The following is a 144,179-nucleotide window of genomic DNA, read 5'->3' on the forward strand; positions in this document are numbered from 1 at the left end:
GTTCTAACTATGGTACCGGAGGCCAGAGAGGTCATCTTGAGAGAGCGCACCCTGTCCAATGGTTTCCGCACCTAGAGGCGGTCAAGAAAGCCGGAATTGCACGTAATGAAAACGTTGATTTTTCATCTGCTGATGACGAGGAGGTAGAAGACGATTCAAACACTTCACTTACACCCAGTTCCCATGTCAGCAGCACACCCCATGGGAGCCACACTAAGAGTGTGGGAGAGAGTGAGACATCAATGCGGAAAAGTTCATCAGCGAGCGTAACTGGGTCGAAGAGATCATCATCATCCCGTAAATCCTTGGTCCAGGGCAACATTAAAAAGATGTTGTTTACAGAAGCGCAATATGAACGCAACCACCCAATGACCCGTCTGTATAACACTAAGCTGGCTAAAATGCTGGCTCTGGACCTTCTCCCTTTTTCTTTTGTAGAAGGGGTTGGTTTTCTAGAATTAGTGACAGCGCTCTGCCCTAAATGGAAGGTTCCTAGCCGGTTCTATTTTGCCCGAGTTGCGGTTCCAGCACTACATGAAGATGTTCTGAAGGTCATTGGGGCAGCTTTGCAGAAGAGTGCTGTTCACACTATACATCTGACAACAGACATGTGGACCAGTGGCGCAGGCGCTGATTACATGTGCATCACTGCACACTGGGTCTCTTTTTCAGGGGCTAAAGCAAAGCTAAACGCAGGTGTTGACACGAACATTGTTTTTAAAGGTGCTCGGAAACATGCAACACTAGCCATGTTTGGTTTGGAGAAACGTCACACAGCAGAAAACATTTTGGATGTCTTTAACACAAAGGTCCTTAACTGTCTGTCCCCACTAAAACGCAAGGTTGGTTATGTTTCCACGGACAATGGCGCCAATATAGTTAAGGCCATGAGGGACGGTTACTATTTCAGAGTGCCGTGTTTGGCGCACTGTATAAACCTGGTTGTCCAAAAATTCTTGGGTAATAAAGGCAGTGCAGCGTACAGTGTATTGGACACCTGCCGAAAAATGTGCAAGCATTTCAGCCATTCTTTTAAGGCCCGGAAGCAGCTGAGGAGCCTGCTATATCAACATCAAATGCCAGTGAAAGCACTCATCCAGGAGGTGGTAACACGTTGGAACTCAACCTTCTACATGCTTGAGCGTCTGTATGAGCAGTATACGGAACTCGATCAATATTTCTTTAAAGAGGGTGCAGAGGAGCTGAGGATGGGTGGGCCGCAATGGAACATAGTTGAAAGCCTGACACGCATGCTTCGTCCTTTTGAGTTCTTCACGCGTGCAGTCAGCAAGGAGGACTCTAATTTGGGAAAAGCTATCCCATTGTTGTACATGCTGGAGGACCAACTGAAGGAGGTGTGTTCTGTGTTTGGAAAAGATAAAAACCAAGACTCTTTGCTTCTGGCCGAGCAATTATTAGAGCTCCTACAAGGTGATGAACGTCTTAAAAAGATCCACTCAGAACAGCATTACATTTGTGCTACTATTCTGGATCCACGCTACAAAAAGGCGCTGGCAGGCCAAGCATTCTTTCCTTTTGATGATGAACATGTTCTAAAGTACAAACGTTGGCTAGCCTTGTCAGCCAAGAAGTTTGAAACAGAACGGCTGGAAATTGAAGGAAATGGCAGTACATCAGCAGGCCATCCCCAGTCAAAACAATCCACTTCTGCACCTGTGGCTGTGGCACAAGTGACCTCTCAGCCGTTAAAGACACTGGCAACCGGATCATCTGCACGACAGACAACAGAAACATTGGAGGCTGAAGAGGATTGGCTAGCTCTGCGTGGGTTTGGTTCTCAAAAGGTCAGAGGCACAGCAAGAGCTAAGCAAAGTGGAGGAACCTTGGATGAGGACCTTGAGTCGATGGTGAAGGACTATCTGAATGACTCAACAGAGGTCTATGTTAATTCTGACCCATTGGCGTATTGGCATGGGAAAAAAGAATTGTGGCCACAGCTCACCAACCTGGCTTTAAACTACTTGTCTTGCCCACTCGCAAGCGTGTCTTCTGAACGGGTTTTCAGTGCGGCTGGTGGGATTGTAACTCCCAAACGGAGCCGCCTCTCGCCCAAAAATGTGGAGAGGTTAACAATGATCAAGATGAATCAGCACCTCATACCACCAGATTTCAGAGTACGAGAGAGCGTGCCGGATGAAGAGGAGGTGGCCAGCAACATAGATGAGGGAATTTCTACTCTGTCAGGTGACACTGAGCTCTCCCTGCCTGAATTCGCAGAGTATGATGACGAAGCCTTATTCTTATTCCTGGACCGTGATACCGACTTCGAGCCCTGAAAATGAGACAACGAATCAATAACTTTCTTTTTCATCCTTATTCACTTTTATTCCTGTGTGTCTGTCTTTCTTTGTTGTGCACAGTTAATATAATTCAAACTTTAATCAGATAATCACAAAAACAAGCCCATCAGCAGAACTGTCTTCACTTGTTTGCTAATTTATTTGAAGGTGCCGCAGTCTGCATTCCTCAGGTTCACAAGTTCAGAAGAACATGCTCCTCTATCCTCCTCCTCCAGACTCCTATTTCCATCAAAGCAGAGGGCTGGTTTACGCCCAATGAAGAAAGACTCAGCACTTGTGGGGGTGTTGTTCTACCTCTTTGCAGGTGAGTTGACGGGTCTGGGGCCATTGCTGGGAAGCACTAAAAGTGGTTTGGACCAAATCCGAGGCGGAACATTTTTTGTGTTTTTGATGACTTGCTTGCCTTTGAGGTGCTCTTAGGGGGGGTTCCGTCTGTTTGTGGGTGAGTTTCATGGTCTGGGAGCATTGCTGGGACACTCTAATCTTGATTGCATTTGCTTTTCAGGAAATCCGTCGTGCCAACCCCGACTTATGGCCTAGCTACGCAGCGCGTTTGGACCGAAGGCCCAGAAATATTGCAAGTATGAGATTTTGCTTTTGGCCTGTTTGAGGGTGTTATGCTTCTTGGCGGGTGGGTTGCCGGGTCTTGGGGCATTCCTGGGAAGGTCTAATACCGGGTAGAAGTGGTTGGGACAAAATCCAGGCCGATTTTTTTTTGTGGCTATTTCTGACATTTTGCTCTATGTAGCGTTTTCGGGGGTCCTGTTTGGGGGGCTTCCTGGTGTTTGTGGGTGAGTTTCGTGGTCTGGGAGCACTGCTGGGACACTCTAATCTTGATTGCATTTGCTTTTCAGGAAATCCGTTGTGGCAACCCCGACTTATGGCCTAGCTACGCAGTGCGTTTGGACCGAAGGCCCAGAAATATTGCAAGTATGAGATTTTGCTTTTGGCCTGTTTGGGGGTGTTATGCTTCTTGGCGGGTGGGTTGACGGGTCTTGGGGCATTCCTGGGAAGGTCTAATACCGGGTAGAAGTGGTTGGGACAAAATCCAGGCCGATATTTTTTTTTGCTATTTCTGACATTTTGCTCTATGTAGCGTTTTCGGGGGCCTGTTTGGGGGGCTTCCTGGTGTTTGTGGGTGAGTTTCGTGGTCTGGGAGCACTGCTGGGACACTCTAATCTTGATTGCATTTGCTTTTCAGGAAATCCGTCGTGCCAACCCCGACTTATGGCCTAGCTACGCAGCGCGTTTGGACCGAAGGCCCAGAAATATTGCAAGTATGAGATTTTGCTTTTGGCCTGTTTGGGGGTGTTATGCTTCTTGGCGGGTGGGTTGCCGGGTCTTGGGGCATTCCTGGGAAGGTCTAATACCGGGTAGAAGTGGTTGGGACAAAATCCAGGCCGATATTTTTTTTTGCTATTTCTGACATTTTGCTCTATGTAGCGTTTTCGGGGGCCTGTTTGGGGGGCTTCCTGGTGTTTGTGGGTGAGTTTCGTGGTCTGGGAGCACTGCTGGGACACTCTAATCTTGATTGCATTTGCTTTTCAGGAAATCCGTCGTGCCAACCCCGACTTATGGCCTAGCTACGCAGCACGTTTGGACCGAAGGCCCAGAAATATTGCAAGTATGAGATTTTGCTTTTGGCCTGTTTGGGGGTGTTATGCTTCTTGGCGGGTGGGTTGACGGGTCTTAGGGCATTCCTGGGAAGGTCTAATACCGGGTAGAAGTGGTTGGGACAAAATCCAGGCCGATTTTTTTTTTGGCTATTTCTGACATTTTGCTCTATGTAGCGTTTTCGGGGGCCTGTTTGGGGGGCTTCCTGGTGTTTGTGGGTGAGTTTCGTGGTCTGGGAGCACTGCTGGCTATATATACTTTACTTTGCAAGTGGTTTGAAGCAAATCCATGGTGGCAGAGGGGACTTAGGGCCTAGCTGCAGAGCGCGCGCGGAGTGATTTGGGAAATTTGTGAAAAATTGACTAAGTCCCCATTTTTGTACTTTTGCTCTTTGGCTGTTTGGGGGTCTTCTACTCGTTTTCTCCTGGGTTGACGGCTCTGGGGCCATTGCTGGGAAGCTCTAATACCGGATAAAAGTGTTTTGGACCAAATCCCAGGCGGAATTTTTTTTGTGTTTTTGATGACTTGCTTGCCTTTGAGGTGCTCTTAGGGGGGGTTCCGTCTGTTTGTGGGTGAGTTTCGTGGTCTGGGAGCATTGCTGGGACACTCTAATCTTGATTGCATTTGCTTTTCAGGAAATCCGTCGTGCCAACCCCGACTTATGGCCTAGCTACGCAGCGCGTTTGGACCGAAGGCCCAGAAATATTGCAAGTATGAGATTTTGCTTTTGGCCTGTTTGGGGGTGTTATGCTTCTTGGCGGGTGGGTTGCCGGGTCTTGGGGCATTCCTGGGAAGGTCTAATACCGGGTAGAAGTGGTTGGGACAAAATCCAGGCCGATTTTTTTTTGGGCTATTTCTGACATTTTGCTCTATGTAGCGTTTTCGGGGGCCTGTTTGGGGGGCTTCCTGGTGTTTGTGGGTGAGTTTCGTGGTCTGGGAGCACTGCTGGCTATATATACTTTACTTTGCAAGTGGTTTGAAGCAAATCCATGGTGGCAGAGGGGACTTAGGGCCTAGCTGCAGAGCGCGCGCGGAGTGATTTGGGAAATTTGTGAAAAATTGACTAAGTCCCCATTTTTGTACTTTTGCTCTTTGGCTGTTTGGGGGTCTTCTACTCGTTTTCTCCTGGGTTGACGGCTCTGGGGCCATTGCTGGGAAGCTCTAATACCGGATAAAAGTGTTTTGGACCAAATCCCAGGCGGAATTTTTTTTGTGTTTTTGATGACTTGCTTGCCTTTGAGGTGCTCTTAGGGGGGGTTCCGTCTGTTTGTGGGTGAGTTTCGTGGTCTGGGAGCATTGCTGGGACACTCTAATCTTGATTGCATTTGCTTTTCAGGAAATCCGTCGTGCCAACCCCGACTTATGGCCTAGCTACGCAGCGCGTTTGGACCGAAGGCCCAGAAATATTGCAAGTATGAGATTTTGCTTTTGGCCTGTTTGGGGGTGTTATGCTTCTTGGCGGGTGGGTTGCCGGGTCTTGGGGCATTCCTGGGAAGGTCTAATACCGGGTAGAAGTGGTTGGGACAAAATCCAGGCCGATTTTTTTTTGGGCTATTTCTGACATTTTGCTCTATGTAGCGTTTTCGGGGGCCTGTTTGGGGGGCTTCCTGGTGTTTGTGGGTGAGTTTCGTGGTCTGGGAGCACTGCTGGCTATATATACTTTACTTTGCAAGTGGTTTGAAGCAAATCCATGGTGGCAGAGGGGACTTAGGGCCTAGCTGCAGAGCGCGCGCGGAGTGATTTGGGAAATTTGTGAAAAATTGACTAAGTCCCCATTTTTGTACTTTTGCTCTTTGGCTGTTTGGGGGTCTTCTACTCGTTTTCTCCTGGGTTGACGGCTCTGGGGCCATTGCTGGGAAGCTCTAATACCGGATAAAAGTGTTTTGGACCAAATCCCAGGCGGAATTTTTTTTGTGTTTTTGATGACTTGCTTGCCTTTGAGGTGCTCTTAGGGGGGGTTCCGTCTGTTTGTGGGTGAGTTTTGTGGTCTGGGAGCATTGCTGGGACACTCTAATCTTGATTGCATTTGCTTTTCAGGAAATCCCTCGTGCCAACCCCGACTTATGGCCTAGCTACGCAGCGCGTTTGGACCGAAGGCCCAGAAATATTGCAAGTATGAGATTTTGCTTTTGGCCTGTTTGGGGGTGTTATGCTTCTTGGCGGGTGGGTTGACGGGTCTTGGGGCATTCCTGGGAAGGTCTAATACCGGGTAGAAGTGGTTGGGACAAAATGCTGGCCGATTTTTTTTGTGGCTATTTCTGACATTTTGCTCTATGTAGCGTTTTCGGGGGCCTGTTTGGGGGGCTTCCTGGTGTTTGTGGGTGAGTTTCGTGGTCTGGGAGCACTGCTGGGACACTCTAATCTTGATTGCATTTGCTTTTCAGGAAATCCGTCGTGCCAACCCCGACTTATGGCCTAGCTACGCAGCGCGTTTGGACCGAAGGCCCAGAAATATTGCAAGTATGAGATTTTGCTTTTGGCCTGTTTGGGGGTGTTACGCTTCTTGGCGGGTGGGTTGCCGGGTCTTGGGGCATTCCTGGGAAGGTCTAATACCGGGTAGAAGTGGTTGGGACAAAATCCGCGCGGAAAAGCCTTTAGTTTTGGCACTTTTTGTAACTTAGGGTTCGTTAGGGTTAGCCCTAGCAGCAGGATTGCATGTGTTTCGGGGTGTTCTAGATTTTTCCAACTGAGTTCTGGGGTCTTAGAGCACTCGTGAGAATGTGTAATTTTGGTTGCAAGTCATTTGAAGAAAATCCATGGTGGGAAAGGGGGGATTTGGCATAGTTAAAGAAAGCCTTTGCCACTATTCTTAACTTAGGGTTCGTTAGGGTTAGCAGTATTTCTATTGCATGTGTTTGAGTGGGGGGGATTTCGAGTCTTGGAGCGATGCTGGCTATGGCTACTTTTGCTTGGTTGCTTGCAAGTGGTTTGAATGCAATCCACGGTGGGTAATGGGTAATTAGGAAGGGGGTACTTCGGCCTACTTTTACTTTCAAAGTAAGTTTTGTCACCAGTTTTCTGCTAGGCCTCGTTTTTTGAGATTTGATTGGGGGTCTTCTACATTTTTGCGACTGGCTTTAGTAAGGGTCTGGGTGGGAGCACTGCTAGGAAGATCTAATTTTGTTCTAAAACAAAGTTTACAGTACACCTAGCTTGAGGGGCAAGATCCGCTACATTAATTTGCCCATACTTATTTATCCTTCAAAAGGTGACTCAGAGTACGCACTTTCAAAAATATTGTACTGTCTACTAGGAAAATCAAATTGTGACTTTTTGCACTCCACAGCCTACATACCTTATATTTATTTATCAGTGGTGTTGTAATATTATATCACTTCCTGTTTTTCGTTGAATAATTACAGGCCGGGTTTCAGTCTCTGCAATGGGGAAAAAAGGATGGAGTCAGGCTTCACAGTAGCGAGCCACAATTCAGCATCAGGCAGGCAGTGGACAGGGTGTCTTCTGGAGACCAACATCGATGGACGAAGCGTCGGCTGCAATGGAGGAGTGCCGCTAATAGGAGGATTTTTTTTCTGCAGGCAACTTACTTACCACTTCCAACAGGACCACTACAACCACATAGATACAGTATCCCTTGCCTTTTTCTCTGACTGTGACTGCATTTCTTGGCTCTCTCTCGGCTTCTACATTGATCCCTTAACACATCACTTAGTCCACTCCACTATCACATCTGCACCACACATAGTCATTTGTAAGTGCTCCTACGTAATTCGCAAGTCGCAGCACGCCCCAGGCCGTAGAGGACTGGGATGGCCCCAATGATGAAGCATGTCACCAAGGGGCAACCCTGGTGAGTGAGGGGACACCTAGAAAAAAAGCAATTTCTCCTTTTCTATCTACTATACCTTCCAGACCAACCCCACTGAGTGTTGTTGTGAATGGATTTATAGTGACCAGCAAGGCTCTCGGGTATCTGGCTACAGAGACCTTATGTTGAATATCGTTATCAATAATTTACACATAGGCCCTTTACTGTTGCATTCTTTCTTCCACAGTTGTCGAATGTACTACTTACTTTTCACTGACATGCATGCAGTAGTGCATGCACTTTCAAAGATTGATGGATAGGTTTGTACCCAAAGAATTGTTTATGTTCAATTGTTTGTCTATGCTGTGCTTTTTTTTACAGGGTGTCTTCTGGTGACCAACATCGATGGACGAAGCGTCGGCTGCAATGGAGGAGTGCCGCTAATAGGAGGATTTTTTTTCTGCAGGCAACTTACTTACCACTTCCAACAGGACCACTACAACCACATAGATACAGTATCCCTTGCCTTTTTCTCTGACTGTGACTGCATTTCTTGGCTCTCTCTAGGCTTCTAAATTGATCCCTTAACACATCACTTAGTCCACTCCACTATCACATCTGCACCACACATAGTCATTTGTAAGTGCTCCTACGTAATTCGCAAGTCGCAGCACGCCCCAGGCCGTAGAGGACTGGGATGGCCCCAATGATGAAGCATGTCACCAAGGGGCAACCCTGGTGAGTGAGGGGACACCTAGAAAAAAAGCAATTTCTCCTTTTCTATCTACTATACCTTCTGTCAGGTTACGCAGCCCCTAAGCGCCTACCGTACTATGAAACTACATTTCCCATGAGTAGGCGGGAGACTTGCAGGAAGTTTATCTGGGGAACAGACGCGCTTCCTGTTGCGCGTTATTCTGGTTTCTGTTCTGCACCGGCATGAGAGTGGACGCTCTGCATGCTTTTCTATCGTGTCTCCTGTGGACTATCACCTTCCCCCCCCCCCCTGAGGCTCAGTGGGGAGCGCTTCCGTGTTCTGTCCTTAGTTGGCGGTAGACGGACTTCACGCGTCTTCAGGTAAAGCCGCTCTAAACTCTTCGGCCGCCCGTGCGGTCAGCTGATTACTGCCTGAACGGATTGTTAAGGGAGGTTCTGTGACTGTTTTCTAACAGAATTCTACCTTTGATGAATTCCTGTTTGGTTGAATTGTGTGTGGCGGAGCACAGTGGCGGTCTATACCACGTGTTAGCGTTCACATCGGGGATCGTTTTTGTACTATTAAAACGGAGCGCGGTAGTAAGGACAACTACGCGTCTCCGTTGTATAACTGTGTATTTCAAAGGACCTCCATAACTGGGCATGTAGTGAGGTAACTACAGGCTACCCCAGTTCTCTTTGTGTAGTGCACCGTGGGGTGTGTTGTTGGCAGAATTCAGTGGTGGTCGCAACTACGTTTTTCTGTTTGACCTTCACCAAAGATTCTCTACTGGGTCATTACTTAGAGAGCGCAGTGTTGTAGTTCTTGCTTCCTACACACTACCGTTTCCCTCTTCCTTTTTGTTGGACCATACATCTTTGCTTTGACTATTTGGAACCCCCTTTGTACATTGAGTCCTCTACCATGTTTGTGGTATGTTGTGAGTAGTGGGTTTGATGTCTTAGTATAACGCGAGTGTGTTTGGTGCGACAGGAGTGTGTTCGTTAACTATATGTTTATGTGTTTCTTAGGCCTTCCTCACAGATTGTGGCAGAAGGGCTATAGTATTTCCTATCCAAGGTCATGTTTTCTTGGTGCTCAGGTACTTGTCTACTTCCTTGGTTATTTAGTGAGACTATATGAGAGTACCCTTGTATGTTAGGACAGCACTTCACTGATGCCTGTCTTGTCTTCTGTTACAGGTATCCTTTCCCTGCTGACCCTACCTTTACCCATCCCACATTTTTTATTTTAGTTTGTTATTTTTCTCCCCCGCCTAATGGCTCGAACACCCTGTGTTTACACTTCTGGGTGTTGGTGACATTTGGAGGTGGAACCATATTTGCATCGACTGGATCACGGGGAGTAAACCTGACACCTTCCAGACCAACCCCATTGAGTGTTGTTGTGAATGGATTTATAGTGACCAGCAAGGCTCTCGGGTATCTGGCTACAGAGACCTTATGTTGAATATCGTTATCAATAATTCCACACAGGCCCTGTACTGTCGCATTCTTTCTTTCCACAGTTGTCTAATGTACTACTTACTTTTCACTGACATGCATGCAGTAGTGCATGCACTTTCAAAGATTGATGGATAGGTTTGTACCCAAAGATTTGTTTATGTTCACAATAGTTTGTCTATGCTGTGCTATTTTTTCTTGTCTCCCAAAACCTTTCCCAAAAACCCCCGTACCCATCCATTTTTCAAACCCTAACCCTCTTCCCCCGGGCTGTGTGGTTTTGATTGATGTGTGACTAAATTATTATTACAGCAATAAATCCACACACTTGCTGGGGAGGATAAGGTGATAGCAACAGGCTGGTGAAGAAATCCGAGGATATATTCTTACTCTGCTTGACAAAGAACCATTGCTAATGTGAAAGAACTTCAACCGAATTAGTAGTTATACTTTACCATTTGTTTGGCTACAATGTGGCACTGCTCTACTGTACTTCTGTCACCTGCTATATTCTCAGTTGTACCGTTGAATTGCTCAGGAGGACAAACCAGATTTCATTTTCTTTTTTTTCATAGGCATGCAACTGCCACTGTGTCACACACCACTAGTACCACCGCTATGAGGAAATTTTATCCGACCAAGATTGCCAACCTTATTCGGTGTTTCCCGTGGAGCCAGCCCTGGGTCTAGCCCTACTTTCAAACACAAATTACAGGTAAGATAAGCGTTTGGTGGTTTGGGGGTATAATGGAGTATTAGTACGAGAGACGAGAGACTGAAGGTAGTACTACTAAAGTCCTAGGACTCTTGGATTCACTTCACTTAGTCTGTGAGAGGCACTTAGTGTTGAAAACATTTGGGCATTTACACTTAAAGGAAGAAAATGGAACTAAACTTTCAGGAAAACAGTCAACGTTAAACCCCCACCCACCAGGCAAGCAGTAAAAAACAGGTATGCTCAGATAAAGTTTGAAAAAGTATATTTATATCCCTAACAAAATAATCTCCCGCAAGACCCTCCCTAACCCCAACGATTGTCCTTCAAAAGTCCCCAAAAACCCAACTCCCAATTCCCACCCCCCAAAAGTCTCTAAAAAAGGGGCAAGGGACACTATGGGTGGATGCTGTTAACTTTTTGGGCCAGGGCATCATGCTCCTCGCGGAGCAAGGCGAGCTCCTGCTGAAGGCGGGACACCATCAGGGTAGTGCGGCGCAGGCGTGCCTTCACTGCCTTGCAGGTGCAATGCCTGTGAGAGGCAGCTGTTGGCCTTGCTGCTCGGCGGTGGCGTTTGCCTTTGGCAGCCCGGCTCAGTCTGGGTGGACCACTGTGCTGGGTGGCAGCCCGTGGGGCCACGGAGGCCGATGCAGACGACGTTGTTGTTGTTGTCGACTGCACACTTTCCTCGTCCTCCAGGGCCACCAGCCGCCGATATTCCGCAACAGTGGCCTCGATCCTCCGTTGCCGGGCCGCTCTAGCCAGCTCCTTCCTCCTTGTTCGTTTGGAAGGAGAACCTATATGAAGAAAGAAAGACATAGTCTGTAACCAATGCTCTTTAAGATTAACTCAATCATTCAGCAGAAATTTGTGTTGCAGTACAACTAGCAACTTGCAAGCGCATTACATAACTATTGAGGCCAGTATCTATCTAACCTCACACTTCTTCATCCTTGCTCTAACATTAGTGGGAGTTTAAGGAACAAATTCTACGAGCACTGTGGACTTCCATTGGAGTCGACTATGAAAGTACACCAGTCTTATTCTTCTTCTTATCTCTTGTTTTGGAAAATTGGTACGTTATTTTCTGCAAGCCGGCATAATGCCAGCGCAGTAAACTTGCACCCGAGAAAAAGAGACGCACGCCATGAGGAGTGACCTAGACTTGCGTTGCCGTTGCGTTACTGTACCCGTCCAGTACATGCAGGTGGTGAAGCTCTTACTTTTCTAGTACGGGTGGCACTGAGAATACTCTGTTACAACTCAAGGGCTACTGCTTAATTAATTTAACTTTCACCCTACAGTGGAAATGAGTACTAGAAATGGAAAATTGAAGAAGATAAATAATCTGATTATCTATCACTTCACATGGGATGTTTTTGCTTATATATGGGATGACTTTAGGTGCTTTGCTTTTTATTGAGTGACCAGTGATACATCCACACATGAATGACTGAGTACTACTAAACTTATTAAGAGAGGTAGGGAGTGGCCACCATAATAACCGGATCTATGCAGTGCTTGCAATACAAACTACTGCTACTATTTATGGTAGTATTTGGACAAAATTAAAAGTTCTTTTCCTTGCCTTTCCTACACTGGAACGGACGTGCGGGTGCAGTGTTACATGCTCTTCAAAGTTACACTTAGTTCATCCACTGACCGTCTACTCTCTCTAGATCATGGGTACTCACAAACTTTCTCTCAGGGGCTACATTTACAGTGTAGTTTGGGGCCGAGGGCCGCACTGGTGGGGGCGGAGTCAGAGGGGGCGGGGCTAAAGCAAAACGATAACTTGTGACCATGAGGTTGCACACAGGTCCCTGCAGCAGATGCCCTCATCCACTGAGCCACCAGACCCAGCATTTACATACATCTCTCCCCCTCCTGCTCTCCCTCCTGCCCTCCCTCCATCTCTCTCTCCCTCCTGCCCTCCCTCTCCCTCCCCCTCTGTCATCTCACTGTGTGTGTGTCTATCTGTGTCAGCCTTCAGCCCGGGTTGAGACCGCTTCCTCAACGCGCACACACAGACAACAACACCAAAGTACTTAACAGGTCTTTAAAAGACCATGAACATATTATTGAGGCTTTGTTTGTTGTAGCGCCCCTGCTTCTCCACCCTGACAATCACTGCTTGCCCGGCCCCACAGAGCAGAGGCTTTGTTCTATTTCACCTCTTTGTGGCCTTGCATCTCCACTCTGCTCTGTGGGGGCCGGGGGAGCAGTGATTGTCAGAGTGGAGATGCAGGGGCGCTAACAGGTGAAATACAAAAAAGCCTCTGCTCTGTGGGGGCCGGGGGAGCAGTGATTGTCTGCAAGGTCTGCGCACCGCCAAGGAAGGCTTGCCGGGCCACCACCGGCCCGCGGGCCATACTAGGAGTACCCCTGCTCTAGATACACATATGCTATCTAAGAGTCAGATAGTAGCATGATCCAGGTATATGGACACATACAGTTTCTGTGTCACCCACCCAGGCTGTTGTCCTTCCACCCATCATTGCTTCATCATTCACCCAGCCATGCATCTCATATTCTTGCCTTCCCAGCTAGTCTTCAATCTCAATAAGTAAGGAATATATAAGAGCTTACCTCTGGCCGCCACCACCACCGTCTCAACTCTCACAGCCGCCGCCTCCTCCCCTGAAGAATCGCCCTCCGCCTCCGTGTCGAGCACCACCACCTCCACACTGGCCCCGCCACCAGATGTTCCACCTACAAAGTACATTTAAGAATGTTAGAATAAAGCACTCACTAGTCTTTGGTCTAGGAATGAAGACATGTGAAAACAATGTAATTTGTGACTGTCTACGTTAAAGTTAAAAAAAATGTCCCTTTTTCCAGGGAAGGTTGTCTTGCTGCACTTTTTGGCACAACTGATGAAGGCTGTTTTTTTAACACGCACCATTTTTCTCCACACAGACAGAAGATGGACTTCTAACAACAAGATCAAGTTGAAACCAGGTGAGAGCTCGGCTCGACCACAAGAAATGTCTTCAATTAATCGTCAGCACTAACCACTTTTCCATTATCAGTTAAACGTTTAGTTTTATTATGACTTCATTTTAATAAATGTGATTACTTTTAATAAAGCTTTTAAACTTAAATACAATCTGTGTTTTTTGGTCCAGACTAGAGTGACTGAGCGAAAGGTTTTGCAATTTTTGCAAGCATGAGTCCAGATAGAACACTTCAAAAGACATTATGGACAATCCCAGAGGACTGCACTAAGTTGATAGAGCTATTGCTGACTAGAATCATGGGAGTTTCGCCAACCGTGCAATCTTAGTTAGCTACACAGACAGACTAATAAGAATAATCTAGTAATACCACAGGGAGTCATAGTAGAGGCAGGATAAGAATTTAGATACAGTCTACAAGAAGAGCAAAGACAATTTTGAAAAAAGTCAAATGAGGAACGCTAGGAAAAATAGGTACTAGTCTAAAATGAAAACTTACTGGGGCCAGCAGAGGAGCCCTCGCCTGCCCGATCCTGGCCCTGTTGAACAGCATCCGCCGCCTGCTGCTCCTGTGTCCTCCTCTCGCCCCTGGGGGGAGCTGACGTACAACATGAAAGAAAGAACAGAAAACATGGATGATTGTTGCTTGTCAATGTCAACCAAATCAAACATTTCAAAAGAACAATAACAAAATATTTCCGCGAAATTATATTGATTATGGTTACTTTTCATTTATTTGCGGACCTGTGACTTCGAAAGTCACGTAACTCACTAAACAAAGTACTGAAACGTTCACCTAGGACTGGCAGGCAGCAGTCCGCAGGCAAGACGCAAAGTGACAGACAAACTCCATTGTGATTTCAGTCAGATCAGTGACAACACTAACAGTTGCCTGCTACATTACCAGTCATTTAAATAGTCAAACTATCAATCCACCGCCACTATTTTTCTTATTGTCAGGGGTACAAAGGAAGGGGCAGATTTAAGCCCTTGCGGCTCTTTTGCGCCGTTCTTGCGTGACTTTTGTGACGCAGCAGCTAAACAAAAAAGGGCGCCATGGTGCGGCGTATAATATTATAACAACGTGACGCATTTGGGAGATGCATCCCGTTATAAAGCCCTGCGCCATCAGGGGGCGTTCCGGCGCAAGGGAGGGCATTCCTGCGCTGGAACACATCCTAATAGTGGCTGAGGGAAATCTACAAAATATCAATCAGTCACCTTTAGGACAATGATGCGTCACACAAACCCTGCACCTGCTTGAAGCAGACGTACGGCTTGACCCAGCATTGGGGAGATAGGGTACCCCAGAGCATTGATGGAGCTGCGCCATCGTTGCGACGCAACTCCAGCAGTAAAGCTTCGGTGACGTTTTGGGCCCATGGTGCGCCGCATTGCAAATACGGCGCACCATGTTTGGTGGTGGTAGCGGGCCGCACAATTAATGGCGCATCCCTGCTACTTTGCAGGGATGCGACGGTAATTGCAATTCTGCCCCTTAGGGGCATACTTACTTACGCGTTCTGGCGCATCTCCAGAGATGCGCCAGATCAAATGCGTCACGCAAAACTACCCTTGCGACACGGCAGATGTGCCTCATTTACAAAGCGGCGCGCCCTGGCGCAAGGGTAGGCACTTGCGTGACGCATCTCGTCACGTAAGAGCGGCGCATCGCTGGAGTCACGTCGCCAACGCAATGCAACTCCAGTAATGCTCAGGGCCACCCAATACTTAACATGCTGTGTCAGTCCTTTCGCCTGCTTCGAGCAGACATAAGGAATTGAATTGACGTAGCAGCGTCGCAGAAGTGCCTGCGTTAAATCTTGTACATTTCACGCAGGCAATTTTGCGAGGCGCACAGCCGCTGGACCGCCCACCCTGCGTACTAGGAACGCACCCATTGTGGTGCAGGCCCATGGCTTTATAACGTGACGCATCTCCCTAGATGCATCATGCTGTAAATGACTCGCAGGGATGCGGCACGTTTACGCCGCTGTTGCGTCACGCAAGGCAACGTAAACGTGGCGCAAGGGGCTTGTAAATGTAATCTGCCCCCTAGTGTCTAGCATTACGCAGTTCTGTAAAGTACACTCATACATAATAGTTACTCAGGCCAATGAGACCACGAAATAGAAAACAAATAAGCATAGTAGCAACGCCACTTAGAAGGAGAGCAGTGCACCTGAAATGCACAGAAGATTTTGAAATATAATTTAACTACAATGTAATCGTCATCAGCGGCATTATTGGCTTGCTCCATGTAAAAAACAAATATTTGCAATACAACAACACAGAGCAGGAGAAAACATCATAGTAGTGAGTGATTAAATGGCTACTACTACTCACCAAGCCCGGGGATCTCCAAGCCGAGCTGGTCCAGCAGGTCGCGCTCGCGGTCCAGGAGGTCCGTCCAGCGATGGGTGACCTGGCTGTAGGTGCGCTGGACCCCGTAGAGGTGGGATATGGCCCAGCACACCTTCTCCCACCGCTTCCGGCGCTCCCGCATGTTGTAGCCGCCGGCCGCGATCCTGCCGCCTCCCGCGATGGTCCTGGGCAGGCGGCGCTGGACGAAGTAGACCAGCGCGCCCACTTCCTCCGGGCTGAATATCTCCCGTCGCGTCACCTGCTCCCCCCTCAATCTCCCGCATGCTGTCCTGCCACTGGGTCCAGCACTACTCCCCGCCGCCGCTGCGGTCCTCAAGTGCCTGGGCAGCTTCACGGCGCCTGGCTTGACCATGGTCTGGGCAGGTAAGGTAGGAAGAAGTAGAAAATTAAGAAAGAATAGGATAGGGAAGAAGAAAAGAAAAGAGTTTAAAAAAGTAGTTTAAAAGTAAAGAAAAATAGCAGAAAAGACAAAAATATACAGCTAGGAAAAGAGAGGGATAGATAAGAAGCAAAATCGTTAAAAAAAAACTGAAAACAAGCAAAGGATGGCAAAGATACCAAGAGGATTAAACACCATGCCCAGACACAGGAAATGAATGAAAAACAAGATGGCCGGCGCCCGTTCACGAGCGCGAAAGTAAGTTCACGCGAGATTTTCCTCGCGATCTCGTGCGAACCTCTAGATTTCCTGCGCGATCTCGTGCGAACCTCTACTCGCAATGCGCTTACTGCGCGAGATTATACATAGCGGGCGGAAACGGAAATACGTCACGCAAACAAAATGGCCGCGCCCGTACTCGACCTTGGGGTAAATTCGCGTGTTGCGCTGCAAGCGGCTCGCGAATACTGCAAAAAAACTCGCGAAACAACAAGCCGCAAAAAAATAAAATGCTCATTCGCACGAATTGGCGGCTTCCGCGGTCGGTTTCGCACGACGCCGCGCCCCGCGAATAGCGCGAAAAAAACCGAAAAACGATTTCAGCAAAAGCAAAAGCAATGAGCAGGTGCAAAAGGTCAACCTCATGATTTGTAACAATTCTTTGTAGTGCTTCCTGAGGGGGCCCTCCAGAATTCGGTTGCCTGCTTGCAACTATTGTGTGACCCTGCTCTGACCTTAACTGTATGCCACAAAGGTCCTGATTTACAGCTAAAGGAGCAGACAAGCAGGTGCCAGGCTGGAACTTTAAATTCTTTCAGTGACACATTAATTAGCCCCTAATTCATTATTGTCAGTTGGGGCAGGGCAGGTGTTGTTAATAAACTAACCCCAAATTAATTCATGTCAGTTCAAGCAGGGCAGGTGGGCTTGCTTTTCCCCCCCATCTTCTACAGTGATGATGAACCAGAGGGTGGCATTGATGTAACAGAGGGTGGCATGGGTCAAAGAGAGGGTGCCAGTGGTAAAAGAGAGGGTGCTGGGAGGCTGTGATGATGAACCAGACGTAGAAACAACATAGTCGCGACCGTTGCGAGCCGACAAGTAAGTTCGCAATTGCGAACTAGTACCAAATCCTCGCGAACTGGCAGAAACAATTGCGAACACACAAAAAAAAAAAATCCGCAAATTCGCGGATATTCGCGGATTTTGCGGATTGCGAGTTCGCAAATCCGCAAAATTCGCGAACGCGAGATCCGCAAAATTCGCCCATGCTTACACCCCAGCATCAATCTGCACAACCATTCAACTACAACTGGTTCAAATATGTTCTCTCAATGTTTCAAACTTTATTACAAATGTCACAAAAAGATGTTAATATTTCACTTCTGTTCTTGGATTTTCGTCACAATAAAATACACTGAACATAATCTTCAGTTAACAGACACTTTGGGCCCCATTAGGATGGCGGGCGGATTGCCCCCGCCAGTCTGGCGGGCCCCTATGGACTGGGGGGGGGGGGGGGGGGTGCACAATGGGGGTACCCCCCAGCCGTTCCATGCACAGCATGCCTTCCTGCCATTGTGGTAGGAATGCTGGATGTGCCCGCCACTGTGGCGGGCGCATCTAAATGCTGGCTGTGGGACCCCCGCCCTTATGGCAGGCGGTCCCTTTCACCGCTAGGATGACGGGCGGACAAAGTCCGCCCGTCATCCTAATGATCCCCTAGTGTTTTAACATGTGTCAAGTAGCAGTGGTACACTGGGTGCACTGAGAATGCACCGCTGCCGGTAACTTCATACACAATCATTGTTTACAGCAATATGAGACATGCTCAGTTCCAGTGGGGTCAGGGGCAGCAGTACTTGGGTAGTGAGAAGAAGGGGTGGGGGAGGGGATTGTGAAGCATAGCAGTAACTTCTCTGTACGTGGGAATTACAAGAGCAGCAGGTCTGAGATGGAGGGGAGGAGGGAGATGTGCAATTACCCATCCCTGGGCACCTCGCTTTCTGAAAAGGTCACTAGTCGCTTGTAGCCCTCTGGGGAAGACCCTATGCATTCATTATGTAAAATGCCGCCATTATTGTAAGTCGGTTGCCCCAAAGGCCCTGGCGCACAGGATTTAAGCGTCTTACAGTGGCACTTCAGGCTGCCAGTTCCCTCTCACACTCACTGCCGGAGTAGGAGAGAGAGAGGGCTAAGAAGGTGCAAGTCCCTGCTGCTGCGGTGCGAGCAACAAATGACCAGTCCGCCCAAACCTACTACTGCAAACCGCAATGGAACGCTCAGTGATCGAAAGGGCATCGCTCCTGACAGCCAAGAACATCTCATTACAAAGATATCTCCGGCGCCGGTGGCGCGCGGCCTGGTACCTGCAGGCCTCCAGCCTGGTACTCGTGTGTGCTGGACAGTGGGCGGCGCCCAGGTGCCAGCTTCACAGCCCGGAGACCGCCGGGTTTTCAAGACACGGAGATGTTTTGATTGGAGGCGTCGTTCAGCTCTATGTTGACACTGTCAGTTCCCCAACCTCTTTCCAAACGAAGCCAACACCAATATCGTGCCAAACGTAAGGAAAGCTACTTGTAGTTTTGGTTGATGTCTTTTCTCTTTTTACCATGGTGGATCATTCTTTCACAATGTGAAGCCAGTAGTGATCTTTTGTACTTGTCAGTAGTGTAAACAGAATTTTCGTAAGGCAAAATTAAGCAAGTTGTGACTCCTCCATTTTTAGTCTTATTAAATGATAGAAAGCACATTTCCTTACAATTTAGATGTGCATGTGGAAAACAGTGAAATAAATGACATTCCACAACCACACTGCAAAAGAAATACAGACAGTCCAATCTGAAAACATGATTAATTGAGAACAGAGGAAACATCATTTCAACTAGTTCTTCGGTGCTTTTTGTGGAACTACTCCATTGTACACGTGTGCACAGAGGTAGGGTGTCACTTGGCACCTTTGTAAGGGAAGTGTGCTGAACATGGTTATGGGGCTTGTTCAAATGGTTTTTAAGTTAGTAAAAAAACGATTTTATTTGTGGGGGCCTTTTTCTGTCGCACGTGCACTTTTTTTCTGAAGCCAGGAGCACGTGTTTAAGTGCCCACTTCGATGGGACCTGATGGCATTTTTGTGAGGCTGCTGGTCAGCGGAGGTTAGAGGCCCAGTTGTAACCCCGGCCCTGTTTAGTACGGCTGTGTTGCTGGTGCAACAAAGGCATGCCTAAGTCAAGCCAATCTGCGCCCAACCATATCCGGCTGTGCCAGGGCCCAGGATCCCTGGCTGTCTACTGATGGATCGACTGCCCTATGGCCCTTCCTATCTGAGGGCACTTTGCCCAGTCTGTCTGGAGGACTGCCAAAGTGCTTCATACCCACAGCTAAGCCCACTGTTTTGCTCCTTCTGAACTTTCCCAGCTAAGTTAGATGACTTTAGCTATTCAGAAGTAAGAGAAAATGCAGACCCAAGTGACATTGTTACTTTTGCTAGGGGTAGTAACAGGAAAACATTATGGGGCAGATTTACAAGCCCCTTGTGCTGCCATTGCATCACTTTTTTTGATGCAACGGCGGCGCAAACAATGCAGCCAATTTACAATGTGACGCATCTACGGAGATGCGTCACGTTGTTGAGCCCTGCATCACATTATACCTGCGCCTGGTATAGTGTATGCAAGCTAGGCATTCCCATGCAAAAACCATGTAGAACTGACACAGTGAAATTTACAACATTTCACTGCGTCACTCTACGCCTTCACTGTGTCGAAATCCCTATGCCTGCTTAGACCAGGCATAAGGAATGACGCAGAGCTTTTTGAATAGGACTCACCTATCTGTTGTGGCACATTGCTGGAGTTGCCTCACTTTCATGATCAACTCCGGCAATGCAGCACTTTTCCCAACAAATGCATCAGTATTTCTGATGCATTTGTTAATCCTTGCGCCATGGAGCACTGCATTGTCAATACTGAGCATCCTTGGTGGCGCAAGGATATTTGGCACTGGCTCGAGGAAATTGACGCCTCTATGCAGATATGTCAGTTACTTGTAAATCTGCCCCTCTGTTTTTACAGCCTCTGCTGTCGGTTCCTACACAGACATCAGCAAGACTTATCTGATTTTCTAGGGGAGGAGTGCCCGGAAGTCATATTCCTGATGGTGACGTGGCTTACATTATTTGATTGTAAGAAGAGACTGACAGTATACAATAGAAGGTGGAATACCAATTATTTTTAAAGATAAATTTGAATGTAAAATTAAAGAACTTCCTATAGTGGAGAAGTGTGGCTCACTGGTTAGAGCGGCAAACTCTGAAGCAGAGATCAGGCCCGGGACCAGGGTTCAAGTCCCGACGCGGCAGGGTCTTGGGCTCAATGTCCGCGGAATGGATAATTCTTGCCTCGGCGCCTTCTCTAATCATGGGTCCCACGCTGCAACTCTGGGCAATAGCTTGCTTAATCTCCACAACGGCCCCTACAACACTGGGATGCCTGGCTTCATCTTGGTGGTGCCCAGGAGGGGCATCTCACAGGGAGAGCCAGGAAAGGTTCCACAGCGTTATACAGCGCCGGGACGCCCCGTTGGGGCATCTGTGTGCTTTACAAAATACACTACACATTTACATTTCCAGTTTTGAGGCGGTATTTTTCTCTTCATGCCTTACACATAGGTTTACAGTCTTGGAGGGCTTGAGTTATCGGCCCCAGGGCATGCTGGGAATTTTTGCACATTTACTTTATATCATTCTTTATCCTTTTGTTCTTGGGTGTGCCAATTTTAATCTCCTTGGCGACCTCAAAATTCATTTAGAGGACCCCACGTGCAGCTAGGGTACTGCACTACAAGAAGATTTGAATGTTATAAATGTGACTCATTGCAATTCAACAACCTCTCACGACGCTGGCCACCTTTTAAATACTATTTTTTCAATTTTTTGGGATATTCTGACAGAAGCACACATTCTGCTGCCTTGGTCTAACCACCTGGCAGTTCCATTCATTTCAGAACCCCGAAACGGCCATCCACAGGCTGACAACCAAGTTTAGGAACTGGTTCAAACTGAATTCCCAGACCATGATGAGTTGCTTCCTGGATGGATAGTAACTTGTCTAGACTCAATGATGATAAGATTGAGGTAATGTTGCTTGGTAGGAATCCACAGCTCTGGGGTCCTCAACATTGGCCTGAGTCCCTGGGGGCTCCTCCGACACTATCTCCTAAAGTGAAAAGCTTGGGGTTTTGTCTGTATGGAAAACTTCCTATGCAACCCCAAGTGGCCAAAGTGGCCTCCACCTGTTTTGTCGTGATGAAGTGGGTGAGGATGAAACTTCTATTCATCGTCTGCAGGTCATAAAGAATTCAGCAACAGGACTCCTTTATCAGCTTCTGAAGCATGCCCCAGATTCGCCTCTCCTGCACAAATTGCACTGACTTCCAATTGAAACTGGAGCTCAATCCAAAAATCTGGTATATTTTGAAAGCCGGGTCTGTACTCGATTCTTGCTACATCCAGGATCTGAAGACCTCCTATCAGTCCAGGTAGACATTGAGATCTGGGAATCAGGCTTTAAGCCATGTGCCCAGAATCCACCTGGTGCATATAGGAGGTTACTCCCTCGCATACTCTGGCCCAAAACTTTGGAATGCCCTCCCAAAATGTTTAGTGCACTGCTAATCTTTGTTGCTATTTCGTAAGGGCCTGAAGATTGATTATTTTAATCTTCAATAAGACATGTCTACCTATGCTTTGCACCGAAAAACCTGCTGTGTAGCAGCGCACTCTAGAAAGTGGAAATGATAACAATAATAATTTGGGTAACATTTTATAGAGCATTACCCTCTATTTAAGAGTGATGGTTTTTCAATCCTAGCCATTAGGGTTCTAATTTAAGATATCTATGTGAGAAATGTGTACAATGATTTATACTAAGTGTGCTCATGAATATGAAAAGCTCCTGTTAAACATTCTAGAGTAACTTGACTTTCAACCACCCAAGATTGTTGTGTAAATAGAAAGATTGTAAGTATTAGGCGGATATTCTGCAATACAACAATAGGGCCCTGCTCATGATATATGGTACTGGGGTAGGTGTACTACAGAGTAAATCTGCATGCTAAACTCCCTGCTCTGAGCAGGTGGTATATGTATGCAAGAACTGCTGGCCTCTCACATAGTGGGAGGCAAGGAGGCAATGGTGTAGGTTCTCCCCTAGTACAGTGGAATACCCACCGTTCCTGCCTGGGGAATTTATCCAGGGTAAATCTCGGAGACTGCTTTGACCTCTTGAAGGGTGAGGGGCTTTCCTAATGTAGCACTACCCTCTGTAGATACCCTGAACAGGCCCAAGCATATGAAGAAGAGCGGGATTTCATCAACAGGGTCATACGTATTGCTGTACATCCACTTGGAATAGTTTAAAAGATCAAAATAAAACTTGCCTGTGTGAATTGTGTAGCTCCATGCGGTGTACTAATTAATAGAGGGGTGGATTGAGAAGGTGGAGGTTGCATGAGGTGCACTAGGGGCCTGCCAGGGTTGTCCCCTTTGGTATGTATTTTGAGCAAATAAGAGGACTAATCATGGCATTGGAGGGTTTCCAATTCATCATAATAATTATTCTCCAGGTGTCAAAGTGTGTCTAATCAGTCTGGGGATGCAGAGAGCTGGTTCTCCTACATACACAGCTCATTTTGGAGTTGTAGAATATCCCTTTTTATTGTTTGGCAGACCCAAACAGTTGATTGTATGAAGAACTCAATGGAAACAACCATAAAAGTCTCCCATTCAACTAAAGGAGACACTACCCCCTCATTTACTTTAAAATATATCCTAGACTGACAGAAGTCACCATCCACCAAAGTCGTTCTTACCATGTGCCACATAGGGATCAGGTTAGGAGCTTACCCCATTCCAAGATGACCAAATAAGGGCTGTGATTAAATAAGGTTTTAGGGCAATAAGTAGTCATGGTGATGCAAGTCGGCAGTGCCCCTAAATCTATCAAGTTGAATGTGCATGTTATTCGTGTAAGAGTAGTAGGGGTATTCTTGGTGTGCCAGTTATCGGGTTTGTCAAATGTCTGCTAGTTGCCATTTTTTAAGCCAGATCCACAACCCCTATGCATTGTGTATTTTCAGGTATTTGTGATAGCTTGAGAGTAGATCTTTCTAATTGTAAATCAACAACAGAGTTTATTTTATTATTGTTTGATTACAAATACTTTACACGTTGCCTCTATTTCTGCTATAGCTATGGGGGAGGGGGCTGAGGGCAGGTTAGTTAGTGATTTTAGGAGTTCACTCTGACAAAGATTATGGTTATTATGTCAGGTGGGTACACACACACCAACCCCCTCTACGAATGCCCATATTCTCACAATGCCTCAGTATCAAGGCTTGTATGGAGTTAGAATAGTAAATATTCACTATATTAAAGTCTCTGGCTGCTCCTGCACAAGTACTGAGGACCTGATTCACAAAGGTAAATGTACACTTCTGTGTAAGTTTGCAAATGTTTGCTATTCACAAAGGTATTATACTATGAGTTTCTTTATGACTGCAGAGTCACCGCAAATAAAGTGATAGGATTGTCCTATCTTTATATGTGTGAACATTCCGCAATTGTAAAGATACTGCTGATAAAATATGTTTTTGAATAGTAAAACTTTGTAAACTTACAGAAAAGTGTAAGTTTACTCTTGTGACTCAAGCCCTGAGTTTCTTTGTCTTTAATTGTTACTATGCAACATGCTCCAATATAAAAAATATGAATTTCATTGAAATGTTCACAAATGTTATACAATGACCCATAAAAGTATGCCAAAGCAATTGGTAATGAAATTCCAAGTATGTTCGTATTTCTTAAGACATCTTGAAATGTTAAATAATGGTGAAATGCTTATATTCTGTTGATAAACGTATGGTGACACCCTTTGACAAAACCAAATGGCCTGACAATCTATACAATCTATACATTCATGTTGAGTATTCGGGGGCAGATTTACTACTTCTGGTACATCTCTGCTAATCAACAGGGATGCGCCAGAAGAGTTGCGACGCATCTGCCCATCAGTGCGCCACCACTGATGTGCTGCATTACAATGCGACGCACCGTGGCGCACGGATGGGCAGATGCGTGTCGCATCCCCGGTGGAAAGGCGGTGCATTGCTGGAGTTGCAAGCGTGACGCATCTCCAGCAATGATCGGGGTGCCCATATTCCCAACATACTGCGTCAATCCTTACGCCTGCTTTAAGCAGGCGCAGGGTTTTGACGCAGCATGGCCGTAAAAGTGACTGAGTGAAATCTTGTATATTTCACTGAGCCAATTTTTGGAGGCGCTTCTGGGCTGGAATGCCCTCCCCCCCCCTGCGCTGGAACGGCCACATGTGGTGCGGTGCCTTACAACATGACGCATCTCCGTAGATGCGTCACGTTGTAAATACCCCGCAGCATGGTGCTGGCTTTGCGCCGCGGCGGCATCACAACGGCGACGCAAATGTCCCGTACGGGGCTTGTAAATCTGTCAGTGCTTAATTTGTAGGTAAAGAGTGCAGGTGGGGCCTACCACAACTAATTTTTAGGGAACAACAATTGTGTTTTTTTATCATCAGCCTTTGACCCATATCATGAGAGAAAAAAGGTTGAAGATAACGGGAGAGAATGATGGCAAACAATGAAAATAGCAGAAAGTAGCGATGTTAAAAACCACGCAAGCATGAGATAAATGGGCAAGAACTATATGATAGTTGATGAAAGCGACAAGAGATGGTATCAAGGCCAGACAACCTTGGCATTTGGAGGCCTTGACATTCGGCAGTGGCATCCTGTAGCTTCTGAGAAAAAGTTTAGCTTCCTCAACATCATGCTTTCACAAATGTGGCTACTATGATTGTCGGGGTTAGTGTCTGCTGTCAGGCAAACTGTCTGCACAGAGAGGATTGCTTGACTTTTGTGGATTTTGATTCAGCGCACATCGATGTCGTTTGTAGGGCCCTTTCGATGGTATTCCTATTGGATTAGTTCCTCTGCCTTTTCGTATGCGTTTTCTGAATTGTACCTAGTGTTGAGAGTAATAAAGTATTTTTCCTTGTCGAGAAAAAGCACACTCTGGAGACGGTTCACTGATAGATTCTTATTGTTAAAAATAACGATAAAAAAATATATATATAGACTACGATAATATCGACTCCCATGACTACACAGGTAAGTACAAAAATATTGAATCAAAAATATCGATGTAAGAAATATAGATGTAAAAAACAATTTGATTTCAATATATACATAATACAATAATATCTATTAAATATATTACATATTAAGATTCATATTAACATAATAAATTAATATACATTTTCACAAAATATGACAAATAAACTCATAGAAAAAATAAAAACAAAAACATAATAATGTATACATATATATATATATATTTACTTTAAAATAATGAATAAACTATTATCTTTAATTTATTTTAAAAACTTTAAAATTATATAAAAATTAAATATATATTTTTAAAAAAATCATTTAAAATATATCCACAAAATCTAGAATAAATAAAGACATAAAACTATGAAAAAATATTTAAACTTGAATTGCCCAATAAAATTAGTGAAACAATAGGTAAAGTGTTGGATACCAAAAATGTTTTAATTTACTATTCCAACTTCAGTGGGTGCAACCGTAGGGAAAGTGCTGGATAGTGGAGGAGTAAAAATTACTATTCCTACTCCAAACAGTGCAACAGTAGGGAAAGGGTTGGATAGCAGAGTGGTATAAATTACTATCCCCACTACTGTGAGCGCAACAGTAGGGAAAGTGTTGGTTAGCGGAGGGGAAAAAAATTACTATTTCCACACCAGTGAGTCGAACTAACTATAACAACCCTGAACCCTGTGTTTTTTTCTGTGAATTTCTAAGGTTTTTTAAATGCTAATTACTAAATATAACTTAACTGAAACCTATGTTTTTTCAGTGAATATATATATATATATATATATATATATATATATATATATATATATATATATATATATATATATATATATATATATATATATATCTGGAAACCCTCAAACCACTTCCTGAGTTCTCCCAATGGCAGTCAGGCGAGGAAAGAGACACAGACCTCCGAGGTTTTCAAGTGGGCAGTATTTTATTCAGTGACCCAACACAACGCGTTTCAAGCCCGTAAGCCCTTGATCACGTGTCACAGATTGAAAACACCATCATTCAAATTTAAAGTGCAAAAGTGCCCCTCCCACTGTTTGCATCACAAATCACATGTGTAGAAAACATAGAAAAAATCCTGTAAGTATAGTTTTTCTTCTATATTATCCTTACAACTGTTTCCAATAGGCGTATTTACTATAGGCACATGAAAAAAGAAATGTAATATATTTCTATTGCCATAATATATGACTTTTGAGTTTGCATGCTCTCAATGTACCACTGAACATATTTAAAATATTAAATATAATTCATGTCAATTAAAACTATTTCTTACTAAAGGCTGATTCCCTTTCCAATCGCCATGTTTGAAACAGTAATTGAGGGGAAATAATAACCGGTTAAATCCGTTTTATCAAAAACCCACATATTGGATAATTTATCATGAGAAGTTAATATAACTCAAAACAGTTTCATTAGTTTTCACACATTACATAATTGGAAGTAATGGAGAGGCTTAGAAAAGTGCTAAAAGTGCATCCCATAAAAAGTTTATAAAGTGCAAGTGCAAAATGGTGTAAATCTCTCAAATTAATCAAATGTATATGTAAGGTCCCATTTTTACTGTATACCACAAGAACAAAAAATTATTAATTCCTGGGTAGTATAGGTATCAACAGTATTTTAAAATCCCGGGAACATTTGAATGTATAAAAAACAATTTAAAAATTTCATTGTTATGTTTTGAAAAATTCTAGATAAGGGAAAATATGCATACAAATTTTATATACAATCAAATTTATAAGGACAAATTCATGTATTTACAAAACTGAAATGTTGAACCAACGTGTTATACCCATGCTATATACAGCTAGTATTTACAGAAAACTACGCATGTCTTCCGTTGTGTTCAACCCATTGGGCCATTTGCAATCTAGGTCCAAGATGTATTTGGTCTCTAGTTGCCGGAGTTGGCGTTCTCTATTGCCCCCTCTCCTCTTTCTGCTAACAGCGTCAATTACATAATAAGAAAGGCAGTTGATATTATTAGCATGCACTTTCTTAAAATGTTTTGTGTGAGTAAAATAAGGTTTTGTAAATGCGAATTCCTAACTATATATGGTCTATAACCTATGGTTTTTTCAGTGAATTTTCAAGGTTTTGTAAATGCTAATTCCTAACTATATATGGTCTATAACCTATGGTTTTTTCAGTGAATATTCAAGGTTTTGTAAATGCTAATTCCTAACTATATATGGTCTATAACCTATGGTTTTTTCAGTGAATATATATATATACATACATATATAAACATATATCATCTGTATATCTATATAAATACAAACATAAATGTATGCATACATATACTTATATGCATACAGATGCATGTTATTTACATGAAAGTTGAAAAAACACTAATAAAAGCAAAGCTAAAAAGCCACCTCATTACAAACAGAATGGCTTTAACTTAAACGAGGGCGAGATCTATTGCATTTTCAATGCTTGTTTACTTTGGTTCCATCAAGAAGGCATTCAGATGTGTCACACATTTGCCATAAATTCTGAATGTTAGCACTCTAGTTGCACATTAGATCACTGTAGTAAAGCTACTGCTCACCAGGGACGTCTGCTGCTGGTATTCAAAGTGCATGTTTCAGTCTGCATGTCAGAATTTTTTTAATGAAATTGAAGAGGGTTTGAGAAGTCACTCAAAATGTGCCCTAATTTTTCTTTCTGCAGCACTAATCATAATTCATATGGCAAAATATACCCCCTCATTTTGTTCCTTTTTAAATTAAATGTTTTAAGAGTTACCACTTTATTCCAATCAAGATGGCTTCAGGTGTGCCATACCTTTGTAATAAGTAGGACAGTTAGCGCTCTAGTTGTTCTTTAGAACACTCTGGGACATTCTGTCATTGGGCTATACTTGGGCTACATCTGGGTGATATTTGGGCTACATTTGGGCTCTTTTGTCTCTGGTGGCCATTTTGGGAGACTGCATGTCAGAATTTTTTAATGAAATAGAAGAGGATTTGAAAAGTCACTCAAAATGTGCCCTAATTTTTCTTTCTGCAGCACTAATAATACCTTCTATTGCACAATATACCCCTCATTTTGTTCCTTTTTAAATTAAATGTTTTAAGAGTTACCACTTTATTCCCATCACGATGGCTCCAGGTGTGCTATACCTTTGTAATAAGTAGGACTGTTAGCGCTCTAGTTGTTCTTTAGAACACTCTGGGACATTCTGTCATTGGGCTATACTTGGGCTACATCTGGGTGATATTTGGGCTACATTTGGGCTCTTTTGTCTCTGGTGGCCATTTTGGGAGACTGCATGTCAGAATGTTTTAATGAAATAGAAAAGGATTTGAGAAGTCACTCAAAATGTGCCCTAATTTTTCATTCTACAGCACTAATCATACTTTCTATGGCGAAATATACCCCCTCATGTTGTTTCTTTTTAAATTAAATGTTTTAAGAGTTACCACTTTATTCCAATCAAGATGGCTTCAGGTGTGCCATACCTTTGTAATAAGTAGGACTGTTAGCGCTCTAGTTGTTCTTTAGAACACTCTAGGAGGCTGCAGTAGAACACAAAGGAATCAACTGACAGTCTCTGTCCTTGTTGGATGTACATGTTTTACTGAGAATGTCAGACTTCATTTTCACATGACTGAGAAAGATAATGTGAATTTACAGAAAATATTCTTTCAGTTTAGCTTATAGATCCCCTTACAAACCACTGTGGGAAAATCATGAGATATTAGTTTTCTTTCAAACAATATTCATGATATCACAGCATAAGGTTTTTTCACATGGTAAAATCACCTTAGAGCCCACCACAATTCCTAAAACGAGTATGGTACCATCAACAAATGATTTATAATGTAACTAAAGTCCTAAAACCCTCTATTAACTACAATGCTTTTTAATGAGGTGCTATCATGTATATTGGTCCCAAGATGGCTGCCAACACTTCTTGGATGAAGTGCTGACAGCCAATCAGATCAGATGTGTGGTTAGGCTCCGCCCAGTTATATATCTTTTTTTGAACCTAAATTACTCAAAATCCACTGGAGCACATATATTGAGACCTAGCAAAGGCACATCGGGCTAACAGTCCCTACAATTTTGCCAAGTTTCGTGCAAATCCATTCAGCCGTTCGAGCTAAAAGTGAGGCCAACCGCCCTATGGAAATTAACATGGGAAAAACGCGTTTTGGGACCCCCCTTTTTTCTCGGCCTCCCCTTGATGAAACCCTCCTAAATTGTCAGGGGCTGCTCAGAAACAAAATGTTCCATTTTCCTGAAAATTTCAGCCAATTCCGTCCACAAACGCCAAAGTTATTAGACATAGAATTTTCAAAAATCCCATAGAGAAAAAATCCTAACTATATATACCTACATACCTACTGGCGACCGCCAGTAGGTAATATATATATATAAAACCGTGACCAAGATCTAGTGATCGAAACGCGTAGGTTGTTATGCTGTGTGCTGTGATGGCACGATGATAAAATAAACCCTGCTAATGTAAACGTTCCTGAACGTGTGCGAGTATAATTGTTTGGAGGGAAAATATATATATATATATATATATATATATATATATATATATATATATATATATATATATATATATATTATTTGGAGAGGGACTGAGGAATTGGCCAGGCAGTTTGTTGAGGCTATTAATGTGAATCATCTTAATCTCCATTTTACAGCAAACATTAGCAGTACCACAGCTAGTTTTTTGGATGTGAAAATTGACATCATTGGGAATGAGATTGTCACCAGCCTATTCAGGAAGGAAACTTCCGGCAACTCAATCCTACATGCGTCAAGTTTACACCCTAACCATACCATTAGGAGCATCCCCTATGGGGAGTTCTTACGAATCCACAGAGCATGTAGTTGCCCTATTCTGAGAAACAAATGCCAGCAAGAAGCTAGGGCAAGATTGATCTGCCGTGAATACAAAACAGCTTTGTTAGATTCAGCTATGAGGAGAGCTAACCAACTAGAGAGACTGGATTTATTGCACCCTGACAGAGATAAAAACATCACTGCCACACAATCAGGAGACACCAACGCCTCTAGACTCATCACAGGGTATAGCCGCCAATCCAAACAGATAACCAAGATTATCAAACAGCAGTGGCCCATTATTTTATCAGATCAAGTGCTCAGAGATATCATGCCTACAACACCAACTGTGACATTTAGGCGAGCATATGCTATGCGTAATGATTTGGTAAAGAACAGTCCCGAGACCATAAAAGCCAACAAATGGTTGTCCCCACATAGGGGTTTCTATTGTTGCAGCTCATGCAGAGCTTGCAAATTTGGTGTCAATACAAGAACGTACACTACACCTTTTGAAGTCAACCCCGTACCCCTACGTGATCATTTTACTTGCCGCACTGAATTAGCAGTATACGTCCTCACCTGCAGCTGCAATTTGCAATATGGCGGCAGCACCAAACTTCCGGTGCATCAACGCATATTGCAGCACCTACGTGCTATTTTACACGCAGATCAGAGCTACCCGGTGGCCCGACATTTTCAAATTGCGCATAATAAAAACTTGGCGCATTTGAAATATTATATCATTGACGCTGTAGCCACCAATAGGAGAGGGGGGGACTATGAGAAACAACTGCGGCAACTTGAATCATGCTACATAGTTCTTCTCAACAGCAAGAGCCCGGGGGGCCTCAACATGGGGGAAGACTTACACAATTTCCTGTGAGCCAATCCCAGCTTTCTGCACTACTACTAGCTGATTACAGTAATTGCACTGGAACTAATCTTTGTACCATTAGAGTAGAGACCCCACGTCCACATATGCTTAAATATACGTGATGAACCTAACAACCCCATAGTTGAGATGATGAATTCTTTCACTTTATATGTCAAGAGCACTGTATGCACTTTAATTAGTTTTCTTTTATTTTTCTCCAGTCAACACAAGCACTATGAATGCACCCCGATGAACGCAACACACTTTTCACCATTCATGTCAGACATTTATGTCCACTAATGTGGATGAGGCGAGACTAGGACCTAGCATGTCAACATTGTGTAATGTTTCAACATGTTCTTATCGTTGCATTTCAAACGAGTTCGTTGAGAGCTTTTTGTTCATCCATAAAATTACAATAGGAGACCAACCTGTTTGCTACAAACTATGATAGACATTCACTTTTTCATGGTGATGTTATATATTAGGGTATTTTCACAGAAGATAACTATGGCATTAGCTGTTTTTTAACATATCAATATGGAAAAAATATCAAATTATTGAATTGGATGTTTATGGACAGCATAGCGATATAAGATCATGTGACCCTCATTGCCATCATTACGATTTTAAAATTTACACAATGTGGTATTAAATGCGATCATGCAAGTCATTGGGCAATAATGGGCAAACATCTACGCAATCAATTTGACTGTGGTATTAACCGACATTGTTTATATTTGCATGGGATGCAAGCGAAGATTAGGCATTTGAGTCAGAAATGATTATGTACTTGTATGGTCTTTGAATAATATTGTTTAATATCACTTGTTCCCTGGGTTTGTTTTTGTATATTGAAATACATTGACGTCTATACTTAATGTATGTCATGTCCCACCACATATTACATGTTATAAGATGGCGACCATGCTTGTAACCCATTAACATTGAAAGCCAACTATGAGTCCTTCCACTATGTCTACGACTCTCTTGGCGCAAAAATGCGCAATTGATGTGATTTTAAATAGTGTGTTTTCACATTCTGTCGATTGTCAGTGAGCAAGGGCACGGACGTGCCCGGAACGCGTCTGATGACAGCTTTTCACCCACACTATGAATAATACATTTCAACAGTTGGATATCTGACCTCGCCTGGGCGTGCTGAATCTTGGTCTGTGTGCCTTTCTGTGCAGCAAGCACTTGTGTAGACGGGCTGGATACACATATATATATATATATATATATATATATATATATATATATATATATATATATATATATATATATATATATATATATATATATATATATATATTACCTACTGGCGGTCGCCAGTAGGTAGTTATAGTTAGGATTTTTTTCAATGTTAAATCTGAAAATTCTATTTGGAATAACCTTGGCGCCGGTTGACGAATCTGCCTGAAAATGTCCTCAAAATGGCCTCGCGGCGTTCCGGTCCTTCCCTGAAAGTTTGGGGGGTATTCGTCAAGCGGGGGCCGAGATAAAAGGGGGGTCCCAAAACGCGTTTTCCCCATGTTAATTTCCATAGGGCGGTCGATTTCACTTTTAGCCCGAACGGCTGAATGGATTTCCACCAAATTTGGCAAAATTGTAGGGACTGGTAGCCCTATGTGCCTTTGCTATGTCTCAAGATATGTGCTCCAGTGGATTTTGAGTAATTTAGGTTAAAAAAAATATATATATCTATGGCAGCGCCCCGGTACGCGCCCCGGGGAGCGCTCCGGGCGCGCCACGCGAGGTGCGCACGGAAAGCTGATTGGCTCTCGGGTGTCTGTAAACATTCGAAACAGTCCGGAGCGGCCGCCATCTTGTGTCTCGGTAAAATCGAGACACAAGAGGTGGCTAAAACAAAGGGGGAAATGACCATAAGGCGTCAGGGATAAACCCCCTCTGACCCCCTAGGTTTGATATGGGGGCTATAAAAGGGCCCCGCTGGGCATTTAAAATATATATATTTTTTTCGTTTTGCGCGGGGGGAGCGCCCGGTACGCGCACCGGGGAGCGGACCGGCGAGCGTACTATGAGGAAAAAAGAATGACAGAGTTTTTAAAAAATTAAGCCTTTTTTTAGAAATTGGAGGTAGTTCTAAAAAGAACTTTTTTTTTCTTCTTTTTGTTGTTTTATATTTTTTTGTGTTTTTTGAACATTTTGTACTTTTTTTGGCTTTTCAAAACAGTTTTATATTTTTTTTGTATTTTTTTAGGGGAGAAACAAAAAAAAAAGGAATTGAAACTGGCTCAGCTGGAGCAAAAGAACAAAAAACCCCCAAAATTACTTCTTTTTGGGGCACTTGTGATTGTCACCTGCAAGGACGATGAGCTTTACGCTCTTTTCACCATAGGAGATAAGCTTGCCATATGCAGTACAAGTGATTTTAAAATTAGCAAATCGTGGCTGAATACAAGGCATCATCTCTGATGTTTCTGGGCCCGATGAAGTGGGTTCGTTTCTTTGGGAGGTGGTCCTTGAAGACTGGGGGAGGTTACTGGTCAGTTCCCTGAGCTCTGCACGAGAATAGTTGTTAGGGTGCTTACGGGTCATATGTCGAATCATGGTATTGTTACCAAAGGAATATTTTTTGTTTGGGTTGCCCCTTGAGAGTTCTTCATTACAGATTAGGCAAGTTACCTTGGCCGCATTCACTTTTTTCTTGCCCTCTGGGAGTGAAAAAAACTCCCATACAATGTGCGGCTTGGGCTTGTATGGGGTATTTTGTTCAGGCAGCCATCTTCTCCTCCCCTCCTCCTCTTCCTCTTCCTCCTCCTCCTCTTGTTGACCACCAATGTAATCTTGAGCTGGTCCTCTTGGTTGTTGTGGTGGTGGTGGTGGGGCAGATGCACCAGCTGCTGCTGCTACTGAAGCCATTATAAAGATCAAAAAGGTACAGAGAGGTACAAACAGGTCTTCCTCAGTCAAAGGACAAAGTCAGAATAAGGAAAAAAGGTGGGGTCTTTCATCATTTGGAAAAAAAACTGTCCTGAACCAATGAGAAGTGTTATTTTCAGGTCACAAGACCAGGGGCTTCATCATTATGAAACCAAAACTGTTATGAACCAATGAAAAGTGTTACTTTCAGGTCACATGACCCGACGCGCTTACGCTACGCGCCCCCGGGCGCGCCCCGGGTCGGGTCGTGTAAGCGCGTCGGATGTTTACGTTGCGCGATCGTATTCGCTCGAGTACTTCCGGGTGCGCTTACGCCGTGCGTATCACGCGGACGCGGCTACGCGTTACGTCACGATCATGTTTTCGTTCGCGATATTGGCGCTCACGGGACGCTCCCCGGAGCACGCCCCGGGGCGCTTTATAGAAGTACGCTTTTCGGGGCGCTCCCCGGGGCGCTCCCCGGGGCGCGCACCGGGAGCGCTCCAAAAATAAAAAATTAAAAAAATAAATAAAAAAATGGGAAAAATTGTAGGGACAGGTAGCCCTATTCTTAAGTGTTTTTTACGAAAATTAACTTTGGAAAAATATGTATTGTGCTACATTGGGCTTTATATATGTTAGAGACAAAATGTAGCCCAAATGTAGCCCAATGTAGCCCAATGTAGCCCAAAGATGGCCACAGAGACAAAAAAAAATATAGCTCAAATATAGCCCAACTGTAGCCCAATGACAGAATGTATCAGAGTGTTCTAAACAACTAGAGCGCTAACAGTCTTACTTATAAAGTGAGACTTATAGTTAGGAATTAGCATTAAAAAAACCTATGAAATTCACTGAAAAAACCATAGGTTTCAGACCAGTTATAGTTAGGAATTAGCATTTAAAATACCAATGAAATTCACTGAAAAAACCATAGGTTTCACACCAGTTATAGTTAGGAATTAGCATTTAAAAAACCTAATAAATTCACAAAAAAAAACATAGGTTTCACATCAGTTATAGTTAGCTGGAAATTTTACTGACATAAAACCATTGAAATTCCACGTTATAGTTAGTTGGACTCACTATAACTTGCGCGTGTAATGCACTGCTGATGACGTCACATATTACATCACTCATTACATGGTCAGTGACATCACTCATGACATCACTTATGACATCATCCTTGTGACAGAGTGACAGACCTCCTTTCACTGTAATGTAACCCATGAAACACATATTGAAAAATATAAATTACATTTTTTTTAAAAATGGAGATACCCATACCAGTTACAACAACCAATTCAATAATTCCACCATCTATATACACATTCACTCATTCACCAACAGTTCTATATAGTCACTCATACATATATACACTCATCATATGTAGTGATACACCTATACATCCTGTTACACACCGACAGTCATCCAAAAGTTACTCACACACATACTCACACATGCAAATAAACTATTGAACATCCATTTATTTCCATATACAGCTATACACACACTACCACCTTACTTCTAAGGAAACTTACACATACTTACTCTCTTAAACAATCACTTATAGAAACACATAATTATTTAAACAAGAACTCTTTCAATCTCTCACTCTCACATATACTCACTCATATACATCAATACTCACATATACTAGATTAAAACATATGTAGTTACTGATAAAGACACTAATGAGACAGTCATTTACTCACTAACACACGCATATACACACTCATCCACCCATACAGTCCTGCACATATGCCGTCTTCAAAAAACATACAAACAGTGAGTCAGTCATTGATGCATCTATGTGCTAAGTAACACTCCCACCAAACCATACAGACACTCATACTGATACTAAAAAAAATCTAATAATCTATATACACACACATGTAGCTACTCACCAACCCATGCAGCCATTTATACACAAAGTGAAACACTGATACATATATTTAAATATTTAAACATTACTCGTTAATATATGTATTCACTAAGATACACTTAATAAGCCAGTTAACCAATATTTTTTTTAAAAAAACAACATCCATTTACACACTTATTTAAACATTTATTCTTCCATCGACCTTTACATATACATATATAAAACATATTTATTTTTCAGAAAGGCACACATTCACTGGATGGTGTCATCAGTGATGTCATGAGTGATGTCACTGACCATGTAATGAGTGATGTAATATGTGACGTCGTCATCAGCAGTGCATTACACGCGTAAGTTATAGTGAGTCCAACTAACCATAACGTGGAATTTCAATGGTTTTATGTCAGTAAAATTTCCAACTAACTATAACTGATGTGAAAACTATGGTTTTTTTAGTGAATTTAATAGGTTTTTTACATGCTAATTCCTAACTCTAACTGGTGTGAAACCTATGGTTTTTTCAGTGAATTTCATTGGTTTTTTAAATGCTAATTCCTAACTATAACTGGTCTGAAACCTATGGTTTTTTCAGTGAATATATATATATATATTCCACCAAACGCCCTTGCGCTCAAGCGTGCACTCTCGATGTCCTCATACTGTTCTCCTCGAGGCAACCCACATTCTCACAGCATAGTGTTCACCATGTCCGACGCGTTTCGAGGACTCCGCCTCTTAATCATGGACTGCTTGCAAGAACAAGGAAGGCTCACCAGTGATTTATGTATCGTATTTATTTACGACCAACTCCCACAATGGGCGTGGCTAGCATGGTTTGCCACAGATGCATGCTGGTACTTGCAGTCAGTTTCCGGTGAGTACAGTGTTCCACCTATGGTAAGCTCCATGTTCCTGTGAATTAAAAGCATTTGAAAACCTTTAGTAGGAAGGCTGCTTGCTCTGTGTGTATTCTTTAGCATTTAGGACGTCGTTCTTTTTGGAGAGGAATTAGTGTCCTTCCCAGACTTTCACCTTTGAAATGGTGCACAGGCTTGTTAAACCCGGCTCGGGCAGCCGCGCAATTTCTATTCCACCAAACGCCCTTGCGCTAAAGCGTGCACTCTCGATGTCCTCATATTGTTCTACTCGAGGCAACCCACATTCTCACAGCATAGTGTTCACCATGTCCGACGCGTTTCGAGGACTCCGCCTCTTAATCATGGACTGCTTGCAAGAACAAGGAAGGCTCACCGGTGATTTATGTATCGTATTTATTTACGACCAACTGTCACAATGGGAGTGGCTAGCATGGTTTGCCACAGATGCATGCTGGTACTTGCAGTCAGTTTCTGGTGAGGACAGTGTTCCACCTATGGTAGGCTCCATGTTCCTGTGAATTAAAAGCATTTGAAAACCTTTAGTAGGAAGGCTGCTTTCTCTGTGTGTATTCTTTAGCATTTAGGACATCGTTCTTTTTGAAGAGGAATTAGTGTCCTTCCCAGACTTTCACCTTTGAAATGGTGCACAGGCTTGTTAAGCGCGGCTCGGGCAGCCGCGCAATTTCTATTCCACCAAACGCCCTTGCGCTCAAGCATGCACTCTCGATGTCCTCATATTGTTCTCCTCGACACAACCCACATTTTCACAGCATAGTGTTCACCATGTCCGACGCGTTTCGAGGACTCCGCCTCTTAATCATGGACTGCTTGCAAGAACAAGGAAGGCTCACCGGTGATTTATGTATCGTATTTATTTGCGACCAACTCCCACAATGGGCGTGGCTAGCATGGTTTGCCACAGATGCATGCTGGTACTTGCAGTCAGTTTCCGGTGAGTACAGTGTTCCACCTATGGTAGGCTCCATGTTCCTGTGAATTAAAAGCATTTGAAAACCTTTAGTAGGAAGGCTGCTTGCTCTGTGTGTATTCTTTAGCAGTTAGGACATCGTTCTTTTTGGAGAGGAATTAGTTTCCTTCCCAGACTTTCACCTTTGAAATGGTGCACAGTCTTGTTAAACGCGGCTCGAGCAGCCGCGCAATTTCTATTCCACCAAACGCCCTTGCGCTCAAGCGTGCACTCTCGATGTCCTCATATTGTTCTCCTCGAGGCAACCCACATTCTCACAGCATAGTGTTCACCATGTCCGACGCATTTCGAGGACTCCGCCTCCTAATCATGGACTTCTTCCAAGAACAAGGAAGGCTCCCCGGTGATTTATGTATCGTATTTATTTACGACCAACTCCCACAATGGGCGTGGCTAGCATGGTTTGCCACAGATGCATGCTGGTACTTGCAGTCAGTTTCTGGTGACTACAGATTTCCACCTATGGTAGGCTCCATGTTCCTGTGAATTAAAAGCATTTGAACACCTTTAGTAGGAAGGCTGCTTGCTCTGTGTGTATTCTTTAGCATTTAGGACATCGTTCTTTTTGGAGAGGAATTAGTGTCCTTCCCAGCCTTTCACCTTTGAAATGGTGCACAGGCTTGTTAAAAGCGGCTCGGGCAGCCGCGCAATTTCTATTCCACCAAACGCCCTTGCGCTCAAGCGTGCATTCTCGATATCCTCATATTGTTCTCCTCGAGGCAACCCACATTCTCACAGCATAGTGTTCACCATGTCCGACGCGTTTCGAGGACTCCGCCTCTTAATCATGGACTGCTTGCCAGAACAAGGAAGGCTTACCGGTGATTTATGTATCGTATTTATTTACGACCAACTCCCACAATGGGCGTGGCTAGCATGGTTTGCCACAGATGCATGCTGGTACTTGCAGTCAGTTTCCGGTGAGTACTGTGTTCCACCTATGGTAGGCTCCATGTTCCTGTGAATTAAAAGCATTTGAAAACCTTTAGTAGGAAGGCTGCTTGCTCTGTGTGTATTCTTTAGCATTTAGGACATAGTTCTTTTTGGAGAGGAATTAGTGTCCTTCCCAGACTTTCACCTTTGAAATGGTGCACAAGCTTGTTAAACGTGGCTCGGGCAGCCGCTCAATTTCTATTCCACCAAACGCCCTTGTGCTCAAGCGTGCACTCTCGATGTCCTCATATTGTTCTCCTCGAGGCAACCCACATTCTCACAGCATAGTGTTCACCATGTCCGACGCGTTTCAAGGACTCCGCCTCTTAATCATGGACTGCTTGCAAGAACAAGGAAGGCTCACCGGTGATTTATGTATCGTATTTATTTACGAACAACTCCCACAATGGGCGTGGCTAGCAGTGTTTGCCACAGATGCATGCTGGTACTTGCAGTCAGTTTCCGTTGAGTACAGTGTTCCACCTATGGTAGGCTCCATGTTCCTGTGAATTAAAAGCATTTGAAAACCTTTAGTAGGAAGGCTGCTTGCTCTGTGTGTATTCTTTAGCATTTAGGACATCGTTCTTTTTGGAGAGGAATCAGTGTCCTTCCCAGTCTTTCACCCTTGAAATGGTGCACAGGGTTATTAAACGCGGCTCGGGCAGCTGCGCAATTTCTATTCCACCAAACGCCCTTGCGCTCAAGCGTGTACTCTCGATGTCCTCGTATTGTTCTCCTCGAGGCAACCCACATTCTCACAGCATAGTGTTCACCATGTCCGACGCATTTCGAGGACTCCGCCTCTTAATCATGGACTTCTTCCAAGAACAAGGAAGGCTCCCCGGTGATTTATGTATCGTATTTATTTACGACCAACTCCCACAATGGGCGTGGCTAGCATGGTTTGCCACAGATGCATGCTGGTACTTGCAGTCAGTTTCTGGTGAGTACAGATTTCCACCTATGGTAGGCTCCATGTTCCTGTGAATTAAAAGCATTTGAAAACCTTTAGTAGGAAGGCTGCTTGCTCTGTGTGTATTCTTTAGCATTTAGGACATCGTTCTTTTTGGAGAGGAATTAGTGTCCTTCCCAGACTTTCACCTTTGAAATGGTGCACAGGCTTGTTAAACGCGGCTCGGGCAGCCGCGCAATTTCTATTCCACCAAATGCCCTTGCGCTCAAGCGTGCACTCTCGATGTCCTCGTATTGTTCTCCTCGAGGCAACCCACATTCTCACAACATAGTGTTCACCATGTCCGACGCGTTTCGAGGACTCCGCCTCTTAATCATGGACTGCTTGCAAGAACAAGGAAGGCTCACCGGTGATTTATGTATCGTATTTATTTACGACCAACTTCCACAATGGGCGAGGATAGCATGGTTTGCCACAGATGCATGCTGGTACTTGCAGTCATTTTCCGGTGAGTACAACGTTCCACCTATGGTAGGCTCCATGTTCCTGTGAATTAAAAGCATTTGAAAACCTTTAGTAGGAAGGCTGCTTGCTCTGTGTGTATTCTTTAGCATTTAGGACATTGTTCTTTTTCAAGAGGAATTAGTGTCCTTCCCAGACTTTCACCTTTGAAATGGTGCACAGGCTTGTTAAATGTGGCTCGGGCAGCTGTGCAATTTCTATTCCACCAAACGCCTTTGCGCTCAAGCGTGCACTCTTGATGTCCTCATATTGTTCTCCTCGAGGCAACCCACATTCTCACAGCACAGTGTTCACCATGTCCGACGCGTTTCGAGGACTCCGCCTCTTAATCATGGACTGCTCACGGGTCAGCATTCGTTATTCGAATGTTCAGCACTGGGTGCTGAACGTTCGACGCTCGGAAGGTGTTAAAGAAACAGTAGTTCTTTGATCTGCTTTACATCAAGAGGGTGGTATATGGGTGTTCACATGCATCCATTGATTTTGAAGGCCTATCTACTAAAATGTTTCTAACTTTGCATGTTTACTCTCAGGTACACACATATAAAGTTAGAAAAGATTTAAGCTATGCTTAAGCATTGCATTTTGTATAGGCATGGTGCCCTTCCAGGACAGACAGTATCCTAGACATTATGCACACATTACGCACACACCCTTGCACTATGGCTCAACAGTGTCTGCATGGCTTAAGTTAGCCTAAAGTGTACCAGTGCGGCGACTGACAGCAGCTGTGCCATATCTCAGTAGGGTTAGTATGGATGGCAGTGTCTTGCTGTCTCCCTTTCATGTGAAGCAGTGCAACACTTTTGTTTGTTATATTATGTCATAATAGTATGTAACATATGTTGGTGAAAATAGAGGCTAGCAAGACAGCTAAAGGTGTTTCTACACCTGTCTAAAATGAAACTACAGATGACAATGTTGTTTGGCAATCTTTCACAATATCTAAATCTTTAGCATTCTGCCTCAATCAGGAACACTTGCATTTTGCTCTAGAGGAGAACAACATCCTGCCTAAACTATGTATCAAACATAGGGAAATTATTTTAGTGTAATGTGCGTTTTTTGATAGTATTTCATCATTATTTTGAACTTTTTACATATGGTACAAACACTGTCCGGACAAAGGTTTCACTTCAATGATATTGGTTTAACTGGTGGCTTGTAATCAGAGCTATACATGGTAATATCATTCTTCAAAAAGAGTTGTTAGGACTACACAGGAATTATAAATGATATTTGCTAACCTTTTTTGATGTTTCTTTAATATTCATGTCCTAGGTTTGTCTTTCAAAACTATCAATGGGTCCAAGCCATGGTATTTGCCATTGATGAGATAAATAGAAACCCTGACATCTTGCCCAACATCACACTGGGCTTCCAGATCTATGACTCATGCGGCAATCCACTTCTTGCTCTTCAGGGCACACTATGGATGCTGACAGGGCAGAGAAAGCACATTCTGAACTACAGCTGTCTAAGGGCTGGTGTTCTTGCTGGAATTGTTGGAGATGCTGGTTCCCTGTGCTCCATCCCCATGGCACGAGTGCTGGGATTGTACAGACATCCACAGGTAGGATACGAAAAATCATCCTGTGCTAAGGACAACTATATGTCTATATTGCTTTAGAATTGTTCACCCAAAACATCTCTCTGTTCAATTTTATATGGTGTCAATTATGGGGCTGAAGTTTTTAAAGGCCACAATGAATACAAAGCTCGTGGTTTCTGAAATCTGGAAACCGGGCTGCTATGGCCTTGTAGTAACTCTAATTGAGTTTATTGGAAATGTCTATCTACATCTACATATATTGCTAAATTCAAATTCAAAAAGAACTTTATTCGGTATATTTCAACCATAAAAGTACATTAAAACATACAATACATACATCACATTTCAAATTTCATTATGGATCCAGAAGAAAGAGTATTGCATACATTAGTTCATTCATTGATCCAGACAAAGACGCAGTTTAAGAACCAGTTTTAAAAATTCAAGGACTTGAAGGACACTTTCACTATATAATAATTGTAAGTATAAAAAGGCTGGTCGTATCTGTTTAAAATTCATTTTTTTTAAAAGGGCAATTAAAAAGCGTTTGCGGGGGAATTCATAGTATTTACATAGAAACATAAAGTGCATCATGTCCTGTGGAGACTTTCCGTCGCAGCCACAGGACGAAGGTTTTTTACAGAAGCTCTCCTTTTTGGGTCTTATAATCAGATGATGAAACTGGTTAAATCTAAATCTTGTAAGCAAGAACTTATCATGGGTGCTAAAAGTGCCAAGTAGATAAGGCTCAGTTGTCAAGCATGTTTTAACCATGATAAATTTCCTCACACTAACTTTTTGTAGCTCAGTACCCTCCCTGTCCGCCTTCTTTCGCTGAGTGAACATCGGCTTCACTAGGTCAATGTCCGCCTTCACAATACCTGATGGATTTTCAAATAGATCCGGGCGGCCCATCTCAGCAAAGCATGTTTTTAAGTACTTCAGCCAGGGAGTGCCTAATGCATGCTCAAGAACCAAGAGGTCATTAACAATTAGATGTGTAAGGGGGATTTCTTCACATAGCCACATTTTCAACCAACATAATAGCGGTCGTAGGGACAGGATATCGCTCAAATACCCCACACCTAATTCTTCGTGTACCATAAAGTTGGAAGTAGAGACCGGAACACACAAGAGTCGTTTAAAAAACGTATTTTCTGTGATCTGAAGTTGGTCCCCGACCATATAGCCCCAGAGCTCACTCCCGTTTGCTGCGGTTGCTACAGATTTTGCGTCATATAATTTAATCATAGCAGCCGTGGGTTTTTTACCAAGCTTTGACGCAAAGTTAAAAATAGAGGCATTAACCCTAGACACATCAGATGTTTTTTTGGCAAGTTGCGGGACCCAGGATAATTTCAAGTCAAAGAGTACTCCTAGGTAAGAAAATGTGCTAGAAAATGGTATAGCTACATTGTCTAGTTTAAAGGTATATTGTCTCTTTGGCTGTTTCCCCACCTGCATAATGAACGATTTGGAGTTGTTCACTAACAAATCTCTATCTTTCATGAACTTTTTGAATGCATTAAGCAACAATTGGAGGCCTTTTTCTGTTCTTGCTATCAACACCGCATCATCTGCATATAGCAGAACAGGGATGCTTCTATTCCCCACTCTTGGGCTATCTGATTTCACCTCCCGCAAATCACCATCCAACTCATTTATATAAAAGTTAAAAAGGAAAGGTGCTAATATACAGCCTTGTCGTACCCCCTTCCCGGTTCTAAAATCATCCGTTACTGACAGGTCTTGAGAGTACCTTATATTTGCACTCGTGTTATTGTGGAGATCAACAAGGAAGTTTACAATATCATTGTCCACTTCCTTGTCCCTCATGGACCCCCACAGCTTCCCCCTGTTAACGCAGTCGAAAGCTGAGGATAGGTCCATGAAGGCCAAGTGGACTGTGCCCTTTTGGACAACGGTGTATTTACTTAATATTAGGAAAAGGTTCAGGCACTGAGTTGTGGTCGAACGGCCATTACAAAATCCATATTGGGCGATAGACATAATATTGTTGTCCCGTGTCCAATCTAAAAGTCGCCTCAATACTATTCTTCCCACAAGTTTTGCCATGGAGTTGATCAGGGAGATAGGCCTGTAGCAAAGGGGACTATCCCTATTCCCCTTTTTAAATATCGGGACAATGGTGGAGAGCCCCCAGGATGGCGGGCATCCCACCTTTGCGGCGGCATTGATAACTGCCACAATAATCGGGGCCCAGAAGATGGGATCAGATTGAAAAAGATCCGGGGGTATCCCGTCTGGTCTGGATGATTTGCCCGCCGTGAGCCCCTCTATTCCCACCACAACCTCTTCTATACTAACATTCATAGTAGTATCCCCTGTAGTGCATTCAAAAGGTACTGCATTTATTTCAGATCCCCCATACAATTGTTTAAAATGTGCAACCCATTCTTCTTTTGTAATGACACATTCTAACCCCTCCCCAGAGTCTTTCACCAGGAAGGGTTTCTTAGGCACTGCCCAAAATCTAGCACTGTTTTTCAAAGTGTGTGGTTCCAGAATCTGAGCCCAGGCATCATTCTTCAGTACCTCCTTTCTCTTAGTAATGACTGATTTATACTCTTTACGTGATCTCTGAACTAATTCCTTGTTTCGAGGTTTTAACAACAGGGCCGCTCTGAGATCACAAGCTGCCTTGGAGCATTCCTTATTGAACCACCTCGGGCCCACCCTCCCTCTGCACGGTAGAGGTTCTGTCATTGAAGTAGCTATTTTATCCGTTAAAGTCTGAAAGTCCAACAAAACCTGGGTTGGATCAGAACCATCCTGAGTACATCTATCAATGATATCGCTACAGTTAATTTGGATGTTCTGATATATGAGGGCCGGGGTACACATGGACCATTTTGAGCGGCGTCTGCCATCAGCTACTGTTACCCTACCCTTACCCAGATTACGACTTTCTCTAGCCACCCAGGGCCCCCTTAGATGTATAGTCAGAGGGTTATGGTCACTATGTAAATTATTATCTATAGAGAATGAGCGCACAAACACCTGCATGGGCATGGTTAACAGCATGTAATCAATGAACGTCCCCTTCCCATGCCCTTTAAAAGTTGGGGTAAGAAAACACTTAGAAGGATCACATAATGCCATTCCGATGGTGAAACCATGTTCATTAAGTAAGTTAATTAGACAATCTCCCTCCACGGTATGTTCCAGATGTAAACCATTTAATGTAGGGCAGAACAATTCCTGAGGGTTTTTCCCTAGGGGATCGCCACAAGGGTGAATATTAAAATCTCCCATGATCAGCAAGTTATGGGAGCAATCCCTCATTGAGGTACCTATATAATCACATAAAGATTCTAAATTGCCATAACTTGTGTCATTGTTAGTGGAGTTATAAAAATTGATCAGACCAACCTTGCAGTTGCCTGCAGATAAAACTAGCCCTTGAATACCAAGGTTACTTGATGGCCTGCTAACAATTGTGCATTTCAGTGCTACCGATATAAACATAACCATACCCCCCTTTGATCTTCCCCGAGATACTGATGTAGCAGGTACAAAATAAGCCTTATATCCTTCAATGTACATATCACATTTTACAGACCAAGTCTCTTGTAAACATATAATTTGAAAGTCCTTAATGTAAGCTAACCAGCTTTCATCCTGCATTTTATTTTCTAAACCCGCCACATTCCAGCATATAACATTATTTTTTGGTGTAGTTGAAGAGACCACCTCTATCTGTTGAACTGCGGGAGACTGTACGGTACTCTGACCCTCTGAGATCCTCAGTCAGTCGCAAGCGTCCAACCCTGAAAGCATTTCAAAGCGGTTCTGTATGGGGACATTGTACCCTCTAATGTTCTGGTTGCCAGCATTAAAGTTTGCTGCAGGTGTCCGCCATCCATTGGCGTTTACCGCTGGTGTTTGCCAGCCATTCAGCCCGCTAGTATTATTTTTATACATGTAAGGTACTCCCGGATTTGGGACCTGAACTTGTGGTATGGGTCTGTACCCACGAAAGTTATTAGGGGGATTTTTAGGGGAGTTCTGGTCCGGCGCATAAAAGTAACCCAGAGGTCGTACACAGACACTGTTTGTATTATAAACCAATGAGGATGCACGTAATAAGACCGTGGCGACATGTTGGGGATGCTGGAAGTTAACAATCACACAATCCCCCGTAGTTGATTTCCTTGACGGTCCCACCCAATTAACTCTTTCTGTAGATATGATTTGGTCATAGTATTGAGATGGATAACCACAGTTTTTATTTAGCCATGCCACTGTTTTACATGTGGTTAGGTTGGTACTTCCTCGTAACATGGAACATTAGTTAGCACTACCACGTATGGGGCATAGTCAGGGGGGAGATTCACGTTCCTGAGTCTGGGCCTCTGTGGGGCCGCTGCACAGTTACCCAGGGCTACAGGGACATGCGGGGTAGGCTGGTTAACTGGAGCTGCGGGTAGCACAGCCACAGCACTAACCAAAGATTGGGGATTTGGCTGCTGCTTCTGCTGCCCACTCTGTCCCCTGGAAACATCCTCCTTCCCTCCCCCAACAGGTACAGTTTTAGTAGTTATCACGCTTGAGGCAGGAGTCATGTAACCCGCCACCAAGCTGCCCAGTCTTTCCACCTCAGAAGCTACTATGTCAAGTTTGGACATTAATGGAGTAAATAAATCTACAATTTTTGCCTCCAATTTTCCTACTATAGTATTTATAAGTGCTTCTAGGTAGGTGTCAGATAAGGTCACATTTCCCCAGTTGTTACTACCCTCTTTATTAGTTTTCTCCACAATCTGATTACTAGCACTATTAATAGTAGTGCCTTTGGAGTTATTGGGTGGATTGGTGTGAGATCTAGTATTTGCAGACTTTCCCCCATGCCTCCCCTGAGTCTTTCTGCATTTCCTCACTGGTCTTTGTGTGGGGTGGACCTCCACTATCTATTCTAGTGCTGAGTCTTCCTCTGAAGTGACAAACAGGTCCACTGGCTTCTCAGAGGGAACCTGTGCCTGTACTAATACGCTAGGGTCCTTTGTACAACATGAGACCTGTTCTGAGGTGCTTTCCAAACAATCTGTGAACACATTAGGCACGATATCCAAGACAGGGGGAGCACTTTTACTACCCAGTGATGCCCTGCGATCATTGTTAATTTGCGTAACTTTTTTTACGAGAAAGTTATCCATGGGTCGTAGCCCCGATGCTGCTGGGTCCATGGTAATTCCAGGCATGCTGACTAGTCTCAAACGGGATGTATTATCCCAATGTCAAGCAACAGTTGCCCAGCAACACACAAGTGTACAATGGATAAGTTATGGTCAATGCAGAGTCTTACTTGATTAATCTGGGTCCTTGGGACCAGGGTCCGTGGCCCGTCCCATCCTCTTCAGGCCACTGAGGGCCAAAGAGGGCCCGCCCTTGTCCCGGGCTTCTCCCTGTCGCTCCCGCGTGCGACTCGCGGGGCGAGAGGTGTGTCAGCCTTTTTCTAGCGCCTCCGGGCGCTCCTGGCGAGTCACGGGCGCGCTGCCCCAGAGGCTGCTGGGGAGTGTGGTCCGGTCCCTCCGGTCTGCCTCCCGGCGTCACTGTGGCAAATGAACACTGCCGCCGTTCCCCTCACGGCTCCGCCCGATGGCGTGGTAGCAAGCTTTAAAGCCTCCTGGTGTTCCCCCTGGGCTCCCGGGGGTCAGCCTTTTTCTAGCGCCTCCGGGCGCTCCTGGCGCGTCACGGGCGCGCTGCCCCAGAGGCTGCTGGGGAGTGTGGTCCGGTCCCTCCGGTCTGCCTCCCGGCGTCACTGTGGCAAATGAACACTGCCGCCGTTCCCCTCACGGCTCCGCCCAATGGCGTGGTAGCAAGTTTTAAAGCCTCCTGGTGTATTGCTATATCTATAGCAAAAAAAGCTTTAGGGGATCATTATGCATTCTTTATCTACAAACTAAAACTTAAACTACACAAACATAAAAAACTGTAATGCTTAATCTATAATCTCCACAACACCTTCAAATTATAATAGCATGCACACTCCCAACACAGAGTATAGAACTTAGTAGTCATGTTATATTAACTGTAACTTGCGTGTTCTCCATGCACTGCATGTACCATTGAATACTCTATCACTTATACCATCTAAAATAACAACATTTACAGAAACACGTATGACATCGCAGATCACATGTAGAGAGGTGAGTTAAAGTTAATGTAGTGTGGGTATCGAGCTCAATACAATTTGTTTGCTATGTACAGGAAGAATGAATAAAAACTTTTTTTTAACCCGTTCCTTGCTCGTGTCGGCCAATGGCTGACGCTAGCACTACCTGCCCAGTGCTGCACACGATCCTTGGCCAATGCAGCCCGCCCACTCTTTAGAACTCCCATACTGAGGCGAAATTTGCGCCACGGTTAAGGAGTTAATAAAACATGGTTCAAATCGGAGAGTTTTGTGTCATTGAATGGAGTGTTGTTAGATAGAGTTTCATACAGTAGAGAGGAGGAGAGTGTCATACAGCATAGTATCTTAGAATGTAGAGTAGGGAACTGTAGAGTGGAGTGGAGTGGCATACTGTTGAATCGTGTATGGCGGAGTAGCGTAGAGTGGAGTGTTGCATAGGGGAATATCATTGAGTGAAGTGTCATACAGTGGAGATGTGTAGGGCAGAGTGTTATACAGTGGAATAGCGTAGAGTGGTCTAGAGTACAGTGGAGTGAAATGCAGTGGAATAGCATGCAGTGGAGAGGCATACATTGGAGTGGTGTAGACTTGAGTAACATAGAATGTAGTGGAGTACAATGTAATAGCATACAGTAGATTGTTGTGCAGTGGAGTGGCATATGTTGGAGTGATGTACAGAGGGTTGGCATGGAGTGGAGTGGCATACAGCAGAATAGCATACAGTGGAGTGGCGTAGACTGGAGTGGAATAGAGTGGAGTTGTCCTATATTAAAGATGTGCTTTGCTTAATTTGTGCAAGTGTCGGAACTTCCTAACTTGTTAGACTTAAAGACTCAGTCATAATCTTTATTTTAGAGGTAAAATGGTTCCAGGTGAATATTGCAACCCATCTTATTTCCCCAAAACACAGTGATAAGATGTTTCAGGTATACTAATAGATTCCCTGTTGTCTTCTAGACCCATAGTAGTACCAGGGTATGCATGTGGTGATCGGAAGGACCCCTTTTATTGTCAAGGAAATGCTTACATTCAAGTCAAGACTCTAATACCAACTAAGACACAGTTTGTATTTCACAAGCACAATTTATTTATTTAACATGATCGCTAAAAGGGTGTGTGCTATGATCAATACACAGATTAGGCCTACATATTTTACTTAGGCAATGAGGAATGTATACCAAATGAAAGTTTCAATCATATTGGGGATTTCTCCCTCTCTAGGTCTACCCTAGTGTGCCCTCGACTCCCTAGATCAGTAAGCTAGGCAATCCTGATTACTAATTCCCATTCACTACTTATTAGTACTGTTTGTTATCATCTGCCATTCTAAAAAGCTATTGTCATTTCTGACTCATTTGGAGTGATGCAATTCATACCTCTTGCCAAGTTTTGGCGGGCATGGGATTCACGTTAGCTTCTTCAAGCATTCCACAAATGAGAAAATGTGAAAGGAGGACTTGAACTGATCCATTCTGTGCTGAGCACTTATCTCCAGCTCTTGTGAAGGGAGGGCTCAGCTACTCTCAGCCTGGTTGAATAGATCATCAGCACCTGTGCATGAGTTCCTCAGTCTCACACCTCTGCTCTGATTGACAGAGTTCTCTCCCTTTTACCTAAGTTCTGCCAGACTTATAAAGGGAATCTGACCAGAATCTTTCTGATTGTACCAACCCGGAGTGCACTGCCTTGAAGCATGAACTGGACTAGTCTTGGAATGTACTGTCCAGACAAAATGGAGAATCAGGGGGTACACAGTAAGGCCGCCCCCCACTCAGAGAAACACACTACAATATGGAGCCTTACCAGATCAAACACCTAACTATATGACCTCCCAGGGCTTTCTATATATAAAAAATTCTTGGAGACCCCGTGGGTGTGTAAACTAAACACTACTCCTCTAGGTCAAGGTGTATTTACTTATAAAATGTATGTGCTGTAACAGGCCAAAAACCTCACCAATAAAAAGGTTGTGAGTAGAGAGAGAGTGCCTCACGGTAACAAAACCCGAGGGGGTTACTGGCTGACAATCACCAGTTTACCCACTTCTCATCATCGGTCACTCTCTCTCTGTTATGAAGTGTGAAGAGGAAATGAGCAAAGAAGCTCAAGAACCAAATTGGGTGTGCTAATAGTGAACAATAACTCATGTGTGTGCTTATCACCACACCCACACAGCTATAACCCCAAAAAATACGAACATATGTATTAGGTCCATAGGTGAATAGAAATGTGAAATTTGGTAAGGTTTGCTGGCTTTCCAATTTTTATTCCAGTGCTGCAAACCTCCCGGTTAAAAAATGGTTAATTATGTACCATATTTACTTAAATGCCGTGCCAACATGTTTCGTAGCTCAACATTCCATCAACTTCATCAGGGCAATCAAGGGGTTTCTCAAATGTAAATCTTCACACTCAAAATACCTGTTACAACATAAAAATGTGACAGCGCAGTGAGTCCAAAGTACCCCCAAAATTAGGGGTAATCCACGAGAGCACATGAGGTCCACACCCTATCTGAGACACACTTAATGGATTACCTTGTGGTTGCTAAGGTCAAGCGTACCAGCAACCATCCATTAAAAACAGACCCCGTGTCTGATGATCACGTGTCCCCAGAGGCTCGGTCATGCTCAAGCCACCTGTTGTTCAGAAGATACAAAACTACAGGTGAAGAACAAGTTAAAGACTGTACAGCCTATCAGCTTATGGCGAAATAAACACGGCCATGCTTTCGAATGCATTCCACAAACACACTCAACTGTCTCATGTTAGTGCAAAAGCAGTGATTTAACGATGTCATTATCAAACTCCACTGCATTTAGTCAGTCAGCCATGTATCAGAACGCAGTAGTTGGAAATGCCACGACCAAACTCCACCGCGTTAAGTTAAACTATTTCCCAGTTTACAGTAAGCCAAGAGTTTGCCAAACTCTAACATTCACACGCTTTTCAAAAGCACTCTCTTATCAATGCCTCCACGACGAGCGGTGGTGCCCCTCTCCAGCTTTATCATCACTGTATTGTTTGCCTTGTGCTAGAACATAATCTTACTGTCACCGCGTCCCTCCGGCTCTTTAGAGATCCCTCACGGAGTGGCCCGGTGTAGAGACAGATATTAGATACTCTCTGTGGCGCCGCCTTAGACGACGCGTAACCCGCCCAGGAGCGGCAGCCATCTTGGAGTGGTTAAAAGTACAGCGATAGCTATGGTGTGTCCACCATAAACATTTTCTAGAACACAGCATAATTTGGATGTCCAATTATTTTGGGGATCCAGTCGGTTCTTGAACCCCTTTCTCAGTTTTCAGATTTCTTCTTGCGAGAGGCGGTGGTGACCCAAAAATCTTATGTTCAGGACACCACCGATATTCTGAACACTTTGAAAGACATTGATTTTGATCCGGAAAATCAGATTTTGGTGACCATCGATATTGAGTCACTTTATACCAGTATCCCCCAGGACGCCACACTGGTGGCAGCAGCGCGGGCCCTGGGGGATCCGGAATGGTTTCATGACACACCTCAGACGTTTGTAATGCAAAGTATCGAACTGGCACTTACGAGAAATGTATTCGAATACAAAGCCCAGTTATATTTACAGACGTCGGGAACTTCGATGGGGGCCACATTTGCTCCAAGTCTGGCCTGCATTTATGTGGGCCAGTTTGAGGAGAATGTGGTCTACCATCCTTCTAATCCATACCTGAATAACATCTCGTTATGGAAACGATATATCGATGATGTCCTCGGTATCTGGACAGGTACAGAGGACCTGCTATTGTCATTCCTGCAATGGTTGAACCAATCAGATGTCAGCCTGCGGTTCATATGGACCATGATGCAGGACTGCACAACAGTAGGAGCCGGTCAGAAGAGCAGCAGTGCACCGGGTCGGAGCCTGTGCACTGATTTATATGGAGCCAATGTGCGGGGGCTCTCCTCACTACTGGTGCCCTCTGACGTAATCACTGCTGACGGCCGCTTCCTTCACCAGGCAGTCCGGCCACTCCTACTGCTCCACACGATTCCCACTGCTCACATCATAAGTACTCTCCCTTATTTTGGAATGCCAGGTAGCGTATGTGGTGCAGTGTTGCTCGGATTTCTAGGCGCAGTGTTATAGGCCACGTCGCATATCCTTAAAGAGACAGTACCTGCTTGAGTGAAGTGTTCTTCACTTTGCGTATGCCGGGTCCAAGCGCTGTTGACACTCAGCTAGGATTTAGTGGTTCTGCAAATTAGTATTTGGGCAGTCGTAGGTTTGTATGACCTCTGAGTTGTTTTGGTGGATCAGCTCAACACTCGCTGTCGTCATATGTTGCGTCCCCGATTAGCATCTTCCTGATGGCGATCACACCCTTGTTGACCACTGGAAGGTCGTATGCACTTGGGGTGATGTGCAGTTGTGGTACGAGGCTTCTAGCAGTCAACTGCATTGTCAGCGAGGAACAGGCACCGTGAGATCTGGTAGGTTTTGCTTTCTTTCAATGCCTTGCATTCGCCACCGCCATTTTGTGAAAGAGTGACCGTCAAGGACGTCTCACCTTCTCTGCTGATTTTCGTCGTAGTGGCAGGCTATTTTGCATTTTGGAGCTCATCGTCTTGTTGAGCTATAGTTCTGGTTCATTAATCTGTCTTGATGTATGACAGGTATGCCAAAATTAGTCTTTTTTTTAAATGTTTTTTGTCCCTGACCGGCGAAGCAGCACTAGCATGCAGCCAGCCAGACACACAGCCAGCAATGGAACTAAAAGGTAAAAAGCCTCCTCTTCTCACAGCATAAGGGGAAGACGCCTTGCTTACCGCTCCTCCTCCGCCGCCGTTGGTGCAAAGCCGGGGCTTTTCTTGGGAGGTCTCCATTAGGCGGGTGCCATCTTAGGATCAGGCAGGGCTTCTCCACACAGGTCGCCTTTGGGCCCACTGCTTACTGCGCACTTAAATGAAAAGGGAAACTAACCAGACTGGTGAGCCCCCTCGCCGTCGATCGCCGCTTTCCCACATTCAGTGTCTCTGATTACCGCTAGCTTCAAAGCATTCCCAGTGTCTCAGGAGCATTGTGTCTCGGCACCACAGATTCGCGCTTCGTGCGTCCCCCAATTGTTTGGTGCTGCAAACCACATGAGGTTGGTAGAATGCATCAGGACCTCCCTGCGGAGTCACTGAGTTAGGGATATGCAGCGTTGTTGGGACCACAAACTCACAGTGCCAGATAAGAGCAGGCGCCCAGTTTTGTTCAGTAGCTCCACTCTGCACCGACCTCTGCGCTATCTTGGGTCCGATCCCAGCCCTCTGCTCTGGCACTCTTCTATCTCAATCCCGTGCCATGGAACCCATTCTGGAGCCTAATTCTGCACCCCTGTTCAGCAAAGAAACGTCGCCGAGCGAAACCATTGGATTTGCAGCCCTCTACGAGCGCAAGAAACAGCTTGTGACAGCCTCCTGGGAACTCAGGACCCTGGACCGGGGACTCCCTCCCCTTCTCATCCTCAGACCATGCTCCTCCCACCTTATTGCCATCCACCTCCTCCTATCCTGAGGTGGCCTTGAGGGCTACCTACAGATCCACTTTGGTAACCTTGTTTGGCTTTACCCCCTCTGTGTGCAAAGCTTCAGCAGCTCATACTTGCTGAGGGTATCTTGATTGAAGGTATCCATTGTGCAACAAGTGAAGGTTTAGGGCAGTTACATTTTGAAACTGGGCGTCCGAGGGCAATCTAAAGCAGGAAAAAGACTGTAATGATCTTGAAAAATGTGGATGGTAGTGTACACCAAATTACTTTGAGGAACTGCACAAACACAAGTCCTATCCTCACCGCTGATCACAAATGTTAGAAATTGGGTCTCTAGGTGGCAGAGGTATGCTCCTTGTATGAGTAGCGACCAGAAAATCCTAGTCAGGCTAAGTCAGATATACTGCCTAAGTTAACCTATTCTCACCCTATGGTAGCTTGGCACAGAGCAGGCAGGCTTAACTTAAGAGTCAATGTGTAAAGAATGTGTGCAATACTTATTACAGTAAAACAATCAAAATCACCACACATAAACAAAGCATACCTGGTTAGAAAAATAGGTCTTGATTTATTGAAAAAATAAGACTAAAATGACCAACATCTATTAAATAGAATTTGATTATCTTTAAATCCAGTGCTTAAAAGTCAATAGCGCTAAAATGTTACTTGAGGTCACAATGGACTGGATCAAATCTGAAAAGTCAGATTGACCGCAATGTACTGTGGGTCGAATACCAATGCCATTCAGGCACCGCTGAAACAGTACCTTTGTATGGAGCAATGGTCGACGTCAATGACTCCCTGCATCAATTCTGATTCATGCAGTCAGGTTGATTATTTAGAATTGAGCCTCGCAGTCTGTGTCAAGGGGTCGTTGCTGCATCATTTTCGAACATTGCAGGCGGGATCTTGCAGGCGGGATCTGCTTCGTCGTCGAATCAGCACTGTGTCAACATTGACAGCAAATGCATAAGTTCCTACAGGCGCACAGACAGGACTGTGTGGGTTTTTCAGTAGAACAACACAGAACCCCAATTATTAAGCCCTGGACTTCTGGTGGCACTTCAGCCAAGGGTAGGACTCACAGCTGGAAGAGTCCAGGTGCTGGATGGAGAGTTACAGGTGGTGTTTGATGTCCCTGAGACTGCAACAACAGGAGGCAAGCAGTTAAGCGCTTGGAGTCACTTGAGGTTAAAGTTGTAAAATTCCAGTCCTTCTCACCCAGGATGAAAGCAGCAGCACTCAGGGCAGTGCAGCAGAAAAGCAGTTCTCTCAGAACAGCATTCACACAGAGTAGCAGACCTTCAGCAGCAGAGTAGCCCTTCTTCCTGGCACAGTATCTATAGGTCCAGCAGAGTACTAGAATGGTGGTGTTTGAGGTCCAGTATTTATACTTTGTTGCCCTGGTTCTGGTGGTGGGAGAAAATTCTGGAAGGATCCTTTGAATCGACCACAGGTCCTCCCTTTCCTGCCTAGGCTCCAGATACAGTACAGGGTGGTTCACATCTCTTAGTGTGAGGACAGGCACAACACTATTCAGGTGCAAATGTCAGCTTTTCCCAGCCATTTGCTCAGGAAGGCCCATCAACCTGGTGAATGGCAATCAGGATATAAATAAAATGACACACATCGGCTCCCTTTGTGTGTGACTGTCTAGAGGGAATGAACCAAAAGATGTATTGGAGACAGGCAGAAACACACAGGGCGATGCAGTGACAGAATATCTAGTAAAAAAAAATTTGAATTGCACAAATGTCGTGCCAAAAATATTGTGGGTCAGGAATATCTACAGACAAATTCTTGTGGTCAAAAATACCTATTTTAGGTAAGTAATATCAAATAAAAAATATATTGCAGTAGTTAATATCATTTGCAAAAATTTAGCTGTTAAAAATATGGATATTTTTTATTAATGTTATGGATTTTAGTACATATCTTATGTGTGTGATGTATGTTTTTGTATAAAAATTGTTTGTATATTTATTATATGTGTTAAAATTTTTGTGAGTAATTTATTTGTATTTGAATTTAGCATTTTTAGTTCTGTAGCCGGTTGTCGGTTTATAGGGGAATAGTGTGGGAAGTAATTCAATTATATAAAATGTATTCATTATTTGTGGTAGTTATTATTTATTTTTTATTTTGCGTTTTTATTTCTGTAGTGGGTTTGCTGGTTTATGGTGAAATAGGTTGTGAAGTAGTTTAATTATATTATTAAACATTTGTTTAATTGAGATGTCATAGTGTTAAATGTGTAAATTAATTTATTATTAATTATCTATTAAGTATGGTAATTGTGTAATTAATTTTAGGTGTGTGTTGTGGTGTTTATAGGTGAAAATGGTGGGAAGTGTGAGAAGTCAATTTTTTTAATTGATGAATTATTAATTAGTTGTTAATTCATTTAAATAATAAATTAATAATTAATGTTTATAATTGTGTAAATAATTTAAGGTGTGTGCTGTGGTGTTCACAAGTCTAATTGGTGAGAAGGGTGGGAAGTAATTTATTTTTTGTTGATGAATTATTAATTTGTTGTTAATTGATTATGGTCATTGTGAAATTAATTTTAGGTGCATGTTGTGGATATTATAGTGTTAAAGAATGTGTACTCAATGAATGTTTATTATTTTTCGTTAATTATATTTTTAAAATTCACTATTAATTATGTTAATTTTGGAACTAAATTTAAACAAACATTTTGAAGTATTTTTTTATTGGTGTGGTGTTATAGGGTAGGAAATAATATAAATATATTTCTGTTTTAAATAATTTGTTGTTTTGTAAATATTTGCGCCTTTCAAATAAATATTATTTATAAATATATTTATTAATTTATTTTATATGCTATTTGTACCTTTTTGATATATGTAATTAATATTATAGTATGTGTAACATTATTTAGATTATTTCAATTGTTTAAATGTTATCCATAAATTGTGTTACTCTGCTATCCAACACTTTCCCTTCTGTTGCACTCACTGTAGTGGTAATAGTAATGTTTACCACTACGCTATCAAGCAAATTCCCTACTGTTGCACTCACTGGAATAGGAATAGTAATTTATGTCCCACTGCTCTCCAGCACTTTCCCTACTGTTACACTCACTGGAGTGGGAAAATATATTTTTACCCTCCACTATCAATACTTTCGCTGCTGTTCCACTCACTGAGGTGGGAATAACATGTTTTACCCCTCTGCTACACAATACGGTCCCTACTGTTGCACTCACTGGAGTGGAAATAATAGTTTTTACCCCTCTGCTATTGAAAACTTTCCCTACAGTTGCACTCAATGGAGAGGGAAAATACATTTTTACCCCTCTGCTATCCTGCACTTTCCCTACTGTTGCACTCTCTGGAGTGGGTTTAGTGCATTTTACCCCTCAGCTCTCTAGCACTTTCCCTACTGTTGCAATCACTGGAGTAGGAATAGTAATGTGTATCCCTACTGCTATCCAGCACTTTCCCTACTGTTGCACTCAATGGCGTGTGAATAGTAATTTATACCCCTCCGCTATCCAATACTTTTCATGCAATTACACTTGTTGGAGTGGCAATAGTATTATCTACCCCTCCGCTATCCAACACTTTACCTACTGTTGAACGCTTTGGATTGGGAATGGTAAATTTTGCCCCCTGCTATATAACACTTTCCCTACATTTGCACTCACTGGAGTAGAAATATTCATTTTTATCTTTCCGCTATTCAACATTTTCCCTACTGATTTTCTGGAGTTGGAATAGTAAATATAATTATTCTGCTATCCAACATTTTCCCTAATGTTGTATTTATTGTAACGCAAAATGTATTTTTTTATAGTTTAATGTTTTAATTTATTATAGAATGTTGTATTTATTTTAAATTATTGAAATATGTATATATTTTACTTTTATAAAAATTTAAAAGTTTAAAAATTAAACAAAGATATGAGTTAATAAATTATTATAAAGTAAATGTATGTATATTTATAAACTATTATGTTTGTCTGTTTATATTTTTTTAAAGTAAGTTTAAAAAATATATTTTATCATTTAATATTGCGATTCCTACATACATAGCATGTTGCGATTCCTTAATAGCAATTCGCTAAACATCACTATTAAGGAATCGCAAAAGGTCTTGTTCATACATATGCCTCATCATATCCAAAAGTACAAAACGATTATCTCAGCAGAGACCAATATTTAGATATACCACCACCAGCAACACTGTATACGGTCATTCGAGCAAACGTACCAAAACTGGGCATTTAAGAAAATGAAACCTGGGAAACGTTTAGAAACAAAGCATTACACAGGCTAAGTACGAAGGTTGGACTCACTGAGCAGCTTTTTATTGAATTCAAGATGGCCCGCAGGGTCCAGTGGGTAGGCAAAAGTAGAAAACACTAACAGGGGATTGGGTGGTTTTAACGTTTAAAACACCCCTGTTGGTGGAAAATATCTTCTGGTTGGCAGGAAACAATTCTGTGACAACAAGAGGGATTAATACACTGCCATTGGGCTTTTTCTATCGACCACCCTTTAGGGCTGAGAGAGGTGGTATTACCAGAAACATTGGTGTAAGGCAAAATTGCATTTACAATTTACCGGTTGAGAACCGGTTTACCATGCTCTCGAGTTTGGAAGAGATAGACTGACTGGATCAGATACAGGAACCACAGTCAAAGCAAGTAATAGGATCTATCCCTCTCGGTCCACATTGTGCAGACCCTAATGTCGAAATCCAGTCCGTACAGATTACACTTAGAAAATTACTACTAATTAGAACCACAGACCACGGGCACAGACAACAACTTGGCCAGTAGTGGGGCAATAGTAAATCTTTGTCTAGTGATAGATCAGGGAATAATCCCGGTTATCAGTTCAGTTGCACATCAACCTATTTCCACTATATTTCATTTCAAACAGGAACCTACTACCAATGAAGCTAGTCTCATAATTTTATATTGAAATATAGCGGGCTTACGGTTGAAATTGACTAATTATATATGGCATGATTTTGTGGGAAAAATTAAATGTCCTTTGTTTCCAAGAGACCTGGGCCGCGACGAAGTTCATATCGAGGGATACAAGACTTGTCATACCCCGGCTATTCCGTCCTACTTTGGGAGGGCTAAGGGGGGTCTGACAATATATATTTCAAATTTCTGAGCAAAGTGGCAGGTCACATAGTCCTGAACCGTCTCCAACAGTGGGCAGAGGATAACAACGTAATATCGGACCTACAATTCGGGTTCAGGGAAGGGCTGGGTACTATTGAGCAAGGCCTTAATTTGACCCTTTTTATGGGAAAATACGTCAACGTGAAAGGGGGGATATTGTACCTGGCCTTTGCTGACCTGACGGCCGTGTTCGATTGCGTAAGTCATGTTAAACTATGAAGAACTCTGAAGGCAATGTGCGTGGAGATCCCCATAATTAACTTTTTAAGAAAACTTTATGGAAACGAGATCGCTAGGGTCCGTTTTGGCCTTAACGGGGAGTATACAGGGTTGTTTGAAGTTGTTTAAAGTGGAAAGGGGGGTCAGGCAGGGTTGGGTCATGGCACCCTTCCTTTTTACACTCTATACAAATGGTCTGGAACAAGCCATGTTGGAAGGGTGTCGGGACCTACCACTGTTGCAGAAACATCCAATACCCGTCCTACTCTACGCGGACGATGCCGTAATTATGGCTCTGACATCGATAGGGTTACAACGTGCCCTTAATACCTATTATAAATACAAGGAAGACTTAGACTTAAAAATAAACAGTAAGAAAACTTTTATAATGAGTTGCAGGATAGGCGGAAGCAAACAGAAGGATATCTATATAGAAAATACAAAGGTGGAGCCTACTGAAACATACCCTTAGCTAGGTATCCTTATCAATAATAAGGGCTCATGGCATCAAGCAATAAATGCCAGGAAATTACTTTTTATGAGGACAACAACGGCCCTGGTGAAATTCTTGCAGAAGTTAGGTAAGAGACCTCCAGCAGAGAAGAGATGCTCACAATATATCAAGCTAAGTGTGTCAGCAGAGCGACCTATGGGGCAGGAGTTTGGGGATATGGTGATGTGAAGGAACTCCAGAAAGTTGAGAATGCCTTTTTAAGATATTTATTGGTAGTCCCACGAGGCACCTCAATATTTATATGCCACACAGAACTGGGAATACCCTACATCACAGACATAAAAGTCCACCCGGCCTTATTATGGCATTGTATCTGGTGGTCCCCAAGAACATCTTTTAATTGGGAGGTTTTGAGAGACAGCTTAGGTCTAGAAAATGTTTTAAAGATTGGGTGGCTCAAGTACATAAATTTTTTTTGGCTGACCTGGGTTTATTAAATTACTATAAAAATCTCACATCAGTAGCCTTAATCCCCAGGAAAACCTTTAAAAAACAATGTATGAGCCACATGGGGGCACTTAGATTTGCCGCAGAGGCAAACAAGCGAACAGTCCAAAATAACCTAATGATGCAATCTGTCTCAGTATTCAACCATATGTAACGTTTATCTTAAGTGGGTATGACAGATTTGTGCTAAATCGCCATAGGCTGATGTATTCCACCGCTTGGTAAGCTTCCCCAAAATGAATGATTGGGATAAAAAAATTGCCCTTGTGACGATGTCTCACCCCAACCGTCAATGCACTTAATCCTGGTCTGTCAATTTTATAAAGAACAGAAAAGAAAATGGGTTAAACCAATTCTAAAAATTGGGGGCATGACACAATGTCGCCCAGCATACCTTGCACTGCAAATTTTAGATTCAGAATGTTTCACAAGAAATATAGTACAATTCTTGAAAACTACTAATAGGCACAGAAAGCATCTTTAAAGAATGTCCTATTACGAATGTTGTATCGTGATAAGGTTTTTTTATTCCTTTTTTAAAGCATATATTAGATTTTTTTAAATTTCCTGTTTGTTTACAGTGCCCAAAAATGACGTGATGGAACTATTAATTGTAACAAATATTTTTGCTAATTGCATAATATGATTGAAACATTGTTTTAATGATTGTTGTAAAGTGTGCTTTTATGGTTCTTTCTATAGTCATATGAAAACCGAATAAAGCTGTATTGATTGATTGATTGATTAATTAAATATTTACTATACTTGATCCCAAATATATGACCTTTAGGAATATGTATATATATCTTCAAGATATGTAGATGTGGAGTTATGAACATGAATCTGTACCAATCTGTATATAGCTACATTGTCAATGTTTTTCTTATTTTTATTTTTGGGCTATCATATTATGGAAGCATGCTATGACATACTTGAGGTTCTGGCATACAAGGCAGTGCTTTCCAGTTCTAGGTTTTATCTTTGGTAGCAGCATGCATGGCTTAAAGTATATTTCACCATGAATGCTCTTATAACTCAATTTACTTGGCAATATGGTTAATCCTAAATCAAAATAACCAATTGTAAACCCATACAATGGTTTAACACCCAGGTTCATATTCTCATTCCACCAATGACACTGTCCAATCCTTACTCTGTCAGTCCATCCAAGCCAAGTGCACCATAATGCTTGCCCTGATGACGGAAACACTCATGCCCTCTTTATTTCCAAATTTAGTGAGCTTTTCAAGTCTAGAAAATGTTTATGTTTTTTCTTCTCCATCCTTTCGTAATGCTAACTTATGCCCATCTATTTTACAGTAAAATTAATTGAATGAATGTCTGGACAAAACATTATCTTCTGGGGAAGGGTTTAGTCTTTTGTTGAATTAATCTCCTCTCCCAACACATCTGAGAAGTGGCATAGTGAAGTGAGTGTCCATCATCTCATGACAGACATTCCAAGCACAATTTATTCTAAACATAACAGAACTCCCAACTACTTAGCATCTTAGTAAAATCAGTTATTACTGCTTAAAAATGTCTACATTTCTGGCTTTACAGATCAGCTATTTTTCAACGAGTCCAGTCCTGAGTGACCGTAACCAGTTCCCTTCCTTCTTCCGGACCATCCCAAGTGATGACTTCCAGTCCAGGGGACTAGCCCAGTTGGTAGTTCACTTTAATTGGACCTGGGTTGGTATTCTTGCAGAAAACAATGACTACGGCCGTCATGGGGCTGAAATATTACAGACAGAACTTCATAAAGCTGGAGCTTGTGTGGCCTTCTCTGAGAATATTATCCTCAATCGAGCAGACAGGAATGCGCCCCATATTGTCCAGATCATGCGAAATTCAGCAGCTGTTGCTGTGGTCATATTTGGCCTGGATTCACATTTGGTTCCTCTGTTTGATGAACTAGTGAGGCAGAATATGACTGGAAAGACATTCATTGCAAGTGAAGCCTGGTCAACATCAGCACTCCTGTCTGCAGACAAGTATTTGAAAATCCTCTCTGGCACAATCGGACTTGCGATTTACAGTGGAGAGATGCCAGGTTTCAAAGAGTATGTAAACAATGCCCATCCTTCAAACTATCCTGACGATAACTACATTAAAACTTTCTGGGCAACAGCTTTTGGTTGTAGGTGGCAAAGTCCGGAAGTATTGCCGGGTTCATGGGATAACAACACAAAATCATGCACAGGATCAGAGAGGATTGATAGTGTCAATGGCATCTATAATGATGTCTCCCGCCCTAGATTCACGTACAATGTGTATCGGGCAGTTTCCGCCATTTCAGTGGCTTTACATGATCTCAATACATGTCGAACATCGGGAGGACCCTTCTATCGTGGAACCTGTTCCAGTGTATTGGACTTCCAACCCTGGCATGTAAGAAAACAACATTTGCTGCTAGAAATAGTTTGAATATTCAATTAAAGCCATGATATCAACAGGAGACACACATGATTGGCTTTTTATTGGTTTTAGGGAATCCGAGTGCACATCGATGCCTTTACTATTGAGTTTCATTAAATGAGTGTAAACTGTATAATGATCAATCATATTGCTTAAGCTCACAGGCAACATGGTGGTTAAACCCGGACTTTTAGTGTGAGGCATAACACATTGTGCAATGTGAACACTTAATTTTTTCAAAAAGAAACACCACGTTTGAGCTCCAAATGTAATAGTCACACAACATTTATATAGTAGACAGGCTACTATGGAAGCCATTCACTTTTATTCAAAAACTCACAGGTAGACCAGTAATCCAGTGGTGTGGGACACTGCATTCTTTCAAATTGCATTCTGAGGATACTCTAAGAAAGGGTGAATTACCACTTTGTGAGCTGGAGTTACACATCTAATTCCTTTGATGCTTTATTTTCAGTGCTTTTCTTTTCATTTTAAAAGAGAAAGTTTACTTGTTAATTAAAGTAGCACAATATGATGTGCAAAGTATGAAAAATCTGGAACATAGTTTTAAAAGAAAAAGAAAAAACATAGGAAAGAGAGGGGAAAGTAATATAGCCATATCTTATTAGAAATAAGTTACAAATGTCAAATATCACTGCTAAAATATAAGTATCAAAGTTGGAAATGAACAGCAGATTATATTGATTATTCAAATTGGTAACATAAAATAAAGTCATTGAGATTTAGGTACCTCTTGTTTCTGAGGGTAGCATAGCAGCTGTTTCTTGCAGAGGCATACAGGAAATGTATCACAGGTAATCAAAGAAGATCTATTTTATTGGTAAGAGCAATTGGATTGATGTATGCTCTAACAAGTGTAGGATTATAGAAAACACCATTACACCTAGCCTGAAGTGATACATTTGCAGAATCTTTCCATGCTTTGGTAATCTGTTGAAAATCAAGTGCTAGAAGTAAATCAAGTACCTGAACATTATCTGATTGGGAGGACTAGTGCTCTGAAATACTCCCCTAAAATATTAGTCAAAGTGAAGGGTACATGTGTGAAATATAATACTGATGTGTCGCAAGACTTGTGACCAAAAGTGATTGGTAGAGGGACAGTCAAATAAAATATGTTTGAGGTTGAATGAAGTACTATTGCAGGACCAACAGGAGGAGAGGAATGTAGAGTTAATTTTATGCAGAGTGACTAGAGTGATTAAAAGTCTATTTTAGATAAAAGATACAGTTTGGAACAACATTTGCTGCTCTAGAGGATTTCAGTATTTTAGTCCAACGTTTGTTCAATATGGGAACTTAAAAAGAAGTCTGTATGTCGGATTCCCATTGCAGTTCCATAGCTGTATTTGGTTGAGTTCTGGGTGAGCTGTTAAATTCTTATATATTTGGGATGCTGAAAGAAAGTTGCAAAGTAGAGGTGTTATGCTAGGAACCTTAGGAGGAGGGGTGAGATTATGCAAACGTTGATCATATGCAGATCCGATGATAGAAATTATTGATACATTTTTAGCCTCATACACAGAAGGAAATGAGAAACATGCTTGAGCTAATATAAGAGGAAAAGATAAATCATTATGAAAAAGTTGATACATTTATCTGAGTCCTTTTCCATGCCAAGCTTTCCCAAAAAATTGGTTTATTGTTTAATTTAGTATGTTTAGTATGCCAAACTGAAGAATGTAGAAATTGTTGTTTAGTATTCTGATGGGAATTTAAAATAGGTTAGAGGATCTTACATGCATTTTTTAATATGAGAGGGACAAGGATAAAGGTTTGCGAGAAAAAGATAAGAAATAAGAATTCTTGAATAGATAAGAAGTGGAGAAAAGATTTTTAAATATCAAACCATGATGTAGAATTATAGAGTTTTGTTGTCAGTCAGAGAAAAGGATGCTTGTTTAAGAAAATATGCTGTATATTACGTGCAAAAGTCAGGAAAATTAACATATGCCATATGTTTGGGATGTTTACGGTTTTGAAGCGACATGCAAGATTTTTGTAAAGTATATTTTTGTAAAATGAAATCTGGGAATATTTTAGGGATATTAGAAAGATAAAAACATATTATGGGGACTATCATCATTTTTATTGGATCTAGTTGACCTCACCAAGATAAGAACTGAGAATTTCATCTAGAGGTAAGAGTTGTAAGGATTTCTTTTGCGTTGATGGATACCTTGTCTTTACTCGAAGCATTACACCAGAGTAAAATATATTAATTCTATCTGTATTACAATGAAAGAAAGAAGAAAGAAAGTTTGCATGAAAACATAATTTAGTAAAGGGAGAATTTAAGCATTTATCTAGATGGAAGCAAAATGTGTGACTTCAATCCAGAAGGCTGGCAACAAGGATTAAGGATATGAGAGGAAGAGCAAAATGTAATCAGCATGAACTTAAAATGTTAAATGTTTGTCTCCATATTGGAAACCAGAAATTTAAAAGTTTCAATAATTTTTTATAAAAAGGATTCTAGGGCAAACAAATAATCAGGGAGAAAGAGGGCATCCTTGCCGAATACCTGGATGAATTGTAAAAGATGGAGAAATAAGGAGACAAAATGAATAAATTTACAACCAAAGACAAACCTAGAAGAAGTAGGAAAAAATGGTCAGCTAACTCAGTCAAATTCCTTTTAAGCATCCAAAGAAATAGCCAATATAGAATGTTTATATGATTTCAACTTACTTAAAACATTGACGATTAATCTGGTGCTATCCATAATATGCCTACCTTGAATAAATAGAGAGATCAGGCAAAGATTTCAGCAAAGATTTTATAATCCAAATTAACAAGGGAACTGGATCTATAATTTTTTCAGATTGTTGGATCTTTGCTCTTTTAAGGGATGAGACATATTAAAACATCTTGGAAGGAACCCCAAGCAGATTTAGAGGAAATGAAATTAGTAAAAAACTGAGGTTGTTTGGGTGTAAGAAGTTTGAAGAAATGTGCGTTAAATTGCATAGGGAAACCCATCCTAATCGAGTAAATAGCAGTGAGAATGTCATCAATACAATTGTCATCTAATGAAGTGAAATCCATTGTAGGATCGGAAGGAGATTTAATATTGGTTAGATACAGAATTATGTCTTTCTATGGGATTCCTGAGTGTACAAAGATTGGAAGAAGTCTCTAAATTCAGAAACAATATCTTAATTTTTTGAACTGATTGGTTAGTGGACGTGAAGATGGAGTCTATTTGGTATGGTCTATTTTAATTTTGAGGTGATTAGCTAGAACTTTTCTGGTCTTATTTTCTCCTCCGTAATATTTGGCACTGGATTTAAGGAGGCATGAGTTGGTATTTTCTGTGACTATTGTATTAAAAGCAAATTGAGATTTAATTGACTCTTCCAGACAAATTGTAGAGTTAGAGAGGTGATTAGAATTCTCTAACGGTGTAATACAATTCATAAATACATTTAATTTGTTGGAGGATGGCTTCTTTTTATGGGCTACAAAGGACATAATGAAATCTCTAGAAGCAGCTTTAAAGGTGAGGGAGATAGTTGGGGTCTCATTGTCAAGACAAAAGGTGTTTGCAAAGTGTTCAAACTTTTGTGCAAATTTAGGATCTAGAAGGAGGCAGTTAATAAATCTCCAATGTTTGGTACCAGGAGTAAGTGAAAGAAGATCTACATCTAGAGTGATAGGGTCACGGTTGGAGATGAATATGCAGATGATATCTGAATGTGTAATGTGTTGTGCAAGAGACTTGGAAACAAATAAATAGTCAATTTGAGTTTGGGGAGAATGTGCAGGGGAGAATAAGTGTATGCCTTGAGGGATCTCTGTTTTATAGTGGATTTATACATGGGATGCATATGTGATTGGATAAACTTAGATTTAGAGTGCAATCAACAAATGGGTCAATAACCATATTACAATCACCACCAACATTTCAATAACTATAATTAAAAGACATCAACATAGATAATACCTCAGGTCAAAAGATGTATCTGTGGTAGTGGGTGCTTAGACATTAAAAATAGTTATAGGTATTTTATTAATAGTCATGGATGCAGAAACCTATCTTCACACAGAATCAGTTTCTTGGGAACAAACTTGAATATCTAAGGATTTATGACATAAGAACGCCACTCCATTGCATAAAGAAAATGTGGGTGTGGTCAGGAGAAAAATAAGGAATAAAGCATAGCAAAAGAAGAGGGTGACACAGGAGAAAGATGAGGCAGAGGGAAGTAGAAATGCAACATACTGGAATGAATAACCATAAAGACTTATCTACACAATACACAAACATGTTGAGGGTAGAGCGACAATTAAATGGGGAAGCCACAACCCAAACTCCGATCAGCTAACAAAGGAGGGGGAGACCAAACCACATAAACCCATATCTGTGAAATCTTGACAAAAAACACGGAACATACCTAAACGAAAGAATCTTTGCATTGTAAGAAACAATTCTAACATATATGTGAGAAGATTAGTAAATATAATATAGACTTGTGAATAGAACACTTATGACTAGAAAATTATCAACAGAATTTGAAAACCATAAATCAAGTAACAGGAAGCTTGAAGGTGTACATTGCCTCTCCTCTGCAATTAGTAATACATTGTTGGGGAAGGGAGGGGTCTTCATAGGTAGTAGTCTTGTTATTGTAAGTTACTCTGAATAAACATGGATGAAAGGATCCAAATCCGGTTTTGAGAGAGTGGAGAGCTGGTCGCATATCGAGAAACATGTTCCTTCTGTCTGCTGTGGCCTTGGCAAAATCCGGTGCAAAAATTAGGTTAGATCTGGAACCTGAAATACGACCTGTGGCTTTAGGTGCCTTGGTGACAATAAGGAGATCTAAATATTCTAAAAAATGAAGCATTGCACCTCTAGGTTTCTGTAAAGTTGAGGCAGAATGAGGAGCATGACCAAGTGTATGTACCTTTGTATGTTCAAAAGAGGGTAGGTAGGTAGGATAAGAACCTTCCATTCCTTCAGTCAGACCATAGGTTTGTAGACTGTTCCTTCTGTTTCAATTTTCTATGTCCTTAGCCTGTTTTTTAAGACAACATTTCAGATTGCAATGCTTGTACAGTTAGCGCAGTGTCTTTGAGTACTCCAACCCTTCGCTCCATCTGAGTAACTTTATCTATCACAGAAGACCATATTTCATCAAGGGCCTGTCTTCCCTGTAAGGTTTGAGTGCACGAATTTCCTCTAATTTCCTCTCAAACTAGACATCCCGCGTAAAGAACACATCTCTGGTCACCTGAAAAACCTCCACTGGCTCCCCGTAAATAAGAGGATTACTTTCCGCCTCCTAACCCACGCACACAAAGCACTTTACGAACTTGGACCCGAATGCCTCAACACACGACTGTCCTTCTACACCCCCTCCCGCCAGCTACGATCCTCCAACCAAGCCCTTGCCACTGTACCTCGCATCAACAAAACCACCATGGGAGGTAGATCCTTCTCCTACCTGGCAGCTAAAACCTGGAACTCACTTCCCACTCACCTTCGCCTTACTCAGAACCACCTAGCATTCAGAAAGCAACTTAAAACTTGGATATTCGACAAGTAATTCCCCACCCTTCTTCAAGCGCCTTGAGACCCTATGGGTATGTAGCGCGCTATATAAATCTCTTGACTTGACTTGACTTAATTTGAGCTCCATTGGGACAGTAGTGTTGACTTTTCTGAGGAAAGGATGTCATTTGTTAGCTCTCTTATGTGTTGTGGCACTAGTAGAAGTAGGCAAATTAGAAGGTAGTTTATCCACAGAGATGGCATGAGAGTCTGACATACTAGAGGGAGGGTTTTGACATCCACCCCCAGAATCCCCCATAACCTCCAGGGCAGATAAGAGGTTAAGAATGTCGATTTTAGTATTGTTCTTCAGTAGTTTACTGACAAGTTTCTGGTTCTTCCCATATGTATCTGAAGAAGCCATTGACTGACATAGGCACAGTACTTAAAAGTAGCCTACAAACAAAAAGAGTAAAATAATATTTTGTCTCCTTACTTCATTGCAATAAAATGGAAAAAAGAGTGAGCTGACTGGCTATTTTTACCTTCCATTGTCCCTTAAGATTCAGGCAGCATTCCGAGGTGTTTTGAAGCTGAGCGTGACATCAGTCAACAAAAGCAAGACAAACAAAATGATGATCATCATCAGGACGAGAATTATCTAAAATTGATATACCTAAAAGTAGAAGAGAATTGTGTTAATATGTATCAACACCCAATTGCCAACAAATTTATAACCACAGGTATCGTAAAGAGATACTACGCACAAAAAAAATGTGGCCATAAAAACTCTTAATCAAACAAATATTAGACAGATTGTCCTGGACTAACTTCAAAGTAGATATTGACATGCTATAATGGATAACATAAGTGTTACACAAAGGAGTGGATCCTTATAAGGAGTTCATTGTTGAGAGCCAAGGTAAGCCTGTGTTATCTACCCCAAAATTAAGGACCTCTAGTCCAACCCTATCAAACATATCAATATAAAAGTGAAGACTTAAAGTAGTAAGAAATCAAACAGATATCTTTGGGACTCTGAGGAGGAGGCAAGGCGGGACTTCTCTGAAAAAGGGAACTATTGTGGATGGACAAACGAGGGACAATAACAGAGGCCTGCATACACTTGGGGATTGGAGACAGGCTTTGTTTATATGAACAATGGAGAACGTTGCAGTTTGTGTGAACTGCGCAATTGAAGACATGACTTCCTATTCTATGTGTGATTTCTTTTGTGTTTCTATGATTAGGCGTACCTAAGACTGTGGCAAGTGGTTTTCTACCTGTGACAATGCTGTTAATCGGGAGCCACAATGTTTTTATTTCAATGCTTTCCTTTTAACGCTTTTTTTCTCTCTCTTTTAGAGTCTATAATTTTGTAAATTCTAACCCTTTGATATGTTCAGGGAATGGAGAGATGGTCAACAATTTGATCTCACTAGCATGGAGGAATACAACATATTATGCAAGAGTAGGATAGTATTTTTTCAATGGCCTTTTTTATGCATGAAAAACGTTTTTATTTGGTTGTACAATTACGTCAACCAACATGCAGTCTTGGTTTATAATATAAATCTATATTTCGTACAAAGAAAGGGAGGCATTTTGCTCTGTTCTCTACTGGTAACTCAACTGTATTGCCATTGAAGCATGGTGTCGGCTGTCTCCTTTATGTGCATGCTTTTTGAAGCACCTCAGGATTAAACTACAGGAGCCCTTCGGCACTTCGACTGGGAATCCAGGAGGCCAAGCACAGGCAGCGTTTCATTGGTACTATGGGGCTGATTATGATGTCGGGCATTCATGAAAGGGACTAACCGACCTCTAGTCAGTGCTTCGATCACCTGATTTGGATACAACTGAACACTGTTTGGTCACATTCTGACATTTCCCTATGGGAGCATGTGTTACAGACTTAACCTTGCAATAGTGCATGCTCCCATAGGAAAAAGGGAGGTGGTGGTAATCCCTGCAACCCGTGGCAGCCACCTCAAGCTTCTTATCACAGGGTGCAGAGAATAACAGGATGGTACCATAGATGCCCCCTAGGGTACCAGCCAGTGGCCCCACACACAAGGGGGTCCCGCTAGGGGACCCATAATCACTCTCTGACAGGCTTGCCATGTCGGAAAGCCAAGCATGGAAAGCATGTCGGAGACTGAGTATTATAATCCTAAGGGTGGAAAGACCGACCTTTGGGATTACGGGACAGCCTCTGACTGGCCAACAAGCTCCTTGTCAGAAGCCCAGCCGTAATGACGGCTGATTTCAATTCCTACAGGCTGATTCATAATCAGCCGGTTGGAAGTCAAACCGACGATGATGATCAGAAAGACTCCGACCGAAGGCTTTCTGACCACCATTGCATTAAGCCCTTAAGTGTGGAATCCTCTGATAGCAAGTTTAAGAATCTGTCTTGTTCTTTTATGAAATTGGATTTTAACTTTTTTGTTATTTATTTAAAGTTTACACAAACTGAATAGAGAGTGTGTCTTTAAAATGGGCCTCTACCTTCAACTCAGGTGATAAATGGATTTGTGGCTCATGCTGGTTTGGTGAGTTCACTTACCATTCATGGAGATTAATAAAAGATTAGCAACAAGACAATAATAATAATAAATTCCTTTATTCGGTTTTTAGCAATGCAAAACCATAAAAGTTACAACAACAAGACAAGGTGTTTGAAATGCCAGAACAATTGCACACAATCTTTGCTCATTTAGAAATTTCCGTCCTGTCACCATCCCATTCTGATTTACTAGAAGCAATTTGACGCTTGTTTAAATGGGATGTTTTATGCTGTTTGCATATTTTGTGATCGTTTTAGGAAATACACTCACTAGTTGTAATAGTGATACATCCAGTTGTACCGTTTTTGAATACCTCAGTAGGCTTAAGTAACACTTGAAAGAGTTTAATGCCAACCAGTCTGTGCTTATTTATATAATTGATTACTTCTTTAAATTTCATTTTAGGGTATGAAAACTACATTTTGAAGCTGTCCTTCTAAACAGTGTGACATTTTATTTTGGGGTAGGTAACACAGGTTTACCATGCCTATCCCAATTAACTCCTTATAAGGGTCCATTTGTTCATGTAATACTTATGTTATTCCATTACAGCATGCAAATATCTAATTTGAAGTTGGTGCAGGACAATTTGTCTGATATTTGTTTGATTAAGGTAATTTATTCTCCGGTTTTTAGGTATGTACTTTCTCTTTAGATATCTGTGGTAAATTTGTCAGCAATTAAATGTTTACATATATTTAACACAAGCGTCTCATTCTTTTGGGTATCTCTGTTTTAGTTAATTCTCATCCTGATGTTGACCATGCTCTAAATGCCGATTTTGAGGGGACAAAAAAACATCGACAAGAAACATATATGGACTGTGTTTTTAAGATTTTTGACAGTGGATGAGTACACTTGGTTCATGAGTGTGACCTTCAAAACAGTCAATTGTCCCATTCAGCCACATGTATATAAATTGTACATACAATGAATGCACTTTTCAATCACCATATATCACTTTCACTTCTCTGTCACTTTTTAGAAGCACCTTGTATAAGTAGTATATTATACTGTGTGAATTGATCAATATATTAAAAAGTGAGATATGTATAAATAAATGCACTGAAACGCATAACTGAATCTTGCTCATTGGAGTGTTTTCTTTTACTTTCCATAAAATAACACTATTGCTGTGGTAGTCAAGGGCTACACTACCTCCGTAGGGACCAGTATATTGTTTAGCTATTGCTTAGCTCTAATCAGATTTTCACTTCCTCTGCATACAATTTAAAGTTCATGTGGTAGGCACATTATTGTTGAACAGCAGACAAGAGTAAATACAGCAGCACATCAGTTGCACACCTTAAGTCAATGATAGGGGCTCAGTTTCAAATGCAATGCAGCTAAAGTTACAAACGGTGCCTGTTGTGTTCTACGTTTCCTGTTTTCAGTTTCTTACCAAATAATTAGGGATAAATTATATCATAATTTTGTATATCCCTTCAACCTCCCAACAATTAAACATGCCAATTTATTGTTGTGCTCCCTTTCTATTCCCCAGCTTTACCACTACATCAAACATGCCACCTTCAAGGATGAACTTCAAACAAAGGTTTTCTTTGACAGTTCTGGGAACCCCCTCGCTCAGTATGATATTGTCCACTGGCAACTGGAAACAGACGCCAAAATACAACACCGTACAGTCGGGCACTATGATTCCAGTGCCCCCTCAGGGAAGAGCCTGCACATCAACACCAGCATCATTTTGTGGCCAGGATCTGCACAGGTAAGACTGTAGAAAAAAGGGTAGGGCTGATGGCCTGTTTCAAGATTGCCCGGCGTTAACCGCCTCTATACCACTCTAGTTACCAAACAAAGAGGTAGGCGCTGGAGACTGGAAGGCAGGAAACAGAAGTTTTTATTCTGACGGATCAGAACACATCAGATCAGACAACAAGGTATCGTCTCGAGGTGCTCTAACAGCCTCTCTGAGGTCTGGCCTCTTATACCCTGGTTTATGACGTGTGAGCATTCTTTATTGCATAAAAAAAACTCTGTGAACTCACAAAAAGACTTCCCCGTAATCCTCGTGTCAGACCCACCCCCACATGTATCCACAATAGAGGTCCTCACCCTGCTGATAATAAGAGGGGGCTATCACGCAGCTGAGTGTTCCGCCGATTCTTAGGATGTGTGCGCCTGATCGTATCCCAGGGGGTGGGGAGGCCAGGATCAATAGTGTGCCCTTTGAAGAGGAGCGACTCCATACAATAGGGGGCAGTAAACTGTATCTCCCGGCTAGGCGATGGCCTCGGACCTGTGTGGACAATCGGACTCGGGGGAAGGGGTCATCAAAGGAGAGGTATTCATGCCGCGTGGACAATCAAGCGCGGAGGGAGAGTTTACCAACAGAGGGGTATTCATGAAAGGAAAGGAGGTGTTGGTCAGGCGCGAGCGTGACTCCCAAGGACAGAGTCATGCAGAAGAAGAAGGTTTATGACTTGCCCATGTGAGGGAGTGGGGGGGGAAAGCCAGGGTGCGCGGAGGATGCTCGCAGGGTCAGGGGAGCACGCTGGCGATCGATCGTGGACAGGGAGACCATGATACCTAAAATGGCTGTCGTGCATGTTGTACATGGGTGACAAGCTGGCGCAGATGATGTTCAGCTCGTGTATTAAAATTCCACAAAGACCATGTTAAAGAATACAAAGATCTTCCAAAGCTTCCATGAGCCCTTTCCCTCCAGCTGATAAGCATAATGCCTGTATAAACTTAGAATGAATGCTGGTGATGGGACCTGACAAATAAGATCCACAAACTTTCTGCATCAACAGAAGGAGTAATGTCTCAGTTTAAAAAATGTATTATGTTGAAATGTTTAAATCCTTTAGTGGTTTTGGTATGTTTAGAGCCTTACTTCAAAGTGTTAGAGCTGAAGGTGACCACCTCGCTTTCTTCCACTCTGGACACTGTCTCCACGCCTGCAGTTTTCACCTACAAATCGTTTTCTCATGTTTCTTAGTCTGATTAGACTACAGCCCACAATATGCTCCAGTGTATCACACAAACATTCAAGACTTGAAACAGTGTCTGTAATGATGTGGAGAGGGTGGTCACCCTATGCACAGCTCAATATTGTGTAAAATAAACAGTAGGGCACAAACACGTTAAAGCACTTATGTATTTGCACATTAGATGAAAGATATAAAAAAGAATAAAATTTCCATTTTTTCTGCAAAAGATTGCTACAAAGAAAATGTTCAGCATTTAGAACCAATGCAGCACTGCTGACCAGAAACATAAGCATCTTTCACTTTAATAAATGAAGTGCAAGTATTTATGTGTTCAAAGCTATATTGATTCATGGAATTTAAACTAATATCTCACTGGTGTAACTTGGAAATATTTATAAAAATGCTTAAAACATTTTTGGTTTACAAAACATATAGTATCACAGAACAAATCATTTTAATAAATATGCAAGTAAATGGATATAGATTTAGGACTTCACGTGAACTGTGGTAACTTATTGTGAGTTACATTTAATATTGCGGAGGGCAATGGCCCTAGTAAACAAATTAAAAAGAATATAGAAGAACCTTCATGTTGTTTGAAAGCGGACTTTCAGCCTGCTCGTAGATGGTCATCTAATCTGAACTCTGACGTCACAAAAAGGAAGGACAGAAATGCCTGAAACAAGCTAAAAAGATAGTTGTGTTGTTGCACTGCATTTTAAACCATCATTATAAACATGGATCAACCATTTCTTAATTGGCCTTATCTCCACTACAAAAGGTAGAGTCCAGCTCTCCATGGGACTGACAAGTTCAATGTTCCTAAGACCACTAACAATCCTATGCCTTGTTTTCACATCAAACAGCTTTTTAGATGAGGTATATGGATTTTGAAGTGTTGAAATTGTCCCCCGCCCCAGTTAAGCTAACAGAGATTCTGGGTTGAATCATGAGAATCCCCTGAGTACTTATGAATTACCATGGAAATAAGTAAGTCAGGGTCCAATTTACCTGCCCATTCCTCATTATTCCCGGCAGGATGTTCTCAGGTGCATGAAAGATCTGTGGTAGCTCCACAAATTGTATACATCCCAACTGATCAGTGCACAGGTGCTGCGGAATGGCTGCTCCCTAGTGCTGCTCCACCGGACGGAACACGGATCTGACCAAAGGAGGCTCATTTGGTCGAAATGCACCCAACTAATTTGTGAATATTGGCATCGAAATACAGCTGCCAGTAGCAGATGTGTCAAATGGCGAGGAGACACGCTGTATCTGTAGACAAACCGAGTGAGTCTCGTGCAGGAGCTCCGGCGAGGGACAAGATGGTGGCCGGATTTGTGAGGAATGCCTGATTACTGACGAGCCGAGAGCGGCACAAGCGGATGAGCGTTGGGAGGCCTGGCTGTGCTTGGCGCTGCAGTTAATTCAAACGGAGGTGTAGTGTTGTGACAGTGGGAGTGCCATTCGAGCTGCTGATCGCACTGAAGTAGAGACATGAGCAAAGGTCCATAGAAGAGGGCTGGGGTCTTAAGAAGCTGCCTCTCCCTGCTGCAGACCGGTAAGCCAGATCTGACACCAGAGGGTGGCGGCGCTTGGGCCCAAAGGAGCGCATTGCCCTGCAATGCCCTGAAACAAATCCAGGGGCAATTAAAGGCAAGATCGGAGGAAAGTGTGCAAGGCATCTCCCCCCAAGATAGCCATATTGCTGAGAAATGTAGGTGAGGTGGCAAGTAAGTGCAGAGTGCCTAGGTTACAGTTGCAGCGTCAGCACTGACCTGGATCCTGTAAGTGGGGAGCAGAAGGGAGGTACCAGAGTTTGTGTGGGCCTATGCTCCATGCCCTTCAGTGAAGAACAACAAGGAAGTCCGGAGCACAGTACTGAGGGACCAGGGCTGACTGGGGGAAACCATGTTCTTCTTGGGGGTGAGACCGACCCCCCGTTTTGCAGGCTACTTGGAGGAAAGGGATCCTCATGGGCATGAAACGTATCGGCCAATAGGCTCCTTGGTCACTCTGCACAAGATGAAAATCCCTGTTACTTCCTAGGATTGGGGCAACATCCGGCTGGCCTGCTGATCCAGGGATACTGGATCACTGAAGGGGCAAGACCTTGCCAAGTGGGGACATCTGACACACCAATTTTCTAATAATGGTCACCATGAGTAGGTCCCTTTCTAAAGCACTCTTTATCCTCTTGTTGGGGAGGGATCCAGCCTTTATGCCCTGGAGTCTCAGAGACCCCTCTGAGAGAGTCCACAGTGACAAGGGAGTCTCACACAGTGGAGGCCTGGGTTTTTATCCCATTACCGCTGGGAGCACAGCACTGTACACCGTGACCGGCGCGCTCGATTTAACATTTGGTCCATGCCCCCCAAGGCGGAAACTATAACCTTTCTGTATGTACTGCGGTGCCAAAGCAACCTTTGGCCGATGACCGGTGGAGCTGTCCCTCACAGCTTTAGAGGAGTTTAGCTCAAGTTCACCCCTCTGCCATCACCTACCTAGCCGGATGTCGGACACTGTTTTTCCTTGTCTTCCTGTTGTGCCTCCTACACCCTCTCCCTCTTATTCCCTTCATTATTATCTGTCTACCTCCCCTATTCCTTCCCTCTCTCCCCTAATCTTCTTTCCCCTTGCCTATTTTTTTCCTTATGTTTATGCTATGCTTTTGTACTCATGAAATTCCAGTAACTACGCTCCAGAACTGATTTAACTTGTTAACCATGTTCTGAAAACAATGTTTCTTCCTCATGTAAAATACTCTGATACCTCCGCATCTAGCCCGCGCCATATAAAACTCAATAAATACATAAATAAACTGGGTCAAAAACAGGGTTACCAGCCTCATTATGAATTAAGGGCATTTTGTAATAAGGGTTACCCCATGGCTCAGCAAATTCAGGAGTGATATCTGATAATACCCATTTCTCACTGATGAGCCTCAATAACCCTGGGACATGGCTCGGCTTTGAGGGTGCTTTCTATTAGATCATCTGTATGATAATCATACTCAGTGAGGGATATGGGCAAGCGTTGTCCTCATAAGGAAGGAACAACTCACACAAAAAGTTTGAGATCAAAAATGTAAGTAACACCATGAAGGTGAACTACAAAATTAAAGGGAATCAAAGAAAATGTGAAGTTAAGTTAGTTCTATAAGTCAACCATCAGGCATAGTAATTTGCCATAGAGGAAGTTAGGTATTTAAAAAGATGCAGGTAGCATCACTAGAGAATCAGGAAATAGTCTATCTCACCCATAAATTTAAAGTTCTTATGTACCATTTTCTAGCATAGAAATTAAAATGCAATGTCATCATGGTGCAGGCTAACTTATCAACATATTAACAATTCATATTTCAGCATTAATAAATGGCCTATAAACCCACCACTCTAGCAGTAACCCACTACATGAATATTGGGTTGCCCCTTCTGACCCAAAGTCATATGAATTGTCAGAGCAAACTAGATACATGAACAATACAAAGAGTCATGAATGTATCTACGACAGAGTGCTAGCAGGAATAACCCCGGAATTGTATATAAAGGCTTCCCCCAGGGACTTCTTTGAGAACAAGATATCGTACAGATTACAAAATAAACAGTGTATTATTGCTGCCTGTTGTGGAGATGTGAAATATAAATAAATAATGAATAATATGAAGTCTTCCATATTTAAAAAGATGGAGTTGAGGATTAATTGAGATCTAGTTAAACAAAGACCAGAATATACTAGAAATTTCATTTCAACTCCAACTAACTCATAATAATCATTTGTATTTTTGATTAAAGAAAACTCTAACAGTTGTTGCACTCCCCATTCGAGCAGTTTGTGTTGGACATTACAATTTCAGATGACATTAAAAGTGAGTTCTATGTGACTGGCATAAACAGAAAAATACAGATGCAATTGAATGTCCATTTAGTCAAAAAGCAAAAATAGAATTACGCTTTGGACAAAAGAAATTAAAAAACACAAGAACATTAAAAAAACGTAATATTACTTTAAATTGATTAAAAAAATATTTCACAGAAAAAATGTGGAGCCCATAGCACTTCCCAGTTAGGGAACATTGTTTTGATAATAAAGAAGAAGTGTAGGGAAAGCGATAGAGCATAATGAGTTGGAGGACCATGGGAATGGAGGAAACAAACTAATTTCGAAATTGGGATAATTGGGATAAAGTGAGTGGTTGTGATGCTCCCTGACATAATAAAACATGAGTGGGGTTAAAAGAAGGATTGAGAGAACAAAATTGAGAAGGAAAATGCTGTGAAATGAGGGAATACTTTTTGGAGGTCATACCCCCAGAACAACAAATCTTATGAAACAATTGTCACCAGGTAAAATGACATCTCTACATTGGCCACTCGACAGCCGCTACTCTACTGTGTTCACAATTGGGCTACTGAAGATTTATGACCCTTTAGAGAGAGTCTTGTAGACATTCTTAAACAGGAATGGTCTAAGGGGATTAAGTCGTTAGCCAATGTCACTGTACAATCTGGGCCTAGCTAATTTCTGAGAAGATCCATCTTCTATCTTGTCCACTTACTGTGGTTAAATCAAGATACTGGGAGAGCATTGCTGCTCTGAGTTAATCATTTAGTTCTACAGGCAGCCTCATGAGGCTCTTTTTATTGCATAAATCTGTGCCTAAGTCAGAGGATTTTCTAAATCATATTCGATCACAGTGTGCTTGCTCACTTGTATAGGTATGGGACTTCGTAAATTGCTGTGCATACATCATCTTGGAGTTCTGTAGTGACTGGGCCAGTCATGTATGCTCTTTGGTGAACCTGAGGAACACATGCTATTTTTCTGCCCAAGATATGCCAGACCTAGAGCTAGATGTATTTTTCTTTTATGTCGTGGTTTTGGATTGACCAATTGAACTATCTTAGAATTTGTAAAAGTCATTCTAGGGCGTGATGGTGATAGTTGTATCCTAATTTCATTGTATGGCCTTGTTTAAGAGACACAAGTTGTCTGTCTCACTATCCAAGATCAGTACCTGCTCTGGGAATGTTCATGCGCTTGTTTCAAGGTAATTTCTACTGGTTTAATTGATGGTTTAAGTATTCAGAATTTAAATATTGAATATCTGATTTTATCTATTTATGATGAGTTTTATATGGTAGTTGATATGTGTTGATGACATTTTATATTCGATCTGTCAATAAATGTGGATTTTGGTAAGGGGAGAAGGTGATGGCTAAATGTACCTATAAAGACCCTTTGGGAAAAAAGCAAGAGAATGCCCATATTTACATGTTATGCTTTAAACATAAATGTAAACGTATGCCGTGGAACATTCTGACCCTAGATGTGTGCCCAATCAAAAAATGGACAGAAGCTGCCTTGCAACTCAAGGGGTTGTGTCTGGGAAGGGGTGTGCGAGTAGCAAATGGGAGGTCCCATTCGGATAGGAAGGGTGTGCATTGTTTTAACAATGGCATTAGGAGTAGCCGTATTGGTTTTATTTTTCTTAATGTTGAATCATGTCATTCCCTAATTGACATGAGGGTCCAGGCACGCACCAAAAGTGATCATGACACGTTGATATTGACAAATAAGTCCCTGATTACACATGACCCTTCTAATAAGGTGGCAGGTGAGTAAGATGGACCAGGCTAATTGAGAATGAAGGGGAGCTAGGTGCAATGAAGGCCCTGGTTGCCTATTCAATATCCTGCCTTTAAAGCTTCAATATCCGCCACACAAGCGGATATTGATCTAATAGCCCCTCAGGTCCGCCAAGATCTATTTTCCAATCTTAAAACCTTTTTTATCAAGTCTAATAAAAAGAAGGCAGAGGTGGGGGCATCAAAGGCCTCCTGGAGTACAAAAACTGGAGAGACGCGAACACATATTTTTAAATGCCATCAGATTCAAAGATCTGGGAGAAGTTAAATATGCAAGGGTGAACTATAAAGCAACCCACACAAAGCCAAAAAGGAGTGGGATGGCACCTGCTGGCATGACCTTCTCCTAGCTAGTAAAGAGAGGAGTATGATACATTTTTGGCAGTTAGTGAAATGGGTGAGGGACGGGACATCTTTTAAACCAATTAACTATGTCCCGCTGGAAAAGTGGGCCCTAAATTTTATGGCCCAATTCTACACCACTGTAAAAAATCTGGACAAATTTAAATTACCTACCCCGATTCTTATTTTAATACTTAGCAACTCAGAGGTTGAGACAGTCCTCTCCCTTATTCCAAGAGGCAGGGCCCCGGGCCCCGATTGTGTGCCAGCAGACTTATTTGCCCATGATAAGGGCAACTGGATGGTTTACATCACCGATTTGGCCAATTCCATTGCCAACGGTGCGTGTATCCCTGACACGTGGTCCGGTGCAGGCATTATACCGGTTTATAAAAAGGGGGATCGAGCACTACCTGGTAACCATAGGCCTATAGTCCATAGGTTATATTCAGAAAATATTTGCCAGGTTAGTCCTGAGTCGAATCCAACTGTGGATAGAGGATTATAAGATAGTATCACCCCTTCAGGCATGGTTCCGCCCCCACACTAGAACAATTGACCAGGTGCTTAGGTTTGTGATGATTTACTGGAGAGTTGTTATAGTAGGTGAGGGCACGTTATATGTGGCTTTCATTGATTTAAAGTCTGCTTTCGACTTGGTTCCTCAGAACAAAATGTGGAGAGCCTTCTTAGAAGTGAGGATGCCCTTGGAGCTGCTACCCATGTTAGTTACACTGCATGACTCCAATCATGCTCAGGTTAGATGGGGTATACATGTAGAGGTCACAGATAAATTTCCGGTGACTAAGGGTGTGCGCCAAGAATGCGTTCTTGCGCCTAACTTGTTTTCTTTACTCATCAACAGGGTGGTGCAATATTATTCCAAAAGTCCCACTGAGGCACTAACTCTTGGGTGCCTGAAATTCACCCTACTCATGTTCGCGGATGACACCTTGATTTTATCTAAGACTCAATCTGGGTTACAGGTGGCTCTGTCCCACTTCGAGGAGTTCTGCGGTGATCATGAGTTGGCGGTTAATGTGGACGAGACAAAATGTATGATTCTCCACAAATCCAAAGCAACTAAGGCAAAGTCTATATGAATTATGTTGCTCTAGAGGAGACTGATGTGTGTACCTACCAGGTGATAACCTTACACAGGAAGCTAGATTGGAAGCCACGGATTGGCATGCTTGCCATAAAGCATGCGCAGCTGGCTGGGGCCCTCCTAAAGAACACAGGCTTTCACTCACCAAACCTAAAGCCCCTGCCCTTAAAATTTACAACACTAAAGTTGTAAGCTCTATCCTTTATGGCGCAGAAATATGAGTCCATGAGGACACCCCACCACTGGTTATTGCTCAAAATAAAATTATGAGGGCGTTAACAGGTTTGCCGCAATCTACTCCATTGGTGCCCTTATTTTTGGATCTGGGATGTCATCATATTGAGGACCTAGTTTGATTTTGGAGAAGGCTATGGGCCACCCCTGAGCTTTTACTGTATGCTAAAGCACTCTTGGATTGCAGGGGGGTTGGGACCCTAAGTAAGATCAGATGGCTGCAGTATATGAAAGAAACCCTGACAGAGATGGGGATGGGTAATTTGTGGGAGAATCCTGAATCGACCCCCTTCCCTTCATAAAAGAGCTTAAGACTGTTTATATGGATCTGGTGAAGATGAAGCACTTTTCTACAATTACAGGACCTACCTTGACCAGAGACTTCCTATTGATAAAGCACGAGCCAGGGTGTGACCCCTACTGGGACTTCATTTCAAAACCATTGGATAGGAAGCTCTACCACCAGTTAAGGGTAGGTTATCTGCTGATTAGAACTTTTACCAGCAGATTGCAAAAGCCCACGACAGATTTGTGCCCCTCCTGCTTGGTTCAGCCAGAATCCATCCCCCAGATATTATTTGTCTGCCCGGCCTACACCTCACCAAGGAGGAAATGGCTCAAACCTACTTGTACTAAACTTGGCACGAGAGTTGCCATCGAGGCCTTGATGATTTTACAGACATGTACCCAGGAATCTATTGTTATTACTATTGCTAAATGGATGATTCAGGCTAATAAACTTAGGGCACATTGATAAATTGTTTGTGGATGTGGGTAGTATGATTCTGTCTTATTTTTGTACAATGGGGTAGATGCTGTATGGCTTATCCTATCTTAAATCGTTATATTTTTTGCATATCTACTGTTTTATAACACAAGAGTAGCTGGATTGGGGTTTAATACTTATTTTAACCATATTATTAAGTCTGTTACATTAATGTCATAACTTAATTATTTCTTAACAACGTATCTTTTATCTAGTAACCTTTAATTGATTGTATTGTCTTGTATGGTTTTATCATCCAAATAAAGACTCTATGATGATGATAAATGTCAACTGCAATTTGGAAAAAACATTCAAATATTGCAACAAATGGTTAAGATCTATCTAAGCATTTCTAGCTACCTTGTTTTATGTTTCTCATCGAAACACCTTACGTAGCAACAGTATGCCTAGTTGTGGGTCCCATAGCATGCTACATAAATGGGGCTCAAACAGCGCCTCATTGAGAGGGACCAACAGGTCAACATAACGTGCCTGAAATGGCTTCTGTTAATATGGAAAAGAGATGTATTCTGAACCTTAGGTTACACCGCCTCTTTTGCTGCTGGGTCTCCTTCGATTTGCATATGATTGTGCCTGCCAGTTTGGGCCTGGGGGTGAGGAAGAAGAAGAATGATTTTCTAGCTTCTTTTGAAAGCCTGGGTAAGGAAGAAGCGAGAACCATTAAGTCAAATATATCTGCTAAGCAGATATAATCTATGTAGACCTGGTAAAACGAAACTAGTGCGCTATTTGAAAAATCAGCTGGCCATCTTCCATTGAGTCATGCCACCTGAAAGCATATTTGTCCAGTTGGGCACCTCAGCTACTATAGCTACTGTGGTTTGGCCTTGTCAATTTGTAGCCTCTTTTTCTTACAGTATACCCAATCTTGATTGTGACATACACCTTTTCCTGGCACAACTTTTCCTCTGCCTGCCTGCTCCTATTTTTTTACTATGATTTTGAGTCTCCCATATTTGAATTGACTTGGACTTGAAAAGCTCATCCACCATCTGGAACTGTTTCAATCCGAAAATATATGTAAAATAAAATATAATTATTCTATTGACTCCAACCAACATACAGACCGCCTCTAAACTTGGCCTGGTGTGGTCTCTTAGGGCATTTACATACAAAATAAAAAATAGACATTTTAGACAATATGTTCATAATACTTGACACATTGAACAGTCTGCCTCATATTTCTCAATACTCTATTTTTTTATTTATTTTACTTAAACTTGATATGAAACTATTTTTTTTCAATTGTAACTGCTGGCTATATGTGCTGTTACACAGAACCCTTCACATATTTACTCATGGGACAAGGTTACTGCATTGGCCCAGCCATCAAAATAAGCCAATGCATCCTTAATTCTTGATCTTTAATGAAACCTGCCCACCATAGTGGACTTGTCAATTGTCTATTGCCGAAGCTCAGACACATGTCACATCCACTCTGTGGCCCTAATTCAGAGTTGGTTATTAATAATAATCAAAAGTCTCTGATTTTCAAACAAAGTATACAACCAGAGATGAATCTATCAGCTGAAGTTCCCCCAACTTAATTCCATTATGATGGGGGCAACATAATTTGCGTATTTTCATCAAGATTCACAACTTCCTTAAGCACATTTTAAGCACATTATTCATTATCAGGTAACTTTTTTTTAAACCTTGTGACCTCACTCTTCCCGAGCCTGCTATCCTGTTTTCCAACAATGAATATATTTGATCAATTAGCAAAAATAATCAACAAGTCAGATTTAATAGAACATTGATCATGCTATACCTGTTCAATGACAGAAAATACACAGCTCTATCTAAATTCTCCAATGTAGAACAATATTCCCGGGTGAGGCTGGCTGTTGGGGATTTAACATCACTGAGCTGAAGCTCTCATTGCAAGCCTTGGCCCAACACTCATTGAGGTTGAGGTGACATCCTTGGAAGACAGTGTGAGACACAACAGAGGAGTCTAGTTCTGTGGGAGGCAGCCCTGCAGGGTGCTCAGAGTTAATGGAGGAAGCCTCAAAGTGCAGGCATGGCAATCGTAGCAGTGATGGTGGCAATTAAGGAATAGTCGCTCATGGAGAGCAGCCGTAGAGCAGGTTACTCTTCACAGTTCCCCATTGCAGGAGCCATCTTGCACCTTCCTCAATACACATCCCCCTCTAGTAGGAGAGTTTAGTGGAGCGGAGGCTGTGGAGAGGGACAGTACCCTAAAGAGGGAGACAACTGAGTTATCAGTGCACACAGCTCATTCTGGGAAGGAGAGCAGCCATTCTGAGAAGAGAGAAGAGGATAGCTAACTTAGATGGCACAGCACGGAAAACAGAGAGACCAATTAGCTGCCGGGCCAAGAATATCTCATCCTGCATCATTTACAAGCAGAAGACTGGCTTGTGGATGCCTAGAAACACAAAACTAGGGGTAAGAAGAACTCGTACATATTTACTCTGCGAAATTCTGCGGAGGTGCATAAAAACTCCATGAGATTCCACAGAGTTCTGCGATTTGGGCAGGAATAGGCAAATTCTATGTTGTATCTGGTGTGCCAGAGAGTGATGCTACGTGAGATGATTTTGCTTGGAATATAACTAGATTTTCTACTCAAGGGGCCTCCTTCTGACCCAAACAGTTGTGACTGCCCGTGACCAGCTGCATTTGAAAAATCTCACCCAATATCCTCCTAGCAACTGGATATTGTGCTACCAGATGCCAAATTTCACATGGAGTCATGTGCAAGAAGAAATTCCGTCATGCAGCGATTGGAGGAATTTGTCAGGAACTCCGCGTTACAAGAGTAATGCAAAGTCACCAAAATTCCAGAAACTCTGTGGGCGGAAAAGAATATTCTGCCCACCCCTACACATAACCCATCATGTTTCTGTATTTGAACTTAAATGGCCTCAAACAGTTCACAAAAAGTACAAGGTATTCAACTTCTTGGGTCGGACTAAGCCAGACATCACACTGATTCAGGAAACTGATTTGAAGGGCCAGGAATGTGACAAATGGAAGCAATATTGGTTGGGGAGGGTTGTCTGTACATTTCCAGGGCTCTTCCCATTCCAACAATCAACGTATTTGAGCCATAGGACCTAAGGGGTAGTGACACCTCTTCACAAGCATCAGCCATATAGACTGGATACCGAATAGATTGATGGGGAGAGGGGTACATTTTTGTTAAGCTCCAGATACAGTATTCACACTTGATTGTGGGGTCAGTATACACACCAGTTGGAGATATAGCCAATGTCTTTTCTAGGTTGACTAGGCTGTTTGTGTCATTCATTAGGATTCAGTTAGTAATTGGGGGGGACAGGAACACAGTACTTAACAATGTACTAGACAGTTTGGGGCAGCCTAACATAAAAAACAATAGAGATAGGGCTGGATAACAAGATTTGATCTATGATTTCACAATGGGGGACCCCTGGTGATTGTTGCATCCCTTGGCTTGAGATTAAACCTTTGCTTTCTGTGTCCATGAAACGAGGACCCACTTAGACTATTTCTCTGTTTCAGCTCCTACCTTAGAGAATGTAGAAAAAGCATTGATTATTTCAGTGCTGGTTACTGACCATGATGGCTTATCTTCAATACTGCATCCCCTCCTCCAGGGGTGTGGCGTCTGAATACAGTCAGATATAAAGAAGCAATGGATAAGCAAAACTATTTTTTGCTGGTTCAACAGTTCCTGTCTAAAAATGTATGGTCAGTTACTTCCGTCTCAAACTTATGAGGGACAGGGAAAGTTAACATTAGGGAGGAACTAAAGAGAATCAGCTGCAACAAGAGAGAGGACATGGCCTAACGGCTAGGGTGGTTGACCTCAAAGCTGGGGAACTGGGTTTGAGTCTCCGCAGGGACACTCAACATCCCGTTATTCTGAGCAAATTACCCAATCTCACCATCCCGAACAAAAAATAATGGTGTCCATCTGTAAGGCAACTGGTAGTCATGTAAAGTGCTCTAATACCTTTGGGTCTAGTTTGCGCTACATAAACCCCCCCAAAAAATAGATAGTGCAGGGACCAGATGAGACGATACCTAGAAAGGGAAGTTGTGAGAAACCATGAATTTTGTGCAGTATTTATTTATTTAACAGATTTATAAAGAGCATGGCTACACCAAAGCTTCCCAGCGCTGCCGAGAGGAGTGGACAAAATGTAAGGTCTCAGGGGAACAGCCAAGTTTTTAAATTATTTCTGAAGCACTGTTCATTCTTGGTTAGTCTTAGTTCTAGATCCATACTATTCCAAAGTGTTGGGGTTAGGTGTGAAAAGGATCTTCCACCCCATCTTGATCTCCTTATTTTAGGTGTATTCATCGGGAAGCTGACTCCCGAATTAAGGTATCTGTTGGGAGCATAGTGGGAGACCAAGGATTGTAGCATGGATAGGCCTCACCTCTGCATGGCCTTGTGGGCAAGGCGAAGGGCCTTTAATTTAACCCTGGATTAGATGGGTAGATAGTGGAGCTTCTTCAAAGATGATCTAACTGATTCATGTCTAGGAATTTTGAGAAGCAGTCTGGCTGCTGCATTCTGCACCACCTGCAACCTGTCTCTGACATATTTAGGGGAACCCAGGCACAATAAGTTGCAGTAATCCAGACACGAGACTACCAGGGCTGTACCATGGTTTTCTAGATTTTTCCGGGATTAGGTTCAGGATTTTTCTGATCATCCGAAGGATGCCGAGACAGATGCCGGAAAGTTATTTGGCCTGAGTATCCATGGAAAGGTTTTGGTCTAGCCGCATCCCTAAGTTCTTGGGCAGTTCTGGGCATATGGAGTACTCTGGCTTGTCTGTAGAGTCCTTTGTCTCTTCAGGGATCTCACCAGTGACTGAATGAAGTGAGTTGTAGATGTTTTCAGCTTTACTCTTAAAAAAAGGTGGCTAGTTTGTTACATCTCTCCTTTGAGGATTGAGAGTAATGTGCACCAGATTCGATTGTAGTGAGGGATTTGACTATTTTAAACAGTTCTTTGGGAGAGTTGGACGACCTCTCGATTGTTTCCTCAAAGAAAACTACCTGAGCTTTCCTAATATCCTTGTGATATTGTTGAATTGCCGCCTATATGAGGATTTGAGGTCTGGGGCATACGTATTCCTCCAGCTCCTCTATAGTTTTTTACAGTGTTTCTTTTGGTCTGCTAGCTGGGGGCTAAATCAGGCTGCTCTATTACTGTTCTACTGCCCTGACGGTCTGGGCTTCTTAAAACATTTTATCCACAGAACTGGTAATCAAGTCTGACCACAGCCTGTGTGCCTGATCTAAGTCTACTGTGTTTGGAGGGATATTTGCCTCCAGATATCTAGTCCAGAACTTAGGAGCAAGCCATTTATGTTGCAGAACTGGGCATACAGAAAAAGTCTGACCGGAGAGTCTGGATAGGAGTAAGGACCTGAATTCTAGGATCATTAGAAAAGATGGGGTCCAGAATATGCCCCTTTACATGCGTCGCAGATCCCACCTGTTGTTTGAGTTGCATGGCCTCAAGGTCGGCCATGAGTCGTTTGGATGATGGGTTGTTTGTATCATCCACATGAAAGTTAAAATTGCCTAATGTGGTAAAACCACTTTTTCTGATGATGAGGCTGGCCAGGAGATTAGGTATGGACTCTAAAAAGTATGTGCAGGTCCCTGGAGGCCTGTGGAAGAGGCTGCCTTAAAAGGAGGATGTAGGGGAGAGGGTCAGTCTGAATTGAATAGTCTCACAGTTGGTTACATTTAAGGGGCTATTAGAACAACTCAGATGTAAATTATAAATAATGGCCATGCCACCTCCCGCTTTTTTCATCCTGTCAAGCCTATGTACTTCACAGCCTTGGGGAAGGGTTCTTATGATATATGTTGTGGAGCTTTCTTTAATCCATGTTTCGGTGAGAAACAATGCGTCAAGGTCTTCCTCTTCTATGAGCATCCCTATCTCAATTGTGTGCCCTGGGAGGGATCTACAGTTGATGAGGCCCATCGTCTAGTGCTTGGGGGTATGGTTCACCAACTCTTTGCGACTACCACTCGGCAGGAACATATTTAGTAAAAAGCTGCATATTTAACAACCCATAGGGTTGTTGCCATCAAGGGAGTGGAGGCAGAGTGAGGACATAGCTGGCTTGAATGATTCTAGTTCCTTTTTTGTTACCTTAATAATCCTTGTAGGATCTGGGTAGAATTGGGCAGAGTTTGTGGCCCCTGGTCCATGCCGGGCACGGATGGGCGCAGACGGGCTTGCCTTCGTCACGCCAGTGGCATGCCTGCTGCACATGTCTGCTGCACGAACATGCAGCTGCCGCCATAAGTAGGTGAGCCACTTGAGTCTAGACAGCTAACCCACCCACTCCGTGACCGAGGGGAAGAGCGATCCTCATTATGGGCCGAAGGGGTGGAGCGGCTTCCCTTCATGCTATGGAGCTTCCCCCACTTTTTGCCCCCATTTTGACCTCTAGATGCTGGTTGTCTGACACTAATGGTGATCTGGCCGCTGATAACCAGACCCATGTCCTGTGTGTTGATTAAAAGTCCTTGGTAATTAGGTGCAATTTCAATTGCTACTGACTACCTACCTGTAAGTGTCTAGTAAATGGTATGGAATGTAGGTTTAAAGGCACAGTAAATTTAATGCAATAAAATGTGTACTGTTGTGTTGCCTGCTGTCATTTTCAAGGCAGCTCTGCTTTTCAGGCTGCTTTTACCAGTCAATCATATACAAATTCAACTTTAGAATAAAATGTACTTCCAAAGTCTTTAATTACCCTACTTGTAAATATGTCACCCCTAAAGTTTCATATAATAGCCCCGGGGGTGTGGGGCCTTGTAACTGTAAGCAGGGAAATTTTAAAAATATGTTTTTGTATGCCCTAGTGAGGGAAAAACTGCCATTTTAATTTTTCCCCATTTTAGCACATTGGCTGCATATGCTAACATGGGAATCAATACTTCAATAACGTACAACTATTGATTGGAGCGGGCTGAAAATATACTTCAAATTATTAAAATGATAGATGGAATAAATCCAACAACTTGTCACGGTTAGATCTAATAACTATCACATAAAATAAGTTATAGAAGTTTCTGTTCTGATTAACCAAAATCCAGGATTCCAGCAACCTTTCCTGATTGGCCAGCCTTTAACAGGCCAAGGCAAAGTGCTCTCATGAGGTGAAGTGGCCTGCATGAAGACAAAGGATATTTGTCGGGAGGAGATCTGCAGCTGCAGAGCAAAAGGCAAGATGAGGTCATTTAAGAGGGAATGACCGTTAGGATAGGACATACGGCCACATGCATCATCCTGTGTGTTTGCGAATTCTTAATTGCGAAAAATAGCGATTCGCAATTTAGAATTCGCAAAACGGGATGCATGAATATTTTCGGTACATTTATGCGATTCGGTAAAAATCGCAATTGTTACCGAATCGCATAAATTACCGAAATACAATTTGCGAATTCGCTATTCCCATTGGTTCCTATGAGCCAAAAGGCCCATAGGAAGCAATGGGAAGGCATTAGCAAATTGCGATTTTCACTTTGAAAATCGCAATTTGTTATTGCATTTCATGGGTGCAGGGGGGGTCCAAAGGACCCCCCCATACACCCCTGAACTGTATTTTTCGCATCATGTTTCACACACACATGTGTGTCCGTAACATGAATGTTGAAAAAAATGCATTTTCAGCGTTTTAAACACTTTTTGCAAATTTACCGAGTGGTTCAAACACTCGGTAAATTTGACCCCCTAATTGCGATTTCGCAATTTTAAAAGTAATCATGCATTGCTTTTAAGAAATCGCAAATCTGCGATTTCTTAAAAGCAATCGCAATTTTAGAAATCGCAAAAATGTTGCGATTTCTAAAATTGCTTCATGCATTCCAAAAAGCACTTTTGGAATCGCAAACGGCCGATTTTAAGGAATCGCACCGTTTGCGACTCCAAAAATGCTTGATGCATGTGGGGGATAGGCTCACCTTCACAGCCTGAAGCCCCAGTCAGACAGGAGCCGCAGTAATTTAATTAGGGAAACTTAGCCACTCTAGCATGTTTGCTTAGCCAGAGCGTAACCTACATGAGAGTTTCTCCATTTTGGATTTTAAAGGAATAGTACTTTCTAGGACAAGAATATGCCACACTTTGGAGGAAGTTGTCATACCTGAAACTGCCACCATGCACCTCTTTGGTCAGGATGCCCCAGTCCTTGTCACCCAAAAATACTGGATAAAGATGGAAGAGCTGTCCAGCAACACAGATCACTACCTTGAAACTACAAAAGAGGACTGCACTCATAAGGACCAAACCTGCTGCCCTCGCAAGGCTTCACAACAAAAGGATATGCCTGTCTCAAAAGATAAGAAGTGGAATCCCCGTTCAGCAACATGTAGAAAAGTGGTTGAAGAGCTGCCTGCAACACCATCGCTGAGGACAGCACCAGCTGACACTTCCAGCTGACAAGCTTCACCTGGATTTCACTTGGATTGACCAGGCGCATGGTAGGAGTTGGAGCCCCAGGCCCCAAGAGGCAAACTAGAGCTTCAGAACCCTTAGGTGGTGCTGTGGATCACTTTCCTGCATCAAGAAACACTTCTGGAGGTAAGTGCAAAGTTGTAACATTGAGGGCGGACTGGACTCTTAACTTTGTTCCGGTCCAACACAGCCTTCTTTAACCCTTTGAGAGCTATTGACTTATAAGCACTAGTTTTATTTTTATTCTTTATAAATTCATATACATATGGATTTTGTTCATTTTAGTGTCATTTTAGTCATACAGATATTTTATATGTTTTATAAATTGGTGTTGGGTTTTTATTGTGTGTTGAGTCTTACTTTTTTACGGTTTAGATGCTTTTGAAATGTTTTACATGCCTGTCTCCTAAGTTAAGACTGCCTGCTCGCAGCCAGCTACCAATGGCTCAACAAGGAAATACTTATTGAGACCTTAACTAGGTCTTATATTGTGATTGTGGCCTTATTACTCGTGGTAGATACCTACTTACCCCTAGTAATAACCCACATTCCAACAGAGGAGAAAACCCTCACAAAACAAAATGCAAGACACCCCACTCCTGACTTGCTTAGAGTACTCGTTGAGTTATATGGTATGTATGCCACCCAGGCAGAAAAGGCACGCCTTCTTTTGAGACAACGACATTACACTAGGGTGAAAAAGCAGGGTATCATCTGGCCCTACAGTTGAAAGGGGTGGAATCTACCGGCTGTCCACAACAGGGATGTAACTCTTCTCACTCATACCAATGATATTCTTAGGGAATTAAAACACTTCTATTCCCAATTGTACAGATAGGATCCCAATGTGGAGCGAGCGGTGGAGAAACTTTTCTTGGACAATATGCCCCTCCCTAGTATGTGGACAGCTCAATTATATGTGGATATCACAAAGGAGGAAGATGCAGGCTAATGATGATTTAAGAGGCAGTAAGGCCCAGGGAGAAAATGGGAACCTAGCCGAAAAATTGAAGATGGGTAAACCCTTGCTTACTCCCATATTGTGAGGGTTTTCCAGGAATCAGAGAGCTCTGTTGGATTACTTGATGACTTTCCAAAGTCCAGGATTGTTCTCATTCCAAAGCCGGACAGGGGCCCATTTCAGTGCACTAATTATAGACCCATATTCCTAATAAATGTGGACACCATGAGCTTAGCTAAGATTTTGGTGAGTCACCCATATCAATGTATGACTTACCTGATACACCTGAATCAAATTGGATATGTACAGGAGAGGGTGTCCTCTAACCAACTTAGGCTCTTGCCCTATAGTCTGTGGCAGGTACATGAGGATGTTGATGAGAAGGAGATTAGTTTTTTAGGTGTGGAGAAAGAGTTTGATAGAGTGATAGAATAGAATGGGGGTAGCTTTTCCACATCATGGAATGTGTTTGGATTGACATTCCTGACACGGGTGAGGAACATGTATAGAAATCTGGATGTGGTAATGACAGGGGGTTTTACATCTCAAAGTCTTAGAGTGGAGAGAAGGATGCAGTAAAATGCCCAGTGACGTTGCATTCAGAGGTTCTCTTGTGGCATATCAGCTCGGGGCGAGCAGAGATTATTGGCAAATGTGGCAAAATTGTAATATCAGATGTTTGGTGGACATGGTTAGCGTAGATGGGGTTGTACCTTTTGACGAGCACAGATTTTGCATGCAAACTTATACAGGGGAGAGGATGTGGACTCATGGCCAGAACTACCAAATTTGGGGCTGTGGAACCAGGTTCAAGGCTTGGCATCGGTTAAACATCCTGTGATTCTGGGCAAATTACATTATCCCTCTGTGCCTACCAAAAACAAATATAATAATGTGTCCTTGTGTATCGGAACTGGTGCTCATGTAAAGCACTCTGATACCATCAGGTCGAGTTTGCGCTATATGATCTGCAAAAAATAAATACACCTGTGTAGATATACACAATTGAACAGTGACCTGGAGGCAACCCTCAGTAGGTCCACTTATCTGCCCATAGCTTCCCAGATATGGAAATACCTGCACACATCAAAGAACTTTGGAGGCATTGTACCAGGACTTTATACTCTCCTTATTGACATGGTGTATTCATAAGGATCAGCACTATGACTACTGTAATGGTAGGAACACAGACTTGGTATTAGATTTGATGATGAGGACTGGGAGATGCTGATGACTGAGAATGGTTGGGGCTTGGTGGCACTGGACACCGGCCTGACCCCAGAAGGCCCATTTGAGTGTGCATTCGCTGTGCTGGAGATGTGAGGAAAAGGGGGAGACATGTGGTTTCTGGTACACTTAGTTCTATTGCTTGATTTCTCAGCATTGCCTACCCTTTTGTACCATATAAAGTGTGTCTCTCAACTGCATTTGCAACAGCGAAGGTGGGGATTGTGAGACTGTGCAAAACTACATAGGTACCATCCCAAGGGCAACAGTTGAAGAATATGTATGACACAGCAAAGTTTGAGAAGATAATATACAGACCCAATGACAATTTGCATAAGTTTGGAGAATTGTGGGTTAACTTTGCACAACGATGAGGATGGAAGGGCGAAAGGGATGGCAGCAGAACAGCAGAACAAGAGGGTGTATGTATTGAGAGACTTTGTGGGGGTTATGACAGGAATAGTAAAGTAGAGGGGGTGCATGTTTTCTTTTTGGACAAAATCATTAGCTTCAAGTTGGTTTATGCAGATGTGGGGAGGGAAAGTAGGGGATGGGTGTTGCACACATATGGTACCCCGTTTACTGGCTGGATTGTACTGTATAGTTGCTATTGTACCACAATAACTAAACATTAAATGTTATCAGAGAACTATATTCACATAGGTTTTGTTATAACATACACTCACAGGCACAACATTAATTGTATTCTCTGCAGGTAATACTGTGAGCAGACACGAATAAAACTATTGAGCACAAATTGGAGTGATAACATCTGTGGTATCAGAATATAGAGTCACCATTGTGCAATAATTATTCAAGCAACTGCGGCAATGGCAAGCAAGATTTAAAAAGGACTGGGAAAGGCAATGTGTACTCTAAACCTAAACACTAATTAAACAAATTCATGCTCTCTTTGGGTGCATTTGTTTTTTCTTTCAAGAACCCAGTATCGATTTGCACTCCCAGCTGCCCCTCTGGATTTCGAAAGGCTTCTAAAGAAGGACAGCCTGCCTGCTGTTTCTCATGCATTCAATGTTCCCTGGGAGAGATCACCAACCAGTCAGGTACGTACATAGAAGTGCTTATGACTCCTACATAAAAAAAACTTTAGCGATCACTAAAAACCTCTTCTTGCTTTCAGACTCTGTGGATTGTTTCAAATGTCCCTGGAATCAGTGGCCAAATGCTGAGCAAAACCAGTGCATCTTGAAGCCTACTGAGTTTCTCTCCTATGAAGAGTCACTGGGCTCCAGCCTGACAGTAATCAGCTGTATTCTCTCAGCAGTCCCGATTTCTATCCTGCTACTCTTCATCTATTACAGAAACACCCCCATAGTCAAAGCCAACAACCGCAGTCTTAGCTACCTCTTACTTTTTTCCCTCACTCAGTGCTTCCTGTGCTCAGTGGCTTTCATTGGTTATCCTACAGAAGTCAAATGCCTAATTCGTCAGGTCGCCTTTGGAATTTCTTTTGCTCTTTGTATTTCCTGCATCTTAGCAAAAACCATCATGGTAGTTGTTGCCTTTAATGCAACTAAACCCAACAGTGACCTAAGAAGATGGGTTGGTCCACAACTGTCCTACTCGGTCATTGGTGGCTCTACGTTCATTCAGGTTCTCTTGTGTGCCTCATGGTTAATTATCTCTCCTCCTGGATCCGAAATCAACATTGAATCTCAACCAGGACTCATCATACTTCAGTGCAATGAGGGTTCTCCTTTAGCCTTCTGGTGTATGCTGGGGTATCTTGGGCTTCTGGCATCCATTAGTTTCATAGTAGCTTTTATGGCAAGAAAACTTCCTGACAGTTTTAATGAGGCTAAATTCATCACCTTCAGCATGCTCGCTTTCCTCAGTGTGTGGCTCTCTTTTATTCCAGCTTATCTCAGCACTAAGGGCAAGTACATGGTGGCTTTGGAAAGCTTTGCAATTTTGTCTTCCAGTTTTTCCCTTGTCTTTTGCATATTTTTCCCAAAATGCTACATTATGTTGCTGAAGCCAGAGATGAACAAAAAGGAAAGCCTCATGGGCAGAGAAGCGAGCCACAGGAAGAAAATTAAAGAGACTTAGACATTAAATTGTTCCTTTCAGAGTGGAAAATCCTTCTGCTTGAATTTCTTAGTTTTACAATTCCATGAATTTCCGACACTAATTACTTTTTAAGCTTGGGATATCCAATGTAATACAAAGTCAACTCTGATTAGGTTTATTGTAGAATAAAGTTTAAAGGAAATTAAAATTTCTAGAGCTCAGTTGAATAAAAATTTTATTAATGTCCGCCGTGACTACAGAAATCCAATATATTAAAGATGTGATCTTACTCCTTAACATGTATTTTCTTTTCTTTATATTGCTAATGGCCTATACCATAAGTAATAATGTTTACTTGATGTACCAAATTGCTTTCATTTAGTTGGACTCCTTACTTGGTGTTAGAGAAAGTTACACTGTCATATGTATGCTCATAAACATATGTATACATACAGGGGATCATTACGATTGCGGTGAATCTGCCATGGTGTGGATTTACTTTTGGGGCCTGTTGCACCGCCCCCCCCCCCCATGTGCTGGGGGATTTGGCTGTGCACTGGGTGGCAGGCACTGCGTGCTGCATAAATGGAAAACAGAGCATTTCAGACTTTGATGTGGGTCCTGCATCCAGCAGAACCCACCACACTGTTAGAGATAGATGATGCGATCGCCAGGGTGTCGGTCGCATCGTAATCTCATGTGTGGGACCGTCACCTTACAGGTGGACCGTCCAACTACCTGCAACGATGGCGCATGGACTTAAGTCTGTCCGCTATTGTCATCACCCCCATAGTTTGTTGGAGTTATCCTCAGTACAAAAACATTCAAACTTTACTGTGAGTAGTAAAAATAGAACAACTACTTCCAGCAAGTCTTGCTTAACATAAATATCACTGGATATATATTTGAATAGCCAAATATAAACATAAACCAAAGATTACATTTGAAGTTAATTACCAATAATTACATTTCTTTAGTTAACAACAACAATATTCAAACACTAATACCAAAATACATAACAATGTTACACAAACCATATAAAATGTGTTTAGGTACAAAAGTATCAATACCCAAAATTCCCACCCAAGTGAGCAACTGTACATCACATTCCATACTGCATAGGAGATCAAATACATATTGTGTTAAGTAAAACCTAGTGTTTTCCTCTCTCTACATCAGCATAATATAATAACAGTCCTGCCAGAAGAGGAAATTATCCAAATCTAAGATTAAAAAATATCACAGGGTCAATTGATCTCTGTGTTCGTTGTAAGCCAAAAATATTACAATATTCCATTTGCTCCCAGTTTCTCATATTTTACATCCTCTCTGTAAAAAGAAAATAATTATTAGAACAAACATTTTGATAACCAAAGGTCAGATATATATAGATTCAGGTTTGCGGTTACCTGATAGCAAATGTTTGTGATTTATTGTTAGTTAATCCCAAAAAGCTATGTACAACAGTGACCTACCTCATTAATATTCATGAGGTATTGTTACCCATTGGGAATCTCTAAAATCAAAGGGATTTTGACTACCATGTCTGTGTTTACTTTTAACTAAAGCAGCGTTTTTTTTAATGCTGCACATTTTCCTTAAAGGAAAACAGGATGTATTTCAAAAAACAAATTGAAATGGTTTTCTTATAATTTTGGTAAGAGTGGGCTGTGGTCGGTGGGATCACTGCCTGCTCTTAAAAATAGTTTTTGCATACATTAACCAAAGGGAAGGGGTCACCTGTGGATATCTACCCCTTTGTAAATAGCTAACCACCTACTTAAAGTAGATAGTAAAATGCTAAATATTTTCAACTGCATTCAGGTCGCAAAACATTGGCACATGCCACGACTTGCTAGATTAGAAAGGGACACCCTAATTACGCCCCTTCCTAATATCGAAATGCTAACCCATTTTGCAATTCAGTAATATTTTGCCGAATCCTATGATAGGGTTTGGTACATGGGAAAATGCTTTTTTCCAGTTTAAAGCAGCCTGATTCTGCTAATTGTGCAGATTATTACCTGAAATAAGCATTGCACTTCTGGCCCCAAGTGTGGTTTAAAACAAGTACACTAAATTGATAAAAACAAGATCAACAAAGCTAGCAAAAAGGAAGAGATCATTGACTAATGACATATATTTACAGAAAATTCATCAGTCATATTGAGCCATTCAGTATGTATGTGCTTCACTTCAAAAATGTATTTTGATTCCATGCTCCTTGATTTATTTATGCTATGGTTTTACTGCACCATCTATCAAATAAAAAAGACAAATACTTAGATCCTTTTTGTGAAACTGAGCAAAATGATGTGAATCAGGGTAGCTTATGTCATTTGATTTGATTTCTCTTATTTGTTTCCATATGGGCTTAATTACATAAAATATTGTGAGTCTTATATAGATAGTCATGCATGGGCCTTTTAGAACATACAGTGGAAAATCTGCTGTGCATCACGCATATATTTTAATGAGATATGTCATTTTCAGATGAGGAATATCAAATTTCCATACATAATAGCTATTTGTAGATACTGCACCTTTCCTACATCTCTTTAAAGCCTTTAGTTTTAAGGCAACTATCTTTTGAAGGTTTCCCTAGATAAATGTGGAGTAAAAAAATCAATATGGGATTATGGAATGCAAAATGTTATTATTGGGTTATTCACTATTTTATCATTGATTGTCCATCATTTTGCAGTATGTCCCAATATTTACATAATATTTCTTAAAATTATTTCTAGTACTATTGAAAGTTGTAATAGAACACATCATTTCTTCATCTTTGTCCTTTTTTTAAATAAATAATTTAAGACTAACTGCCTGATGTAATTTTTTGCGGTTGGCCAGCGCAATGAAGAAAATGACTTTGTAGTCCTGGCAGAGGTTCTGACTGCTAAATTTTTTAATGTTTATCTTACCAGTGGACATTCAGAACATTAACAGGAACTAACTTCGAGGTGATTCCCGCCATTGGATTATCCATTTGCTGTACGACTCCCTTCAACATGACAGAGCCATACGGCAAACGTAAAAAAAATGACTTTTCAAAAACTAAACCCCAATGCGGGATTTTTGTGCCAGTGACAGGTCGGCAAAACTGATCGGTATGTCCACCTATCTAAATTAGGTGCACGGACATACAGGTCAACCACCAACAACCCTGACTCTGTAAGGCCCTCAGCGGGGTGTAATAACGTCAAAGAGAGTGTATTCTCCTATGTTGTTACACTAATGGTCCGCCACATTTAAATCGGGCAGGCAGACTATCATATTAGGGAAAAGGGTACTCCTTTGCAATGGAATACTCTTTCTTCCAACGTATGAATTGAGCCCTAAGTGTTCTCACGTTTTATGTTCAGGGAAGCAGCTTCATATTGGGGGCTTCCACTAATTTAAATAGGCTCCCCCAATATATAAACATTTCCACAAATCTTCTATCTCTCAGAAAGTTCATTTAACAACACATAACATAGCAAACATTTTAAGTAAAGTTCTAATGAATCTTTGTGGATAACCTCTATCTAAAAAACATCTACACAACACACAGCATTCTGTTTCAAATGATAAGTAGATATTGTAATTATGCCCTACTCTCAGGAGGGCCCCATAGGGGGATAGTGGACTTGAGATTATTAAGATGATGACTCCTTACAATAAAGACAGTGTGGCCTGCTGTTGATTTTGAATAGAGAGGAGTTGTTAACTTACCTTTCCGTGACATCACCCTAAGATTCAGAAATATTACTTCCTCCTTATTCATTGTAAAAGAAAAATATAAATACAAGTCAATGGAATTAATCACATTCACAAAGTCAGCAAAACCATCTAATTTCCTATGCAAATTCACATGAAAATTGTCCATATATCATAGCCATTCTACAATATGATTAGTCAATTAACTCAGATCCTGGAGTCATATTACCTACTCCATCCACTAGCTCGTCAAAAAATTGGCATAGCTGGGGGTGAAGCATTGATGACATCCCTCACTGAGGAATGATCTAGCATTTGCCCCAGTACCGTGCCCTCTCTACCTGCAGAGTATGGCCAGTAATCATGCCTTGTGGGCAAAGTATACAAGGCATTGTCTTTAGCCATGCCGTGTTTCTTGTACCTAGACCAGAAATACCAATTTGGCATGGTCACAATAGTACAGTATCTTTAGCCAGCTGGGCACTCACTTCCCTACCCCACATAATGTGCATGTTTTGGCCTTTGATACATTTGTTTCTGAGAAGAAGACACTTATCAAGTCATCTTATCTAGAAGCGGCCTTGAACATGATCAAGAACTTGGTCTTACCCCTTTCAAAATGTCAATAACCATGGTGTGTGCATCCCATCCCAAAGTTATGAGAGGAAGCCATCTTGCAAGAATGATGTCATTGAGCTTGCTAGTGACTGTAAAAGCCTATTCAGAATAGCATCTTGACTGCATTATCAGAAGTGTCCGTGGTTGCAACCAACATTTTTTAGAAGAAATCACAGATCTTTATGCAGCACATTCCGTAATACAGATGTGGCCCTGTGCAAATTTGGAAATACTTTGCATCAGCACTCATGCCATGTGATAGACGCAGGTGCAGAGGCAAAGCAGCAATCAGGGGAGGCACTGACTGCGCACTGCAAAGAGGTGGAGCATAGTCAGTTTTTCCACAGTGTGGGTCAGTTGGAAGAAGAGAAAGGCGAACCTTTTGATCTACCAGGCACCTCCCTGTCGGTGGGTGCAGTGATTTATTGCACCCATCTGCATAGGGATCCCTACCTCCCTTTAAATTGCAGGCCAAGTTGTCACCTGTAAAGTAAAAAGTAGACCGTAAGCTAAAAACACCTTGTCCTATTTACACAATTGCACTGCCCATGAGCAGGGAGGAATTCTTAGCTGTGCTGGGGGTAGTGCATTCCATGTGATAAGGTTCATTGACTCGGTCTTTGCCCAGTGTACCCTGTTAAATGTGTGCCGCCGGACAGGCCAGGACAATGAGCTCTGCTTTTGGTTATCACCTCAATCCAAAACAACACACAACATTTGAATACAGATTCAGAATACAGAGTAATGTGGTTAATGCAAGTAATATTTGTTATGTATGTGATTCAGAGACTTCAGCTGAGCATCTGTAATATATTCCAAAAATAGACAGGAGTCTTGTATAGCTGTTCTCTCTGTTTGCGACTAAAAGTATGAGTTGAACATTGCAAGGGGTCTACAATGTGGTATTGCTCGCACTCTGGGGAGAACTACCAGAAAACAACTAAATATATACAAACAACCCAAGTCTTATTGAGGGTGTTGCACTAATAGGTCATCCTGTAAAAGCCAGCAACTATTCAGCTTTACACTTTTTGCCCCACCTCATTTAGAGGCTCAGGAACCACTTGGTTTCTGATGGTGAAGTCTAAGCTGGCTCCCTGCCTGAAACTGCTACCCAGCCCACAATTCACCAGAGGACCGCTGGCTTTATAGAAGTAGAAGGGGCTTTCCGTTTAGGCTGGGTCTTCGGGTTTTTTATGTTCATGACCACCAAGAAAGACATAGTAGGCATTGTTTTTTTCACTTTATATAAACATCCCACAGTTTGGGTGTTTGAGTCATTCCGACTCAGTTCTGACCAGCATTTGGAAACTCCGATTCGGTCAGAACCGATTCGTGCACCTCAATGGACAGTGTTTCTGATCGACAAATTACGATGTTGGATTCCGACAGCCTTTCTGACTCGGTCAGACCGACATAAAAAGGCTGTTGGAAACTGACTTTGGGGTCCCCTAGCAAACCCTTCTTCATCCAGATGTCTCTGTTTGGGGCTGTGGGGGAACCCAAGGCTCACCCCTGTAGAACCATGCGCAGTGTGACAGGTGTCATGGGTTTCCAGCCAGAGGGTGAAAGATTAGAGTACTGCAAGGGGAGTGCATGGTGAATTTATAAGTGCTTGGGTTTTGGTGGAGTGGACAGATAAGTACATGGTGCTGGCTGGGTGATTGAAGGAGTGCAGGGGCACTGGAGGGCGATGGCTGGACAGCATGGATAGTGCTCAGTCTATTGTAGCAGTGCATGAGTTAGTGCATGGGTCATTGCATGAGTGCATTGGTACTAAATGGATGATTAAAGTACTGCAAGGAGAGTGCATGGTAAATGTATAAGTGCTTGGATTTTGGTGGACTGATTGGATAAGTCCACACATGTTACATTAGTCCCGCCCCGTCCCTTCACCACTGTGCAAACGCACCCCCCTGGCGGTGCGTTCTGCTTGTTTATCTAGGTGTTACGACATCCTGTGCATTTGATATACCAGAGAGTCAATCTTCCCATCCATCGCCAACAGACTTTTCTGTATGGTTGCAAACATCTGCTTGACTTCATTCGGATCATCCTCCAAGTGGTCTGCTCCAGAGTCAGCAGAGTGCGCCCTCTCTGTCTTTTTAGTTTTGGTACCTTTAGCGTGAAATGGGCATTTGGTTTGGGTGTTGTCTACCCTACCCATGGTGCCAGCTCCTGAACAGGAAGGGGTGAGACAGTCCACCCAGATTGTAGATGGTGAGCGAGGCAGCTGAACAAAATAGGAACCTTTGTCTTCCCAGCACTCCAATCTAGCAAGGGGCCCACCGCTCAAAGGACAGTGTTCAGTAAACACATGGTCAGGACACCCTCAGGGGAATTGCAGTGTCGTCCACACAGCAATCCCCTCCAAACCTGTTTACAATGTGGAGGCAGGAGGCAGTGCCACCCGCAGTAGCCGGAGCGCACCCGCCGTCAAGGGTCGCCCAATTTACAAAGAAACCGGGGAGTTGCAGCGGTCCCCGCCTCTAGGCGCATGCTGCGGGCCCTCTCACCTGACAAGGCGCCGCAGGGAATCCAGAGAAGTCATCTGCGAAGCCACGCCAGCCCAGAATGGTGGTGGATGTGAAGCCTTCATGTCTCCCACCGGGGGCCTGTAAATAATGTCAAGTGGGCCGTGTCGCGCCGTTCAGCTATAGAGCTTCTCCCTCTGGCGACGCTGATCTCATTTCCAATCGTGGGCCACAGTAGGGTGACAGGAAAGCAGATGGTGATAATCCGAAGGCCCAGTTCCAGAGATCTGTGCTGCCCAGGGGGTCCGTTCCACCCTCCTCACCAGGAATGAGGCACATGACCCCCACGCAGGCCACAGATGGAGTCATCAGCCCAGAGCCTGTGGTGTTAGGAGCTACAGCGCCGCCTCCCTGGGGTGTCAGCTTGGTGCCCGCTGGGTCCCGCAACAGCGCAATGTGCCTGTGCACCACGTTCAGGCGCCCAGGCTACAGGATTTCACAATGGCAGCAAGGGACACCCCGCGGCAGCCGAGAGTGGGCATCTCGGATGACTGGTGGCGTCGGAAGATCCCAAGGAGCTCTCAGGTCACAGTTTCAAATAGCGATGCCTCGACCCTGCCTCTGGCTCCACAAGTAGCTGCTCAGCGGGTGTGGCCTGCCGCGGTTCCCGGGTGTTCCAAGGCATCAACCCTCACAGAAACGTCATCGATCAGTAGCTCTTTTCTAGCAACATCAGTTGTGCGTGCAAGCAGGCAGTTTAATATCGTGATTGCTAGAATTTATGCTTTGTGATGCTGACAGCTCGCGGAGCTCTCTTTCTACATGGCCATCTTGTGCTGCGGCAAGCTCCACCCCATAGGAATTTTAAGATTAGGGACCCTTCCATGTAAACCTTGAGGAAACCCTGTGGAAGACAGAAGGTTGGAGAGCCACCCCACCCATGGATACCGAAGTACCCCAGTTACCTAACCCAGAGTCCTATGAGTGCATAGGTGTGAAGTGGCATTGGAAACCGCTGTTGAACCCAATGGAGGACTTTGAGGAAGTGTTGCTGCTGGAAGAAGAGAAAGTGTCTGTTGAAATCCAAAAATGGATTCTTGTCGAGTAGTGCCTGAAAGCAGAGGGGACAGAGTCTGGGTCACTTGAGAGTGACCTGGGACTCTGTAGACGAATGCCCACCGATGTCGGGTGCTTCAGGATAGTTGACGGTGACCTTGACTTTGCAGGTGGGGACTAGGTGTTGAGGATGACCAGGAGCCAGATGCGAGCTGTCCCACAAAGGTTTTTGAGTGCTGAGGGCTTGATGTCCAGCAGGAGCACTAACAGCCTAGGAAGTGTAGGGTTTGGACCAGCAAGGTCCGGGAGACTAAAGACAAGCAGGGGAGTCAGGGCAAGCCCAGAGGTATCAGGGGAGCCCAAAGAAAACAAAGATGACTTTCAATTGGACCCACAGACCGGAGGCACAGGAGTCGCAAGAGGACCTCGAGCAACTTTACAAAACAACAGGCCAAGGAGCACACAGTGTGAGGTGGGTGAAGATCTTTGTCGGAAATAATGCCAGAGGTTGGGGCTACTGGAGCCCAATTCACTTGTCACATGATTGCCAACAAGCACATGCACTTGCAAAAGTATGCAGTGAACACGGGTTTGAGTATTGCAGCCCCCATGAGAGATACTGCCGTCAAACTCGGTAAGAGGGCAGTTCAGATCTCGAGGAATGTAGAAACCCCCCTCCTGTGTTGCTGAATCTTTTGGAGTCTGTAGGAGCTCGGGAGACTGGTCAGCAGTGTTGCAGTTCCTGCAAATGCACAATGGTTTCCGTTCTGAATCTTGTCCACAACGAATCTAGGATCCTACAACCAGGTAAGCACTTAAGTACGCACAGGAATGGGCAGGACAGATTCAGAGGAGCCTCTCAGGAGATGGTCTGGACAAGGGGGAGGTTACTCTCATGTCCTTTGTGCAGTTTCATGCCAGAACGGGACTGATTTGCAGTGGACTATGCACAGGGGTACCAAATGTTTCCCTTATGCAGACATTCAGCAATTGGTTTGTCTATTGGTTTGTCAATGGTTTAAAAAATGGTAGTCTGTATTTTAGAGTGGGTGTATCAAATCTTATATTAGGGTGTGAGGAGTTGCATAAAATGATCACATCTATGATGTAATCAGTGATGTCATTTGAGATGTCATCAATGATGCCATCAGTGATGTCACTGACCATGTCATGAGTGATGTAATATGTGACTTCATCAGCAGTGCATTGCGGGGGCACGAGTTATAGTTAGCTCTACTATCTATAATGGCCGAATTTCTCTTGTTTTATATTAGTGAAATGTCCAACTAACAATAACGTCCCTGAAACCTATGGTTTTTTCAGTGAATTTCTAAGGTTTTTTAAATTCTAATTTCAAATTATAATGTTTATTAAATCTTTATATTTTTCTTTAACTTTGATTTTTTTTGGGTGATATTTTCTAACTTTGACATGCTAAAATAGTTTTTGTAATTTTTTGTGTTTGTTATTAAAAGTATATAATGTATTCTTTTTTATTAAATACTAAAATAAACCTATCTCGGTGGGTGCATGGATTCAAACGGCCATATTGGTGAAGTCGTGAAGGATGCGCGTTTCAGCCAGCCCACTCCGCTTACACTTACAGGGAAGGAACAACAACACTACATGTGCCAGGTCTTCCCTGTAGTGATCTGCTGATCGCAGGTATAGTTGTCAGCATGCCACAGCCACTCTCTCACGGCTGGTTTACACCCACACCACACCTGTGCAGCACAGGCGTCACAGGACATTTGACCCTTCCAATAAAAAGGGCAGGTGGCACGTGCTGGATGCCATTTCCATTCTCTCCCATGACTTGAAGTATACAGAGTTGGTGGCAGCTGTGGCACTTTGCCCGACATGTGCCTCCCACCACGTGGCGATGACTTGAGCTCCACTGAGATAGTACTATCAGAGCTGAGCAGGTGTGCAGCCTGCAAGGATGCATAGGCCTGGATACACCATCCTAGCAATCAAGACCCCATTTGAATTGTAAACTCAGTGGGACTGCATGTACGCCACACAGAGATGACTCCTCGGTGCGGTGCATTGATATTTTTACAGCCATTGCAATATCAAGAACCAGAATCAAATGCGCGACCTTCTGGTTGCTAAGGACGCGGGCCTCTGTCTTGGAGCATGCTTCAGCATTTGATAGGCCCTCTTGGACACACGCTGGTGGCAGAAGTTGAGCAGAGAGGCTTATTTGTGCAGCGGAGGGCAGTCACCTCTGTGCGGTTGGATTGGATGGCGTGCAGCAGCTTGGGTGCGCAGAGGCGGGCAGACACCTCTGGGCGGTGGGAGTGGATGGTGTGCAGCAACCTGTGTGCACAGGGGCAGGCAAACACCTCTTGGCGGCGGGAGTGGATATAGTGCAGCATCCTGGGTATGCAGGGGCGGATAGACACCTCTGGGCAGCGGGAGTGGATGGTGTGCAGCAGCCTGGGTGCACAGGGGCAGGACAGCGATTAAGGCATGTGCAGTTGTATGTACTCTGCCATTACTGATTCTCTACTATGGTTCAGAAGAGAAGCCTGAGGGCTGCAGTATGTCCCGGCACGTGGTTGGAGACACACCGGTGGTGGATAGGTGAGCGGTTTGGGTTTTGTCTGCAAAGTTGGCACTCACTCTCCCTCTCCATCTCTTCCTTTCTTTCCATCACACTTTTCCTCTCTTTTTCTCTCTCTCACACTTTCTCTCTCTTCCTCTTTCTCAACTCTTTCTCCTTTTCTCTCTCTCAATCGATCTCTCTTTCTCTCTTTCTCTCTCTCCCTCTCCTTTGATAGGTTCATGATGCACAATCTTATCTTGCTTTTTGTCTAGCAGGCTGTGATTCACAGATTGTCTAGGGATGACACGCCATGGTTGTACCTACTTTTATTTTGTTGTTTTGTTTAAATAAAATGTTTTCTTTGTAAATTCATAGATGACAGTGATTCTCATTTGTCCAATTTCACATGCATCTTGATTGTTATAATTGTGTGACATCAGCCAATTTATTACGTTCCAGATTTTGGAAGGTTTCTGTCACATTTGTTTGTTGGGGGGGTCATGGGGGCATGGCGGACAAGGGGGTGTCGGGCACTCTTAGGTATCCAAGCTGCATGATCATTGGTGCCATGGCATCTATTGTCGTTCAGGTGTGCCTGTGGGCTGGGCTCCCTTTCATGTTGCAGGTTGTAGTCTGGGTCAGAGCAGGTGTAAACTTCCTGGTGCTAACTCACCTTATCGCCTGTTTTGTGTTCTCTTTGCCGATCTTGCTGGTCTTTAAGAATATTGCGAAGTGGTGTGCTTGCTGATTTTTGCTCGGGAACGCCTACTCTAAATCTCATTAGCGACATTTGCCGTGGTCATCCGTGACAATGTTTTTTTAGGCTGCTATCGCTGGTAAACTGGTGATATAGGCTGTTTGCACCAGCTTGTGAATTATGCGTTAAATGTATTATCATTTTGGCTGCGATAAAGTGCTGTTAACTCAGCGATGTGTCCTTGAGAATATGCCCCCCGGAGTTTTAAAGACCGGAGAAGTACTCGAGTGCTGCACGTATATATATATATTTTTTTTCACTGAAAAAACCATAAGTTACAGGCACGTTATAGTTGGAAATTAGCATTTAAAAAACCTTAGAAATTCACCGAAAAATACATAGGTTTCAGGGTTTGTCATTTGAGATGTCATCAGTGATGTCACTGACCATGCCATGAATTATGTAATATGGGACACCATGAGCAGTGCATTGCAGGGGCGTGAGTTAGTCAGCTGATCTAACTATAACGGGGGAATTTCACTTGTTTTGTACGAGTGAAATGTCCAACTAACTATAACGCCCACGAAACCTATAGTTTTTTCAGTGAATTTCTAAGGTTTTTTAAATGCTAATTTTTAACTATAACCTGCCTGAAACCTATGTTTTTTTCAGTATATATATATATATTTATAAGGCACATGACAATTATCTTGAGGAAGCATGAACCATCGTGCGCAACTGTGTTTGAAAATAGTGTGCTCTCCGAAGCTTTGGTTCTTTGTGGAAAATTAATTGGCGGCAGTTCCTTGTTGTGGAGAAGCACCACCGAAATGAGGGCCATGGAAACAATTGAACTATGCTGAGTTTCCTCTTGGAATTTTCAAACAGCACCGGTGATGGCTCATCGTGTCCTGGGGGCCCACTGGAGGGCATTATAAAGTTAATCAAAGACTCGGACTGAGTACGGAACCTACCAAGGTTAACTCACATAGAAAGAGGCACCCCAGACTACTATAGTTTAAAACACTGACTCAAAGTACCATCATGCAAATGTATGCAAATTACTGACGTCATGAATAAAAACGTGTCAAAATGGTGCCGCTTTCATTTCTGTCCCTGTCGAGAACAGCCTGTGATCAAGGAGAAGGAATACTCCGAAACGCGTAAGGCACATGACAATTATCTTGAGGAAGCATGAACCATCGTGCGCAACTGTGTTTGAAAATAGTGTGCTCTCTGAAGCTTTGGTTCTTTGTGGAAAATATATATATGTATATAGTTGACAGAAAAGACCTCCTCAAAGAAAAGACCTACACTGCCAATGACTCAAGTAACACTACCAGATTCATCACTGACTACCACGGTCAAGCTAGGGAGGTTAGGAAAGCCTTTGACAAATACTGGAATGTCCTGAAGTTGGACAAAGACCTCGCTACAGTAACCAGTCCCTATTCCCAGATCACCTTTAGAAGGGCCAAATCTCTAAAAGACATCGTTTGCACTACTTTGATCCCCAAGAAAACAACAACCAATCCAGTAATGGGGATTTACGTTTGTGGGAAATGCAAGGCGTGTAAACACAGTGTCAGCACTAAAACTATTAAACTGTCCAAAGATCTTGACACCTTCAAAATCCGGACACACACATCTTGCCACACTGATCATGCTGTCTACGCCCTTAATTGCCCTTGCAAGCTCAACTACATAGGCAGCACCAAACTTGCAGCGAAGGATAGAGTGTTGCAGCACATGAGGGCCATCACGAAAAAAGATAAGAACTACCCCATAGCCAGACACTTTGAGTCCCACCATAAGAGCAATGCCAGCCTCCTGTCTTTTTGTGTTCTGGCGACAGTCCCCGTGAGAGAAAGGGGAGGAGACAGAGTTCAGGAACTCCGGAGGTTGGAATCCAAACTCATTATCAAATACCACACCATGCAGCCAGAAGGACACAATCATGATGAAGAACTGGAAGTACACCTTGGTTGAATGCATGTGTTTGGTTTCATTCATGAATAACAATACTGAGTTGACTGTCATTTGAGCTCACAAGACTTTTGGTTTGTGAGATGTTTGTGTTCTGTAATATGCATTCATGCGATTTTATTGTCACTTTTTCACATTTAGTCACGTTGCTTTTATTTCTTTCACCAGATCTCTGTGAGGAGTAACAAGAGATTTCAATGCACGGTCACTTGACCAAAACTCACGTATGGCAGTTGAGCATGTATGAATTGGAGCACTGGCGGCGTTTTTCATCACTCTGCAAGAGGTACCCCGGGTCATCCACGGGTTCATTTGTGGACACATGCTGGAATTTGTCCACGGTTGCCCACTGGGGCGTGATCGAAACTTTTATTCCTGCATCCATGTGTCTTTGATTCACGGCTGTGAATTTACCACAATGCCCAGAATGATAGACGCTTTGCCCACTGGGGCGTAATTGAGTTCTTTCCCTAGTGGATTCGTCTTTGAACAGTTGTAATGAGACTGAACTATGTACCTCGCCTAGTCAGGTGGACAATTACCCTTTCTGACCACCCTTAGAAGAATCAACTCTGTTTACCAAGTATATGTCTTTAGTTGGTATCGTTTTGATTATTGTCACTAATCAGCGCATTTGATTTATATGCCCATATTCCGCCACCAGGTTGTTTCTTCCGTGCATGCCAATGTTTATTTTTAATTTTTTATTTCATTTCACCGCACGTTATTATTGATCACTGCGACTGACTGATGCATTGTAGCTCGTAATGTTTAATTCCTGCGAGTCTGTTCACTATTTCAAATGTTATGTGACTGTATTTAAACCTATGATTTACTCACACTCACGCTCGTGATCAAGAGGAAATTCTCCTCGAAACGCGTCAAGTGGAGCTATCATTAAAAGCTCACTGAATTGCAAAAGCTGGCCCGGACATTCCTTCTTTATCAGGTTTTGGATGAACTTTTGATTTATTTGGGACTCGCTATCCCGTCTGGGCCCTCCGCTGCAAGGGGCAGGGGTTCAGAGCGAAACTGCAGCTTTGGATATATATATATATATATTACCTTTGCCCGAAAATTTGATAATATACGAAAAAATCAACAACAACAACAGAGAATGGGGCGAGGCAAAGGCCCTACAGCCAGCGCTCAGTCAAGACCTACAGAGGAAGAAGCTGGAACCATATCCAGTGATCAATATACGTCTAATAGCGAAGATGACTCAGAATTGAGAAATGCGCCCACAACAACGACAGAAATGACACCATCGCCGGGGGAAGAGATGGAGATTTTAGCCGCTCAATGAATGGCAACTTTGAGACCAATGACCCGCTCTCAAACACACGGAAGCAGGCAAACCACAAACGCAAGCAAAGGCGCAATGCAGCAAAACACAGGCAAATATCCAAATCAACCCCGAAGAAAAAGGAATTACTGGAAAAAGAAACAAAACGAACAATAATCAACTTGTCAAACTTGAAATTAACACAGAAAGAGGAGAACACCTTGAGTCTGGGCTTATCATATTGTCCACCAAACAACTTTGACTATCCTAACACCCGGATGGATGTGTACAAAGGAGTGAGAAAGTTAAAGTTAAAAAAGTTATATGCTATGAAGAAATCCTCACAAGAAATGGAGGAAACTCACCTACCCATGACAGCGTCTCAAGAGTTAGACATGGAACAGGAATTGGAGGATTTATGGAATGAAGAGAGCGGTCAAGCCAGTACATTAGAACAAAGAGCAGTAACACTACTTAGCAAAGGAGCAGGTTTAACACATTTTAAACCAAAATCAAAGTATTGCCCAATAATGTTGCATGACGCCATAGATACGTTTCATGAAGTTGTATCTCAAAAAATAAAAAAACTGAACAAAAAATTTGGTACAAGTACTGTCATGCAAAGACATCGAAACCAAGATCACATGTATTTCCAGCTAATGAAAAAACTCTCTACAAACAAGGAGGTTATAATCCATAACAGCGATAAAGGGGGAAATATAGTATTGTGGCCTTATGAGGAATATATGAAAGAGGCCATGCAACAGCTAAATGATAGACAATGTTATTCCAGAACTGATGTTAGCAAATTGAAAGAAATGTACCAAACGTATTATAAGAAACTATCGAGCTGGCGAAATAAAAACCTCATCAGCGAAAATGAGTATAAGTATCTAAAAAACGAGAATCCAACAGTGCCAACAATATACTTTATACCTAAAGTACATAAGGACTGCAATAAACCACCGGGACGTCCTATTATTAGTGCAAGAAACAGTTTACTGGAAAAGACATCGGTCTATGTTGATTTCTTCCTTCAAGAACATGTTAAATCATTAATGTCGTATGTTAGGGATACTAGTGACTTTTTAAACAAGATAATGGACTTTCAGTGGAATGGCGAATACATCATGATGGCAATAGATGTAACATCATTATATACCAGTATAAAGCATGAAGACGGTCTGCAAGCAGTAGAGTATTATTTGAGTAACAGGGCTCCCATGTTTCACCAACACAATGAAATGCTGGTAGCAATGATTAGATTTTGTTTACACAACAATATATTTATGTTTATTCATCTATTGTACTGCCAAATACAAGGCGTAGCTATGGGGGCTAGTTTCTCCCCAAGCTATTCATGCCTGCACATGGGCAAATGGGAGGAACTGGTCCTGGGAGGAGTACATGCTGACACTGTAAGAACAAAAGTCAAAATATGGCTAAGATTTATAGATGATTTATTTGTAATCTGGCACGGAACAAAGGGAGAGGCAGAAATCTTCTTGGATGAAATAAATAATAATCATCTGAATTTAAAATTCACGGCTGAGATCAGTGAAACAAGCGTGAGTTTCCTAGACACAGAGGTGTTTGTAATTAATAACACCTTACAAACTAAACTCCACAGAAAGAAAACGGCAGGGAACTCCCTATTGCACGCCTCAAGTTCACATCCCCATCATTTAGTGAACAGCATTCCCTACGGCGAAATGCTAAGGATAAAGAGGATATGCAGTACCCAGGAAGAATTAGAGCTAGCCCGACAAGAAAGTAAGGAGAGATTCCTAGTCAGGGGTTACTCTAATAAGACTATAAATCAGGCTATAGCAAAAACTAACTTAGCTGAGAGAGAGACATTATTGGCTGGTAAAACAACCAAAAAGTCTGATCAACCAAATACAGGTTCACAGGCAAGCCAAGGGGATCTGGAAGTGAATACTTTTCGTTTAGTTGTAGGATATAGCAGACAACATAAAACTATACAAAAAATTATCCAAGATGCTTGGCCCACAGTCTTAAGCGATCCAGTATTAGGACCCCTGCTACCGCAGAGGGTGTCCATTACGTACAGTAGAGGTCCCTCAATGAGGGATGCACTGGTGGTGTCAGATCCAGAAATAATTGGCAAACCAAACTGGTATCAGAACCTGAAGGGTTTTAAACGATGTCCTACTTGCAAAGCCTGCACACATGGTGTAAATACAAAAACTTATCTAAGCCCCTTCAGAACAAAACCCTATGTGATCAATAAAATGCTGAATTGTAAAACCGAGTATACAGTATACGTTTTAACCTGCCCATGTGGGTTGAACTACGTAGGGTCGAGCAAACTACAGGCTCACGTACGTATACTACAACATCTACGAGCCATAACAAATATGGACAACACGTATCCGGTGGCTCGCCACTTTAAAAAGCACCATGCATCCAATAATAAAGGGTTAAAATTTTACCTTATTGATGCGATTTCTCCTAACAGGAGGGGTGGGGACCGAGAAAACAAGTTACGAAAACTAGAAACGCGGTATATTCTTTTGTTGGATTCAAAACATCCTAATGGATTGAATCTTACGGAAGATATGTACACGTGCTTATCTTATTAAAACCATGTATACAAATAAATATGTGTATGATCCAAAAAAAGAGAAAGAAAAAGGATTTGATCAACTGCTCCAACAAGACAAATGATATGTATATTAATGCAGATACAACATCCCTGATCAATACTAATTTCAGTATGCTGTAAATATTGTGCATATATATGAATTATATAGGATGATGTAAATATTTTATAAATATTTTATGAAATGTTTTTATTAACAAATAGCATAGAAATCAAGGGGTCACTATATAAAGTTGCCGAGGTTGGAAGAGGAGGACAAATATAAAATCAATACACATGATGGAAAAGCAGGGAAATATGACAGATGATGATGGGAAAAGAGATATAAGATGTATATAAACAAGATTGATTGAGAAAATATCTTCAATGGAACGTACAAACTGTTAAAAAGGATGTAAATATATATGAAATGGTACAAGAAACGATAATAGAAAAGTGGATGAATATATGGAAAGTAAAAACAAAGAATAAGATATGAAAATCTTTTTTAATCAGGTGGAAGCACCATCACCACAGAGCACTTTAAAATTTACTGTCAATTGCCGTGGAAAAAGAAATTATATTTGATAGGAAAATAGTAGTGATGCAATGGGTTAATGGATTATTGTATTTTACAAAAATTTAACACAATCCTACAAATAGTATTTTACATATTGATGAATCTTAATCTATGATAAACTTGTTAAGTATAAATGTATTTTACATATATCAAGTTTTTAAGGTTCTAACCTGCAGCACATGAAATGTATTTTACGAGGATTATACTAGAAAGATATGTATTTCTTCCATGTCTATGACTCTAGAAAATCACGTGGTCATTGAATCACAATACCACTGTCACTTTAAAAAGCCTTCGCGCTCAAATGTATCTGTCGAGTGAACAAGCGGCGTTCGCGCCGCGAAACGCGTCTCTGACATCTGGCTGCAATAAACATTTGAAGCACTAAAGAGAATTGGGTCCGTGTCCTGTTTGGTTTCAGCGTGGAGTGAACGCGGGTTCTAACACAGGATTTGGAATATATATATATATATATATATATATATATATATATATTCACTGAAAAAACCATAGGTTTCACACCAGTTATAGTTAGCTGGAAATTTTACTGATATAAAACCATTGAAATTCCCACGTTATAGTTAGTCGGACTCACTATAACTTGCGCGTACAATGCACTGCTGATGACATCACTCATGACATCACTGATGAGACCATCCAGTGAATGTGTGTCTTTCTGAAAAATAAATTTGTTTTATATATGTATTTGTAAAGGTCGATGGAAGAATAAATGTTTAAATAAGTGTGTAAATGGATGTTTTTTTAAAAAAAATTGGTTGGGTAACTGGCATATTATGTGTATCTTAGTGAATACATATATTAGCGAGTATTGTTTAAATATTTAAATGTTTGTATCAGTGTTTCTCTTTGTGTATAAGTGGCTGCATGGGGTTGGTGACTGACTCACTGTTTGTATGTGTTTTGAAGACAGCATATGTGCAGGACTGTATGGGTGGATGAGTGTATATATGTGTGTGTTAGTGAGTGAATGACTGTCTCACTAGTGTCTTCATTAGTAACGACATATGTTTTAATCTAGTATATGTGAGTATTGATGTATATAAGTGAGTATAGTATATATAGTGAGAGATTGTAGGAGTTCCTGTGTAAATAAGTATGTGTTTCTATAAGTGATTGTTTAAGAGAGTAAGTATGGGTAAGTTTCCTTAGAAGTAAGGTGGCAGTGTGTGTATAAATGTATATGCAAAGAAATGGATGTTTAATAGTTTATTTGCATGTGTGAGTATGTGTGTGAGTAACTTTTGGATGATTGCTGATGTGTAACAGGATGTGTAGGTGTATCACTACATATGATGAGTGAGTATATGTATGAGTGACTATATAGAACTGTTGGTGAATGAGTGGATGTGTATATAGATGGTGGAATTACTGAATTGGTTGTTGTTACTGGTTTGGGTATCTCCATTTTTTAGAAAATGTTTGTTTCTATTTTTGAATATGTGTTTCAAGCGTTACATTACACTGAAATTAGGTCTGTCACTCTGTCACAAGGATGGTGTCATCAGTGATGTCATGAGTGATGTCATCAGCAGTGCATTGTACGCGCAAGTTATAGTGAGTCCGACTAACTATAACGTGGGAATTTCAATGGTTTTATATCAGTAAAATTTCCAGCTAACTATAACTGGTGTGAAACCTATGGTTTTTTCAGTGAATTTCATAGGTTTTTTAAATGCTAATTCCTAACTATAACTGGTGTGAAACCTATGGTTTTTTCAGTGAATTTCATAGGTTTTTTTAATGCTAATTCCTTTGTATATCGAGTTTCTAACCTTTTTTTTTTTTACAATTTGCTGTTTTTTTTAAGTATTCATTTTTTTTATAATTTTTTTCTTTTGCGCTCTGGGTGCGCGCTCCTGGAAGCTTTCAGCTAAGCTCTCCTGTAAGCTTCTCCGAGAGCTCATCTGAAAGCGCACCCAGAGCGCAACTGTCGTTCGTGAAAAAAAAATATGAATGAAAAGTTAATAATAATGCAAAACATTTCGTACCATACAAATAAAATTTGTTTTTTTTAATATTGAAAATGATTATGCATTTCTATTAAAGATTGATGACGTCACTTCAGCGCACAACGTACGTGCCCTCGGAAGCGCCTACGTGCGCGGCTCCTAAACGCACGCAAAAGCGCCTACGATCGCGCCACGTGTGCGCCCCGGAAGCGCCTACGATCGCGCCACGTGTGCGCCCCGGAAGCGCCTACGATCGCGCAGCGTAAACGCACCCGGAAGTGCACCCGAGCGCGCAGCGTAAGCGCGTCGGGTCATGTGACCCTAAAATAACACTTTTCATTGGTTGCTAACAGTTTTTTTTTACAATGAATGAAATCCCCACCCATTTCCTTCACTTCTTCTTTCACTTTTGTGACTGAAAGACCTGCTTTTTTGCTGCTCCTTTTTTCTTGGTTCATCATGGCTGCCAGATCATCCAGCAGTGAAGATGACTTCATTGATGAAGAGCCACCTACCCCAAAGGTGAAGGGACATTTCATTTGGAAATTTTTTAAGTTTCCAGAAGGCCAGAAGAAGGTGAATGCACCAAAAGTAGAGTGCAGGATCTGCAAAAAGGTCCTGTCACGGGGTAACCCCCTAAAAAAATACTCTTTTGGCAACTTCACGATGATTCGCCATGTGGAGACCAGGCACCCCCAGAATTTTGCCCGAGAAAGTGTCAGGGCTCTGGCACAGGAGGTTCCCTCTACATCAACAGGAGGAGCAACTTCTTCTGGAAGAGACCAATCTCAGGGGCAGGTAGCAAACATCCAACCTGCATTCAACCATGGGGTCGTCAGATGCAGATACTGCAATCAACTCCTCACCTATGGGGAGCAAAGTGTCCTGCTCATGGTTCGGGCATTAGAGAACCATCACTGCCCTTCCCACCCCTAATTTTTTTCTTTTCTTTTTGCTCCTGTTGAGCAGTTTCTATTCCCTGTTTTTGTTCCTCTTCAGTTAAAAGAAGAAAACCAAAAGTTCTTTTCAGAACTACCTCCAATTCTCATCAAAGAGCTATAATCTTAAAAAATGAAGAGTAAGTGAAATATAGTGCATTGATAATTGAAAGGAGAATGAGTAAGAAAGAACAGAAAGGTATGAGAGGTGAAAGGAAGTGAAGTAGGAGGACTGAAAGAAGGTGAGTGTTAGAAAAGAAATTTATGACACAGTGAATAAACTGGAGGCCTCATTTCTGAAAAGTGACGCATCGCTACGTGAAAATAGCGATGCGTCACTTATCTGGACGCACTCCTTATGACATTCCACATATGTCATATTTAATATATGACTAATCAATTCGCAAGGAGTTACAGATATGTCAGTATTTCTGACATATCTCTAAACACAAAAGTAACGCATTGCAGGAGTGCGTCACAAAAGTGACGCAACTCCAGTAATGTGTCCTTTCACATGGAAAAAGCACCATGTGAAAGGTTTGCTGAGAAGCAGGCGCAAGATTTTGGCGCAACTGCATCCTAAAAGTGACGCACTGCGTCATTATTACCAAGCTTTTTGCAAGGAACACCCCCTCTGCATGCATTATACCTGACACTATTTTTTAAAAAGTGACGCATCTAGGTACATGGGTCACTTTTTAAAACTCTGCGCCATATTGTATCTGCATCAGGTATAATGTATGCAGAGGGGGCAATCCCTCGCAAAAAGCTTGGTAATAACAACGTACTGAAATCTATGAGATTTCCCTGCGTCATTTTTTGGATGCTATTGCGTCAAAATTTTGCGCCGGCCTCGCATCACTTTTATGTTTACACATATGTCAGAAATACTGACGTATCTGTAACTCCTTGCAACATGATTCGTCATACATTAAATATGACACATCTGGAATGTCATAAGGACTGTGTACAGAAAAGTGACGCATCACACCAACAGTGTAATAAAATGTGCCTCGTTGCACTATATTTAAAGGATGCAACAGCATCCTAAAAGTGACGCAGTGAAATCTCAAACATTTCACTGCGTCGCTATTACAAAGCTTTTTGTGGGGGAACACCCCCTCTGCATACATTATACCTGACGCTATTTTTAAAAAGTGACGCATCTAGGTACATGGGTCACTTTTTAAAACTCTGCGCCATATTGTATCTGCAACATGATTCGTCATACATTAAATATGACACATCTGGAACGTCATAAGGAGTGCGCACAGAAAAGTGACGCATAACACCAGCAGTGTAATAAAATGTACCTCGTTGCACTATATTTAAAAAGTGACGCATCTAGATAGATGCGTCACTTTTTGAATATTGCATAACAATGCGCATTTTTTTACACCGCTGGTGCGTCACAAAAATTGACGCACAGGAAGCGCAAAACTAACAGCGCAAGGCCTTCATAAATATAGTCCTGGATTTAGGGGGTCAGAGGGGGTCTACTCTTCCCCCTTATGATCCAATCAGCTTCCTGCGCGCAAGTCGCTCGTCGCGCCTGGAGCGCTCTCCCGTGCGCGCACGGGAGAGCGCATATTCCCGCGCAAAACGAAAAAAAAATTTTAATGCCCTGCAGGACCCTATTTTAGTCCCTACATCAAACCTAGGGGGTCAGAGGGGGTCTACTCTTCCCCCTTATGGTCATTTGCCCCTTTTTTTTTCAAACCCCTTCTGTCTCGATTTTACCGAGACACAAGATGGCGGCCGCTCCGCACTGTTTAGAATGTTTACAGACAACTGAGATCCAATCAGCTTCCTGCGCGCAAGTCGCGTGTCGCGCCTGGAGCGCACTCCCGTGCGCGCACGGGAGCGCGGCTATAGATATATATATTTTTTTGAACCTTAATTACTTAAAATCCACTGGAGCACATATCTTGAGACATAGCAAAGGCACATCGGGCTACCAGTCCCTACAATTTTGCCAAGTTTGGTGGAAATCCATTCAGCCGTTCGGGCTAAAAGTGAAATCGACCGCCCTATGGAAATTAACATGGGGAAAACGCGTTTTGGGACCCCCCTTTTATCTCGGCCCCCGCTTGACGAATCCCCCCCAAACTTTCAGGGAAGGACCGGACCGCCATGAGACCATTTTCCTGAAAATTTCAGGCAGATTCGTCAACCGGCGCCAAAGTTATTCAAAATAGAATGTTGAGATTTAACATTGAAAATTATCCTAACTATAACTACCTACTGGCGACCGCCAGTAGGTAATATATATATATATATATATATATATATATATATATATATATATATATATTCATATATTCACTGAAAAAAAGATAGGTTTCAGGGGTGTTATAATTAACTAGACATTTCACACGTACAAAACCATAAAAATTCCACCGTTATAGTTAGTTAAGCTGCATCACTTATGACACCTCAAATTACAACACTGATGACATCATCCAGTGACTGTGTGTTTCTGTAAAGTTTCAATATGTTTTATATATATGCAAGATATATGTAAGATCTATTGAAGAACGAGTGTGTGTATAAGTGTCTGGGTGGACGATTTAGCAGGTGTTTTACTGATTGTATAAGTGAGTGATTAAAAGTGTCTTACTGAATGCATTGGTTACTGACTAAACTATGTGAATGTCTATATCAGTCTGTCTGTTGTTGTGTAAACTGATACATGGGTTGGTTAGTAGGTACATGAGTGTCTATATGGGTTATTGTTTGTTTGCCTGAGTAGTAGTATGGGAGACTGAGTGTGTGTGGGTGGGTGGGAGGTGTGTGACTCTTTTCATAGATGAGAGAATGGCTGATTCACTGGGTTCATGGGTTCAAGAGTGCATATGGAAACAGCTGTATGGGTGGATGAGTCTCTGTATGAGTGTGTTGGTGAGTGAATGGATGTCTCAGTGGCACATGTCCAAGTAACTACATATGTTAAAGGCAGTATATGTGAGTGATGGTGTATATAAACAACTATATGTAAGAGTGAGTGATGCTGACAGTGGCTGTATGGATGAGTGTGTACTTGTATCAGTGATTATATAAGAGAGTAAGTATGTGTTACTATCTGTATGAATACGTTAGGTGGTGTGTATATAATCTAATAGATGAGTAAATGAGACTGTGATAGATTCTTTGCATGACTAAGTGGGTGTGTGAGTAACTGCATGGATGAGTAGTGGTGTATGATTGTATGTATAGGTGTATGAGTGCATATGATAGTATTGTATTTATGAGTTATTGCCTGTATGAGGCGATTGTCTGGATTAATGAGTAGATGTATGTCTAGCATTCCGTGATTGCGCATGTAGTAACTGGTATCAGTGTGTTAACAATTTTGAAAATGGTTGTCTGTATTTAACAGTGGATGTATCAAAGGTTATATTAGACCGTGAAGAGGTGCATCAGATTTTCACGTGGATTATGTAATCACAGTGGAATTTCTATGGTTTTGTATGTGTGAAATGTCCAAGTAACTATAACGCCCCTGAACCCTATAGTTTTTTCAGTAAATTTCAATGTCTTTTAAATGCAAATATCTAACTATACCGTCTGTAAAACCTATGTTTTCTTCAGTGAATTTCAAAGATTTTTTAAATGCTAATTTCTAACTATAACATCTGTAAAACCAATTTTTTTTCAGTGAATATATATATAGGCTTGCAGAGGGAGAGCTATGGGCTGTTGGCTTACAAGGCACAGCAGCATACTGGCTCGCAGAGGAACAGCTGTGGTCTGACTCGCAGAGGGAGAGCAACAGACCAACGGGCCTGCTAGCAGAAACACAGCTACGAGAAAACAGGCTAACTCGCAGAGGTAGAGCTGCGGGCCTGAGCTGTGAGCTAACGGGCTGACTCACAGAGGAAGAGCAACGGGCCCACAGGCCTGCTAGCAGAGACACACCTACAATCTAACAGGCTGGTTCACAGAAGCAGAGCTGCAGGCCCGACGGCTTGCTGGTACAGAGATACGAGCTGATGGACTTGTTTCGAAAGGCATAGCCGCGAGCCTCAATTGGTTCTGAGCATGATATAACATATATACATCATCCTGTATAATATCAACAACAGACGAAACAATGTTGTGTAATGGCAGTTATTTATGCTTGAATAATGAAAAATGCTGCAGCATCTTAAAAGGTATTCCATACATTGTGAATGTTTCACAATGTGTACTTTGATGTAAAAACGTGATATGTCTTTCATCACAGTGGAGTTTCGATACCTCGATTTGGCCTTCCATTCCGACCCTGAAGGCAGAGTTCGACAAACTGAGCCGAATGAGAGCTTTATTGTCCCAGAAAGAAGTTTCTTTCACTTCTGCCCTTGAGACTTATGTCCTGCAGGTGGCCAACACAACAGAAGTTCATAATCTTTTAAACACTGATCTTTCACAAAAATTTGGTGAACTAATTAATTTTATTTTCAATGCTTCTCATACAACAGGGCTGGCACATTTTTTTAGCTTGTGAGATCCGGCCTTGTAACGTCTTTTCAAACTATTTATGGTACGATCCCTGCTTTCATTCATTCTATTTTCTCAAGTGTTTTCGGCGGGTTTGCCTCTTCGACTAGCTTTGGCAGCTCAACTTTTCCTGTTGATCTGCATTCTCAGAAATGGCTGCTTCACTTGTGCACATTTACAACCCAGTCCTACTACAGCTATTTTGCAACCACATGCTTAACTATTATGGCACCTTGCCACTGGCCACTCTCAGCATGGCTTACAATTTGTCTTTCTGCTATCCCTGGTATACTTGCATCCAGCCAGTGTTCTCATACAAGTCCTGTCCCTTCCAATGGGTGTTGGATCTATGCCTCACAAACACAGCATCACCTAACCCAGATATTCCCTTACTGATGAACCCTTTGGTGAATCATGAGCGTGAATGTTCCAGTATTGGTTTCATGGCATATGCTGCAGCACTTGGTGTGCTAGCTTAGTGGGATGTATTTATGGCTGCACATGATTTCCTGCAACGGAGTTACATCGAGTACCATGCAAGTTGCCCTGCTATGGTGCTGGAAGCACCGATTATCAATAATCACGTTTGCTCCTTTGAATTGCTCAATTAGATGGCGTCTACTTTTTCAGACAAAATTAATGATTTTCTATTGGAAGCTGTTGCAACTTACTGCTCTTACACACTGATGGATAAATTTGGCTGTGCCATATGGGTTTTCTTTTTCCTCTCTCACCATGGTATTATTACATTTTTATCTTTTCAACACTGTTGACATTCTTCACCTACTTCATTTTCCCATATTGGATTTCAGCTCTTCTTGGCTCAGACTTTTTAGACTCTGTGTTCTACTTAGCTCACTGTGCATTGGACTGCCCAAAGGGAAGGGTGTTGTGGAGGTTAGGAGGTGCCAACAAACGTTGCTAAGTTAGAATGAGTTCGTACCTTGCATCACAGCCATTTTAGCCGCTTTTTCCACACAACCTAAAAGCATTGGTTCTCGTAAACACTTCTGTTTTCTCTGCTTCACATGGGAACTGTCTGCCTTTCACTATTTCTGCTGTGCACTGAGTACTCGTCTGTATGCTGTGTTCAAGAGCAGAAAACAATATTGCTGGTTATACAGCTTTGGCCCGTCCCACGCACATATTGACATAACATAAAACAGAGCTCCGCTTCTAAAATTTTGAGTGCTTTTAATATTGCACAGGATGCAAATTACACACACTTGGAGAATAATCTTTCCAGAGGAAGAGCTGTGCTTGTCCAGAGATGTAAATCCTATCTTATAAGACTTGAGGTAGGGGGTTCCGCTGTCCAAGCCAAGAGGTATTCCACTAATAAAATAAACATAGCTTGTAGCATCGGGAGGGTGATAACATCTATATAGCTTAATCCACTGACATTATAATATACTTTCCCCATTCATACTTTCTGCAATTGTAACTATGCTAATTGTATTGTTTACATGCATTTCTTTGCTCGCCTTAGCATGTGTACTACATTACAGAGCTTGTTAATTGAAATAAACATTTTAAACTATACAAAGTCTCTGGTTACGCACATTGTGAACAGGTATGAGTGTCTAAGCAAAAGAGTGTCTTGTTCCCACGAATTCTGAGATGAATGAGCCAGAGGTCTTTCACTGATATAATAAACTTAGCTCGTAGCATGGGGAGGGTGTTAAGTGCTATTTAGCTCAATCCACTGACATTATAATATGCTTTCCCCATTCGTAATTTATGCAATTGTAACCATGCTGATTGTGTTGTTTACATGCATTTCTTTGCTCACCTTAGCACGTGTACGACATTACAGAGCTCGTTAGTTGAAATAAACATTTTAAACTATACAAAGTCTCTGGTTACTCACATTGTGAACAGGTATGAGTGTCTAAGCAAAAGATTGTCTTATTCCCGCGAGTTCTGAGAGGACCTGAGTTGCATTGTTCAAGGATATCTAATCTTTGGTAGCTCCGCTGTAGTACGGAGAACAAACGACATACTATAGCTAGCCAGGTAGGGGTTTCGGTGCACTGAGGCATATTTCTGGCACACCACAACATACTGAGGTCCTGGTTTCCTGTGATGTGGGGAGCGAGCCACGAGCCGGTGATGTGGGGAGAGGGACCGTGAAAGGGGTATCTCCACAGACAGACCTGCTGTATATTTTCAGTGTCGCCTCACAGAGGCAGAACTAAGGACCCGATAACTTGTAGATGGAGAGATGGGACCTGATGGACTGAATCACAAAATGGCTAGCAACACTTCCTAGTTTCAACCATTCACAGCCAATCAGCCGCAAGCTCGTGCTCGTAACCCCTCAGCCAAACATATGTCAGAATTCCCAAACATCGATATCTGTCAAATTTCATATTTCTCAAAAACTACTGAATGGATTTACACCATGTAAACAAAAGCGTGCTTTCTGGACCAAGACCTTTCCTCCTGCCAAATTTGGCATAATTCCATTCAGCAGTAGCCTTTTCAATAGAAAATGCATTGAGAAAACACGTTTTTGGGACCCCCTTTTTTTCAGCCCCCCCTTGACAATCACCCCCAAACTTTCAGGATAAGAGCTGATCAAAAAGGAGAAACATTTTGGTAAGTTACGTGAAGATTCATCAAAGTAAGCCAAAGTTATAAGCACATGGATGGCTCCAGGAGGGTAGCTGCGCAACCCCCCTCCCAACATGAGTGAAGCCCCAGGGCTGCGGGGGGTCCAGCGGGTCCCCAAACTTCTGCGAGCCTCTGCTATTATATTTTAAGAAATGCCCCTGGAACTTAGCCCACCCAGAGGCCTCAATAAAATAAAACGCGGGAACCAGCGACCCCAGCATGAATTGCGATTAATTTTTTTGTCATGCTTTTTTCGGCCCTGGGGGTCCTCCTGGGACCCCCTGAGCAGTCCTAGGGGGTCAGGTGTTTCTACCCTGCCCCCTACTTTTGCTTTATACCTTTGTTTCTCTGTTTTCTGGTGACTCGCTTCTACCGAGTCACAAGATGGCTTCCAACACCTCCTGGCTTGGAGTGTTGGTAGCCAATCACAGTGAAGCTTGTGCTCAGGACTAAGCCTCCACCGAGATATCAAAACTTTATTTTTCTAATTTCTCAGCAACTACTGAACGAATTTACACCATTTAAAAAAAAGGTCGCTTTCTAATAGAAGCACTACCTTTTTGCCAAACTTGGGGTAATTCCGTTCAGCAGTTACGGCTGTAGCCTTGAAAAAGGTCTAAAAAAGGTGCATAGTGCAGTAGTAGATCACCATAATTCTCACCATCTTGGTATATCTGATGAGCATTTCTGAATACATTGATCGCAGTAAGAATACATGCCAAGTCCCCAATAACATGCTAAATTAATATCATGTTACATGATTCAGTACATATACGAGTTATAGTTCTGCAATTGAATCTTCCTCATTGCAAAACAAGACAGCAAAATCATCCTTGTTAGTAATATCTCAATAGCTGTGCTGGTTATACACCCCATAGATGCATACTTATGTGGATTATCAATTTACTCGCAATTCAATATTGCCTAAGTGAATATTCTGGAAATACATTCACAATAGAGATTGCATGGTATAGTAGAGGCATCCCACAATGGTGCCTGATAAACATCGCACCACCGTTCCTAGTGACCACTTCCTCCCACTAGTCAATCATTAAATTACCCGCTCAGGATGCCACTCCCTGCCATCTAGTCCATGTGGGCATTGTGTTACAAAGATACCCTTTACTATCAAAACATTGTTGACACAAAAAGAAAAAAGTTATTTTTGTACACAGGACAATTCCGAAATATGTGTGCAGCAATACAATTATCTACATTCTTAAATACTTTTATTTTTGTCATTTTTCTTCCCTGTACCCTGGACTCGGATTAGTGTTCATCTAATCAGGCATACCCTTATGCTGGAATTTATATACTTTAATTCCTAAGCATCCGCCCACTGAAAACGTCAGTCTAGGCGTACGACCTCAAACATGCCAGTCCGTGCAAAAACAAATCATTGTTTCTTTGAACATAAAAACTACGGGAGAGAATCCAGAAATGTTTTTCAACTCAACAAAACCACCAGTGACTGCTTAACTGAAACAGTGTACCATCCACACTTATAGTGAAATAAAAATAGAAAAAATGTGTGGTGAGGAGGAAGGCACCTCACGGGAGAACACCTTTGGGGCCTTTAGGCAGGTAAGTACCCAATTCTTGCCCCTTTCTCATCATCGGTTCCCGTACCTCCTCAAAGAAAACGAGTCCCAACGCAAAACCATACGTGTCATGTGCATATAAACAGGTGCAAGACAAAAACCATCCAAGGAATCACTCCTTGATATGAAACAAAAAAGTGTCTAAAATCAACCGACACACCGGAGTTACAATTTTATTATTAGGTATGGTGTGTACAGGTGAATTAAAAAGGTTGGTAGCTTAACCTCGCACACCAATACCCACAGCCAACATGTTTCACTGCCCTACACACTTATTGGCAGATTCATCAGGGCTCACCACTTGGTCGTTGCACCAATATTGGACACTCTCATAGTGGAAACCTTATCCAGCCAAATCCTCTCGTACCAGCTGGAAGAGGACGGGAATTCTTTGTCGATTGTCACATCAATCGTACAACCAGGCACCAGGACCGGAACTCATCCCAGGTTCCTGGGATGAGTTGTGTTCCTGGGATGAGTTCCGGTCCTGGTGCCTGGTTGTACGATTGATGTGAATTCCCGTCCTCTTCCAGCTGGTACGAGAGGATTTGACTGGATAATGCCGATGCCCCCTCTAAAAAAAAAAATTGCACAGTCTTTCTGCCCCCTGGGGGTAGATGGTGGTTATTACATCTGATCTGTCACCCCCAAGTTGGGGCAGAATGCCCACAAGGCACCAGGGATATGCTTATGGGCATGTCACGGAGCAGTCCCATAGTCAAGAGTCTCTTCCCTTTTTGTGGGCACACATTTTAGCTGTTTCTGCCCCCCTAGGGGGCAGATAAGTCATATGTTTAGGCTCACCTGCCAGCAAGGGTGGGGGGCAGAAACCAGTAGATACCCGGCAAATTTTGTGTGAGTGTATGTGTGTGTGTGAACTGGTGTTTGGCTGGCTGTGTACTTGCATTTTGCTGGCAATGTGTGTGAACTTTCTCTTGGCCAGCGGTGTGTGTTGACTGACGTTTGGCTGGCGGTGTACATTTGTTGATTCTTGGCTAGCATTGTGCGTGGATGGCTCTTGGCTGGGAGTGTGGGTGGAATGTCACTTGGCTGGTGGTGTGGGTGGACTGTCACTTGGCTGTATTGCATCCCCCAGCATTTTCTTACTGAGAATCTACTGCAAACATAGCTAAAAAGTCACAATTTCCTCACATGTCTGTGTGGGACAGTGAAGGATCACCACACCACCACACATTTCCTACTACCTAGCATTCCACTTGATCTCCTGATAAAACTGCTGCCTCGCTTGTGTAGGTGCCCAAAGCAGAGTCAGCCTCAAAATGTACTTATAAAACTGCTCCTATGGGAACACTTTGGTTCGCCCTCAGTTTGTCATTTTATACGTTTTTAGGCTGACTCTACTTTGGGCACCTACGCAAGCGAGGTATTGTTTTTATCGGGAAACAGAGGGGAATGCTAGGTGGTAGGAAATTTTTGCCTGCATGTTGATTCCACACAGAAGTATGAGAAAACAACAGTTACCTCAATGCTCTCAGATCTTCAATATTATACTGTATTTGAAAGTGAAGATCTGTACCTTAATTCTTCTAACTATGGAGACAGGTTTTGTTATCATCATTATGCGCATCATTATTTACACAGAGCTAGTGTTCAATGTTACAGTTTTCAGTTTTACACAACGGGAACGTTTCTCGACTCCCCCAGTGAGTAGCTCTAAAACATATATGGACAAGTTTGCATATTTTTCCGGTCCAAATTCTTTAGACCCAGTATCCTTTTTATTTTATACTTACCCCCTCACAAGCAAAGAAAAATATGCTGGCCCAAACATATTTAATGTATTTTGATTCATTTGTTTCCCAATTGGCCCTTAATGGCTTTGACTATTGGAAAATCACTATCAATCAATGTAAAATCAGTTTGAGCAACAACACACTGACAAGTGCAAGGACCAAACACTTCATTTAGGGCCTGCTTGATTCCAAAACATATGATTTTCTTTAATAAGACAGTACAGCATATTACTTGCTTGGGTGTAGCCAACATTACAGAAATTACATTGCCCAATATTTCCTTAACCCCTCCCATGCTCATGACGGACCCGCTCCGTCATGAGCATCAGCTGAGCTGTGCTCATGTCGGAGCGGTTCCGTCATGGCCCTGCCGCCGCGCCTGCACGACGCTGATTTCGCGCTTGCGCGGCGCGTTCTATTGAGCGGGCGGGGCCATGTCGGAACTGCTCCGTCATGAGCACAGCGCAACCGCGGCTCGTGACGGAGCGGCTCCGTCATGAGCACAGCGCCGCTCGCCCCCCCCCCCGCGCTGCGGAGGAATTGCCGCCGCAGCGAAGGGGTTAATTGGCAGTTTAGACAATTGGCAACACTTAATAAATTACACTGAGGAACAGTTCAATAGTATTGTGCAAAACAGCACATACAATTCTACACTTTCAGGTTCTGACGGGTGGTTAATGAGGTAGGGGGGCACAAATGGTTGTCATACATATTTGTTTTTTAACTATACACATGGATTTAAAGCCAGCAGACTGGACCCTTGTTACATTCAGTCTCAACACTCAGGGGTGATTACTACCTATATGGATTGAAAGTTATGCCAGCAATGGTTGCAATATTCCAATTTGTCTGCAGTGAAATAGCATCTTCTCTTCTCCAATATGACATAGATTTGCAATATTTCTCGTTGGGTCCTAGGTCATGACATTCTAAAAAGGTTCATTTATGCTACCTATTAAGAATTTTGTAAATTATCACAAGCAAAAGCTGCTATAAGGCAAATAGATCAATTGAATTTGGAAAAAGCACTAGCTGTTGTCGATAATGACATGAATACATTGTCAGCTCGCATTTACGGTTTGAATGACATTGGAACCTCTGCAATTAACATTATAGAAATTGACATGTCTTCATTATACCATGGGCAGAGTCAGCTTAGGTCGATTATGCAGTTGAGTTTTAAAACGTCACCGTGTGCCATGGAAATACCCGGAAATTGTTCTTACCTTTTAATTTAACATGTAGAAAATAATTAATGGCAAAGAAAAGACGCTACCTACATAATTTAAACGTCAAGAAATTAGAACAGTTGCTGTCACAGTAGCTGCAACACCTTCAGAGGAATGGTTAATAAACAGAGTGACCTCATTACCAATTTCAACGTTTCATTCCACAACTTGCTTGAAACATTTTCCAGTAAGCAGGTATGCGTATGTAGGGGAGAGTTTCATCCATGAATTGTGGTCATTGCCCTTCGATTACAAGTGTGGAGATGTGAATCTTTGTTAGGTCACTCACTGATATGTAAAGAGAAGAGAATGCACGGGCATGAAATGCTTTGATGGCCAATCTGGCATGTTACATGTAGGGTGTACTAGTTTCCTCGATTCGTCCAGTCATGAGAATACTTTTAATGAAAGTTATTTGATGTTGAACTCTCAGGGTTGCTGTGGGTTGAGAGCAGGTGTCCCATATGTGGTTTTGGTCTCTCAGATACTAACAAGTTGCAATTCTGTGCTATTTCCTCCAGTTCACATGGTAAGAGAAGTTAGCTTATGGCCTTCCATTCCAACTGTCAAAGTTAACTTTGACAAACTGAGCAGACTAAATGCCTTATTGTTTCAGAAGGATGTGGCACTTACACCTGCCTGTGAAACCTTTGAACTTCAAATAGCAAGTTTGTCCCACAGAATTCAGTCACTGGTATGCACAAACGTGCCTCAGCATTTTGGTGAACTTGTGCATTGCATATTTATTGTTCCTAACACCGTGGGTTTGGCACACTTTTGTAAATCAGTTGGGTCTGGCTTTGTTAGCACATTTCAGACCATTTTTGAAGTGATAAAGTCCTTCATACTTTCTATGTTTTCCACTGTTTTGGAGGAATACCAAATGTGCTATTCCTGATCTTTGGTGTTTTGGTCCTATTTTTGTTGATCTGCAATGAATTTACCACTCAAGGTCTAATAGTGATGGATCTATCGCAGATCCTGCTGTGTCATGAGCACATGATAAAGTTCTTTGGAGTGTCCTCACTTCATAAACTGTTCTTCACACCAGTGTGGTTTACCTGTGTGCAGCGTGGGTTCTGTTGCCTATGGTGCCTTTTTGAGTGTGCACTCGACATTTGCCTTGCAATGCAATTGGTACAATCTATGAACAGAGATCTGCTAATGCATCCGATGATGATCCAATTTCTTAGTCGTCCCTTGAGACTGCCATTGCTTCAGGATGTTTTCTAGGAGCCAATCTTCTTCTTGGTTATGGATACTTTGGCTACTGAGCTCTTGGTTCCTGGTTCTTAGAATGCAGGCACACTACAGTATGGCACCCCTTCAGCATCAGCTAAGGTTGCTGACAATTTTTTTTCTTTAGAACTCATTATCAGGGCACTTGTGAACATGTTGTCTGTGGATGCAGAGTCCAAGTTGGATTCCTTTGACACTGAAAACATGGCATATATCTTGATAGCCACCTTTGAATTTTAGTTTGCCCCTTGTTTTTATAAATAGCTCTCAATGGTTATCCTTTTGTTGTGGGAATTCTGCACAAACACATAACTATCCAAAGGAAAACAGAGCCTCCGGTTTAGGGCCAAGCCTTCCTACCACCTCAGCACCCAAAATCCCAGAACAGACTAGCTATAGTGTCTGATTTGTTCTCCTATATAATCACAAAGCTACAAATCATTAAACAACCCAGAACACAATACTCCTGACTCTCTCAGGATTTGAGCAAGCAAGACGTACCTTTTCGCTCACTCGCTCGTACTTGTCCACAATAAGAATAGACAGAGTCACTGTTATAGTTCAAAGTGTTTATTTTACCTATAGTGCTCTATAATGCAGAATATGAGCCACTACCAGCAGCAAAACGCATAAATCTAAAAATGTTAGTATTGTAGCAAGTCCATAGACTAGGAAAGGGGAAGTCATCGTATACAGATAGTGTATAAAGGACTAATGGACCTAACCACCCTCCCCTTGGAAAGACGTTTAATTATATAAAGGAAGATCTCTGGGCTTTGTCAGCAGACCCCATATCTTAGTGCCTAGATTGTAGTTTTTAAATTATAGGAACAGCATAGCTCTTCTCCCTGGAGAGGTCCCTCTACAAGTGTGTGTTAAACCAACATGCATTCCCATAATACCAAAGCACAGGTTTCCAGCAGCTGCAGCTGTGTAGCATGTTTTGTCTAAGCGCTAGGGACTGACCAGAACAGAATAGCAAGGGGCATTGTTTATCGACCTTGCACAGTGTGTTCAGACTAAACTCCAGGAACAGGCAGAGAATACAAAAAACAGACAGTTCTCATGTGACACTTGCATAATAAGGCCATGTAGTAGCGTGCACAAAAGCGGGATCTTGGCAGCAGAGCTCATGCTAACTTAGCAATGTCCACAATGTCCCCAATGGCCACACAACAGTTTGCTTAAATTGTGAATATGACTATTTTTAATTTATGGTTGCCTTTTTTAGTATAGTTTTATATAGAAACATTGACTTTTCATGGCCAAGGCAAGGGTGTTGTGAGCCCTTCCTGGGCCCATTTTGGTTAACCATTTTAACATTACATTTTACATGTTTTAGGCAGACATCTCTTTAGCAATGTTGTTCTATAAGTTTATCCTAGCACAACATAGTTCTGGGAACATGTTGTACATGCTGCTTGGTTTTAGAAAGCCTTTCTTGCTATATAATCTGTACACACCTTTCAAGGCTAGGAACACAGAACAAGAATATCCTAGTGCTTGTGTTGCCTGTTCGGAGACAGCTTCTAACATCTAAACATATAATTGCATCAGAGCTGTACCTCTAACACAGTGTGGTGTTTATTATTTAAATGGTGCACTGCCTTTTTTATGGGTCAGAGGAGCATGCCAGGTATCACTGTCCTGGAATTATTTGTGTATTTATTACTGCTGTGTATTTATTTATGATTATTGAGAAAGTGTTGTTTTTATGCACTTTTAAGGCATTCTGTCTTTGTGTCGAAAAAGAGTTTAAGAAAGAATCCTGTGTTTGACATGGAGCTCAGCTGACACTGATCTTCTATTCTGCAGAGAAGGAATGTCAATCCTACTTCAGGCTGATTCTCTGGCCCAGTTGTCTAGGCATGGGGGCTCCGGTTAACTTCAAAGATCTGGTAAGGGGAACCCCACTATGCTCTCAGAGTAGGGGTATTGATAGGTAGAAATAGAAAGAAATCACACTGCCATGGCTGGACTGTTCATTCATTTCATCATGTTCATAATGCTGGTTACATTACTTTGTTTTGTTTTCGTAATAGTCACAGCTCATTATTTCTATGCAAGGCTATAGTAGTTTCAATAAATGCATTAAAAACATTATTGGTATCACTCTTCTGTTTACCATGTGCATGAATAATTAAGCAATGACAGGGGTAAGTTCTGTTTTCACTATTCAATTTCCTTTAGGTATAACAGTGATAATTGAGGTTGACAAAATCTCTTGATACCCCAGGAAGGTCAGGGGTTCAGATGAGGCACTGGAAGCTAGCTCGGAATTGGGCTGACATTCTCTGATGGCGTGGATGGACTCAGTCATCTGAATATGCATTTCAACCTTTTTAGCGGGAGCCATATACCAGTGTGAAAGAGAGAGCAAACCTGCACCATATTTTCAAAGAAATGGTGCAGTTCTACTCTGTCCATGTGCCTAACCGGTGCCAATGCAGGGACCCTTTCATCATGTCGCAAGGGTGACTGCATTGTAGTCAGTATACTTTTTTTCTGGTAGAAATAACAGGTAGCTAAACAATTTGCTACGTTGATAGATAGATAGTTAGATAGACCTACAAGTAGTTAGTTAGGCATAAAGGTAGATCGTTAAATAGACTAGTAGATGACACAACAAACATGTGGGTAGACAGACAGAGTACTAGATAGAGATGGTTACATAGGTAGATAGCTAGATAGAGAGGGTTGCATGTATAGAGGGGTTGCGCAGATAGATAGACAGACAGGCATACAGACAGACAGAGGTAGATAGATAGAGCTAGCTAGCTAGTTAGATAGATAGAGCTAGCTAGCTAGTTAGATAGATAGAGCTAGCTAGCTAGATAGGCAGACAGAGTGACAGACAGATCTAACTAGATAGACAGAGCTAGCTAAATCGATAGACAGACAGACAGATAGGGCTAGCTAGATAGGTAGAGCTAGCTAGATAGGTAGAGCTAGCTAGATAGGTAGAGCTAGCTAGATAGGTAGAGCTAGCTAGATAGGTAGAGCTAGCTAGATAGGTAGAGCTAGCTAGATAGACAGAGCTAGCTAAATCGATAGACAGACAGACAGACAGATCTAACTAGATAGACAGAGCTAGCTAAATCGATAGACAAACAGACAGACAGGGCTAGCTAGATAGGTAGAGCTAGCTAGATAGGTAGAGCTAGCTAGATAGGTAGAGCTAGCTATATAGGTAGAGCTAGCTAGCTAGATAGAGCTATACAGACAGACAGACAGACAGACAGACAGACAGACAGACAGACAGACAGACAGACAGACAGACAGACAGATAGATAGATAGATAGATAGATAGATAGATAGATAGATAGATAGATAGATAGATAGATAGATAGATAGATAGATAGATAGATAGATAGATAGATAGATAGATAGATAGATAGATAGATAGATAGATAGATAGATAGATAGATAGATAGATAGATAGATAGATAGATAAAATTGGTTTACAGGTATTACTGTAGTCATCAATTAAAATATATACTAGCATGGCATATAAGGTTCAGTAACACATGTTATTCACTGCTCGCATAGTTAAAGGAGGTTACATTTATAAAGAACTGTTTCAAATTATCACAACCTTGTATAGTGTGAAATACTAGCAGTTAGCTGGACAATGGCCACTCCAAAAGGAATTTACAGCATTAACAGGAAACAGGGACTGATAAGGGTGGTATGTGTCCTGTGCTGACATCAAAAGTGAATTGAAAAGCAAGCAGAACGCATCCTGCTATCACACCAGGCTTTAAACACAAAGACAACAATAAAGTAATAATTAAAGGCTTTGCCAAAGCACACATTCTGCTGCGGTGCGGGCGAATTTGACTTGTGCGCAGATTGGACGGCCGGAATCGGCCCACGGACACGCCCACTGTGACGTCGGATGGTCGGGGGCAGTCCGATGCATGGAAGCGGTTGAGCAAACAAAGAACACTGATACTGAAAATAACTGACTTGTGTGTGGATTTGCTCCTAGTGAAAGAACAAAATGCAGTCACTCAAAGTAAAGATAGCCAGTGGTGGAACTAGGCTGAACCACTGCCCCAAGATGTATGCTGTAGTTTGTGGAAACAAAATGTGAATGGCAGAACCAGAGACCAATGGGTGAAGAGGGCTGGCTGTAAGCCCCTTTATGTATGCATATTGTTAGAAATTGGGTTTCTTTGTGGCAGAGATATGCACCCTATCCAAGCAGGAGCCACATTTTCAGTCAGGGCAAGTCAGGAAAACACCATCAAATATTCTTTGCTCTAGCTAGGCACAGAACATGCAGGCATAACTTAAAAGGAAATGTGTAAAGTATTTGTGCAACACAACACATAGAACCACAATGAATATATAACAAAACGACTCCACACCAGGTTAGAACACTAGATATGATTTTTAAATAATAAACTCCAATCAGTAGAAGTCGAGATATGCATTCTAAAAGTCTGAATGTAAAAAAAGTGCTTAGAAGCAATAAGCGCTTACTGGGTTTACATGTTCATGCTGGACCAGGGAAAAGTCAAGAGTTCAAGTGGACTACGATAGAGCACAGGCCAGATACATGATCCATACAAGGCCCTCTGAATAAAGTACATTGATCCTGGTCGCAACAGCGACATGTGAGGTGCAGCCGAGTGATGTGACAAAGTCAATACACCATTCGAGATGAAGCATCAATTTTCTTCATATAGTGATGGTCATGCACCGGTTCCAAAGACAATGCCCAGATACAAAAGGCATTGATTCCATAGATGATGCACCCGGTTTCTCTACACGGCCAAGGGAATGCATTGAACTCTCCGCACTGTAGTGATGGTGATGCGTTGGTTCCGATGTGCCAGTACTGTAAGGCAATGCATTGATTCCGAGTGCAATGCGCCTATTCTGCTCCTGAAACAGTGATGATGCATCAGATCTGCTACACGCAGACAAGAGCTGCGTCGGTTTGACTTCAGCTTGCACCTGGGTCCACTTCCAATGGACCAGGCACAGGAGCAGGTGGTGAGACTTTGATATCCCTGAGTCTCAGACACAGGATACCCTGGAAGATCACTTTGTATTCAAACAGAGTCCAGTTCTTCCTCCCCAGGTTCAGAGTGTAGCAGGCAGTACAACTGAAAAGTAGTTCTTCCAGAGCACCAGTCCAGCAGAGTGACAGTCCTTGTAGTAGCACAGCAGTTCTTCCTCCTGAAGGACTTTTTTTACAGGTCCCAAAGTGTCTGATTTGGTGGTGTCAGAGACCCAGTACTTGTACCCAGTTGTGCCTTTGAAGTGGGGAAGACTTCAAAGAAGGGTCTTTGAAGTGCACAGAGGTCCTTTCTTTCCAGCCCTGGCTCCAGACTCACTTTATGGGTGTAATCAATCCTCTGTGCGGGGACATGACAGCCTGTTCAGGTGTGTCAGCTCCTCCCTCCCATCCCGCCAACGATGAGCCATCAGAATGCAGATGGGCACTCAGACACACCTACCCTCCTTTGTGTGTAGCTGTTTAGAGTGAATACACAAAGTTGAGCTGTCACCCACCTCAGACATACACTGGAGACAAGCTACACGCACACAGAGCAGAGGCATGTTCACTTTCTAAAAGTGGTATTTTTTAAATAATAAAGTTAAATCGAACTTTACCAATAAAGAGGATTCATCATTGCTATTCCAAAGATACAAAACATGACAGAGCTTCTCCATCTAAAGTAGGAATTACTGGTTAAAAGTGTAATAAGGAATTGCCAATCTTCACCTATGAGAGGAGTAGGCCTAACAGTATTGAAAAACAAATGTAGGGGGTTTTAATACCAGGACTGGTAAAACATAAAAGTACATCTCCTCCCTTTTACGTACACAGCAACCTGCCCTTCACTCATGTGTAATACAAGCGGAGTTTAATGCTTGGCAAAGGGTTTTAAATGCCAAGTCACCCTGGCAGTAAAGCTGCACCCGGAGGATCTTCAGTAGCGGGCCTGAGACATATCTAAACTGCTACTTGTGTGGGTGGTACAATGTGTGCAGCAGGCCCACTAGTATCATTTAAATGACAAGCCCTGGGCACATATGGTGCAGTCTACAAGATGCTTACAGATAAATTAAGTTTCCCAAAAGTAATGTAGCCATGTTTTAGGGAGGGAGTGCATGCACTTTAGCACTGTATAGCAGTGGTAAAGTGCCCAGTGTCCCAAAGTAAACACAAACCAGGCCGGAAAACGGGGAGGAGGAAGACAAAATGTTTGGGGGTGACCCTGCAGAAAAGCCATTTCCAGCACATATTATATGTATCATTTTAGGAAAATCAAAAGGCCTTGGCTAATGCCCGATGTAAAAATGAGGCGAAATAAAGTAGTAGACCGTGGGACTACGGCCTGCTCTGAAAAAATGTTGGAGCCCCCATTTACAAAGGGGAAGGGGTCTGTTGGGGACCTCTTCCCAATTTAAAATTTGTGGCAATCTGCAAATGTTTTGTGATCACATTCCCGGTCGCTGAACATCATAGATATCAGTGCTACTCGTTATTAGAAAGGGATGCCCTTTATACACCATTCCTAATAGGGACTTGCAAACCCTATTTTGTGAGTAAGTAATAGGTTACCGACTCACACAATATAGTATATTTTACTGGTCACAACCGGGACTGGTGAAATGTGGCATACATCTGGCACTAAGTTCTTGAGAGTTCTTGAGAGTTATATCTCATAGACCATGGTTCTTGAAATATAATGTATTTCTAATCAGCTCTGCTTTATTAGAGAGGTCTGTTGGTCAATAGCTCTAATGGCTGTCGTCATGCATAACCAAAGAGTCAAGGTCAGATGCCCCCTTCCTAAAGGATTCAAAGTCTCAGAGGGTGCTGACCTGCAAAGAAACTCCCATGAGGAATTGTCATTTTATTTAATTAAAAAAGATGAGGCAATCACTCCAGCCAGCAGCCTGCTTCCCGGCTGCAATCTTCGTTGTGCTCCCTAGAGCATGGCAGGACAGCATAAAGGCACAGGGAGAGCAGCAGTGGTATCACCATCAGCTGAGCCGTGTGAGGGATGCCAGCACACTGACAAAAAAATGTGACGGCCATTTTGAACCGCGATGTAACAGATTTGAAGCTCAAGACCCTCTTGCCTTCATCCTTGGCTTTCTCTAGAATAGGAATTCTTCATTGACACACGTTCTTTGTATGATTTTACTAATATTGTTCTGTATTGCAGTTAATATTAAAAAAAAGCTACGCTCAGTATTTGGTTTATCAAATTAGGAGCCACATAGTTTTGAAAAAGCTTTCATCCTTCATGTGGACTTTTTCATTTAAATACCTAGAGTAAACACCTCGATCTGATTATAATTTGGAATTCCTTGCAGAAAATTTTTCAAAATTCTAATTTTCCTTTTCTCCAATTGAGCAGTTAGCATACAAGAAATAGAGGCCTAGATTTGATTACATTTTAGAATATCTTGCATAAACGATTTAAAAAAGCTAATTCTCTTTTTTTCTCCAATTGAGTAGTTAACATAAAAGGACCAGTTCTGTTACAGTCGTGTGCAGAGAATCTTGGTCTTGGGCTCACCTCTGGTGGCCAAATGACGTCATTGAGTTGCTGCCTGGACCGTCTCCGTTTGCAGAGAGCTCTGCCCTTCGTCCTGTTCTGCTGCCTGGCTCCTGGCCAAGGTGTGATGCCCCAGTGCCGGCTTCCACGCACCCAGGTGTCCGGAATCTCTACAAAGGGAGATATCCAGATCGGAGGGATCATACCCCTCCACATGCCGAATGCCTTCCCGGTTGCCACATTCAGCGTTCAGCCTGCCCCGGTTGCTTGTGCGGGGTAAGAGATTCATACATTATCCTCCCCACTGTCATTTTGTTGGTGCGGTCTGTGTTGAGCTCGTACGTCATTCGAGACAACAAGCAGGTTAGGTTGTAAGTGGTGGTGTGTGGTTGGATTCAACGTAGCATGAATGGACAGAATTGGTAATGGAGTCAGTGAAGCCCTGGAAAAAAATAGGAATCTATAACGCTGGTGGCGCCCCGTGCGACTATTTTCTTCTGTTTTGACACCCCCTGCCCACATGACCACCTCCTCGAATTCCCTCACTACCACTGATCCCCTCTGTCACATACGTTCTATTTGTTTTAAAGCACTGGTAAAGGCTCGCTTTACTAATAAGAACATGGATCTGCCCAAACAACCCCTTTTTAGCAACACATGCATATACATGAGGAGTAGGGTGACCAACCGTCCGTAAATTTCACGGACAGTCCGTAATTTTGGCTGTCTGTCCGTTGTCCGTGAAGGATTCTTTAACGGACGCCATTTGTCCGTAATTTTAACCGGGCACAGCTTGCCCCCACCTCCCTTCTTGACCCCGATGCTGTATGAAAGCTCAGACCCCCAGCAGCACTGTAGAGGCACAGCGGGATGGCAACCCTCACACCTCCAGCCCTTGATGAGCTGTTAAGAGGTGCTTGAAGGTGACAGAGGGAGGGGTTGCAGGTTCAGGAGCAGGGGGCATCCATTCACATGCAAACAGCCCTGAATGCGTCTTGCATCTGCTATTTAGAGGGGGCTCACACATTCCATTTCTACCCAGGGCCCCAAACATCCTAGACTCGGCCAGATTACACCCCTGATTACACCGAGGCAGCACCTGCTTCTCTTCACCGAGCTTAATTACTGTCACTAATTTGTAAGCAAACCTCGGTTCTTCAAACATGCATAATGTAATACCATAAAGAAATGGCACAATCGCACCCACAAAGTATGGAGGACAATCAGTTCAATCAGTTCTCTTAGAGTATCTCCTGTAAGTACTGTATATCACAGTGGGGGATGGTATTTTGGACAGAGAGCCTGTCTTCTTGTTGTCTTGTGCAGGAGGGGGCGAGGAGCCCAATATGATTCTAGAATACTGCATGCCCACCCTGGTGGATCCTGTTCCCCCTCTTGTGATGGCTCCTGTCCCCCCTTCCCCCGCCTGTGATGGCTCCTGTGGTGACCCCTGCCCCCCCCCCCCACCCCCGCCTGTGATGGCTCTTGTCCCCCCCTGTAGTGGACCCTGTCTCCACCCTGGGTGGCTTCTGTCCCAGTGCTGGAACGGCCCCTGCAGTGAGGGTGAAGTTCTTGATGGGCCTCTTCTCAAAAGGGCTCAGCTCAAAATTAATATGGAAAGGTGGGCGAGTAAGTAAGTGAAGGGATGTGTGAATGGCTGGATGAATTAGTGAAAGGGTGAATGGATGAATGAAAGATTGAATAAATGGATAATGAGAGAGGATAGATGGATTGATGAGTGAGGGGAAGGATGGAGAGAAAATGTAAATAGCTGTATGGGTGGGTGGAAGGATGGATGGATGAGGGGCAGGATAAATGGATGGGATGGATGGGTGAGGGGAAGGATGGATGAAAGGAAGGATGGATGGGAATGATGATGGATGGAGGGGAAGGATGGATGAGGGGCAGGATAAATGGATGGGATGGATGGATGGGTGAGGGGAAGGATGATGCATGAGGAGATGGATGGATGGATGGAGGGGAAGGATGGATGGATGAGGGGCAGGATAAATGGATGGATGGATGGGTGAGGGGAAGGATGGATGAAAGGAAGGATGGATGAGGGGAAGGATGGATGGATGACGGGAAAGGATGGATGATGAGGGGAAGGATGGATGGATGATGAGGGGAAGGATGGATGGATGGATGGATGATGAGGGGGTGGGTGAAAGGATGGATGATGAGGGGAAGGGTGGATGGATGGATGATGAGGGGGTGGGTGAAAGGATGGATGGATGATGAGGGAATGGATGGATGATGAGGGGGTGGGTGAAAGGATGGATGGATGGATGATGAGGGGAAGGATGGATGGATGATGAGGGGAAGGATGGATGGATGATGAGGGAAAATGATGGATGGATGATGAGGGGAAGGATGGATGGATGATGAGGGGATGGATGGATGGATGATGAGGGGAAGGACGGATGGATGGATGATGGGTGGGTGAAAGGATGGAGAGTGGGTGAAAGGATGGATGGATGGATAAGTGGGTGGGTGAAAGGATGGATGGATGGATGATGAGTGGGTGGGTGAAAGGATGGATGGATGGATGATGAGTGGGTGGGTGAAAGGATGGATGGATGAGTAGGTGGGTGGATGGTGGGTGGGTGAAAGGATGTATCAGTGGATTGGATGGTGGGTGGGTGAAAGGATGGATGAGTGGGTGGATGGTGGGTGGGTGGATGATGGGGGTAGGTGGATGAGTGCAATGATGGATGGATTGATAAGTGCAAGGGGGAATGAATGGACATATGAGTGAAAGGGTGGGTGTAAGGATGGATGAGTGAGTAAAAGGGAGGGTAGATGGACAAAAAGATGAATAGATGTGTGAAGGAGTGAAATGATAGATGGATGAGTGATAGGGGCAATGGAAGGATTCATGAATGGATGAGTAGATGGATGGATGGGTGGGTGGATGGATGGATGGATGGAAGGAAGGCTAAGTGAAAGGGTCGATGGAGAGAGAAAGGGAGGATGGATGGATGACTAAAAGAGTGGATGGGTGGAAGGATTAGTAAGTGAAAGGATGGCTGGATTGGTGAAAGGGTAAATGGTTGAATGGATGAGTGAATGGATGGATGGGATGAACAGTGGATGGATAAGTGTACAGATGGATAGTGTGAAAGGGTGGATGGATGGATGGATAATGGAGGATGTGTGAAAGGATGGATGAGGGGATGGATGAAGGGATGGATGAGTGAAATGATAGATGGAAGGATACATGATGGATAGGTTTGCAAATGGTTGAATATGTTTGGAAATGGCTGGGCTTACTTATATACTATTGCGCGACCTCTGATGTGTCTGTAAAACGTACCTATTGTCCTGAAGTTTTGTCCTGAATTTTGACCTCCTGTCCTGAATTTTGACCCTTTGTCCTGAATTTTTACACTCACCGTCCTGAATTTGCACCAATGCCAGTTGGTCACCCTAATGAGGAGCATTGGCAGAGCTATTTTTATTAGGATATCAATCAACAGTTCACCTACATTAGGAGCAAGATCTTGATAGTATATAATTAGCATAAATAATTTGTATTTGTATGCTCATTCACGAACATACCTTTCTGTGACGAGCGACTTAAACTATTATTTTCACTCTTAAACGTTTACAGGTACATTCAATAGAGTTACATTGACATTTCCTCAAAAAAAGATGTTAATAGGCACATATTAGATTATTATCGATTCATTATTTTAGCCTCCGTCCTATTTGGTCCGTACTTCGAATGCCACCCAACTTTCATCTCTCGTCAACTGACGCCGCAACTCTTACCTTCTCTTTGCAGTTCTTAACACAAGTTTGTTTTCTGTGGCCAGTGCCTCGTGACCCCTTACTTCTGTAATGAGGTGCCTAGGCGCTGTGCTGACACGCCTTTCAACAATGCTGCGACTGTACCCTTTTAACCTATGTTACCGTTTCGAATTGGAAAACAGGTCCCCCTGAAGCCGGCCACCTGTTGCACCTGTGCTATCACCCTTTATCATCAGCTTAGTCCTAAACGTGATCTCTTTCCTGTAAAGGCAGAGACGGTGGTCAGGTTGCACCAGTCTCTGTTGGACGTTAAACATTGACTTAAATATGCACTAGAACGTGGGTTGTTTTTTTCTTTCTAATTCCTCCTTTCTATTTCTTCGACTGACTATATTATTATATCGGATTTGCTATAGAACATTTCATAGAACATTATTTTAAAGTTCCTTTTGGTTCTCTTATAAGAAATGGGCAATTGAATCCCAAAAGTCTGACATACTTTTTTCCCCTTTCGCTGTGAAGTTGGGGCGGGGGCGTAAATCCTGGCGCCCTCCACCACAGAGGGCGAAATGCGAAGTGAAAACATAAAAAGACATTCTTTGTGAGGAGATTTGAATAGGAACCTCAGATCACTTTTGCACTCCAAATTACGTTTGTAACCTGTAAACACATTATATGTTCTCTACTAGATCCCTTTCTTCAGATGCCTTGTGAAATTGTCCACCTGCAGTGGCGTCTTGCACGACCTGGCTTTGCACACCTAACCTTTGCACTGACCACTCAAGCTTTGATATAGGGCCGTCCGCAGGACGATGCGGTCGCATTGAGCGCTGGGGGGGGGCACTGACCTCAGTGGGGGCACACTGTCTTAGAAACATTGTAGAATTTAAAAGCACCTGCTGCAGTGTTCCTTGTGCATTCAGCTACTAGGCAGCAGTACAAATGTTACGGTAACTGTTGTGATTAATGTGCCTACTAGAGAGAGATTGAAGTGTTGTCTAGGGGCATTTTGGCTCGCCATGAATTATTGACTGATTTTTATGTGGATAGCTGAGTGCATTTGTAAAGCCATTCCTTGCCAGCGCTTTAAAATGAGTGCAACTTATAGGAAAGAGGGGCTATGCAGGGAGGAGGGGCACTTTTGCAGGGTGGTAGTGAGGGACTCCGAGAAGAAGGGCGCCAAAAAAGATTGTCGCACTGGGCGCCACCAGCGCTAATGCCGGCCTTGCATACCCCACAGTCCAGCCTCCATGTCAGAGGTCTTTCCACAGCGTGGCATCGAACAGGCATGAGAGGTGTATTTTTAGACCTGCACGTGTGCTTTTTTTAAATGTACTTAATAAGTTTTAATACATGGCTTCTTAACACCAGAGGGTGCCAGGGCGATTTACAAGGTGAGAAAGATGGCACAGGATACGCCTGCCAAGGAATGCAGAGTAACATTTTTACCAAGATATAATTAAACTAGCAGCCCGCCCCAGCGTTGCCTGGGGCAGAAGGGGGCTGGGGGCTGCATTTTTACCCCGGGGCAGAAGGTGGCTGGGGCAGCATGTTCTCCGACTCCCGCCCGGACTCGAATGAAGTTAAGTAGCAGCCCGCCCACCCCGCCTCCCGCCTCGCCTCCCGCCCGGACTCCATAAACATTAAAGCCCGCGCGGTACACCCGCCGACTCCCTCCCGCCTCCCGCCTCCCGCCCCAGCAACGTACCTCTCACTGCCACTGCTCCTCCGGTTCTCGCAGCTCCTACCGTCGCTGTTGTCCTCCGCTCTTCCTGGTTCAGGTCAACGCCGCTCCTCCCCTCACGTCGCTCATGTCGTCTGCTCTTCCTGGTTTTGGTAAACGCCGCTCCTCCCCTCACGCAGACGTCGCGGCCGGCGCTAGTTGCAAGGGACTACTATTTTAAATTTATTAATATTTTAAAAAACGTTTTAATTTGATTTTTATGTAGCCTATGTCCTTCTGCTTGCCCTGAGGTTTTCTAAGATGTCTTGGGTGTGTGGATTGGCGCTGTAGTTCCCGAGTTTACCTTGCCTAAAGGTGCAAGTTCTCTCTTTATAATAGTAGTATAGATATATTATTTGCCTCGAGGCACAATAAACATTTAGGGTCAGGGGCGGCCTTAGGCATGTGCAAGCTGTGCACCTGCACAGGGCCACCAAACCCCAGGGGCCACCACGCCAATATATATCCTTAATATAATAATCCTCTGAGGATGGATACATATTTGCGTGGCGGCCCCTGGCAGGGATTTGGCGGCCACTTCCAAACACCCTGACCCCCCCCCTCTTCACTGGCCTCCGCGCCTTGCCCCGCCTGGACCCCCTCTTCCGGGACCCCCTACCTACACTCCCTGCCCAGGGCCGGCCGCCATGAGCCTTGAGCCGCCCCTGTTAGGGTGGCCCCCTGACAAAAAGGCAACTGTGGTTCAGCGTGCCAAAAATGACCTTCAAGCTACGATAAGGGGCATGAATTAAAACACATGTTGCAGGCAAAATTGTAAACATAGGAAAGGGCAGAAAGGAGTTCTTTGTGAGCAGAGAAATAGCGTAAGATCTAATAAATAATTGATAGATAACTAGGAGGGAAAGTGTAATATACGGTATAGTCCTTACTGTTTTGGGATGTATCGTTTCAATATTTTGTTTGTTTTGTTGCATTGTTGCTCTGTTACTTTTGTGGTCCTTACTTTTTGACTTGTTGTATGTTGATCACTGTGGTGGTGGTGTGTTTTTAGGTTGGTGTGTAATGTTGGTGCATAAGCGTGTATTTTTGTGTTCTTTTTGTTATTAAGTGGGGTTGATATGCTGATGAATTGTGACGCTGTGGTGTATTGTCACGTGTTTTGTGTGTGTCGTGGTCTAATTTTGAGTTACATTTTGTTAATATGTTGTGTGTGTTTTTTGTGTTACTCTTGGATTTCTGACGTGATGTTATGTGTAGTGTTACTACTGTAATTGCGTGTGTTGTTTTTGTGCTATTTAATTTGTTCACCATAAATGCTCACATTTATTTCCCATGCTACAAAATATGTCTCTTTTTATGTTCTATTATCAGTTTAACAAATACTTTGCTCTATAAAAATCCTATTTACAAAAGCATTTCTTTGCAAACAGAGCAAGCCTCCCAGGCTACATCTATCAAATCAGAATCTTGAAAAGCCACTCGGACATCTCTCCACCCAATCCTGTCTGATGACGGTCACATTTGGGCTCTCGTTTGCCCGTCTAATCTTAACGAAATACAATGCATCAGTGCAGTTTCCTATCAAGCCTGTTGATGCAGCATTTCAGCTACACAATAATTTCTATTGACTTCAGCGGGTCATGGCTGCTATAACTCAATGTAGGCTTCTTGTGGCCAGATTTTCCACCCTATCATGACTTAGGGCAGGTATACCAGTACAGTCTTCTCTTAAATTTGTTGAGGCAGCTTTTCGGCCACTCAAACATTTCCACAACCTTTATCATGACACAGGTACTATAGCTCATTTGATACTTTTTCTGGGAAGATTTCCACTCCATCACGACTTAGGGCAATCATACCCTCATTAAGGGCTGCTTTTTTCTCCCTGCACTGCGTGAAAGGGAGAGGGCTCGAAGGGCCATATCAATCACAAACTGGTGCCTGGTGCCAACGCAGGCAGCCTATGATACCTAAGAAAAAACAAACAAGACGGCCTGACTAAGGTCTAGCACATCCAAAACATGAGTATAATGAATTTAGCTCCGGTGCAACACACTTCCCACGCCTGTCGTTCCAAGGCACAATTCCGGTCAAACACTTGCATCAAATGGTGGAAGGCGCACTCAATTCTGGAACTCGCTACCCCCAGCACTCCGTGCCCAAAAATCCAAAATGATTTTTAGGAAAGACCCAAAAACTTGGCTCTTTGTCTAGGCCTATCTGCCCCTCTGCCTCCCTTTCTGCTCGTATCTGTTAGCGCCAAGACGCTGCGGCATTCGTGCCCTCTATAAATATTTCATTCAGTCAGTCAGTCAATTGAAATATGATAAACAGATTTGTGAGTCCAAATCGTTAAACTTCTTTATTTTGGTAATTATACCAGGCAAATCACACAGCCAACGCGTTTCGTTCCTTTGACGGAACTTCGTCAGGGCAAAAACAAATCTGTGTCAAGTGGAACAGTTGATCAGTCAATAGCTGGAACTCTTGTCATGTGTACTCGTCTAACAATTGAAAACCACCTGCTCCAAGTTGCAACGATAATCCTGCTGAATTTGCCGATATATGGCTCCAGAAACGAGATGGAGTGAGTGGAACAGTTGTAAAAGTCAGCACCTGGCAGATAGTTACATCCAGGGTAGGCGAGATACAATGAAAAGAGAGCGCTATATAAGGCTCCTGCGTAGCGATATAAGCTGGCGGGTTGTTACATCCAGGGTAGGCGAGATGCAAAGAAAAAAGGGGCGCTGTATACGACTCCTGCGTAGCGATATAAGCTGGCGGGTTGTTACGTCCAGGGTAGGTGAGATGCAAAGAAAAAAGGGGCGCTCTATACGGCTCCTGCGTAGCAATATGACCTTAATTCCGAGTAGCATCTCCCGGCATAATAACCGGGAAAGGGCAGCCTATGATACTTGCAGGATTGTTTTTGTGCAGGAAGGAACGCCTTACGGCACTAAAACAATCCCCGAGGCTGTTTGCTCTTTTTACATTTGCTGCAAAATGCAGCACACAGAGAAAGGGGAAGAAATGAGAAGAACATAAGGTAGTTGGTATCAGTACGCATGCCCTGGGAAGGCATTCCATTCTGATGCACTTCCAGGTCTACCAGTATTGGTACGCTTGAGAATGCTTCACAATCCATGGGAGGATGCATGGAAACACTCAAACTCCACCCATGGATTGCGTGCCTCCGGAAGAGTATTGCAAGGCAGCGACGTGCACTGCTTTGTATGGCCATGTGAGGTGATCCTGCGTTACTTGGTAAATAAAATTACAGGTTTTGCCTTACCTTGCACCCCCTTGCATGGTGCAAGGACACAAAACATGTGATACATATGTCGGTAAAACTTTAACCCCTTGGCCGCGGCGCAAATTCCGCTGGGGCGCTGGGGGCTGGGAGGTGAGCGCGGCACCACAGTGCTGGTGACGGAACCACGCCGTCATGAGTCACGGGCGGCCAGTGCTCATGATGGCGTGGTTCCGTCACGGCCCCGCCCGCTCAATAATTTGCCCGCACAGGCATGGGATTAATGATGCGTGGGCGAAGCGGCAGCCGTATGACAGAACCACACCGTCATGAGCAAATGCCGCCCATGGCTCATGACGGCGAGGTTCCGTCATGCACACACAAGGGATTAAAGAGAACATGCCATCTTCAGGTAAATGAATACTCTGTTACATAAACATATCCATGGATTTGAGAGAAAACTGTACTGGCACAGCCAAATGTGAACGCGATAAGACTTGACTGGATAGAAAGATGCCTGAGTGGTTTTTCCGAGATTCTGATCTGAT

General features: G+C 42.7%; 1 protein-coding gene across 1 annotated transcript; it reads left to right on the forward strand.

Moving 5' to 3' along the window:
- Positions 1–18,573: 18,573 nt before the first annotated feature.
- Positions 18,574–94,077, forward strand: LOC147678535 (extracellular calcium-sensing receptor-like). The gene is made up of 6 exons (XM_086945679.1): positions 18,574–18,863; positions 41,501–41,792; positions 61,349–62,179; positions 71,799–72,023; positions 92,948–93,071; positions 93,149–94,077. Exons 1-6 carry the CDS (start codon positions 18,574–18,576, stop codon positions 94,075–94,077), a joined length of 2,691 nt encoding a protein of 896 aa, XP_086801805.1.
- The last annotated feature ends 50,102 nt before the right edge of the window (positions 94,078–144,179 follow it).

Source organism: Lissotriton vulgaris, chromosome 12 (genome assembly GCF_964263255.1).
Source record: "Lissotriton vulgaris chromosome 12, aLisVul1.2, whole genome shotgun sequence".
NCBI classification, from domain to species: Eukaryota; Metazoa; Chordata; class Amphibia; order Caudata; family Salamandridae; genus Lissotriton; species Lissotriton vulgaris.

Coding starts and splice junctions, on each gene's coding strand:
- LOC147678535 (XM_086945679.1), top strand. CDS start 18,574: ATGGAACGCTCAGTGATCGAAAGGGCATCGCTCCTGACAGCCAAGAAC. Junction 41,793..61,348: donor GATTGTACAGACATCCACAG/GTAGGATACGAA, acceptor CTGGCTTTACAG/ATCAGCTATTTTTCAACGAG. Junction 62,180..71,798: donor TGGACTTCCAACCCTGGCAT/GTAAGAAAACAA, acceptor TCTATTCCCCAG/CTTTACCACTACATCAAACA.